Source organism: Lolium perenne, chromosome 2, assembly GCF_019359855.2.
Source record: "Lolium perenne isolate Kyuss_39 chromosome 2, Kyuss_2.0, whole genome shotgun sequence".
Taxonomy (NCBI): domain Eukaryota; kingdom Viridiplantae; phylum Streptophyta; class Magnoliopsida; order Poales; family Poaceae; genus Lolium; species Lolium perenne.
The window spans coordinates 54,113,794-54,257,972 of NC_067245.2; the positions used below are offsets into that span (position 1 = coordinate 54,113,794).

Below are 144,179 nucleotides of genomic sequence, written 5' to 3' on the forward strand. Positions count from 1 at the left end.
GAAACTTTAAAAGTGTCTATTTAAAGTTTATGGTCTCCTATGTTTAGAAGTTTTTAATTATAACAAATTTCACACTCGCCACAAATGGACCACCGATCTCCAAACCTACCCTCCTCCATAGATTTGTGCCTTCATGCCATTTCTTAGCTCTAGCATTAGAGTTAACAACCAAAACTCTAGGTCCAACCATTTGTTTCCTATGCAAATGAAACGATAGGCAATATCCATCTATTCCACAAAATAAAGACCCATATCTGTTCTCTAACCACGTCAAAGCTACATGTGCACGATGGTCATATCCTCGTGTAGCCAATGTCACCCTACTCAAGTTCTCGACCGACGCCAAACTTTGAAATCTAGTTTGAATTTTTCTGATAAAATAATAAAGCTATAGTGAAAGCATATAAACTATCGATCCAATCATGGCATGTTACCGCTAGGTGGGTCCCATATCATCTCTTTACTAGCTAGCTAATCTCGAACTCTACATCACATGTCTCTCTGGTTACCCTAACCCACCGTTGCCGGCTACGTCCTTCAATCTCTCCTTCCTAGCTCATTCCTTACTCACCCTCCGCCTTCGTATCCATCCGCTACATCTGTCGTGATTTTCAACCCCCAAAGGTCTCAGGGTTTCGAAATAGTTAATCATTTCAACTAGTTCTCTTTCAGATCTTCTACGAGCCTTTTAGTTTAATATCTCCAACTAAGATTTCTCACATGGGTGATGCTGATTCCCTTGCATCCGAGACTATAATACTTTATTAACTTTACTTAGGTTCTAATCGAGGTTCTCCGATACTCAATGTTCATGGAGGAAGAATGGTTCCAAGAATCTATCTAGGAGTTTTCTAGGGTGTCTATGAGTTTTGTTTGCATTTGTGGAGAGGAAATGTATTCAACGGATGTTCGAATTAGCGGGAAAGCTACATGAGTATTTCATGGACCAAACATGATATAAGGCTCGGTATTGTGCAGAAGCCTACTCAACCAACTTGTAAAGGTCAACCCCAGCTCACTCCTAATATGTCTCTTGTGTGCCACCCATGCATCAACCACGATGCCTTTTGTCCCATAGCCTCTCGATCCCCTCCTTCCAATCATGCCACCTCTCCGACCACCACATCCCATTCCACCATCTTCTCGGGCGCCCTCCTCCGTCTTCCCTCCTTATGGTGACCGGACCACCCAGTCACTAACATGGATCTCACCGCTATCATGGCCACATCTAGGTGCGCTCCTCCGTTTCCCTTCCTTCTAGTGACCGGTGGCGCCATGGTGGCTCTCGACGGTGGGTACAAGGACCGTTGCATACGTATACACGACATGTATGCAGCTGAGTAAAACAAGCGGGAAACGAAAAAAATTGGAACGGATATTTGACTTTGGGCGCCTTGTTTTTTCTTTTTCGGCCAAGAGGGATTTTTTTTTTTTGGCCCAAACCGTCCCACCCGTTTCCATCGCCAGAAGCGTTCCCCTCTCCCCCAAATCTCCCATGGCGCCGTTCTCAATCCCGCGCACCTCCCCGCCGTCGACTCCTCCCCCTGGCCGCGATGCTCCGTCATTCCGCCGCAGAGGGCTTGCGCATGCCGCCAAGTGGCTAGCGCCTCCAAGGGGGCAGCTTTTCCCCGCCTGACCAGAAGCTGCCGACGGCGACCCCGGCTCCAAGGCGTTCCGGCGAGGCCGCCCCCCGTCCCCGGTGACCGCGGATCGCCAACGACCGGCCGCTTATCCCCTGGATTCGGCGACTTCTGCCTCCGTCAGCAACCTGCTCTTGCGCGTCGGAGCATGGGACGGCAGCGGCGGCCATCGCGGTTCTGCCGACCGGGTCGGCGTCTGAGTCTGCCGCGTCGGTGCAGCTACCCTGACCAGAAGGACGCCGTCGAGCAGCTGGTTGCTTTCTGCCTAGGTCAGCCCTTCCTCCTCCTATGCTAGGTCTTCAATTTCTGCTCTGCAACAAGAACGCGTTGATGCACTGCTCACGCCCTTGTCAATGTCTTGTGCTGCGACATGCTGTATCGAGGTCTGCTGGTCTGCTGCTGGCTGCTTCCGGCGACAACCTACCGTAGCTGCTGCTGTCGGCGGCCACCACTCCAACCCGCCCCTGCCTGCCACTTCCCCCAACCAGCTGCTGCCCGGTGAGCTCTCCCTTCTTATCCTCCATGTAATCTTGCTAAAGTTTGTTTTTTTATTTCTGTTGAATTGAATAGAATACATGTATACTCCAATGAAAAATTGTTGTGTGCACAGGCAGTAGTTGTACAAGCAACAGTATGTGCTCAACTGTTTGGACCGTTTGCTGTTTGTTATGCACATACAGTGCTGAAATCTTGCATATTTTTCAGGCTCAAAGCATATTGGAGGAGCGGTAGCTGAAGGGTGCAAATCGGTGGCGAACGCCATCGGCGACATCTACAAGCGCAAAGGGTAGTCGCTCCAGGGGCTACGAGGTCTTCAGCGCCACTCCTGCAAGTTGATCTTCTCCGAGACCATCGCCTGCCAGGTTACAACCACCAAGCACTCTCTGTTTGGTTTGGTATATGTTGGCATGCATGTATGGTTCAAGTGTGTTGCTGGGTTATGAATGAGTGAACAGTGGCAATCAATCTTGTCTTCTATGTTATGATCCAAGTTGCCCTGTCATGTTGAAGATCGAATTGATTGCGTCTACTTTTTTTTTTTCCATTCTAGATGTAGTGTGGTTGTAGTTGCAAATACATGTCATGATCGATTTTTTCTTGATTTAGAAATGTTGCTTAATGGGCTTGGCCATCCATTGATCTCCTGATGTAGTAGTACCTAGCGGTGCATTCAGTTTATCACAGAGCTATCAAGCAAAACAGCAGAACTATTGTTTGCAGTAGCAGTTCCGGTTAGCCACATATATAACGAGCAGCCAACACTATTTGATTTCGAGTTGATTCTTTGTTTGCATAAGTAGCCAGCTTGTAATTCTGGGTTTGATTCTGTATGTAACCGCTGTATGCACTCTTTCTTATGAAATATTATTGGGTGTGTGAACCAAAAGTCTGAAAAACCCAGTTTATTTCTTTCTAAAATTTGGAACATCCATGCTGTGCAGGATGTCGCCCCAAGGAACAACGCAGTGACGCCACTGTTGGTGTTAAGGAGATTGCCGGCATTGGCATCAGAAGGTCTAAATTTTTGTTGATACTAGTAGCCTTTGACGCGTGTGTCTAGTCAGTGATTGATGGTGGGAAGAGCATGGAAGAGGCTGTGCAGGATGAGGTTTGATGTGATGTAGGGTGTTTCAAGTGTTGCAAAATTTGGTCGCACACAGAAGCTTGTGAGAGCATGTAGTATACTCCTTAATTAATTTGCGCAAGTGTATTGTAGTATTGCATCAAAGGTGTTGTTATTTGGTGTATGATATAGAAGTCGATCGAGATGGAGTTAAGCGGAGAAGGTTGAAACACTCATGCATGGTTGAAACACGTTGGTTAGTAGCTAGGGAAGCGCTCCTTTGATTGCTTTGTCGATCTCAGGGAAGGAAGGAAGGGCAAAGTCTGAAAAGAGTGCTGCTATACACACGACAATCCATGTACGATACTCGTACGATCAGCCTAACGGAAAGCCAACTTCACGCGTGAAACATGACTATGTGCGTTTGCTATTTGACTTCTTCTACTCAGAATTACAGCCGACCAATCTACACCGCAAGTCCAAGATCAAATGGTATTAGAGAATCTCTAACTGAGCCCATAAAGGGGCGTACTGAAAAACTCGACTTCAATCTACCGAAAACTTAGTTTTGATCGATTGAGCTGGCGCAGATCAGAACCTATAAATATGAATTGAAAACTTGAAATCGAAATTTCACGGAAGAATTGAACATACTAGTTCATCGGCATTACGAGTTCGGCGATGCAATTGAGCTATACTTTACAAAATATACAAAATAAACTTCGGAGGAGGCGGCCGTGCAACTTAGATTGATCAAAATTCGGCCCGGGATACCTCACCGGTCCTGCAACAACGCAACACCCTAAGGGAAGTACGGATGCACACAGCCAAAAAAGATAAAAGAAAACTAAGAAAGAAAAATCCTCCTATAGTATCTCAGTCCCAACAGTAATACATCCACCCCCTAGACAATACCTGAAATACAGACTCTCCAAAAGCGACGCCACCGTCATGGCTGGGATCCGCGGTCCATCTTCCTCCTCCAACCCGGCCAGTGGAGGTCAACAGCGATCCCGCTGCCGCCCTTTCCCCGCCGAGCTCCGCCACACCGCCGCGTCTCCCGCCATGATTTAGGTGAAGTAGCCGAAGGCCACCGCCACTAGACCTGCCGTCCATTATCGCCGCCCCTGGAGGACCCCGCCTCCGCGCGAAGGGGAGTCCATGGACGCGCCACCACCGCCCCTGGCTTTGGCAGCCGGACGTAGCCGCCACCGCCGACCCCGACGGCGGCGGCGGCCAGGAGGAGAAAGATGGGCCGCCTCTTTTTGGGTTAGGGTCGTCACCCGGAGCCGCCTCGCGCAAGACGACCCTGGGCGAAGGTGGAAAGGGAAGAGAGGGGATGGGAGGGGGCGGTGGTGAAGGATGGAGGGGCGGCGGCAGCGCTGGGAGGGTGGAGGCGGAGGGGCAGCGGCAATGTCAAGGAGGGTGGAGGGGTGACCTTTACCTTTCGATGCCCGTGCATACAACATGTGTCGGATGAACTCATTGTTTCTGTTTGTGACAGATTTAACATTGCCACGGAAGTGTATATGTATGCAAAGCTTGTTCATTTGTTCCATAGGAATTACGGTAGCTCGTTAATCTGTAATCCATCAGATTCGTCATACCAAGGTATTCAGCTCTATTAGACTTGTCAGGCTGAATACAGCGATGCTGAAGAAGCCAAGACATACTCCCTCCGTCCACAAATAAGTGGACGTGCAGGATTTTCAAGGTAAATTAGTAAAAGGAGAGAAAACTTGCATTGGGAAGATGCAATCAACATCTCTCTCCTCTTTAATTATTTCATCTCCAATAGGCTAAGTGCATGTATAAAATTAAGATAACATGTGTTGAATGTTATTGGGTTTGATTTCCGTGCGATGAGAGAGAAACAACTTTTGCTAATTTAAAATGCATTGAGAACATAGAAGTACACTCTTTCATGGACAAATATTTTGGCTAGATGTCCACTTATTTGTGGACGGAGGGAGTATAGAACTATGGGTGTTGTTTTGTTTTGGACTGGGCCTTGGCATAGGGCGCTGGTGCTGACGTTGATTAGCGTGGTGGGCTCAGAGAAAAAGTAGCATTGTGGAGAAGCATCGTACATGCATCGTACGCAATTCGTCGTGTGTGTAGCAATTCCGGTCTGAAAACGTAACTAAGCGGCCCGCGATTGTTTTGTTTGAACAAGCAAGGAAAAGGAGATCGATCGAGGCGTCCGATATTTCTTTGCTCCCTTTTTTTTTGTGCACGCGGGCGCGTGGCGCGGAGAGAATTAAAAGCCCCGCCGCCATGCTTCTTCGATTCCAGCTCATTTAATTCGTACCCGCCGAGATTCTCGCGCGTGAACCGGAGGACGACCGAGTCAGGCGCGCGGTCAGGCCACGGCCAGCGGGAGAAATCTTACGTAGTACAACGTTGTATCTCCGAATAAAATGGCCAGGTGGGCCTGGAGCCCCGGCCGCATATGAGAGCGCACCCTCTCGGAGCTGCTCGGCGCCCTCGGCGCGCCTTCGCGGGACGACCTTGCTCGGTCAGTCCGTGTGCTGACGGAGCAGTCCCTGGCCGACCAGTCACAGAGGGCCGGGCCGCGCATCAACTTCTCGTGCAGCGTGTGGCATGACAGGACGAGGACTCTCAAGCCCGCCTACATCGACGCCGCCGCAAAGTCGTACAAGGCACAAACCGGCGCCCTAGACTTCCACGACAAGGTCATCAGTTAGTACTTATCAGTATCGATCTTTTCTTGCCGTACGCGATTATCTGTATATATACGTACACATGTAGAGAAGTAGAGATCGATGTGATTTTTTTTTTTTTTGAAACGGATATCAATGTGAAATTAATGTGTGTGCGTATGTGGTGCTGCAGCCGGAGGAAGCAGCGACTCAAATCAACGCATGGGCGGCAGCATCCACAAACAATCTCATCGACAAAATCATCGACGCGAGCAGACTGTCCGATCTGACCGACCTCATGGTTGCTAACGCCGTCTACTTCAAGGGCAAGTGGAAAGAGCCTTTCGACAAGAAGAAGACCAAGGACGACAAGTTCTACCGCCTCGATGGCAGCACCGTCAACGTGCCCTTCATGCGAGATTCACGCAGGCAGCGCATCGCCTGCCATGACGGGTTCAAGGTGCTCCAGCTTGTGATGACCCAGCGTACCACTGCATGGTATAGTACACAAGTCGTTGACATAACACAAGTGAAACACCGTTCCACTCATATTACATCTCTCAGAGTGGTACAACAGAAACATATGCGAGTCCAAGGTATGTCTATAGAAGTACACATGAACTGTTTACATAAGATCAACACAACCTCCTACTTTACAGTGAGGTAAAACTTCAAAATAAAGCTCCAGAAGAACGACTCGTAGTCTATCTTATTGCTAACTCAAGTTCAAGAGCTACTTGGATTGCTATAGAAATCTAGCTACTTAGGTGCTAGGATTAGGGAAAGGTTCCCTTCTATCACTAGTCTAGGTTTCCATTATAGCTGATGCGGAAGTTAACTCCATTGACTTTTTTGATTGGATTCTTCATCTTGTTGCAGTTGACTCCCTTGTCTTTGAGTTCCACGGTAGTTTCTCCTTCGGTGCCTTGATCTAAGAAGGGGGTTCAAATGGGATAGAATGAGTACGAGCGTACTCAGCAAGTTCATATTAGGAAATATGTGTATCATGCACTAGCTACAACCATAGACCATAAAGTCATTGGCCAATGCAAGTTTTTGTAATCATTTCTTCAAAAGGTTTATTTTATTCTGAAAACTATGCCCGTCAGTCTTCACAGGTTGACCAGAACTTCGTGGAGTTCCTTTCCTGCCGCGTTCGCGATTCCTTCCGGAACAGGAGTGACAAATACAATTCAGTATCCTCTGCAGAGGTGCGTTACTTTTCCCATAAGAGACCTTATCCTTGATACCTATCCGAGATGCATGCTCGTCCACACTTCCTTGGTGTGGGGCCAGGTGTAAGATCCAAGCCAATCACTGCCTTCTCCGCGACTGCAAACCCACCCTTTTGTCCACCCGTACACCCCCAGTAGACTTCTCCCGATAATACGGCTTTACTCACGGTGCATGATACGCGTACAGCACGTGACCGTTGGGAACCCCAAGAGGAAGGTGTGATGCGTACAGCGGCAAGTTTTCCCTCAGTATGAAACCAAGGTTTATCGAACCAGTAGGAGCCAAGAAGCACGTTGAAGATTGATGGCGACGAGATGTAGTGCGGCGCAACACCAGAGATTCCGGCGCCAACGTGGAACCTGCACAACACAAACCAAGTACTTTGCCCCAACGTAACAGCGAGGTTGTCAATCTCACCGGCTTGCTGTAACAAAGGATTAGATATATAGTGTGGATGATGATTGTTTGCAGAAAACAGTACAACAAGTATTGCAGTAGATTGTATTTCAGTATAGAGAATTGGACCGGGGTCCACAGTTCACTAGAGGTGTCTCTCCCATAAGATAAGCAGCATGTTGGGTGAACAAATTACAGTTGGGCAATTGACAAATAGAGAGGGCATGACCATGCACATACATATTATGATGAGTATTGTGAGATTTAATTGGGCATTACGACAAAGTACATAGACCGCTATCCAGCATGCATCTATGCCTAAAAAGTCCACCTTCAGGTTATCGTCCGAACCCCCTCCAGTATTAAGTTGCTAACAACAGACAATTGCATTAAGTATTGCGCGTAATGTAATCAGTAACTACATCCTCGAACATAGCACCAATGTTTTATCCCTAGTGGCAACAGCACATCCATAATCTTAGAGATTTCTATCACTTCCCCAGATTCACGGAGACATGAACCCACTATCGAGCATAAATACTCCCTCTTGGAGTTACAAGCATCTACTTGGCCAGAGCATCTACTAGTAACGGAGAGCATGCAAGATCATAAACAACACATAGACATAAATTGATAATCAACATAACAAGAATTCTCTATTCATCGGATCCCAACAAACACAACATATAGAATTACAGATAGATGATCTTGATCATGTTCGGCAGCTCACAAGACCCGACAATTAAGCACAATGAGGAGAAGACAACCATCTAGCTACTGCTATGGACCCATAGTCCAGGGGTAGACTACTCACACATCACTCCGGAGGCGACCATGGCGGCGTAGAGTCCTCCGGGAGATGATTCCCCTCTCCGGCAGGGTGCCGGAGGCGATCTCCTGAATCCCCCGAGATGGGATTGGCGGCGGCGGCGTCTCTGGAAGGTTTTCCGTATCGTGGCTCTCCGTCCGGGGTTTCGCGACGGAGGCTATTTGTAGGCGGAAGGGCAGGTCGAGGGCGTCACGAGGGCCCACACCCTAGGTCGGCGCGGCCAGGGCTTGGGCCGCGCCGCCTATGGTGTCGCCACCTCGTGGCCCCACTTCGTCTCCTCTTCGGTCTTGGAAGCTTCGTGGCAAAATAGGACCCCGGGCGTTGATTTCGTCCAATTCCGAGAATATTTCCTTACTAGGATTTCTGAAACCAAAAACAGCAGAAAACAAAGAATCGGCACTTCGGCATCTTGTTAATAGGTTAGTTCCAGAAAATGCATGAATATGACATAAAGTGTGCATAAAACATGTAGATATCATCAATAATGTGGCATGGAACATAAGAAATTATCGATACATCGGAGACGTATCAGCATCCCCAAGCTTAGTTCCTGCTCGTCCCGAGCAGGTAAACGATAAACAAAGATAATTTCTGGAGTGACATACCATCATAACCTTGATCATACTATTTGTAAGCATATGTAGTGAATGCAGCGATCAAAACAATGTAAATATCATGAGTAAACAAGTGAATCATATAGCAAAGACTTTTCATAAATAGTACTTAAAGACAAGCATCAATAAGTCTTGCATAAGAGTTAACTCATAAAGCAATAATTCAAAGTAAAGGCATTGAAGCAACACATAGGAAGAATAAGTTTCAGCGGTTGCTTTCAACTTATAACATGTATATCTCACGGATATTGTCAACATAGAGTAATATAACAAGTGCAATATGCAAGTATGTAGGAATCAATGCACAGTTCACACAAGTGTGTGCTTCTTGGGGTGGAGAGAAATAGGTGAACTGACTCAACATTAAAAGTAAAAGAATGGTCCTTCAAAGAGGAAAGCATCGATTGCTATATTTGTGCTAGAGCTTTGATTTTGAAAACAAGAAACAATTTTGTCAACGGTAGTAATAAAGCATATGTATCATGTAAATTATATCTTACAAGTTGCAAGCCTCATGCATAGTATACTAATAGTGCCCGCACCTTGTCCTAATTAGCTTGGACTACCGGGATCATCGCAATGCACATGTTTTAACCAAGTGTCACAAAGGGGTACCTCTATGCCGCCTGTACAAAGGTCTAAGGAGAAAACTCGCATTGGATTTCACGCTATTGATTATTCTCAACTTAGACATCCATACCGGGACAACATAGACAACAGATAATGGACTCCTCTTTTATGCATAAGCATGTAGCAACAATTATTTTTCTCATATGAGATTGAGGATATATGTCCAAAACTGAAACTTCCACCATGGATCATGGCTTTAGTTAGCGGCCCAATGTTCTTCTCTAACAATATGCATGCTCCAACCATAAGGTGGTAGATCGCTCTTACTTCAGACAAGACGAACATGCATAGCAACTCACACGATATTTAACAAAGAGTAGTTGATAGCGTCCCCAGGAGCATGGTTATCGCACAACAAGCAACTTAATAAGAGATAAAGTGCATAAGTACATATTCAATACCACAATAGTTTTTAAGCTATTTGTCCCATGAGCTATATATTGTAAAGGTGAAGAATGGAAACTTAAAGGTAGCACTCAAGCAATTTACTTTGGAATGGCGGAGAAATACCATGTAGTAGGTAGGTATGGTGGACACAAATGACATAGTGGTTGGCTCAAGTATTTGGATGCATGAGAAGTATTCCCTCTCGATACAAGGTTTAGGCTAGCAAGGTTATTTGAAACAAACACAAGGATGAAGCGGTGCAGCAAAACTTACATAAAAGACATATTGAAAACATTATAAGACTCTACACCGTCTTCCTTGTTGTTCAAACTCAATACTAGAAATTATCTAGACTTTAGAGAGACCAAATATGCAAACCAAATTTTAGCATGCTCTATGTATTTCTTCATTAATGGGTGCAAAGCATATGATGCAAGAGCTTAAACATGAGCACAACAATTACCAAGTATCACATTATCCAAGACATTATAGCAATTACTACATGTATCATTTTCCAATTCCAACCATATAACAATTTAACGAAGAAGAAACTTCGCCATGAATACTATGAGTAAAGCCTAAGGACATACTTGTCCATATGCAACAGCGGAGCGTGTCTCTCTCCCACACAAAGAATGCTAGGATCCATTTTATTCAAACAAAACAAAAACAAAAACAAACCGACGCTCCAAGAAAAGCACATAAGCTGTGATGGAATAAAAATATAGTTTCAGGGGAGGAACCTGATAATGTTGTCGATGAAGAAGGGGATGCCTTGGGCATCCCCAAGCTTAGACGCTTGAGTCTTCTTGATATATGCAGGGGTGAACCACCGGGGCATCCCCAAGCTTAGAGCTTTCACTCTCCTTGATCATGTTGTATCATCTCCCTCTCTTGATCCTTGAAAACTTCCTCCACACCAAACTTAGAACAACTCATTAGAGGGTTAGTGCACAATCAAAATATACATGTTCAGAGGTGGCATAATCATTCTTAACACTTCTGGACATTGCACAAAGCTACTGAAAGTCAATGGAATCAAAATATCCATCGAACAAAGCAAAACTGGCAATGCGAAATAAAAGGCAGAATCTGTCAAAACAGAACAGTTCGTATTGACGAATTTTATTGAGGCACCAGACTTGCTCAAATGAAAATGCTCAAATTGAATGAAAGTTGCGTACATATCTGTGGATCACTCACGTAAATTGGCATAATTTTCTGAGTTACCTACAGAGAATTTTGCCCAGATTCGTGACAGCAAAGAAATCTGTTTCTGCGCAGTAATCCAAATCTAGTATGAACTTTACTATCAACGACTTTACTTGGCACAACAAAACACTAAACTAAGATAAGGAGAGGTTGCTACAGTAGGAAACAACTTCCAAGACACAAAATAAAAAAAAGTACTGTAGTAAAAACATGGGTTGTCTCCCATAAGCGCTTTTCTTTAACGCCTTTCAGCTAGGCGCAGAAAGTGTGTATCAAGTATTATCAAGAGACGAAGTGTCAACATCATAATTTGTTCTAATAATAGAATCAAAAGGTAACTTCATTCTCTTTCTAGGGAAGTGTTCCATACCTTTCTTGAGAGGAAATTGATATTTAATATTACCTTCCTTCATATCAATGATAGCACCAACAGTTCGAAGAAAAGGTCTTCCCAATATAATGGGATAAGATGCATTGCATTCAATATCCAAGACAAAAAAATCAACGGGGACAAGGTTATTGTTAACGATAATGCGAACATTATCAACTTTCCCCAAAGGTTTCTTTGTAGAATGATCAGCAAGATTAACATCCAAATAACAATTTTTCAGCGGTGGCAAGTCAAGCATATTATAAATTTTCTTTGGCATAACAGAAATACTTGCACCAAGATCACATAAAGCATTACAATCAAAGTCATTGACCTTCATCTTAATGATGGGCTCCCAACCATCCTCTAGCTTTCTAGGAATAGAAGCTTCATGTTCTAATTTCTCTTCTCTAGCTTTTATGAGAGCATTTGTAATATGTTTCGTGAAAGCCAAATTTATAGCACTAGCATTAGGACTTTTAGCAAGTTTTTGTAAGAACTTTATAACTTCAGAGATGTTGCAATCATCAAAATTTAAACCATTATAATCTAAAGCAATGGGATCATCATCCCCAATGTTGGAAAAAATTTCAGCAGTTTTATCACAGGCAGTTTCAGCAATTTTAGCAGTTTCAGGCAGTTTCTCGCGCTTTGCACTAGAAGTGGAAACATTGCTAACACCAATTCTCTTATTATTATTAGTAGGAGGTGCAGCAACTTGTGTAGCATTAGCATTACTAGTGGTGGTAATAGTCCAAACTTTAGCTATATTATCTTCTTTTTCATTTTCTTCTCTTTCCCACCTAGCACGCAATTCGGCCATCAATCTTATATTCTCATTAATTCTAACTTGGATGGCATTTGATGTAGTAGTAATTTTATTATCTATATCCTCAGGTTTAGCAGCCATTTTATTAATTAAAGAAGATTGTGACGCAGACATGTATGAGATTCGGTTTTCAGCATTAGCAAGTTTAGTTTGCAACCCCGAAATCTCCATATTCAAATTTTCAAGTTGATTTCCTATATTCTTCAGCAGGGTAGATTGCTCATTCATGGTTTTAGTAAAAAATTATTTTGCTCATATTGTGATTGCATAAAGCTCTTGGTGGATCTTTCAATTTTTAGCATCTTTTCTTCATTAGGTGAAACATATCTACTATAAGAGTTACCATTAGCAGGATATGGCCTAGAATCATTGTAATTGTTATTTTTAATGAAATTCACATCAACATATTCTTTTTGAGCAACCAATGACGCTAACGGAACATTATTAGGATTAACATTAGTCCTATCATTCACAAGCATAGACATAATAGCATCAATCTTATCACTCAAGGAAGAGGTTTCTTCGACAGAATTTACCTTCTTACCTTGTGGAGCTCTTTCCGTGTGCCATTCAGAGTAATTGATCATCATATTATGAAGAAGCTTTGTTGCTTCACCAAGAGTGATGGACATAAAGGTACCTCCAGCAGCTGAATCCAATAGGTTCCTCGAAGAAAAAATCAGTCCTGCATAAAAGGTTTGGATGATCATCCAAGTAGTCAGTCCATGGGTTGGGCAATTTTTAACCAAAGATTTCATTCTTTCCCATGCTTGTGCAACATGTTCAGCATCTAATTGTTTAAAATTCATTATGCTACTCCTCAAAGATATAATTTTAGCAGGGGGATAATATCTACCAATAAAAGCATCCTTGCATTTAGTCCATGAATCAATACTATTCTTAGGCAGAGATAGCAACCAATCTTTAGCTCTTCCTCTTAATGAGAAAGGGAACAATTTTAATTTTATAATGTCACCATCTACATCTTTATATTTTTGCATTTCACACAATTCAACAAAATTATTGAGATGGGCAGCAGCATCATCAGAACTAACACCAGAAAATTGCTCTCGCATAACAAGATTCAGTAAAGCAGGTTTAATTTCAAAGAATTCTGCTGTAGTAGCAGGTGGAGCAATAGGTGTGCATAAGAAATCATTATTATTTGTTGTTGTGAAGTCCCACAACTTAGTATTTTCAGGAGTACCCATTTTAGCAACAGTAAATAAAGCAAACTAGATAAAGTAAATGCAAGTAACTAATTTTTTTGTGTTTTTGATATAGCAAACGAGATAGCAAATAAAGTAAAACTAGCAACTAAATTTTTTTGTATTTTGATTTAGTGCAGCAAACAAAGTAGTAAATAAAACTAAGCAAGAGAAAAACAAAGTAAAAGAGATTGGGATGTGGAGACTCCCCTTGCAGCGTGTCTTGATCTCCCCGGCAACGGCGCCAGAAAAATCGCTTGATACGCGTACAGCACGCGACCGTTGGGAACCCCAAGAGGAAGGTGTGATGCGTACAACGGCAAGTTTTCCCTCAGTATGAAACCAAGGTTTATCGAACCAGTAGGAGCCAAGAAGCACGTTGAAGGTTGATGGCGGCGAGATGTAGTGCGGCGCAACACCAGGGATTCCGGCGCCAACGTGGAACCTGCACAACACAAACCAAGTACTTTGCCCCAACGTAACAGCGAGGTTGTCAATCTCACCGGCTTGCTGTAACAAAGGATTAGATGTATAGTGTGGATGATGATTGTTTGCAGAAAATAGTAGAACAAGTATTGCAGTAGATTGTATTTCAGTATAGAGAATTGGATCGGGGTCCACAGTTCACTAGAGGTGTCTCTCCCATAAGATAAACAGTATGTTGGGTGAACAAATTACAGTTGGGCAATTGACAAATAGAGAGGGCATGACCATGCACATACATATTATGATGAGTATTGTGAGATTTAATTGGGCATTACGACAAAGTACATAGACCGCTATCCAGCATGCATCTATGCCTAAAAAGTCCACCTTCAGGTTATCGTCCGAACCCCTCCAAACATTAAGTTGCTAACAACAGACAATTGCATTAAGTATTACGCGTAATGTAATCAGTAACTACATCCTCGAACATAGCACCAATGTTTTATCCCTAGTGGCAACAGCACATCCATAATCTTAGAGATTTCTGTCACTTCCCCAGATTCACAGAGACATGAACCCACTATCGAGCATAAATACTCCCTCTTGGAGTTACAAGCATCTACTTGGCCAGAGCATCTACTAGTAACGCAGAGCATGCAAGATCATAAACAACACATAGACATAAATTGATAATCAACATAACAAGTATTCTCTATTCATCGGATCCCAACAAACACAACATATAGAATTACAGATAGATGATCTTGATCATGTTCGGCAGCTCACAAGACCCGACAATTAAGCACAATGAGGAGAAGACAATCATCTAGCTACTGCTATGGACCCATAGTCCAGGGGTAGACTACTCACACATCACTCCGGAGGCGACCATGGCGGCGTAGAGTCCTCCGGGAGATGATTCCCCTCTCCGGCAGGGTGCCAGAGGCGATCTCCTGAATCCCCCGAGATGGGATTGGCGGCGGCGGCGTCTCTGGAAGGTTTTCCGTATCGTGGCTCTCCGTACTGGGGGTTTCGCGACGGAGGCTATTTGTAGGCGGAAGGGCAGGTCGAGGGGCGTCACGAGGGGCCCACACCCTAGGTCGGCGCGGCCAGGGCTTGGGCCGCGCTGCCCTATGGTGTCGCCACCTCGTGGCCCCACTTCGTCTCCTCTTCGGTCTTCTGGAAGCTTCGTGGCAAAATAGGACCCTGGGCGTTGATTTCGTCCAATTCCGAGAATATTTCCTTACTACGATTTCTGAAACCAAAAACAGCAGAAAACATCAACTGGCACTTCGGCATCTTGTTAATAGGTTAGTTCCAGAAAATGCACGAATATGACATAAAGTGTGCATAAAACATGTAGATATCATCAATAATGTGGCATGGAACATAAGAAATTATCGATACGTCGGAGACGTATCAGTGCACTTTGGACAATCCATCATAGATCGTAGAGCCCAACATCACTAATGGATGGGGATTTAAAAGGCTATCCCAACCTACGGCAGTGCCTCCAACACCCCGCCGGCTCTACCAATCCGTTGGCGTGCAGAAGAGAAAAGATACAGCTGACTTCCCCAAAGCCATTATAGATCTTATGGTCAACGCGATATGTACGGTGCTAGAATCACTGGACGGAATTGGTACTTAGTCCTAGATGAGTAGTACCCACGCAATGGAACCTCCACCATATCAACACATACCATGGTTCCATTGCCCACCACATAGTCATATTCATAATTGTAAAATAATACTTTGCTTTTCAATGCATGAGTGATAAGTATAGTACTTTGCATATAGTTTGATACAAATAATCAAATGACATGAGCAAGCGATGAACTTGCCTTTCTTGACTGCAAGATTATGTAGGCAAAAGCTTCGATACGTGAGAACTCCAAATGCTGAAATACCATCATCGTCCGGTAAGGATAATGTTTAAAGAACTGGCAAAGATGCTATAATGCATAGTATGAGATGCAATCGTCCCGAGCGTAATCTAACCTCGATGATTTAGGATGTATGAGTCGTAAAGATTTCTTTAGAGTTGGTTGCACCTTTAGAATGGTTCTCAAACAAGGTTCTTATTAGGGTTTGGTTATATTAGTATCATAACCAAGTGGTATAAGACATAATAACAATCATACACATAAGAATAGTGATGGAATAGTATGTAAAGAACAGTTGTCAATTTTAAGTGCTACAGATCATGGTTGATGATTACTTATACTATACTTCAAAAGAATAACTTTTGAAGAACATGTTGTTTAAGAAATATTTAGTATTTCAAAGAAGGATTAGGCTTCTAAGGTTTGATTAACAGTTGTACTTCAAAAGAATAACTTTTGAAGAATAGGTTAAATAAGAACATGAACTACTATACATAGGTGTTATGGCTTTCTAGGGTTTACTATTGGATTCATTTAGTTCACTATTAGGAACTAGTTGGGTTCTTAAGTTGATTGGGTTTCTATATAGCAAGTATTAGCAGGTTTATTATGATGGTTGATTATGGTATCATATCAACGGATGGTTATCAAGATGGTTCTATAAATTAGCTATTAGGGCTTACTATGGTTTCACAATTGCTACATTAAGTACTCTCTAATGGCTTCTAAACTAAATGACTTATCATTTCCTAAGTAGGGTTTAGTAGAATAGGAACATGTGTTGTGAATTCTTACACAAAGTTGATACTAGGGTTCATAATTATGGTTCTACTAAATCATGATGTTTGAGGTTGATCCTAATGGTATGGTATATAGTAATAGGGATCAATGGTACTAATTCAATTAACAAGTTAGGGTTTATGCCTAGATGGCACTAGTGGATCATATAGGTTTTAATTAAGAATAGGGACATGAAATGATAATCTCATGTGACTTGGTTTTATGCTAGTGGATCATAAGAATGTATTCAATTGTTGCTTATTAGGGTTCTATATGTCAAGTAAATCTCACATGATCATATGTGACACATATCTAGGGTTTTAGAGTTGGTTCTAAGGTGGAATGATCACATGAAATAATGGGATCAAGGTCTTACTCAAATTGAAACTAGGGTTTCTAAATTATGATACAACTCCTAAAATGATGATTTGGCAATATAGGTGTGGTTACTAATTACTTTGAAACAACATTAGTAATGGTTTGATATTTTATTAATTTTCACAAGATTTAATAATTAGAGCAACTCCTATTTAGGTTATAATTAAGAATCAGGGTTTAATTAGGTTTTAAAATATTTAATTTGTTAACCTAAGAATGTTTAAGTATATAAGTTTTGATTTACCAAAATAATATTGGCTTATAATATTTTCTTGAGTTATTACTATTTAAAGAAAATAGAAAATAGTAATTTGCAAATTAGGGTTTATGAATTACCACTAATAATTAAGTTAATGCAAATATGATAAATAAATTTAATCCTAACATTTTACTTAGTTACTGAATAGTTAAAATTTAATTTTTACACTTAACAATTTATTGAATTCAAATTGTATTTTAAATAATTGAAATGGCATAATTAATAAGGTTAAAAATAAGTGAATTTTTATTTTGACACACATTTTTGTTTTATATTTTATTTGAGTAGAGTTTATTTTTGTGAGCATTTTGATATATTATTTGCATTTTTCTGAGTTGAAATGAATTTTCTATGATTTTTCAAAGTTTCAATGGTTTTCTGGAATTTGTAATTAAACAAAAAGCTAAACGTACCAGTTCATACCTAGCTACAGACACTGACGAGTGGGGTCCTTTGACCAGTCAACTGCCACGTGGGCAGAAGACTAGTCAAAGTTTCTGACGTGGCGGTGGACACACCCCTCTCGCTGTCGGCTCGACGCCGACGACCAGACGAGGGCGGCGCCGCCAATACAGGGCCTCCGCGGACACGCGACTTGTACAGTTCGGACCAGGAGACGATGGGGAACCATCTGGTGGTGGCGGTTTTCCGAGAAACTCGCCGGAGCATCGCCGGCAACCATGTGCTGCGGCGGCGCACTCCGGCCAAACCTCGAAACGAAGCTACAGGCGATGCTTGGGAGGACTAATGGGTTCAGAAGATGCGCAAGCTCACCAGGAAGATGATGAGACCCTCGGCGAAGCTTGAGATGGTCGGAGACGATGGCAATCCAGCATTTTCCGGCGAACCCAAGAGATTGGGTCCATGGCCTTGTAGTTTTCCCTCACTTCCTTGTTCTTCCGCCTTGAGGTGACAGACTTGCGAGGTGCATTGGATGCAAACTCATCACTTGAGCGATCATGTCTAGGGCGTCTCCGACCACCCCGAGAAGCACCACCTGTGAGAAGCAAAGACGGGTAGCAAAGAGAAGGTAATGCTCATAAGTTATGTAAGATACAGTAATATACTCGAGAAACATACTATAAGTCGGTACAAATCTAGACATGATAGATTGAAGCAAAAACTGCAGCGGCGATGAAGCTCCAGGCCGGATAATCCGGTGTCCCCTGGGGGCGGATAATCCGGCCTGGCCGGATAATCCGGCCCTGCGAAAGTTGCAGTTTTCCAATCAAAAGCTTGTCTAAGACTAGATCGGCCTCATAGCATGCAAGAGGAGTACACTACACGTGATTTGGAACAACTAGACACCAATTCCACCAAGAAAATAGCACATATAAAACACAACATCTAGGGTTAGAGATTGTGAATCATACCCACATCCATTGTGGAAACCGCTTGGAGGAGAAGGTAGCTAGGAAGGAGATGCACCCGATCCACCCAAGAACTCCGAGAGGGAGCGGACGGAGCGTCTCCGGCGAGGAGGAAGAGGTTCGGCGAACTTGAGAGGAGAAAGAGGAGAGAGAGGCGCGTGGGGGGTGGTGTGAACCGTTTGCCCCCCCGCGGCCTCGTCCTCAACCCTTTCAAGATCTGCCCAGGCCGGATAATCTGGCCCTAGCTTAGGGCGGATAATCCGGCCGGGCTGGATTTTCCGGGGTCTCATGGGACCGGATTATCCGGGGATCTGGAAAATTCCAGAATCACCGGGAATCCGGCCCATCTTTCGTTGGTTATTTGCATGACCCATATGCGATGCAATAATGTATCACGTCACATATAAGGTGCAAATTTACCAATAAGATGGAGCAACCTAGATCATCCGACCGAAAAACCTCAAACTCCAAGTTTTTTACCAAACATGACAAATGAGCAAGATGGAAATGGCTTATAGGAGAGAGTAGGCTTAGGTTTTAGAAGATACAAACTGTTAATGGTACATAGTCACTCAAGTTTGCAAGATATGAGCAAATAAGGCCAAACTAGAGTGATTTCCCATAAGAACATGGAGTTGTCAAATAAAAGGCGATAAGATCCAAATAACTCCAACTCTTCACAAAGAAGAGTGTGGTGGCCTAGGCCACCATATGTGAGTGTTGTGGCATGGCACCGCGAAGATATATCTTGGGTCCAAGCCACTACTCATCATTGAAGCTCACATATCAACATATGATATAAAGAGAATGATTCCTTAATGTTGGCATTATGGGGGGAGGGATAGCTCAATAATTTAAACCGCACTCCCCCATCTAAACCAAATAAAGTTTTGAGACGAAGGTGTGTTTGCAAGGTGGTCAAGCTATACTCCTTGAATCAATGATATTTAGCTCATTCCTCAAATAAGTGAACCTTGCTTCATCAAGAGGCTTCGTGAATATATCGACAAGTTGATCTTTGGTAGGAACATAGATAAGCTCAATATCACCCCGGGCAACATGATCCCTAATGAAATGATTCCGGATCTCAATGTGCTTCGTTGTTGAATGTTGCACCGGAATATAGGCAATCTTGATAGCACTTTCATTGTCACATAATAGAGGCACTTTGTCACAAATGACATCGTATTCCTTTAAAGTTTGCCTCATCCATAACAATTGAGTGCATCCACTTGCGGTGGCAACATATTCGGCTTCGGCGGTGGAGAGAGATATACAATTTTGCTTCTTAGATGACCAACACACCAAGGACCTACCAAGAAATTGGCAAGCCCCGGAGGTTGATTTCCTATCATCCTTGTCTCCCGCCCAATCCGCATCGGTGTATCCATTGAGAATAAAACTTGAGCCTTTGGGGTACCAAATACCATATCTTGGGGTATCAACCAAATATCGAAAGATTCTCTTGAGAGCTATCATGTGGCTCTCCTTAGGAGAAGCTTGATACCTTGCACACACACCAACACTCAACACTATGTCCGGTCTAGATGCACAAAGGTAAAGCAAGGATCCAATCATGGAGCGATATACCTTTTGATCCACCTCTTTACCATTGGGATCAAGTGCAAGATGACATTTGGTAACCATAGGAGTGGCAACACCTTTCATCTCGGTCATCTTGAACCTCTTGAGCATGTTGATATGTCTCCGACGTATCGATAATTTCTTATGTTCCATGCCACATTATTGATGATATCTACATGTTTTATGCACACTTTATGTCATATTCGTGCATTTTCTGGAACTAACCTATTAACAAGATGCCGAAGTGCCAGTTGCTGTTTTCTGCTGTTTTTGGTTTCAGAAATCCTAGTAAAGAAATATTCTTGGAATCGGACGAAATCAACGCCCAGGTTCCTATTTTGCCCGGAAGCATCCAGAACACCCGAGAACCGCCAGAGAGGGGGCACATGCCCACCAAACCCTAGGCAGGCGCGGCCAAGGGGGGCCCGCGCCCCCCTATAGTGTGGTCGCCCCTTCGACCTCCTGACGCTGCCTCTTCGCCTATATAAAGCCCCTGGACCTAAAAACATCGGGGAGTTCGACGAAAACAGAGAAAACCATCCAGAGCCGCCGCCATCACGAAAGTCCAATTCGGGGGACAGAACTCTCTGTTCCGGCACCCTGCCGGGATGGGGAATTGCCCCCGGAGCCATCTCCACCGCCGTCTTCACCGCCATCTTCACCGCCATCGCTGCCTCCATGATGAGGAGGGAGTAATCCACCCCGAGGCTGAGGGCTCCGCTGTAGCTATGTGGTTCATCTGTCTCCCATGTACCTCAATACAATAATCTCATGAGCTGCTTTACATGATTGAGATTCATATGAGTTTTGTATCACTACTATTCTATGTGCTACTCTAGTGATGTTATTAAAGTAGTTTTATTCCTCCTGCACGGTGTAATGGTGACAGTGTGTGCATCCGTGTTAGTACTTGGCGTAGGCTATGATTATGATCTCTTGTAGATTATGAAGTTAATTATTGCTATGATGGCATTGATGTGATCTATTCCTCCTACATAGTGTGAAGGTGACAGTGTGCATGCTATGTTAGTACTTGGTTTAGTCGTGTTGATCTTTCATGCACTCTAAGGTTATTTAAATATGAACATTGAATTGTGGAGCTTGTTAACTCCGGCATTGAGGGTTCGTGTAATCCTACGCAATGGTGTTCATCATCCAACAAGAGTGTATAGTATGCATTTATCTATTCTGTTATGTGATCAAAGTTGAGAGTGTCCACTAGTGAAAGTATGATCCATAGGCCTTGTTCCTAAATACTGCTATCGCTGCTTGTTTACTGTTTTACTGCGTTACTACTGCTGCGTTACTACTACTTGTTTACTATCCTGGGAAAAGCACTTTTCTGGTGCCGTTGCTACTACTTATTTATACCACCTGTATTTCACTATCTCTTCGCCGAACTAGTGCACCTATTAGGTGTGTTGGGGACACAAGAGACTTCTTGCTTTGTGGTTGCAGGGTTGCATGAGAGGGATATCTTTGACCTCTTCCTCCCTGAGATCGATAAACCTTGGGTGATCCACTTAAGGGAAACTTGCTGCTGTTCTACAAACCTCTGCTCTTGGAGGCCCAACACTGTCTACAGGAAAAGGAGGGGGCGTAGACATCAAGCTATTTTCTGGCGCCGTTGCCGGGGAGGAAAGGTAAAAGGCACTCATACTTCGGTTCCAGGTAAAGTACTTTTCTGGCGCCATTGTGTTTGTTGTCGAAGCTATTTCCTTTAGATTCTGCAATTGCAACTTTTTGTTTCTTGTTTTACACTAGTTAGGCATAATGGACAACAATGAGCTTCTTACTTTATTTCCTGATTTAAGACATGGATGGGTTGATCCGAAAATTAAAAAACCCATGGAACATATTAGTATGAACGCAATCACTGCTAATACTATGGATAACTCTAAGCTCGGGGAAACTAGTTTATATAAAAATAATCTTTTTTGCTCCTCAGCTTTGGAAGAAATATTTTGCTCTGATAATGCTTTATCTCCCATATGCGATAACTCTAATGATGCTTCTGATATTTTAATTCCACCTGCTGAAAGTATTCCGTATAAAATACCTATGAAAATTATTGAACGTCTTATGGACAACCACTATAAAGGGGATGGAACTGTCCATCCTAGAGATCATTTACTGTTTTTGCATGAATTATGCGGGTTATTCAAGTGTGCAGGTATCTCTATGGATGAAGTGAGGAAGAAGCTATTCTCTGTTTCGCTGTCTGGTAAAGCGGCGCATTGGTATAAATTGTTGGAGAATAGTCATTCTCTTGGTTGGGAGGAAATTGCATCTCTCTTTTATTCTAAATTTTATCCTCCTCATGAAGTGCATATTGATAGGAATTATATTTATAACTTTTATCCTCGTGATGGAGAGAGTATTTCTCAAGCGTGGGGGAGATTGAAATCACTAATGCTCAAATGTCCCATTCATGAGCTCCCCCGTAATGTTATTGTTAATAATTTTTATGCGAGGCTTTCAGGACAACACAAGGACCATCTGGACGCGTGTTCGGAAGGATCTTTCACAAGCAAGGAGGTTGAAGCTAGGTGGGATCTTCTTGATCGGATTGAGGAGAACACCGAAGGATGGGAGAACGACAAAGGTAAAGAGTCAGGTATAAATTATGATTATGAATGCATTGAAGCTTTTATGGATACCGATAAATTTCGAAATATGAGTGCTACTTATGGTCTTGACTCTCAAGTTGCTGCAAATCTTTATAAAGCCTTTGCTTCTCATTTCGAATTGCCTAAAAATAATTTTGATAAGTATCATGAACCTTTTAAAGAGGCTTGCATGAAGAATGAAATTGTTGTTAATTATTGCAATAAGCATGCTCAAACTCCTAAGAATGCTATTTCCTATAAGCATGTTAATTTTTGTGGAATACATAGACCTTGTGGAATTAATCAAATCAAAGATGAATATTGTATCCATCATGCTAATGAAAAAACTAGAAAGTGGTTTAGGGCTCTAGATGATCTTGGTAAAAAAGTTTGTGCCCTCTATCCTTTTATTTGTGAAGTTTGCCATGAAGTGGGTCATTTTAATTTTCAATGCTCCTCCAACGATAATTTGAACCCAATGAGTGCTGCAAATTTGTATTGTGATGATGAAATTACTCCTAATCAGCATGATGAACTTACTTTATTTTTGGGGTGTGAAGAACTGTCGAGAAAAATCTCTTTGTTACATATGAGTGATCTTGATATTGATGATGTCCTGCATGGGTGTTTTTCTTATTGCATTGATAATAGCCATACAAATACTTACATACAAAATATTTTAGAAGATGACACCTTGCCAAAATATGATAGGACCGCTGTGTGTTTTCAACTAATTAATGAAAAGAGGGATCCTCCCAAGTTTCTTCTATTGTTTCTGAAAGTAAATCAGGTTATGCGGACAAGCCACCCTTCAAGCCTCTTCCTCCTAAAAGAGGGAACGAGGAGAAGGAAGAGAAGAAGAAGAAGAAAAAGGGAACGAAGAAGAAGAAGAAGGGGAATAAAAAGAAAGAGGTAACGGCGTATCCCCGCGTGAATGAGATAACGCTAGGTAACCGTAAGTATGTTGCTCCTAATGATTATTGTGATAATGAATCTGAATACGATGATCTTCCTATGCCCTTTACGTACATTAGCAATCATGATTTGAATGAGCACACTACTTTTGATATTGCAAATATCTGGGAAACTAATTCTGAAAATGATGATGATAATAATTGCCATAGTGTCAGTGCTATCCATGCTTCCTCCCATAATGATATAGAAAGCTCTAAGCTTGGGGAAGAGGTGTTTGAAAATCCTTTAGCTACTGGTCATTATGTTCTTGATACGTCTCCTTCTAATAACAATGATGGTGTGGACACAGATAAACCGACTATGAAAGATAACTATTCTATTTCCTATGATGACACTGTGCCTCCGATCTCTGATGATTATTATAAAGAATGCTATGATATAGGTTCTAACTATCCTTATTAAACTTGTCATAGTCATGATTGGATTACCAAAAACAATTCCCTTAATATGCAACTTGTTTACCATGTTCAAATTCTTGATAATAATCTTGCTCCAATTACTATTAATGAGAATAACTCTTCTTATGCCAAATTTAATGATACTTCTATGCATATGAACCATGATAAGAATGTTTTAAGTGATGGGTATATTGTGGATTTCATCAATGATGCTACTGAAAGTTATTATGAGAGAGGTAAATATGGTTATATGCATCTTAATAATATTAAGTTTCCCCTCTTTATGTTGAGAATCTTGAAGTTACTCGTGTTTTATCCTCTTATGCTTGTCACTTTGTTCTTCATGAATTCATTTGTGTACAAGATTCCTCTGCATAGGAAGCATGTTAGGATTAAATGTGTTTTGAATTTGCCTCTTGATGCTATCTTTTGCCTCAAATACTATTTCTTGTGAGTGCATCATTAAAATTGCTGAGCCCATCTTAATGGCTATAAAGAAAAGAACTTCTTGGGAGATAACCCATGTGTTTATTTTGCTACAGTACTTTGTTTTATATTTGTGTCTTGGAAGTTGTTTACTACTGTAGCAACCTCTCCTTATCTTAGTTTTGTGTTTTGTTGTGCCAAGTAAAGTCTTTGATAGCAAGGTTCATACTAGATTTGGATTACTGCGCAGAAACAGATTTCTTTGCTGTCACGAATCTGGGCAAAATTCTGTGTAGGTACCTTGGAAAATTATGCCAATTTACGTGAGTCATCCTCAGATATGTACGCAACTTTCATTCAATTTGAGCATTTTCATTTGAGCAAGTCTGGTGCCTCGATAAAATTCGTCAATACGAACTGTTCTGTTTTGACAGATTCTGCCTTTTATTTCGCATTGCCAGTTTTGTTACGTTCAATGGATATTTTGATTCCATTGACTTTCAGTAGCTTTGTGCAATGTCCAGAAGTGTTAAGAATGATTATGCCACCTCTGAACATGTATATTTTGATTGTGCACTAACCCTCTAATGAGTTGTTCTAAGTTTGGTGTGGAGGAAGTTTTCAAGGATCAAGAGAGGGAGATGATACAACATGATCAAGGAGAGTGAAAGCTCTAAGCTTGGGGATGCCCCGGTGGTTCACCCCTGCATATATCAAGAAGACTCAAGCGTCTAAGCTTGGGGATGCCCAAGGCATCCCCTTCTTCATCGACAACATTATCAGGTTCCTCCCCTGAAACTATATTTTTATTCCATCACATCTTATGTGCTTTTCTTGGAGCGTCGGTTTGTTTTTGTTTTTGTTTTGTTTGAATAAAATGGATCCTGGCATTCACTTTGTGGGAGAGAGACACGCTCCGCTGTAGCATATGGACAAGTATGTCCTTAGGCTCTACTCATAGTATTCATGACGAAGTTTCTTCTTCGTTAAATTGTTATATGGTTGGAATTGGAAAATGATACATGTAGTATTTGCTATAATGTTTTGGGTAATGTGATACTTGGCAATTGTTGTGCTCATGTTTAAGCTCTTGCATCATATACTTTGCACCCATTAATGAAGAAATACATAGAGCATGCTAAAATTTGGTTTGCATATTTGGTCTCTCTAAGGTCTAGATAATTTCTAGTATTGAGTTTGAACAACAAGGAAGACGGTGTAGAGTCTTATAATGTTTACAATGTGTCTTTTATGTGAGTTTTGCTGCACCGCTTCATCCTTGTGTTTGTTTCAAATAACCTTGCTAGCCTAAACCTTGTATCGAGAGGGAATACTTCTCATGCATCCAAAATACTTGAGCCAACCACTATGCCCTTTGTGTCCACCATACCTACCTACTACATCGTATTTCTCCGCCATTCCAAAGTAAATTGCTTGAGTGCTACCTTTAAATTTCCATTCTCCACCTTTACAATATATAGCTCATGGGACAAATAGCCTGAAAACTATTGTGGTATTGAATATGTACTTATGCACTTTATCTCTTATTAAGTTGCTCGTTGTGCGATAACCATGTTCACTGGGGACGCCATCAACTACTCTTTGTTGAATATCATGTGAGTTGCTATGCATGTTCGTCTTGTCTGAAGTAAGGGAGATCTACCACCTTATGGTTGAAGCATGCATATTGTTAGAGAAGAACATTGGGCCGCTAACTAAAGCCATGATCCATGGTGGAAGTTTCAGTTTTGGACAATATCCTCAATCTCATATGAGAAAATTAATTGTTGTTACATGCTTATGCATAAAAGAGTAGTCCATTATCTGTTGTCTATGTTGTCCCGGTATGGATGTCTAAGTTGAGAATAATCAATAGTGAGAAATCCGATGCGAGCTTTCTCCTTAGACCTTTGTACAGGCGGCATAGAGGTACCCCTTTGTGACACTTGGTTAAAACATGTGCATTGCGATGATCCCGGTAGTCCAAGCTAATTAGGACAAGGTGCGGGCACTATTAGTATACTATGCATGAGGCTTGCAACTTGTAAGATATAATTTACATGATACATATGCTTTATTACTACCGTTGACAAAATTGTTTCTTGTTTTCAAAATCAAAGCTCTAGCACAAATATAGCAATCGATGCTTTTCCTCTTTGAAGTACCATTCTTTTACTTTTATGTTGAGTCAGTTCACCTATTTCTCTCCATCTCAAGAAGCAAACACTTGTGTGAACTGTGCATTGATTCCTACATACTTGCATATTGCATTTGTTATATTACTTTGCATTGACAACTACCCATGAGATATACATGTTACAAGTTGAAAGCAACCACTGAAACTTCATCTTCCTTTGTGTTGCTTCAATACCTCTACTATGAATTATTGCTTTATGAGTTAACTCTTATGCAAGACTTATTGATGCTTGTCTTGAAGCACTATTCATGAAAAGTCTTTGCTATATGATTCATTTGTTTACTCATGTCATTTACATTGTTTTGATCGCTGCATTCATTACATATGCTTACAATAGTATGATCAAGTTTATGATGGCATGTCACTCCAGAAATTATCTTTGTTATCGTTTACCTGCTCGGGACAAGCAGAAACTAAGCTTGGGGATGCTGATACGTCTCCGACGTATCGATAATTTCTTATGTTCCATGCCACATTATTGATGATATCTACATGTTTTATGCACACTTTATGTCATATTCGTGCATTTTCTGGAACTAACCTATTAACAAGATGCCGAAGTGCCAGTTGTTGTTTTCTGCTGTTTTTGGTTTCAGAAATCCTAGTAAAGAAATATTCTCGGAATCGGACGAAATCAACGCCCAGGTTCCTATTTTGCCCGGAAGCATCCAGAACACCCGAGAACCGCCAGAGAGGGGGCACAGGCCCACCAAACCCTAGGCCGGCGCGGCCAAGGGGGGGCCCGCGCCCCCCTATAGTGTGGTCGCCCCTTCGACCTCCTGACGCCGCCTCTTCGCCTATATAAAGCCCCTGGACCTAAAAACATCGGGGAGTTCGACGAAAACAGAGAAAACCATCCAGAGCCGCCACCATCGCGAAAGTCCAATTCGGGGGACAGAACTCTCTGTTCCGGCACCCTGCCGGGACGGGGAATTGCCCCCGGAGCCATCTCCACCGCCGTCTTCACCGCCATCTTCATCGCCATCGCTGCCTCCATGATGAGGAGGGAGTAATCCACCCCGAGGCTGAGGGCTCCGCTGTAGCTATGTGGTTCATCTCTCTCCCATGTACCTCAATACAATAATCTCATGAGCTGCTTTACATGATTGAGATTCATATGAGTTTTGTATCACTACTATTCTATGTGCTACTCTAGTGATGTTATTAAAGTAGTTTTATTCCTCCTGCACGGTGTAATGGTGACAGTGTATGCATCCGTGTTAGTACTTGGCGTAGGCTATGATTATGATCTCTTGTAGATTATGAAGTTAATTATTGCTATGATGGTATTGATGTGATCTATTCCTCCTACATAGTGTGAAGGTGACAGTGTGCATGCTATGTTAGTACTTGGTTTAGTCGTGTTGATCTTTCATGCACTCTAAGGTTATTTAAATATGAACATTGAATTGTGGAGCTTGTTAACTCCGGCATTGAGGGTTCGTGTAATCCTACGCAATGGTGTTCATCATCCAACAAGAGTGTAGAGTATGCATTTATCTATTCTATTATGTGATCAAAGTTGAGAGTGTCCACTAGTGAAAGTATGATCCCTAGGCCTTGTTCCTAAATATTGCTATCGCTGCTTGTTTACTGTTTTACTGCGTTACTACTGCTGCGTTACTACTGCTTGTTTATTGTCCTGGGCAAAGCACTTTTCTGGTGCCGTTGCTACTACTTATTTATACCACCTGTATTTCACTATCTCTTCGCCGAACTAGTGCACCTATTAGGTGTGTTGGGGACACAAGAGACTTCTTGCTTTGTGGTTGCATGAGAGGGATATCTTTGACCTCTTCCTCCCTGAGATCGATAAACCTTGGGTGATCCACTTAAGGGAAACTTGCTGCTGTTCTACAAACCTCTGCTCTTGGAGGCCCAACACTGTCTACAGGAAAAGGAGGGGGCGTAGACATCAAGCTATTTTCTGGCGCCGTTGCCGGGGAGGAAAGGTAAAAGGCACTCATACTTCGGTTCCAGGTAAAGTACTTTTCTGGCGCCATTGTGTTTGTGCTCGAAGCTATTTCCTTTAGATCCTGCAATTGCAACTTTTTGTTTCTTGTTTTACACTAGTTAGGCATAATGGACAACAATGAGCTTCTTACTTTATTTCCTGATTTAAGACATGGATGGGTTGATCCGAAAATTAAAAAACCCATGGAACATATTAGTATGAACGCAATCACTGCTAATACTATGGATAAGTCTAAGCTCGGGGAAACTAGTTTATATAAAAATAATCTTTTTTGCTCCTCAGCTTTGGAAGAAATATTTTGCTCTGATAATGTTTTATCTCCCATATGCGATAACTCTAATGATGCTTCTGATATTTTAATTCCACCTGCTGAAAGTATTCCGTATAAAATACCTATGAAAATTATTGAACGTCTTATGGACAACCACTATAAAGGGGATGGAACTGTCCATCCTAGAGATCATTTACTGTTTTTGCATGAATTATGCGGGTTATTCAAGTGTGCAGGTATCTCTATGGATGAAGTGAGGAAGAAGCTATTCTCTGTTTTCATTGTCCTGGTAAAGCGGCGCATTGGTATAAATTGTTGGAGAATAGTCATTCTCTTGGTTGGGAGGAAATTGCATCTCTCTTTTATTCTAAATTTTATCCTCCTCATGAAGTGCATATTGATAGGAATTATATTTATAACTTTTATCCTCGTGATGGAGAGAGTATTTCTCAAGCGTGGGGGAGATTGAAATCACTAATGCTCAAATGTCCCATTCATGAGCTCCCCCGTAATGTTATTGTTAATAATTTTTATGCGAGGCTTTCAGGACAACACAAGGACCATCTGGACGCGTGTTCGGAAGGATCTTTCACAAGCAAGGAGGTTGAAGCTAGGTGGGATCTTCTTGATCGGATTGAGGAGAACACCGAAGGATGGGAGAACGACAAAGGTAAAGAGTCAGGTATAAATTATGATTATGAATGCATTGAAGCTTTTATGGATACCGATAAATTTCGAAATATGAGTGCTACTTATGGTCTTGACTCTCAAGTTGCTGCAAATCTTTATAAAGCCTTTGCTTCTCATTTCGAATTGCCTAAAAATAATTTTGATAAGTATCATGAACCTTTTAAAGAGGCTTGCATGAAGAATGAAATTGTTGTTAATTATTGCAATAAGCATGCTCAAACTCCTAAGAATGCTATTTCCTATAAGCATGTTAATTTTTGTGGAATACATAGACCTTGTGGAATTAATCAAATCAAAGATGAATATTGTATCCATCATGCTAATGAAAAAACTAGAAAGTGGTTTAGGGCTCTAGATGATCTTGGTAAAAAAGTTTGTGCCCTCTATCCTTTTATTTGTGAAGTTTGCCATGAAGTGGGTCATTTTAATTTTCAATGCTCCTCCAACGATAATTTGAACCCAATGAGTGCTGCAAATTTGTATTGTGATGATGAAATTACTCCTAATCAGCATGATGAACTTACTTTATTTTTGGGGTGTGAAGAACTGTCGAGAAAAATCTCTTTGTTACATATGAGTGATCTTGATATTGATGATGTCCTGCATGGGTGTTTTTCTTATTGCATTGATAATAGCCATACAAATACTTACATACAAAATATTTTAGAAGATGACACCTTGCCAAAATATGATAGGACCGCTGTGTGTTTTCAACTAATTAATGAAAAGAGGGATCCTCTCAAGTTTCTTCTATTGTTTCTGAAAGTAAATCAGGTTATGCGGACAAGCCACCCTTCAAGCCTCTTCCTCCTAAAAGAGGGAACGAGGAGAAGGAAGAGAAGAAGAAGAAGAAAAAGGGAACGAAGAAGAAGAAGAAGGGGAATAAAAAGAAAGAGGTAACGGCGTATCCCGCGTGAATGAGATAACGCTAGGTAACCGTAAGTATGTTGCTCCTAATGATTATTGTGATAATGAATCTGAATACGATGATCTTCCTATGCCCTCTACGTACATTAGCAATCATGATTTGAATGAGCACACTACTTTTGATATTGCAAATATCTGGGAAACTAATTCTGAAAATGATGATGATAATAATTGCCATAGTGTCAGTGCTATCCATGCTTCCTCCCATAATGATATAGAAAGCTCTAAGCTTGGGGAAGAGGTGTTTGAAAATCCTTTAGCTACTGGTCATTATGTTCTTGATACGTCTCCTTCTAATAACAATGATGGTGTGGACACAGATAAACCGACTATGAAAGATAACTATTCTATTTCCTATGATGACACTGTGCCTCCGATCTCTGATGATTATTATAAAGAATGCTATGATATAGGTTCTAACTATCCTTATAAAACTTGTCATAGTCATGATTGGCGTAGGCTATGATTATGATCTCTTGTAGATTATGAAGTTAATTATTGCTATGATGGTATTGATGTGATCTATTCCTCCTACATAGTGTGAAGGTGACAGTGTGCATGCTATGTTAGTACTTGGTTTAGTCGTGTTGATCTTTCATGCACTCTAAGGTTATTTAAATATGAACATTGAATTGTGGAGCTTGTTAACTCCGGCATTGAGGGTTAGTGTAATCCTACGCAATGGTGTTCATGATCCAACAAGAGTGTAGAGTATGCATTTATCTATTCTATTATGTGATCAAAGTTGAGAGTGTCCACTAGTGAAAGTATGATCCCTAGGCCTTGTTCCTAAATATTGCTATCGCTGCTTGTTTACTGTTTTACTGCGTTACTACTGCTGCGTTACTACTGCTTGTTTATTGTCCTGGGCAAAGCACTTTTCTGGTGCCGTTGCTACTACTTATTTATACCACCTGTATTTCACTATCTCTTCGCCGAACTAGTGCACCTATTAGGTGTGTTGGGGACACAAGAGACTTCTTGCTTTGTGGTTGCATGAGAGGGATATCTTTGACCTCTTCCTCCCTGAGATCGATAAACCTTGGGTGATCCACTTAAGGGAAACTTGCTGCTGTTCTACAAACCTCTGCTCTTGGAGGCCCAACACTGTCTACAGGAAAAGGAGGGGGCGTAGACATCAAGCTATTTTCTGGCGCCGTTGCCGGGGAGGAAAGGTAAAAGGCACTCATACTTCGGTTCCAGGTAAAGTACTTTTCTGGCGCCATTGTGTTTGTGCTCGAAGCTATTTCCTTTAGATCCTGCAATTGCAACTTTTTGTTTCTTGTTTTACACTAGTTAGGCATAATGGACAACAATGAGCTTCTTACTTTATTTCCTGATTTAAGACATGGATGGGTTGATCCGAAAATTAAAAAACCCATGGAACATATTAGTATGAACGCAATCACTGCTAATACTATGGATAAGTCTAAGCTCGGGGAAACTAGTTTATATAAAAATAATCTTTTTTGCTCCTCAGCTTTGGAAGAAATATTTTGCTCTGATAATGTTTTATCTCCCATATGCGATAACTCTAATGATGCTTCTGATATTTTAATTCCACCTGCTGAAAGTATTCCGTATAAAATACCTATGAAAATTATTGAACGTCTTATGGACAACCACTATAAAGGGGATGGAACTGTCCATCCTAGAGATCATTTACTGTTTTTGCATGAATTATGCGGGTTATTCAAGTGTGCAGGTATCTCTATGGATGAAGTGAGGAAGAAGCTATTCTCTGCTTTATTTGTCTGGTAAAGCGGCGCATTGGTATAAATTGTTGGAGAATAGTCATTCTCTTGGTTGGGAGGAAATTGCATCTCTCTTTTATTCTAAATTTTATCCTCCTCATGAAGTGCATATTGATAGGAATTATATTTATAACTTTTATCCTCGTGATGGAGAGAGTATTTCTCAAGCGTGGGGGAGATTGAAATCACTAATGCTCAAATGTCCCATTCATGAGCTCCCCCGTAATGTTATTGTTAATAATTTTTATGCGAGGCTTTCAGGACAACACAAGGACCATCTGGACGCGTGTTCGGAAGGATCTTTCACAAGCAAGGAGGTTGAAGCTAGGTGGGATCTTCTTGATCGGATTGAGGAGAACACCGAAGGATGGGAGAACGACAAAGGTAAAGAGTCAGGTATAAATTATGATTATGAATGCATTGAAGCTTTTATGGATACCGATAAATTTCGAAATATGAGTGCTACTTATGGTCTTGACTCTCAAGTTGCTGCAAATCTTTATAAAGCCTTTGCTTCTCATTTCGAATTGCCTAAAAATAATTTTGATAAGTATCATGAACCTTTTAAAGAGGCTTGCATGAAGAATGAAATTGTTGTTAATTATTGCAATAAGCATGCTCAAACTCCTAAGAATGCTATTTCCTATAAGCATGTTAATTTTTGTGGAATACATAGACCTTGTGGAATTAATCAAATCAAAGATGAATATTGTATCCATCATGCTAATGAAAAAACTAGAAAGTGGTTTAGGGCTCTAGATGATCTTGGTAAAAAAGTTTGTGCCCTCTATCCTTTTATTTGTGAAGTTTGCCATGAAGTGGGTCATTTTAATTTTCAATGCTCCTCCAACGATAATTTGAACCCAATGAGTGCTGCAAATTTGTATTGTGATGATGAAATTACTCCTAATCAGCATGATGAACTTACTTTATTTTTGGGGTGTGAAGAACTGTCGAGAAAAATCTCTTTGTTACATATGAGTGATCTTGATATTGATGATGTCCTGCATGGGTGTTTTTCTTATTGCATTGATAATAGCCATACAAATACTTACATACAAAATATTTTAGAAGATGACACCTTGCCAAAATATGATAGGACCGCTGTGTGTTTTCAACTAATTAATGAAAAGAGGGATCCTCTCAAGTTTCTTCTATTGTTTCTGAAAGTAAATCAGGTTATGCGGACAAGCCACCCTTCAAGCCTCTTCCTCCTAAAAGAGGGAACGAGGAGAAGGAAGAGAAGAAGAAGAAGAAAAAGGGAACGAAGAAGAAGAAGAAGGGGAATAAAAAGAAAGAGGTAACGGCGTATCCCCGCGTGAATGAGATAACGCTAGGTAACCGTAAGTATGTTGCTCCTAATGATTATTGTGATAATGAATCTGAATACGATGATCTTCCTATGCCCTCTACGTACATTAGCAATCATGATTTGAATGAGCACACTACTTTTGATATTGCAAATATCTGGGAAACTAATTCTGAAAATGATGATGATAATAATTGCCATAGTGTCAGTGCTATCCATGCTTCCTCCCATAATGATATAGAAAGCTCTAAGCTTGGGGAAGAGGTGTTTGAAAATCCTTTAGCTACTGGTCATTATGTTCTTGATACGTCTCCTTCTAATAACAATGATGGTGTGGACACAGATAAACCGACTATGAAAGATAACTATTCTATTTCCTATGATGACACTGTGCCTCCGATCTCTGATGATTATTATAAAGAATGCTATGATATAGGTTCTAACTATCCTTATAAAACTTGTCATAGTCATGATTGGCGTAGGCTATGATTATGATCTCTTGTAGATTATGAAGTTAATTATTGCTATGATGGTATTGATGTGATCTATTCCTCCTACATAGTGTGAAGGTGACAGTGTGCATGCTATGTTAGTACTTGGTTTAGTCGTGTTGATCTTTCATGCACTCTAAGGTTATTTAAATATGAACATTGAATTGTGGAGCTTGTTAACTCCGGCATTGAGGGTTAGTGTAATCCTACGCAATGGTGTTCATGATCCAACAAGAGTGTAGAGTATGCATTTATCTATTCTATTATGTGATCAAAGTTGAGAGTGTCCACTAGTGAAAGTATGATCCCTAGGCCTTGTTCCTAAATATTGCTATCGCTGCTTGTTTACTGTTTTACTGCGTTACTACTGCTGCGTTACTACTGCTTGTTTATTGTCCTGGGCAAAGCACTTTTCTGGTGCCGTTGCTACTACTTATTTATACCACCTGTATTTCACTATCTCTTCGCCGAACTAGTGCACCTATTAGGTGTGTTGGGGACACAAGAGACTTCTTGCTTTGTGGTTGCATGAGAGGGATATCTTTGACCTCTTCCTCCCTGAGATCGATAAACCTTGGGTGATCCACTTAAGGGAAACTTGCTGCTGTTCTACAAACCTCTGCTCTTGGAGGCCCAACACTGTCTACAGGAAAAGGAGGGGGCGTAGACATCACATGTCTTGGAGATATTTTGCTTGGTTGATGAAGGTTCCTCCTCTCAATTGCTTGATCTCAAAACCAAGGAAGAACTTCATCTCTCCCATCATAGACATCTCAAACCTATCGGTCATAAGCTTTGAGAATTCATCATTGAAAGCTTTGTTAGTAGAGCCAAAGATAATATCATCAACATATAATTGGCAAACGAAAAGCTCCCCATTGACCCTCTTAGTAAAAAGAGTGGGATCGATTATCCCAACATCAAACCCACGGTCTACCAATAATTCCTTAAGGTGCTCATACCAAGCTCTAGGAGCTTGTTTGAGACCATAAAGAGCTTTATCGAGCTTGTAGACATGGTTAGGGAAGTTGAGATCCTCGAACCCCGGGGGTTGCTTAACATAAACCTCTTCATGTATATGACCATTAAGAAATGCACTTTTCACATCCATTTGTTGTAACTTAAAGTTATGATGCGATGCATAAGCAAGAAGGATACGGATGGACTCAAGGCGAGCCACGGGAGCATAGGTTTCTCCAAAGTCAATTCCCTCAACTTGAGAGAACCCTTGAGCCACCAATCTTGCCTTGTTCCTCACAACATTTCCAAACTCATCTTGCTTGTTCTTGAATATCCATTTAGTGCCAATAACATTGCGGCACCCCTTTGGCTTCTCTACTAAGGTCCACACTTTGTTGCGCTTGAAGTTGTTGAGTTCTTCGTGCATAGCTTCCAACCAATCCGAATCTTCAAGGGCTTCAAATACTTTCTTGGGTTCCACTAAGGAGATATAAGCATGATGGTTGCTAAAATTAGCCAATTGCCTTCTTATGGAAACCTTTGCCCTTATATAACCAAGAACCTTATCATGAGTGTGATCACGAAGCTCAAGGTTCCTTTCTCTTCTTGCTAGACGACGGGCCTCGATCTCCTCCTTGGTTCTTCTTGGCCTTGGAGGTATCACTTGATCAACTTGATCTTTTGGGTCCCCGTCTTGACCTTCAACTTGAGCAACTACAATTTCTTGCGAGTGCTCAACATCATGTGCTTGATCTTGGACATCATTCGGTGCGGAGCAAATATCAAATGGATACTCGCCGGAACCATCATGAATTCTTGGTTGATCTTGACCTTGATCTTGTCCTTGATCTTGTCCTTGATCTTGCCCTTGATCTTGTCCTTGATCTTGCACACTAGAGGGAGGGTTTTGTTCTTGTTCTTGGGTTGGTGCATCATTTGCTTCAATTTATGGGGTTTGTTGATGTTGAGAAGATGAGGGCTCCACCGTGGTAGAGCATAGTCCTTCCCGAGACGCCACACCGTGTCCCTCAATGGGGCGGAAAAATCCCACACCCATTCTTACTATGGCATCTTGAGGTATTTCATCACCTGCACAAACATCAACTTGCCCCACTTGGGAGCCATAATTTTCTTCGAACCTCACACTACAAGATTCAATGATAATCCCGAAGGCTATATCAAAGATTCTATAAGTGTGAGACTCGGCACCGTAACCAACAAATATACCCTCCAAAGCTTTAGGAGCGAATTTAGATAAACGAACTCCTTTGATTTTGTAGAAACACTTACACCCGAACACCTTGAAGTATGAGATATTAGGCTTGTTCCCGGTGAGTATTTCATATGGAGTCTTGTTCAAGCCCTTGCGGAGATAGAGCCGGTTGGAGGAGTGACAAGCGGTGGAGATGGCTTCGGCCCAAAAGTTATAGCGGGATTTATACTCCGCCATCATAGACCTTGCCATATCCATAAGAGTCCGGTTCTTCCTCTCCGCAACACCATTTTGTTGAGGGGTGTAAGCAGCGGAATATTGATGACGAATCCCCTCATCACTAAGGAAATCATTGAGTGTGTAGTTCTTGAACTCGGAGCCGCTGTCACTTCTTATTGCCATAATGAGGAGGTTGTGTTGGCGTTGCACCTCGGTAGCAAAGTCAATGAATATTTGTTGAGTCTCATCTTTCGTCTTGAGAAAGTAGACCCAAGTGTATCTTGAGTAGTCATCCACAATCACCAAGCAATGTTTCTTCGCACCAAGACTTGCATGAGTAACGGGACCAAAGAGATCCACATGAAGGAGCTCCAAGATCCTCTTGGAAGAGATAATGGTCTTGCTTGGATGCGGAGAGTCATGCATTTTGCCTTCAACACAAGCCCTACAAACACGATCTTTGGCAAAAGACACATTTTCCATTAGTCCCACAATATGGTTCCCCTTGTAAAGACTTTGCAAAGTTCTCATGTTGACATGGGCTAGGCGGCGATGCCACAACCAACCCACGTCCGCCTTTCCGAATAGGCACATCGCACTTGTCGTGGTGGTCCCCGAAAAGTCCACCACATACAAGTTGTGTTCGCGATACCCAACGAATGCGACTTTTAGAGTCTTGCTCCACAAGAGGACCACAATATCATTATCAATAAAGACGGCGAAACCCATCTTGCCAAGGGCGGAAACGGAAAGCAAATTGTAACCAAGGGTTTTGACAAGCATGACATCCACAAGAGTAATGTTGTGTGCAACCACAACCTTGCCAAAACCCAATACCTCGGATGTAGAATTATCGCCAAAGGAGACGGTGATATGATTTATGTTGGGCCTCAACTCCTTGACGAGGTTCTTGCCGCCGGTCATATGACTTGTACATCCACTATCAAGTACCCATTTTGAACCTCCGGCGGCATAGTCCTACATGAGATCAATTCTTGGATTTAGGTACCCATTTTTCAATGGGTCCTCTTTTGTTAGCAACAAGGGTCTTTGGAACCCAAATAGAACAAGCAACATAACCATCATATGGACCAACATATTTAGCATAGACATCACCATAATAATCTTTAAAGAGAACATAGTGAGGGTTATCTATTCCCGCACCATCATCATTAATGGTATTGCCCTTTCGGGTTTCACCATTAGCTTTTTCATGTGCGGGCTTGGTCTTTTTCTTGTTTGCCTTTTTAGCCTTGGTATTATAACCAAGTCCCTCTTTCCCATTGTTTGACCTTTGCTTACTCAAAAGATCATCCAAAGAAAGTTTACTTTGGGGAGAGGAGGCCTTAGCAAGTTCATCTTTCAACCTAGCATTTTCCTCAATAATATTTGCATGATCACATGAAGGAGTAGAGGTACTAGGTATGTCATATGAAGCAAGCCTAATTTGAAGTTGCTCATAAGACTCGGAGAGGAGAGAGTATTCACTCTTCAAGGCTTTGTGAGCCTTGTCTAGTTCATCTAGATCCTTCACAAGTTTCCCATGATCAACACCAAATTTGGCCTTTTCCTTTATAAGCACTTTAGTCTTAGCTCTAGCAAGATCTCTAGCTTTAGTGAGCTTGTTAAGTTTATCTTGAGGTTCTTCCAGACTTTCTAGCTTCTCTTCAAGAGATGCTATAGTTTCTTGACATTCCTCAAGAGCATTTTTAAGAGCATGTATTTCTAGAGAGTCTTCTCTCTCTATTTGGCACTTTTTCTCAAGAGTATCATTTAGTTGAGCCATACGAACCATGAGACTTGAAACATGCTTCTTAGTGTTACCTTGTAGGTTACTAATGAAATCATCAAACTCTAGCATTTCTTGTTTCACTTTTAGACTAGCGGGGTCAACCCCTAGATCATTAGCAATGTTAGGCATAGAGGGGTTAGGAGATGATACCTCGGAAGATTTAGCCATGAGGCAACTTTCTTCCTCCACATGAATGACCTCATTGGGAGATTCACTTGTTGATGAAGAGTTAGTAGCGAGGGAGGCAAGGGCAACCAATCCATTTGAGGTTGCATCTTCTTCATCATCAACATCTTCATCTCCGGAGGTGTACTCTTCTTGAGTTGATAGCACAATAGATGTGTCTGATGACCCACAAGTATAGGGGATCGCAACAGTCTTCGAGGGAAGTAAAACCCAATTTATTGATTCGACACAAGGGGAGACAAAGAACACTTGGAAGCCTTAACAGCGGAGTTGTCAATTCAGCTGCACCTGGAAACAGACTTGCTCGCAAGGGTTTATCAGTAGTAACAGTTTTATAGCAGTAGCAGTAGTGAAATAACAGCAGCAGAGTAACAAAGACAGCAGTAGTGATTTTAGTAAACAGCAGGATTAAAATACTATAGGCACGGGGACGGATGACGGGCGTTGCATGGATGAGAGAAACTCATGTAACAATCATAGCAGGGCATTTGCAGATAATAATAAAACGGTGTCCAGGTACAAAGCAATCAATAGGCATGTGTTCCATATATAGTCGTGCGTGCTCGCAATGAGAAACTTGCACAACATCTTTTGTCCTACCAGCCGGTGGCAGCCGGGCCTCAAGGGAAACTACTGGATATTAAGGTACACCTTTTAATAGAGTACCGGAGCAAAGCATTAACACTCCGTGAACACATGTGATCCTCACATCGCTACCATTCCCTCCGGTTGTCCCGATTTCTGTCACTTCGGGGCCATCGGTTCCGGACAGCGACATGTGTATACAACTTATAGGTAAGACCATAAACAATGAATATCATGATGAAACAATAACATGTTCAGATCTGAGATCATGGCACTCGGGCCCTAGTGACAAGCATTAAGCATAACAAGTTGCAACAATATCATCAAAGTACCAATTACGGACACTAGGCACTATGCCCTAACAATCTTATGCTATTACATGACCAATCTCATCCAATCCCTACCATCCCCTTCGGCCTACAGCGGGGGAATCACTCACACATGGATGGGGGAAACATGGCTGGTTGATGTAGAGGCGTTGGCGGTGATGGCGGCGATGATCTCCTCCAATTCCCCGTCCCGGCGGAGTGCCAGAACGGAGACTTCTGGCTCCCGCGACGGAGTTTCGCGATGTGGCGGCGTTCTGGAGGGTTTCTGGCGACTTCCACTTCTCTCCAGGCGTTTTTAGGTCGAGGCCGATAAGTAGTCCGAAGGAGGGCGTCGGAGGCCGGCCGAGGGGGCCACACCACAGGGCCGCGCGGCCCCCCCTGGGCCGCGCCGCCCTATGGTGTGGGGCCCTCGGGCCTCCACCTTAATTGTCCTTCTGGCTCCGTCATTATTCTGGGAAAATAGGGCCTTCTGCATAAATTCCGAGGATTTTCCCGAAAGTTGGATTTCTGCACAAAAACGAGACACCAGAGCAGTTCTGCTGAAAACAGCGTTAGTCCGTGTTAGTTGCATCCAAAATACACAAATTAGAAGCAAAACAATAGCAAAAGTGTTCGGGAAAGTAGATACGTTTTGGACGTATCAACTCCCCCCAAGCTTAGCTTATTGCTTGTCCTCAAGCAATTCAGTTAACAACTGAGCGATAAAAGAACTTTCACGAACACATTTGCTCATATGATGTATATATTCTCATGCTATGGCTAATACTTAAGCAGTTCATAATGAGATACATGCAAATAAGATCATCTAAAAGCTATGTCAATCATGAAGAGGTACCAACAATTAATAAGAAGCATCATGAATCATGTATATAAGCATGATTGCAATGTTCATAAGAGAGTATGATAAAGTGGTATCTCGCTTGCCTGTATTTGATTGGCAAAACATAAATGCCCGGGCACCTCTGGAGTTCATAGAAAGACTAGAAGTAGTGATTGTCAAAAGATAAATGCATCAAAGTTATACCACAATCAATCATATTTTGAGACAAGCATATTATACTAAGAATGACAGTTGTGCTCTCAAGATAGTGCTCAAAGAAATAATGGAGACACAACATAAAAGTAAAAGATTGACCCTTCGCAGAGGGAAGCAGGGATTAACATGCGCTAGAGCTTTTCATTTTTATAAAGACAGGAGTAAAATTATTTTGAGAGGTGTTTGTTGTTGTCAATGAATGGTAATGGGTACACTAACTACCTCGCCAACCGGACTTTCAAGAGCGGCTCCCATGAATTATTGCATATTTATTTGGCACTCCTTCCAACCTTTCTTACACAAACCATGGCTAACCGAATCCTCGGGTGCCTGCCAACAATCTCATACCATGAAGGAGTGCCTTTTTATTTTATTTTCATTATGATGATGACACTCCCCCCAACCTTTGCTTACACAAGCCATGGCTAACCGAATCCTTCGGGTGCCGTCCAACAATCACAAACCATGGAGGAGTGTCTATTTAAGTTAATTAATTTCAGGACTGGGAATCCCATTGCCAGCTCTTTTTGCAAAATTATTGGATAAGCGGATGTGCCACTAGTCCATATGAGAGTCCGTCAAAAGTAAATGACAAGGTTGAAAGCTAAACACCACATACTTCCTCATGAGCTATGAAACATAAACACAAATTGAGAAACATTTTGAAGGTTTTAAAGGTAGCGCATGAGAATTTACTTGGAATGGTTTGAAATGCCATGCATAGGTATTTATGGTGGACACTTTTGGAACAACTTGGTTTTCAGGTGTTTGGAAGCACGAGCAGCGTTCCCGCTCAGTACAAGTGAGGGCTAGCAATAGACTAGGGAGCGACAAATCAAGAGAGCAGTAACTGTCATAATCATGCTTGCGGCAAAATAAATTAACGGAGGCATAAAAGTGATACAAGAACTCTGAAGCAATATAGATCATCGAGGCTTAAATTGACTTTTTGTTCAGTCATATGCATGCGTGAGCATGTGCCAAGTCGATATAAATGAATTATTCAGAGGAGGATACCACAATGCCATACTTACTTATGAATAAAACAATGCAAGCAAACATCCATGACATGCTACTCATATTAATAAATTGGAGCTAAACATGAGAGATCATAAACTACTAGACTTTCTGAAATAACATATACCTCACATGAACCAACTAAGCATGCTCACATGGATGAGTATATGTACAAAAATGAAAACAAATAGAGTTCATACCAGCCTCTCACCACAATCCAATTGTCGTAGATCGTCATTATTGCCTTTTCACTTGTGTAGCTTGGATAATATGAAATGAAAACCACGCTCCAGCCACCGAAGACCATTGAACTCATAAAGAACTTTACAAACCAAAGAAGAACAGCAAATATTTTTGGTGTTTTCGAATTTGAGAACAAGAACGAAAGGAAACAAGCAAACAAAACAAAATCTTTTTGGGTTTTCTTATAGCAAACTAGCAATAGCAAATAAAGTGAAACAAATGCAAGAAACCAAAGCAAACAAATGGTGAAGAGAAACAACAGAAATATTTTTGGTCCTTTTGTGTTTTGGGAAAGAAACAAAGCAAAAACAAGAAATAGCAAACTAAAAGAAACACAGAAAAGCGAGATGGCAGAAATCTGCCAAAACCTGACAGCAGTACAGAAATCGATTTTTACAAAAATCTTACGTTGCTCAGATCGAAAAGTGTTCAACTAATGAAAGTTAGATAACAACCTGGGGAACCAGCACAAAAATTGGCAGCTCAAAATGACGCTCTGGCTATTTTTGAGAATTTTTACGGTAACATTCCAGATTCTGTTTTCAGGCAGCACTTCCCCAAATATCATCTTCCTCTCATTAGAAAACCACTCAAACGAGCAAAACAAGTATGTACAAGTATCCAGCAATCATAATATGCAAAGAATGAGTGATGCCGGTATACCTCCCCCCAAGCTTAGGCTTTTGGCCTAAGTGGAGCTCAATCCCATCGATCCCATGAAGTAGTGTCTCCGTAGTATGACGAGGATGGATCGTATTCCGGATATGTGCTGGAAGAAGCACCCGGATACGTGACGGTGTGGTCGTAGGAGGGTTCGACGTCCTCGGAGTCATGCTGCTGGTGGAAATCTTGTATCTTCATATGTTCATCCACCTCCTCCTTAGTGCACGACCATGATTGCCTGTCAATACTGAACAAACCTGGTTGGGGAAGAGGAATTTCCTTCTCATCCCCGTCAGAAAACAACATTCTATAGACCATATTATCTAAAGTAGAATCAGCGGTAACAAAATGATGACTCTTCATAGCAGCGATATCAAGTTTCCTAGGGGCCAATGGCACATCATTAGGATCAAGAGGAAGATTTAGATATGTTAAAACGCGCAGTGCAATAGTTCCTCCAAAAATAGGCCCCCTGGTAGTCAGGCGGCGAGCAATAAGAGCACCAAGGTGATAGGATGTTTGACCAGTAAGTGCAATATTCAAGAAAGCAAGATAGTAGCTAGAAATATTACTAGTGTTCTCCCTACCAAGAATGCTAGTAGCAATGTAATATGCAAAATACTTAATGGCGGGGAGTTGAATGTTCCTTATCTTGCCCCGCTGAATGGTGCGACAATCATCATCGGTGATCCCTCGGTAGAGCTCCAACAAGTCCCGGGGGTTGTCATCAATCCTACTTGCTGTACCTACAGGGACAATATCCAATGCACGACAAAAATCCTCCAATTTCATAGTAATAGGATTACCATAGATCCTGAATGCAACCGTCGGCTCATATTGTTTGTTGTTGAACTGGAAGCTTTCAACGAAGATTTTGGTGAGCATGTAGTATTGCTCCCTTTCATCTCCCACATAGGTAGTTAAGCCCGCCCTGTTGACAAGAGTAGAGAAATCCTCCAATATTCCTGCATTCCTCAGGAAATCATAGCATGGAAAAGACGAAGCATTAGGAGCCCCGTTGTCCTCTTCGGGCGCGAAGCTAGGCGCGATGATATCTTCATTATATGATCGCCTAATCCGGGTGGCAGCCCTAGAAGGCCTCCCGGTGCTGGTTGTCCCTTTCTTGAACAACTCTCCAAAGTTGAACTTCTTCATAGCTTCTCTGAAATTTTTAGCAAACGATATAAAATTTGATTTGGTGACATATAATCAAGGGGAACTACCATAGGAACTTGCTAGAGTACTAATCATGCATCAAAACTAGTTTCTACCACTTAGAACAAGCATGCAAGCTCACTAAACATGTTACCTACAGCAGCAAAATATTCAAGATATACTCAACCAAACAAAATTCTACTTGGATGGGTGGAGGAGTCACATACCAAGGAGCAAATGTGCCAAATTTCAGACAGAAATCTGGGCTGAGCAAAGAGATTGAGAAATCTGGAGCTCTGGAGCAAAAACGCGAGTGAGAGGAACTTGGTACGAGTTTTTTCGGGAGAGAGAAGGTGCTGGGAGAAAGAAATGACAAAGTGGGGCAAGGAGGGGCCCACACCACATGGTGGCGCGGCCACCTCCTTGGCCACGCCGGCCTGTGGTTTGGCGCCCTCTGGTGCCCCACAGGTCATCCTCTGGTGCTCCCAGGTGCCTCGTCGAAAAATAGGACCAACGGTATAATTTTTGTGAATTTTTGAAAACTTTGAAAAATGCACATTTCTGGGTATTTAATTTATTATTACTGGCCAGGAAATTTTTTGAAATCTCAAAATAATCAAAGAACTTTGCAAATTAAAAGTGCTACAGCAACTAGAGCAAGTGGAGGAAGAAAGAGATGTTGTTTACCTCCTCTATGCATGTAAAAGGTATTTGTTAACAAGGTTGATCAAGTCTTGCCACCAAATAAATTTTACATAGCATAAGAAGAAATAAACCTCAAATCAATCATGTTACCTTGAATTGTATTGATATGGATCCAATCACGAGAGTTTGATATTCTTCTTTAGGCTCATATATAGGACAATCAATAGTTCCCACTTTGATAGTTCTCACATTAGAAATAGTATTAACTCCACACGCTTTCTCAATCTTCTTGGGAAAATAAACGGTATGCTCCCTATCATCAACATTAAAAGTAACCTTTCCTTTATTGCAATCAATAACAGCCCCTGCGGTGTTAAGAAAAGGTCTCCCAAGAATAATAGACATATTATCATCTTCAGGCATTTCCAACACAACGAAATCAGTTAATATCAAGCAGTTAGTAGTAACTTGAACAGGAACATTCTCACATATACCAACAGGAATAGCAGTAGATTTATCAGCCATTTGCAAAGATATATCAGTAGGTATCAACTTATCTAAGTAAAGTCTCTTATAAAGAGAAAAAGGCATAACACTAACACCGGCTCCCAAGTCACATAGAGCAGTTTTAACATAATTATTTTTAATAGAACAAGGAATAGTAGGTATACCTGGGTCGCCCAATGATGGCGTGTAACTCACACGTTCGTTGGGAACCCAAAGAGGAAGGTATGATGCGCACATCAGCAAGTTTTCCCTCAGAAAGAAACCAAGGTTTATCGAACCAGGAGGAGCCAAGAAGCACGTTGAAGGTTGATGGCGGCGGGATGTAGTGCGGCGCAACACCAGGGATTCCGGCGCCAACGTGGAACCTGCACAACACAACCAAAGTACTTTGCCCCAACGAAACAGTGAGGTTGTCAATCTCACCGGCTTGCTGTAACAAAGGATTAACCGTATTGTGTGGAAGATGATTGTTTGCAGAAAACAGTAGAACAAGTATTGCAGTAGATTGTATTTCAGTAAAGAGAATTGGACCGGGGTCCACAGTTCACTAGAGGTGTCTCTCCCATAAGACAAACAGCATGTTGGGTGAACAAATTACAGTTGGGCAATTGACAAATAAAGAGAGCATGACAATGCACATACATATCATGATAATTATAGTGAGATTTAATTGGGCATTACGACAAAGTACATAGACCGCCATCCAACTGCATCTATGCCTAAAAAGTCCACCTTCAGGTTATCATCCGAACCCCCTCCAGTATTAAGTTGCAAAGCAACAGACAATTGCATTAAGTATGGTGCGTAATGTAATCAACAACTACATCCTTAGACATAGCATCAATGTTTTATCCCTAGTGGCAACAGCACAACACAACCTTAGAACTTTCTGTCACTGTCCCAGGTGTCAATGCAGGCATGAACCCACTATCGAGCATAAATACTCCCTCTTGGAGTTACAAGCATCTACTTGGCCAGAGCATCTACTAGTAACGGAAAGCATGCAAGATCATAAACAACACATAAGTATAACTTTGATAATCAACATAACAAGTATTCTCTATTCATCGGATCCCAACAAACGCAACATATAGAATTACAGATAGATGATCTTGACCATGTTAGGCAGCTCACAAGATCCGACAATGATAGCACAATGGGGAGAAGACAACCATCTAGCTACTGCTATGGACCCATAGTCCAGGGGTAGACTACTCACACATCACACCGGAGGCGACCATGGCGGCGTAGAGTCCTCCGGGAGATGATTCCCCTCTCCGGCAGGGTGCCGGAGGCGATCTCCTGGATCCCCCGAGATGGGATCGGCGTTGGCGGCGTCTCTGGAAGGTTTTCCGTATCGTGGTTCTCGCACCGGGGTTTCGTCACGGAGGCTATTTGTAGGCGGAAGGGCAGGTCAAGAGGCGGCACGGGGGCCCCACACCACAGGGCCGCGCGGCCAAGGGGGGGCCGCGCCGCCCTAGGGTGTGGCCCCCTCGTGGCCCCTCTTCGTCTCTCCTTCGGACTTCTGGAAGCTTCGTGGAAAAATAGGCCCCTGGGCTTTGATTTCGTCCAATTCCGAGAATATTTCCTTACTAGGATTTCTGAAACCAAAAACAGCAGAAAACAAAGAATCGGCACTTCGGCATCTTGTTAATAGGTTAGTTCCGTAAAATGCACGAATATGACATAAAGTGTGCATAAAACATGTAGATAACATCAATAATGTGGCATGGAACATAAGAAATTATCGATACGTCGGAGACGTATCAGCATCCCCAAGCTTAGTTCTGCTCGTCCCGAGTAGGTAAAACGATAACACAGATAATTTCTGGAGTGACATGCCATCATAATCTTGATCATACTATTTGTAAAGCATATGTAGTGAATGCAGCGATCAAAACAATGTATATGACATGAGTAAACAAGTGAATCATAAAGCAAAGACTTTTCATGAATAGCACTTCAAGACAAGCATCAATTAAGTCTTGCATAAGAGTTAACTCATAAAGCAATAATTCAAAGTAAAGGCATTGAAGCAACACAAAAGAAGATTAATTTTCAGCGGTTGCTTTCAACTTGTAACATGTATATCTCATGGATATTGTCAACATAGAGTAATATAATAAATGCAATAAGCAAGTATGTAGGAATCAATGCACAGTTCACACAAGTGTTTGCTTCTTGAGGTGGAGAGAAATAGGTGAACTGACTCAACATTAAAAGTAAAAGAATGGTCCTCATAGAGGAAAAGCATCGATTGCTATATTTGTGCTAGAGCTTTGATTTTGAAAACATGAAACAATTTTGTCAACGGTAGTAATAAAGCATATGCATCATGTAAATTATATCTTATAAGTTGCAAGCCTCATGCATAGTGTACTAATAGTGCCCGCACCTTGTCCTAATTAGCTTGGACTACCTGGATTATCACCGCAATACATATGCTTTCACCAAGTATCACAAAGGGGTACCTGTATGCCGCCTGTACAAAGGTCTAAGGAGAAAGCTCGCATTTGGATTTCTCGCTTTTGATTATTCTCAACTTAGACATCCATACCGGGACAACATAGACAACAGATAATGGACTCCTCTTTTAATGCTTTAAGCATTCAACAACAATTAATTCTTTTCTCATTAGAGATTTGAGGATGTTTGTCCAAAACTGAAACTTCCACCATGGATCATGGCTTTAGTTAGCGGCCCAATGTTCTTCTCTAACAATATGCATGCTCAAACCATTCAACTCAGTGTAGATCGCCCTTACTTCAGACAAGACGAACATGCATAGCAACTCACATGAAATTCAACAATGAAAAGTTGATGGCGTCCCCAGTGAACATGGTTATCGCACAACAAGCAACTTAATAAGAGATAAAGTGCATAATTACATATTCAATACCACAACAGTTTTTAAGCTATTTGTCCCATGAGCTATATATTGCAAAGGTGAATGATGGAATTTTAAAGGTAGCACTCAAGCAATTTACTTTGGAATGGCGGAAAATACCATGTAGTAGGTAGGTATGGTGGACACAAATGGCATAGTGGTTGGCTCAAGTATTTTGGATGCATGAGAAGTATTCCCTCTCGATACAAGGTTTAGGCTAGCAAGGCTTATTTGAAACAAACACAAGGATGAACCGGTGCAGCAAAACTCACATAAAAGACATATTGAAAACATTATAAGACTCTACACCGTCTTCCCTGTTGTTCAAACTCAATACTAGAAATTATCTAGACCTTAGAGAAACCAAATATGCAAACCAAATTTAGCATGCTCTATGTATTTCTTCATTAATGGGTGCAAAGCATATGATGCAAGAGCTTAAACATGAGCACAACAATTGCCAAGTATCACATTACCCAAGACATTAATAGCAATTACTACATGTATCATTTTCCAATTCCAACCATATAACAATTTAACGAAGGGGAAACTTCGCCATGAATACTATGAGTAGAAACCAAGGACATACTTGTCCATATGCTACAGCGGAGCGTGTCTCTCTCCCATAAAGTGAATGCTAGGATCCATTTTATTCAAACAAAACAAAAAACAAAAACAAACCGACGCTCCAAGAAAAAGCACATAAGATGTGATGGAATAAAAATATAGTTTCAGGGGAGGAACCTGATAATGTTGTCGATGAAGAAGGGGATGCCTTGGGCATCCCCAAGCTTAGACGCTTGAGTCTTCTTGATATATGCAGGGGTGAACCACCGGGGCATCCCCAAGCTTAGAGCTTTCACTCTCCTTGATCATGTTGCATCATACTCCTCTCTTGATCCTTGAAAACTTCCTCCACACCAAACTCGAAACAACTCATTAGAGGGTTAGTGCACAATATAAATTAACATATTCAGAGGTGACACAATCATTCTTAACACTTCTGGACATTGCATAATGCTACTGGACATTAGTGGATCAAAGAAATTCATCCAACTTAGCAAAAGAGGCAATGCGAAATAAAAGGCAGAATCTGACAAAACAGAACAGTTCGTATTGACGAATTTTAAAATGGCACCAGACTTGCTCAAATGAAAATGCTCAAATTGAATGAAAGTTGCGTACATATCTGAGGATTATGCACGTAAATTGGCTTAATTTTCTGAGCTACCTACAGGGAGGTGGACCCAGATTCGTGACAGCAAAGAAATCTGGAACTGTGCAGTAATCCAAATCTAGTACTTACTTTTCTATCAAGGGCTTAACTTGGCACAACAAAACACAAAACTAAGATAAGGAGAGGTTGCTACAGTAGTAAACAACTTCCAAGACACAAAATAAAAACAAAGTACTGTAGGTAAAAACATGGGTTGTCTCCCATAAGCGCTTTTCTTTAACGCCTTTCAGCTAGGCGCAGAAAGTGTGTATCAAGTATTATCAAGAGACGGTGTGTCAACCTTACCTTGGGCTTTACCCTTACCTTTCTTATTGTTTTTCTTTCCCTTGGGTTTAGGAAATATATGATTTCCCCCTGGTATAGAGGTGAATTTCAGAGTGCCTTCGCCAACATCAATGACTGCTCCCAATAGTTTCAGCAGGGATCTTCCGAGTGTGAGTTTTCCTGTTTTAATAACAAGATAATCAATGGATATTGTCCTTCCAAGAATGGTTGTATGCACACCTGCGGCTATTCCTTTAGGAATTATAGTAGAGTTATCAATGAGAGTTATTTCTTCTCCTCCTTCATCAACTCCCCAAAGTTTCAAAGATTTATAAATACTTTCAGGCATAAGGCAAAATTCATACATAATATCACAGTAGGCATGGAGAGTTCGATCACCGATAACAATTTTAACAGCAGGATCCCACAATGAGAGTTTAGAGTTCACTAAAACTTGTTCAAGACGATTACGAACGTGGCAATAGTTATCATCCAAGCGGGATGTACTTATCTCGAGATTGTTTAATCTACTATATATGCTAGTGAGGGCTGAATCAAAGTTATTAGCTGAATCATGTGATGCAACCAACTTCTTTATGGCATTAAAAGCTTGATCCCCATTGCAATGAAGGAAATCTCCTCCCACTAAAGTATCCAAAGCATATCTATAGCGAACCATAAGACCAAAATAAAAATTACTAAGGAGCAAGCTTAGAGTCATTTGAGGTTCAGTTTTACGATAAGAAGTAAAAATTCTAGACCAAGCATCCTTAAAACTCTCCTCATCCCCTTGTTTAAAAGTGAAGACTAATTCTTCAGGCGAAGAAGTAACAGGTTCAGAGCTAGACATGGTAACACAAGTAACTAATTTTTTTGTATTTTTAATATAGAGTGCAAGACAATAAAGCAAACTAGATAAAGTAAATGCAAGTAAACTAATTTTTGTGTTTTTGATATAGCAAACAAGATAACAAATAAAGTAAAACTAGCAACTAATTTTTTTGTATTTTGATTTAGTGCAGCAAACAAAGTAGTAAATAAAACTAAGCAAGACAAAAACAAAGTAAAGAGATTGAGAAGTGGAGACTCCCCTTGCAGCGTGTCTTGATCTCCCCGGCAATGGCGCCAGAAAATATGCTTGATGGCATGTAACTCACACGTTCGTTGGGAACCCCAAGAGGAAGGTATGATGCGCACAGCAGCAAGTTTTCCCTCAGAAAGAAACCAAGGTTTATCGAACCAGGAGGAGCCAAGAAGCACGTTGAAGGTTGATGGCGGCGGGATGTAGTGCGGCGCAACACCAGGGATTCCGGCGCCAACGTGGAACCTGCACAACACAACCAAAGTACTTTGCCCCAACGAAACAGTGAGGTTGTCAATCTCACCGGCTTGCTGTAACAAAGGATTAACCGTATTGTGTGGAAGATGATTGTTTGCAGAAAACAGTAGAACAAGTATTGCAGTAGATTGTATTTCAGTAAAGAGAATTGGACCGGGGTCCACAGTTCACTAGAGGTGTCTCTCCCATAAGACAAACAGCATGTTGGGTGAACAAATTACAGTTGGGCAATTGACAAATAAAGAGAGCATGACAATGCACATACATATCATGATAATTATAGTGAGATTTAATTGGGCATTACGACAAAGTACATAGACCGCCATCCAACTGCATCTATGCCTAAAAAGTCCACCTTCAGGTTATCATCCGAACCCCCTCCAGTATTAAGTTGCAAAGCAACAGACAATTGCATTAAGTATGGTGCGTAATGTAATCAACAACTACATCCTTAGACATAGCATCAATGTTTTATCCCTAGTGGCAACAGCACAACACAACCTTAGAACTTTCTGTCACATCGTCCTGTGTCAATGCAGGCATGAACCCACTATCGAGCATAAATACTCCCTCTTGGAGTTACAAGCATCTACTTGGCCAGAGCATCTACTAGTAACGGAAAGCATGCAAGATCATAAACAACACATAAGTATAACTTTGATAATCAACATAACAAGTATTCTCTATTCATCGGATCCCAACAAACGCAACATATAGAATTACAGATAGATGATCTTGATCATGTTAGGCAGCTCACAAGATCCGACAATGATAGCACAATGGGGAGAAGACAACCATCTAGCTACTGCTATGGACCCATAGTCCAGGGGTAGACTACTCACACATCACACCGGAGGCGACCATGGCGGCGTAGAGTCCTCCGGGAGATGATTCCCCTCTCCGGCAGGGTGCCGGAGGCGATCTCCTGGATCCCCCGAGATGGGATCGGCGTTGGCGGCGTCTCTGGAAGGTTTTCCGTATCGTGGTTCTCGGTACTGGGGGTTTCATCACGGAGGCTATTTGTAGGCGGAAGGGCAGGTCAAGAGGCGGCACGGGGGCCCCACACCACAGGGCCGCGCGGCCAAGGGGGGGCTGCGCCGCCCTAGGGTGTGGCCCCCTTGTGGCCCCTCTTCGTCTCTCCTTCGGACTTCTGGAAGCTTCGTGGAAAAATAGGCCCCTGGGCTTTGATTTCGTCCAATTCCGAGAATATTTCCTTACTAGGATTTCTGAAACCAAAAACAGCAGAAAACAGCAACTGGCACTTCGGCATCTTGTTAATAGGTTAGTTCCAGAAAATGCACGAATATGACATAAAGTGTGCATAAAACATGTAGATAACATCAATAATGTGGCATGGAACATAAGAAATTATCGATACGTCGGAGACGTATCACCCAACTTCTTTGGCACTTTGCCATTGAAAGAGTAATTAGCAAGCATAGTGGAAATTTCCTCATTGGGGATTTTCCTTTTGTTAGTAACAATATCTTTCATATACTTTGAATAAGGAGGCAATTTAATAGCATCAGTCAAAGGGATTTGCAAGAATAAAGGTTTCATCCAATCGCAAAATTTATTATAGTGTTCTTCTTCCTTCGATTTTAGCTTCTTAGCAGGAAAAGGCATTTGCTTTTGCACCCAAGGTTCTCTTTCATTACCATGTTTCTCAGCAATAAAGTCTTCTTTAGTGTACTTTTTATTTTTAACATGCTTTTCAGGTTCTTCTTCAACCTCTTCTTTATCAGGAGTATCATTCTTATCATTATCTTTATCATTATCATGTTCATTACCACTTTCAGTTTCAGCATCAGAAATAGAAATACTATTAGGATCATTAACAGGTTCAGAGGATTCTACAACATTTTTATGTTTCTTCTTCTTTTTCTTCCTAGAATGAGAACTAGGTTCAATGTGTTGAGAATCTTGTTCAAATCTTTTGGGATGCCCTTCAGGATATAGAGGATCCTGGGTAGAGACACCACCCCTAGTTGTCACTTCATAAGCATGTTTCTCTTTAGAATTATTCCCTAACAGGTCATTTTGCACTTTAGTGAGTTGATCAATTTGAGTTTGAATCATATGAAAATGTTTAACAAGCAACTTAACATCATTGGAGGTTCTCTCCACAATATCATGCAATTCACTAATAGCTCGAGAATTTTCCATTAAATGATTCTCTACTCTCATATTAAAAGTTTCTTGCTTAACAATGTAATTATCAAACTCATCTAAGCATTGTGCAGGAGGTTTCGAATACGGAATATCTTCTCTAGTAAAGCGTTGAAGGGAGTTTACCTCAATCATGGATGAAGGGGGAATTATCTCACATATATCTTCTATAGGAGGTAGATTCTTCACATCTTCAGATTTAATACCTTTCTCCTTGAGAGACTTCTTGGCTTCCCTCATATCTTCATCATTCAATTTAATCATACCACTCTTCTTCAATATTGGAGTTGGAGTTGGTTCGGGCGTAGTCCAATCATCATGATTCCGGCTTATTTTAGCCAATAATTCTTCAGCGTCGTCTGGAGTTCTTTTCCTGAAAACACAACCAGCACAACTATCCAGGTATGCCCTAGACTCAATGGTTAGTCCACTATAAAATATATCAAGCAAATCATGCTTTTCCAGATCATGCTCAGGCCGAGCTCTAATAAGAGAGCAGAATCTCGCCCAAGCCTCAGGCAATTTCTCTTCATCTCCCTTATCAAAATTATAAATTCTCTGCAAAGCAATATGTTGAGCACTAGCAGGAAAGTATTTGCGGAAGAAAACATCAAGCAATTCTTTTGGACTTCTAATAGAATTAGGTGGCAAATTATTATACCAAGTTTTAGCGTCATCCTTTAATGAGAATGGAAAGATTTTAGCAACAAAGTAAGTACGCATCTTGACATCATCAGAAAACAAGCTACTTAGAGTAGATAACTCAGTCATGTGTTCAACAGCACTTTCTTTTTCAGTACCACAAAAGGGTGTTTTCTCAACAATAGCTATATGAGATAAATCAAGAGAAAAATCATAATCTTTATCCTTAATGTTTATAGGAGATGTGGCAAACTTAGGATCAGGAGACAGTTTATATCTAACAGCATGTTCTGCAAGCAACTTTTTAATTTTTCTTGCATCAGTAGTAGCATTGCATTTTTCAATAAAATCATCATTAAGCTCCACATAATCTTCATCAGGATCATCACTAAAATAATCAAGTTCAGGTGAACTAACAGGTGTAGTAGCATTAGGAGTTTCAGTATTTTCAATTTGTCTAGACCTAGCAATTGTACCATCTAGAAAGGATCCCAATGAACCACTATCATCAAGCACAGTAGAAATATTATCAATATTATGAGAGTGTTCAGATTCAGCAGAAGTACCCGCATGCGAAGCATGTGGCGGTGAAACAAGTTTATCAATCACAGATGGTGAATCAAGAGCAGCAGAGGTATTCAGAATTGTACCTTTTCTTGTAGTGGATGGTAATATGGCGATCTTAGTATCGCGAGGTTTACCCATGATGGAGAATTTGCAGCGAACAATATTAATCCAAGTGAACTTCCAAATAAAGCTATGCTCCCCGGCAACGGCGCCAGAAAATAGTCTTGATGACCCACAAGTATAGGGGATCGCAACAGTCTTCGAGGGAAGTAAAACCCAATTTATTGATTCGACACAAGGGGAGACAAAGAACACTTGGAAGCCTTAACAGCGGAGTTGTCAATTCAGCTGCACCTGGAAACAGACTTGCTCGCAAGGGTTTATCAGTAGTAACAGTTTTATAGCAGTAGCAGTAGTGAAATAACAGCAGCAGAGTAACAAAGACAGCAGTAGTGATTTTAGTAAACAGCAGGATTAAAATACTGTAGGCACGGGGATGGATGACGGGCGTTGCATGGATGAGAGAAACTCATGTAACAATCATAGCAGGGCATTTGCAGATAATAATAAAACGGTGTCCAGGTACAAAGCAATCAATAGGCATGTGTTCCATATATAGTCGTGCGTGCTCGCAATGAGAAACTTGCACAACATCTTTTGTCCTACCAGCCGGTGGCAGCCGGGCCTCAAGGGAAACTACTGGATATTAAGGTACTCCTTTTAATAGAGTACCGGAGCAAAGCATTAACACTCCGTGAACACATGTGATCCTCACATCGCTACCATTCCCTCCGGTTGTCCCGATTTCTGTCACTTCGGGGCCATCGGTTCCGGACAGCGACATGTGTATACAACTTATAGGTAAGACCATAAACAATGAATATCATGATGAAACAATAACATGTTCAGATCTGAGATCATGGCACTCGGGCCCTAGTGACAAGCATTAAGCATAACAAGTTGCAACAATATCATCAAAGTACCAATTACGGACACTAGGCACTATGCCCTAACAATCTTATGCTATTACATGACCAATCTCATCCAATCCCTACCATCCCCTTCGGCCTACAGCGGGGGAATTACTCACACATGGATGGGGGAAACATGGCTGGTTGATGTAGAGGCGTTGGCGGTGATGGCGGCGATGATCTCCTCCAATTCCCCGTCCCGGCGGAGTGCCAGAACGGAGACTTCTGGCTCCCGCGATGGAGTTTCGCAATGTGGCGGCGTTCTGGAGGGTTTCTGGCGACTTCCACTTCTCTCCAGGCGTTTTTAGGTCGAGGCCGATAAGTAGTCCGAAGGAGGGCGTCGGAGGCCGGCCGAGGGGGCCACACCACAGGGCCGCGCCGCCCTATGGTGTGGGGCCCTCGGGCCTCCACCTTAATTGTCCTTCTGGCTCCGTCATTATTCTGGGAAAATAGGGCCTTCTGCATAAATTCCGAGGATTTTCCCGAAAGTTGGATTTCTGCACAAAAACGAGACACCAGAGCAGTTCTGCTGAAAACAGCGTTAGTCCGTGTTAGTTGCATCCAAAATACACAAATTAGAAGCAAAACAATAGCAAAAGTGTTCGGGAAAGTAGATACGTTTTGGACGTATCAGTGTCCAAGGTGGACCTTGCCATGAAGCAATGTGCATTCTTGCGTTGAGGGTTCTCATTGGGTGAATCAAAGAGAGAGGAAGAGGGAATGTTGGTGGTGACAATGGCGGACACTTCTCTTGAGCTTTCCTCTTCATCATCATCACTAGCACTTGCAATCTCATCGGAAGAGTATTCTTCATTAGCCACTAGCACAATCCTTGAGGGCCTCTTGCCCTTCTTGTTCTTGTTGTAGAATTTCTTGTTGAGGGGCTTTGAATATTTGCCCTTTGAGTCTTTGCTCTTGTCCTTGGGGATGAGCCTTCCACCATGAGTCTCCCTATTCTCATAGGGACATTCGGCAATGAAATGGCGCTTGTCATTGCAATTGTAGCAAGATCTTGTTCTTGGGCCCGAGCTTGAGGGACCCCTTGAGTTGTTTCTCTTGATGTTGTCCTCCTTGGCCTTGGAAGGATCAATCCAAAAGGTGTTTGCATGGAATGCCATGTGGTCATGGTAGTGGTGTTCCAAGTCTTCCGGATAGGTCATGCTCCAAGACGCCCTATAAGATTCTTGAGGAATCACTTCTTGCACGGGGTTGACCACCAAGGCAAGGTTGGACCCTTTTGTCATCCCAATGGCACGATTGCGGGAATCATGAGAGTTTTGCTCAAGGACCTTGAGAGCTTGCATCTCATGCACGGCTTGTTGAGAGGTGAGAGAGGCATAGCATTCTCTTCCGACAAGAGTCTTGACATCAATAGGCTCGAACGGCATCATGCACTCAATGTACTTCTCCTTGATCCAAGAGTCATTAACGTGAGAGGCTCCAACAATCCGGAAGGTGTCGGCAACGGTGAGAAGTATTCCATACATGTCTTCATGATCTTCATCCGGAAGCCTCATGAATCCTTCGGCTTTATTCCGAAGAGCATTATACTTGTTCCTTCTTGTGCTCTCACTTCCAATGCAACCCGCGGCCAAAGCATCCCAAGCATCATTGGCGGTGGTGAAATGCCGAACACGAGACAACTCCTTTGTCCCCACGGCGGTTTGAATCATGTGCAAGGCGGTGTTGTTGAGTTGACTATCAACCGCTTCTCTTCTAGTCAACTTCTTGGGGTTGTAAGGATTGAAGCCTTCCTCAATGATTCTCCAAAGTTCATTGGAGGCACTGCGAACATGAGAGCTAAACTCAAATTGCCAAGTATCGTAATCATTAACGGAAACTTTAGGTGGGTCGCCCCGGATGTTTATATGAGGATGGGGAACCGGTATATCGGGTGATTGGAAAGGTGGAGCTACTCGATTGTAGCTCTCACTCCCACTAGTTCCCTTGGGAGATGCAATGGGGGGTTTGATAGTGTTTAAGTTATCACCATTCATGGGTGCGGTAGCGGAGGGTAATACCGAAGTATCACCCTCTACCACCGCATCCGTGATATTAACCTCTATGGTGGGAGCCACTGGACGGGGAGGGGTCAAAAGCTCGGAAATCATTTTTCTCATGCTTTCCGTTTGAGCATCCATGTATGACTTCAACGAATTGATATCATCCATGGTGACCGGCCTAGTCTCCCCTTCCGATGGTCCGTCCTCCGGCATACTCTTAGGCGGTTAAGCCCGAAATAAGAGTCGAGGCTCTGATACCAATTGAAAGGATCGTATGCCGCACCTAGAGGGGGGGGTGAATAGGTGCTAACCAATTTTTAGTTCTTTTTCAATTTAGGCTTGACACAAAAGGTAAATTCTCTAGATATGCAACTAAGTGAATTTACCTATATGACAAGGCTAACAACTAAGCAAGATATAGCTAAGCAATATAGAGATAGAATAGGATAGAGGTAACCGAGAGTGGAGCACGCGATGACACGGAGATGATTCCCGTAGTTCCCTTCCTTTGCAAGAAGGTACGTCTACGTTTGGAGGAGTGTGGTTGCTACGAAAGCCAAACCAACAGCCACGAAGGCTTCACTCAGATCTCCGGTGAGCAACGCCACGAAGGCCTAGCCCACTTCCACTAAGGGATTTCCTCGAGGCGGAAACCGGGCCTTTACAAGGTTCTTGGGGCACACATCCACAACCAAATTGGAGGCTCCCAAATCTGTTACAACACAACAATCAACAACAATACATCAACACAAATCAACTAGGGAACCAAATAGGAACACTAGCATGAGATCCCTCAAACAAGAGAGGGGGAAATGAAGAACGCTTCGGTGAGGATGTAGATCGGTGTCTTCTCCTTCGAATCTCCAAAGATCAAGAGCTTTGGTTGGGGGGGAAGGAGATCTTGCAAATCTTGAGTTTCTTGAGGTGGCTCTAATGGAGGTGACTTGGCAGATTTCTTGTGCAATGATTGAGCAAGCAACCAAGGTAGAAGAAGGGGGGGCCGGATATTCCGGCCTAAGTAAGGGCCGGATAATCCGCCCCCCCCCCCCGGATAATCCGGCCTTCGGGACAAAACTGTGACTTTATCCGGCCAAATGTCCAGCCCTATGCCAGACTTGTTTTTCTTCCAGTCCTTAGCCAAATTCGAGGGGGCCGAATATTTCCAAAATATCCGGCCCGGATATTCCGGCCCTGGTACAATACCGGGACAATATCCGGGCAAAAATCCGGCCCCTATACTGCGCTGCTTTTCCTCGAAGACTTAGCCAAAATCAGGGGGCCGGATATTGTTGAAATATCCGGCCCGGATTATCCGGCCTGACCAACTTTGCTGTTTTTCTTTTGACAGACCGACCAAATCCAACACACAAGAATATGTATATATGTAATCCCTGTACCACTTAAACAAACATTAGTGTATCACATATATTGACATCAAACACACAAAACATAATGTGAGAGATGTTCTTTCAGATGGGTGTTGGGCTGCGCGATGACCTGCCAGGTGAGTTTCCCTCCATTCTCTTTTAAATTTCTGTTTTGAATTCTGTTTTGTTTTCTATTTTCTGGTTTGAATTCAAATTTGATTTCTGCTTTGTTTTGTAGGTTCAAAATTATTTGGATATCAACATAACTTGATAATAATGCTTACTGTATCATTTTGGTGTTTAAATAAACATTTAGTATTTGATTAAATTTGTGTTGTTTGGAGGCACAAGTTAAAAATACAAATAGATATGAATTTTAGAGTTCAACTCAATTGCTTTTATCTTTATAAATCAAATCTGTTTAAATGATTTGGAATGTAGAACATGTGCATGGTGAACATATTCTATTTTGTAAATTCTTAACCATATTGATTATTCACATATAATTTAGGTATGACTAGGGTTTAACAAATGGAAAAAAGGTATGGAATTGGTTCATGATTTTATGTGGAGATTTGTTTCTAATGGTTTAACAAAATGGTTGGTTCAACTCTATATCCATTACTCTTGCTTAACAAACTCTTGTTTGAACTATTTAAAATGAATCCTAAATTCTTCATGATTAACTCAACTACTTATCTGAATACTATTTCATTTGGTTCACTAAACAAAGAATTTGGATAGCAAAGTAGAATAGGGTATTGGTTTCATTCTACTCACCAAATGACATTTAGGTCTTAGATATATATGGCTTGATTTATTACTTGTGATCCATGATACACAAGTTAGGACATATTATTTTATGTAGATTGGTTCCACATGACAAGGTTTATGGTTTTGGGAATACTTCACTATTTGAAGTATTAAATAGGCATGAGGCATGGCAGGGTTATATTTATAATCCAAAGTGATGCTTGGATTGGAATTCAAATATGGCCTAGGTTTTAAGTAGTGATCACCAATGTGATACACAACTAGGATTAAAATATGGTATAAGCTTTGATCATGTTCTAGTGGCTAGGGTTATCCTCCTCACTTAGGTAGAATTATTGTATCAAGACAATGCTATGTTTGTCTCAAGTGTTTGGATAGGCAAGGTTTAGATACCATATCAATACTACTTTGTACAAGGCATGAGTATTGGTTTGGTTAACTACTAATGAGTTACTTATTATTTATGAGAAGAATGAGATCTATACCTCACATATGTAGGTTTAACTTATCATCTCAATTTATAAAGTAAGATCATGCATTAGACATGATCCACTTATTCCTCACTAATCTCTCTTCTTTAATACTTCTCTCAACACACTCACTTAGGTTCTTAGGGTTTGTGATCATCACCCAATTTGTAATGATCAAAGTATTGGTCTCATAACACTTCATTGGTGAATTATGGTTCTCTCTCCAAGATCAAGTATTAGTCCATATACTTGAGTATACCTCTTTAGCTAGGTTGAGCTCTACTGAATAGGTAGGGTTTATTACTTGACTTATATTTCTTGTATCATTGGTTAGTATCAACAAGTACCTCAATTGGATAAGGTTTAAATAGTAATCTAGGTTCTATTCAATGGATAGAATAAGCATATGAATGCTTCTCTCCTTTCTCTAGGTTTAATGATATGAGTTGAGAAACAAGGTTGGAATGGTCAAGGTTTAATGAAGAATGAATATGAGTGTTCTTGACTTGGTTCAAGTATTGTAGTTGAAAAGATATACCATGTGACTCATGGTAGGAACATTTATTTAGTAGAAGACATGGATAAGATAAGTATAGAATAGTGTTTTAACTAATTGTGTTCTTTGATTTAGGATTGAATAATTATTCATGTGTTGTTGTAAGGAATGACATGTTGAGATCCTTTATAAGATCTTGTAGTTGATCCTTACTTAAGGTGTTGTTTGTTATAAAGCTACTTCTATTTGATCTAGCCCATAGATCAAATCATCTCTATCCAAAACAAGGTTTTAGCAAAGATCACAGTGAAGTTTATAGCGCTTGACCTGATGATCTACTTCAGTTCCAGCAAGTCAAGTGAAACTTCAGTTACTGTAGTAAGTTTTATTTAAAAGCGCGAAAATTCCCCGGATTTTCTATGCATGAATGCAATGCACACTTTGGTGTTCTCTCATTTTATTGAGTCTAAACCTGGGATATTACAGGCTCTCCCCCTTAAACTGAACTTCGTCCCGAAGTTCGAACGCTCTCACATTTCGGAATGTAGAAATGTCCTGAACATATCACCATCCTTCAACTCCATGGTGATCACACTAGATATAGTTGAATATATCCCTAGTCCAGATCCTTCCTGAAGTCTTCTGATGTCTGGCACTGATACTTTCTTTAATTCTATGATTTCTTCCAACACTCTAAGCTTATAGGCTTACTCTCCAAAGATCCTTGGACTAGGACATCTTCTTATGCTAATGGACTTTACTAATGGTTGTGGTGATAGCTTCCTATCTGGGTACGCAAAGCTTGGTTCTACCAACTGCGGTAATCCAGCTGCGATGTAATATAGCACTATTGTGTACCAGCTGCGGTGTCCAAACCTTAAGTCTACAGGATTGGTTTAAAGTAAGGTATTGTTTTCCCTTACTACCATAACGAAAGTAATGGTACTTAGTAAGGTATCTACAATAGGCATGGTCCTGGTTGTTTAGTCATACGAATGGATTAGACTCATTTAGTCCATCCAATCATGGCCTCTAGTTTATACTAGTTATCTTCCTTTTGGTTTCTTTAGGTTCCATGAAAGGAATCTTTCTAATAATCATTAGTTTTGGTATGGTCAAACCCTTCAATCTTAAACTTTCTTAAGCTTTGATTGTCCTCCGGCATCTTCTTCATCCAACTTCATTATCTTAAGCTTACTTAAGTCCTCTTGGTTTTGGAGTAATTACAATTATCCACTCAAGTTAAGGTCTAACCCTTATCTCCTCGAGATATGAACCTCGGCTTCTGGTCTGACAACCTCCTAAGAGTACTATTATATGGATGCTTCCACCAATCTTATGAAAATAGGATCGGACTTCCTCTCAGTTCAGACCTTCTTCTTGGTCCATCATACTCCAAATATCATATTTTAATACTTCTCCTTCAGTCTTCCTCTCCCCCTTGGAGTTTACTAATGATCTTCAAACTTACTTTCTTCTAATCATTAAACTCCAAGGTTAGAAGATTAGTCTTGGTCTAGCTTATAGTTTGTACTTTTCTAGAGTCTCATGAAGAATTCTTTGCGGTGTATCCACACAATTGTGGATATCCATTGTAATTCCTTCGACTAAATGGTTACTAGCTATGGAATACCAGCTGCGGAATCCCATTTTCTTTTAGGTAAAGAAATGTTCAGGCAGTGGACTATTTGTTACCAGCTGCAGACTATCTAACACAAGATGTGACTTATTGGATACCAGCTGAGGCTATGTTATGGTTGTCAATATCTACCTACCAGCTGTGGCTACTTACATAGTTTTAGTTAAGATATACCTCACTTTACATTCTTTCTCCTCATGATTATCCTATATCAGCTGCGGTCTTATTATACCGGCTGCGACTTCACCTGTCTATTTTCCTTCTTCTAGGGTTTGTTTTGCAAGATAACCACTTGTTGACACTACGAAAATAGTATTGTAAGTGACTTCACTTGCATTCCCTTCTTCCAGAATGAATACAGCTCTACTTCTACTACTCCATATTCACTACTTTTCTCACTTTCATGATACATCCATATTGAAATACTCCTTGACTAAGGATAGAAGTGAGTTTTGATTGGTCTTTCCTTTAGAGTATTGGGGTGGCTCCCCACAATTTGACTTCCTTCTTCTAGTGAACCTTCATCGTCTTCAAAATCTTCAGAATTCGTCACTTCCTCACACGAATACATTTACCCCTAGACCTATAACATCAAGTAAGAGCTTGATATTGCAACATGCATTTGCATATCAAAGTCAAACTTCATGTATGGATCTAGTCAAACAATGAAAATCCAATAAAATCCAAGAAGATTTAGCTTTGTGTTCATAATACACATCATTATATGCCTGAAGATAGTAGTTGGGTAAGACATCCCTAAACATCAGGCTCAGATGTGTAGTATATAACACCACATAAGATAGGTTTAGGTTGTGATACTTAGCACGAATACGTGAATTTCTACTATTTGTCTCAACATTTATCTTAATTGCACATTTGCAATGAGACAAACTTGAAACAAAAATGGCCTGGAATAGTTGAAGTTAACCTAGTTTTCTTTGGAAGTACTAACAAAATAGTATACCATATATATGTGCTATTGAGGACTACTATCTATAATACAATTAGTTCTAACATGTCTACTCTAAACACATGACTGTTTAGAATATACCACCTATAACTCCAGGATTTCTCTATGTGATATGCTTTAAATAAGCCTTCTTTAAATTAAGGACTATGGTTCTAACATACTTGGTACAATTATCAGGATTTTAAGGCCTAAGCTTTCGAACCATTCCCTAAATACTACTCCTTATCAAACTCTTGTAATTCACTTGCGATGTTTTACTCCCTCACATCATGACTCTCAAGTGAATCATATATGAGTACCTAGTTTATTATTGAAAGTAGACTCATGTAATTCCTATCACTCTTCCTTACCTCCCATGATTGACTCATCATAGGTATATACTATCTTATATAACTTATATTCCTCACTTAACATCAGTCATTTGACATTTTAAATGAATCTTACTTAACCATACTTGTATTGGTATACTTCTTCCAATAGGATATCTTCCTTATGGTTGTATCCTCTCTTTGGACTACCATGTTTTGTATACCAACTGTGGTCTACTACCACCCATTATCTTAAGCTCCAATGGTGTTCTAGTTATTTGGAATGAAGCAAGATAACTAACTAACTTTACTTAAGAAAATAGATAAGAAAGATTGACTCAAGTGTGTCAAGATTATTCTCAAGTGAATACCCACCTTAAGTCAAAAGAATTGTTGGTTTAGCATAGTTGGCTTAACATAATTGTCTTAGCATAGTTGTCTTAGTATAGTTGTATTAACTAAGATACTTCCTATAGACACTACCAAACCTATAGGTCTCCTTTAAAGGGTTTTAATCCTAGGGTCAAAGCATTTGCTCTGATACCAGCTGTGATGACCCAGCGTACTGATGACCCACAAGTATAGGGGATCGCGATAGTCTTCGAGGGTAGTATAACCCAAATTTATTGATTCGACACAAGGGGAGGTAAAGAATACTTATAAGCCTTAACAACTGAGTTGTCAATTCAGCTGCACCTGGAAAAGCACTAGCAACAGGGGTGATGTGAAAGTAGCAGTAATATGAGAGCAGTAGTAACAGTAACACAGCAGCAGTAATAGCAATATGAGAGCAATGGCACGAGAAGATAGTTGATACTACTTCCAATGACATGTAGAACAAGTATATAATGATGAGAGATGGACCGGGGTTCCCAGCGATCTACACTAGTGGTAACTCTCCAATAAGTGACAAGTGTTGGGTGAACAAATTACAGTTGGGCAATTGATAGGAATCAAAGCATTAAGATAGAACATCAAGATTATTAATTATGTAGGCATGTTTTCCGTATATAGTCGTACGTGCTCGCAATGAGAAACTTGCACAACATCTTTTGTCCTACCAGCCGGTGGCAGCCGGGCCTCAAGGGAAACTACTGGATATTAAGGTACTCCTTTTAATAGAGTACCGGAGCAAAGCATTAACACTCCGTGAAAACATGTGATCCTCACATCACTACCATCCCCTCCGGTTGTCCCGATTTCTGTCACTTCGGGGCCATTGGTTCCGGACAGTGACATGTGCATACAACTTGTAGATACAATCTAAGCAACAATATAGAGCTTAAATCTAAGATCATGCCACTCGGGCCCTAGTGACAAGCATTAAGCATAACAAGATTGCAGCAACAATAACTTCACAAACTTTATAGATAGACTAATCATAATGTATCATCCATCGGATCCCAACAAACACAACACCGATTACATCAGATGAATCTCAATCATGTAAGGCAGCTCATGAGACCATTGTATTGAAGTACATGGGGGAGAGTATACCGACATAGCTACTGCTAGAACTCGTAGTCCATGGGGGAACTACTCACGGAGCATGGTGGAGGCGATGGCGTTGATGGAGATGGCTTCCGGGGGCACTTCCCCGTTCCGGCAGGGTGCCGGAACAGAGTTCTGTCCCCCGAATTGGAGTTTCGTGATGGCGGCGGCGCCCCTGGAGTCTTTCTGGAGTTTCGTCAATTGGTACGGTGTTTTTAGGTCGAAAGGGATTTTATAGGCGAAGAGGCGGCGCAGGGGGGTCGACAGGGTGGCCTCACCCTAGGCCGGCGCGGCCAGGGCCTGGCCCGCGCGGCTAGGTGGTGTGGGGCCCCCCTGGCTCTCCTCCGACTCTTCTTCGGTGTTCTGGAGCCTTCCGGGAAAAATAGGAGGTTTGGCGTTGATTTCGTCCAATTCCGAGAATATTGCCCGAACAGCCTTTCTGGAACCAAAAACAGCAGAAAACAGGAACTGGCACTGTGGCATCTCGTTAATAGGTTAGTTCCGGAAAACGCATAAAAACATTATAAAGTGCAAGCAAAACATGTAAGTATTGTCATAAAACAAGCATGGAACAACAGAAATTATGGATACGTCGGGGACGTATCAGCATCCCCAAGCTTAGTTCCTGCTCGTCCCGAGCAGGTAAACGATAAAAAGAATAATTTCTGTAGTGACATGCTACTTACATAACCTTGATCATACTATTACAAAGCATATGAAATGAATGAAGTGACTCAAGGCAATGATCTATAGTTGCTAACAAGTAGATAACATATAGCAAAACTTTTCATAGAGAGTACTTTCAAGACAAGCATCAAAAGATTGCACAAGAGTTAACTCATAAAGCAATAAGTTCATAGTAAAGGCATCGAAGCAACACAAAGGAGGATATAAGTTTCAGCGGTTGCTTTCAACTTTCAACATGTATATCTCATGGATATTGTCAACACAAAGTAATATGATGAATGCAAATATGCAAGTATGTAAGAATCAATGCACAGTTGACACAAGTGTTTGCTTCTAAGGTGGAAGGAAGTAGGTGAACTGACTCAACATTAAAAGTAAAAGAATGGTCCTTCAAAGAGGAAAGCATCGATTGCTATATTTGTGCTAGAGCTTTGGTTTTGAAAACATATAGAGAGCATAAAAGTAAAGTTTTGAGAGGTGTTTGTTGTTGTCAACGAATGGTAATGGGTACACTAACTACCTCGCCAACCGGACTTTCAAGAGCGGCTCCCATGAATTATTTGCATATTTATGTGGCACTCCTTCCAACCTTTCTTGCACAAACCATGGCTAACCGAATCCTCGGGTGCCTGCCAACAATCTCATACCATGAAGGAGTGCCTTTTTATTTTATTTTTATTATGATGATGACACTCCCCCCAACCTTTGCTTACACAAGCCATGGCTAACCGAATCCTTCGGGTGCCGTCCAACAATCACATACCATGGAGGAGTGTCTATTTAAGTTAATTAATTCGGGACTGGGAATCCCATTGCCAGCTCTTTTTGCAAAATTATTGGATAAGCGGATGTGCCACTAGTCCATATGAGAGTCCGTCAAAAGTAAATGACAAGGTTGAAAGCTAAACACCACATACTTCCTCATGAGCTATAAAACATTGACACAAATCAGAGGTAATAAATTTTGAATTGTTTAAAGGTAGCACTCAAGCAATTTACTTTGGAATGGCAGGAAATACCACATAGTAGGTAGGTATGGTGGACACAATTGGCATAGTGGTTGGCTCAAGGATTTTGGATGCATGAGAAGTATTCCCTCTCGATACAAGTCTTAGGCTAGCAAGGTTGTTTGAAGCAAACACAAGTATGAACCGGTACAGCAAAACTTACATAAGAACATATCGCAAGCATTATAATACTCTACACTGTCTTCCTTGTTGCTCAAACACTTTTACCAGAAAATATCTAGACCTTAAGAGAGATCAATTATGCAAACCAATCTTAACAAGCTTTACGGTAGTTCTCCACTAATAGGTTTAAACTACATGCAAAAACTTATGATCTACTTGAGAGCTCAAAACAATTGCCAAGTGTCAAATTATCCAATACATATGAGGCATTTTCTTCTTCCAACCAAATAAAGATAAGTATTGTAGCTTCCAACTTTTATCATTGAACATTAAAAGTAAAACGAAGAACAAGTGTTCATATGAAAAAGTGGAGCGTGTCTCTCTCCCAAACAAGGATTGCTAGGATCCGATCTTATTCAAACAAAACAAAAATAAAACATACAGACGCTCCAAGTAAAGCACATATGATGTGACTGAATAAAAATATAGTTTCAGGGGAGGAACCTGATAAGTTGATGAAGAAGGGGATGCCTTGGGCATCCCCAAGCTTAGACGCTTGAGTCTTCTTGAAATATGCAGGGATGAACCACGGGGGAATCCCCAAGCTTAGACTTTTCACTCTTCTTGATCATATATCATCCTCCTCTCTTGACCCTTGAAAACTTCCTTCACAACAAACTTCTCATAAACTTCATTAGAGGGGTTAGTACTCAAAAAATTTGAATCCACCTTGGTCCTGTAGTGGCACATTGCAAGAACTCAATAAAACATTAGCTACAGCCCTCTACGTCTAGAAAACCTCGCTTAAAGTCCACAAGAGACAATGCAAAAAACAGAGACAGAATCTGCCAAAACAGAACAGGCAGTAAAGACAAATTTTAATAAAATACTTCCGTTGCTCAAATCAGAAAACTCGAAACTAATGAAAGTTGCGTACATATCTGAGGAACACGCACGTAAATTGGCATATTTTTCTGATTTTCCTACAGAGAAAACAGCCCAGATTCGTGACAGATAGAAATCTGTTTCTGCGCAGAAATCCAAATCTAGTATCAACCTTCGATTAGAGGCTTCACTTGGCACAACAAAACACAAAACTAAGATAAGGAGAGGTTGCTACAGTAGTAAACAACTTCCAAGACACAAATATAAAACAAAGTACTGTAGCAAAATAACACATGGGTTATCTCCCAAGAAGTTGCTTTCTTTATAGCCATTAAGATGGGCTCAGCAGTTTTAATGATGCACTCGCAAGAAATAGTATTTGAAGCAAAAGAGAGCATCAAGAGGCAAATCCAAAACACATTTAAGTCTAACATGCTTCCTATGCAAAGGAATCTTGTACACAAATAAAATCATGAAGAACAAGGTGACAAGCATAAGAAGATAGAACAAGTGTAACTCCAACAATTTCAGCATATAGAGAGGTGTATTAGTACCATGAAAATTTCTACTACCATATTTTCCTCTCTCATAATAATTTTCAGTAGCTTCATGAACAAACTCAACAATATAACTATCACATGCAGCAAACTTTTCATGATCCATAGACATATAATTTTTATCAAGTTCAAGAATAGTGGAATTAAAACTTTCAAACACACTTTTATCAATAATATAACAAGGTAGTTGATCAATCTCAAGAGATATGGGACACATAGATAAAGTCAATAACTCTCCAATCCCATTTTCATTAGTAGTACAATTAATATTATCAAGTAACATAGGACCATCATCTAGAGCTTTATCATAAACATTTGCCAAGCAAAATTCTTTAGTACCATGCATTTCGACATCAGGAACAAACAAAGCATTATCATAAGATTTATCAAAGTAGCATGGATTATCATTTATAACAGTAGCATAATTATTCTCACAAGTATTACTCATAGGTACTATTTCAAGAGAATCCACAGGAACATAACATTCAACCTCTTTCGGTAAGCATGGAGGACAATCAAATAGTGTAAGAGATGAAGAGTTACTCTCATTAGAAGGTTGGCATGGGTAGCTAATCCATTCTTCCCCCTTTTGTTCGTCGCTCTCCTCTTCTTTTTCATCCAATGAGCTTTCAGGTTCATCAATTTCCTCCTCTTTTTCATCCAATGAGCTTTGAGGTTCATCAGTTTCTTCTTCCACCGGTTCCTGCAAATTGTGAGTGCATTCTTGTGCATTAATGAGTCTCTCTTTATAATCAATGATATAAGGATTATTACCGAAGCATTCTATGCAACAATTAAGGATAGAAGAGACATAATCTTTAAGGTCCTTACAAACAACACAAGTTTCATAATTCTCAACCATGAAGGATTCGATCTCAGAGGCTCCCATAAACACGACAAATTGTTCTACCTCTTCGAACCCATAATGAATATAGCAATTCCGATTATAGTTCTTAATTAAAATTTCCTCACTAAAGCCACATTGAAATTTAAGATGTTTAGTATCCTGTTGAGAGCAACAGTTTATATCATGGCGTTTAAGCAAGATTTTAGCAATTGTATTCACTTTTTCTATCATAGCACTCATTACTTCACCAGCTCTTGATTTCCTATAATTATTATAACATTCTATGAGCTCCAAGTAGGTTGTAGGTTCTCCCATAACAGCAGTTTTTAATTTTTTGGTTTTTCAAATTTTTATGGATTTTTGGGTATATGAGACAAATAAAACAAGACAAAAATAAACTAAGCAAAAGTAAACTACGCAAACTAATACTAGACAGAAAATAAACTAAGCACAAATAAACTAGACAAAAGTAAACTAAGCAAAACAAAATAAAATAAAACAGAGAGAGAGGTAGAGTGTACTCCCCAGGTGAACTTATGAGTAGAGCTATGCCTCCCCGGCAACGGCGCCAGAAAACAGTCTTGATGACCCACAAGTATAGGGGATCGCGATAGTCTTCGAGGGTAGTATAACCCAAATTTATTGATTCGACACAAGGGGAGGTAAAGAATACTTATAAGCCTTAACAACTGAGTTGTCAATTCAGCTGCACTGGAAAAGCACTAGCAACAGGGGTGATGTGAAAGTAGCAGTAATATGAGAGCAGTAGTAACAAGAATACAAAGAAAGCAGTAATAGCAATAAGAGAGCAATCGCACGAGAAGATAGTTGATACTACTTCCAATGACATGTAGAACAAGTATATAATGATGAGAGATGGACCGGGGTTCCCAGCGATCTACACTAGTGGTAACTCTCCAATAAGTGACAAGTGTTGGGTGAACAAATTACAGTTGGGCAATTGATAGGAATCAAAGCATTAAGATAGAACATCAAGATTATTAATTATGTAGGCATGTTTTCCGTATATAGTCGTACGTGCTCGCAATGAGAAACTTGCACAACATCTTTTGTCCTACCAGCCGGTGGCAGCCGGGCCTCAAGGGAAACTATCGGATATTAAGGTACTCCTTTTAATAGAGTACCGGAGCAAAGCATTAACACTCCGTGAAAACATGTGATCCTCACATCACTACCATCCCCTCCGGTTGTCCCGATTTCTGTCACTTCGGGGCCATTGGTTCCGGACAGTGACATGTGCATACAACTTGTAGATACAATCTAAGCAACAATATAGAGCTTAAATCTAAGATCATGCCACTCGGGCCCTAGTGACAAGCATTAAGCATAACAAGATTGCAGCAACAATAACTTCACAAACTTTATAGATAGACTAATCATAATGTATCATCCATCGGATCCCAACAAACACAACACCGATTACATCAGATGAATCTCAATCATGTAAGGCAGCTCATGAGACCATTGTATTGAAGTACATGGGGGAGAGTATACCGACATAGCTACTGCTAGAACCCGTAGTCCATGGGGGAACTACTCACGGAGCATGGTGGAGGCGATGGCGTTGATGGAGATGGCTTCCGGGGGCACTTCCCCGTTCCGGCAGGGTGCCGGAACAGAGTTCTGTCCCCCGAATTGGAGTTTCGCGATGGCGGCGGCGCCCCTGGAGTCTTTCTGGAGTTTCGTCAATTGGTACGGTGTTTTTAGGTCGAAAGGGATTTTATAGGCGAAGAGGCGGCGCAGGGGGGTCGACAGGGTGGCCTCACCCTAGGCCGGCGCGGCCAGGGCCTGGCCCGCGCGGCTAGGTGGTGTGGGGCCCCCCTGGCTCTCCTCCGACTCTTCTTCGGTGTTCTGGAGCCTTCCGGGAAAAATAGGAGGTTTGGCGTTGATTTCGTCCAATTCCGAGAATATTGCCCGAACAGCCTTTCTGGAACCAAAAACAGCAGAAAACAGGAACTGGCACTGTGGCATCTCGTTAATAGGTTAGTTCCGGAAAACGCATAAAAACATTATAAAGTGCAAGCAAAACATGTAAGTATTGTCATAAAACAAGCATGGAACAACAGAAATTATGGATACGTCGGGGACGTATCACGTACCACTGCATGGTGTAGTACACAAGTCGTTGACATAACACAAGTGAAACACCGTTCCACTCATATTACATCTCTCAGAGTGGTACAACAGAAACATATGCGAGTCCAAGGTATGTCTATAGAAGTACACACGAACTGTTTACATAAGATCAACACAACCTCCTACTTTACAGTGAGGTTAAACTTCAAAATAAAGCTCCAGAAGAACGACTCGTAGTCTATCTTATTGCTAACTCAAGTTCAAGAGCTACTTGGCTTGCTATAGAAATCTAGCTACTTAGGTGCTAGGATTAGGGAAAGGTCCCCTTCTATCACTATTCTAGGTTTCCATTATAGCTGATGCGGAAGTTGACTCCATTGACTTCTTTGATTGGATTCTTCATCTTGTTGCAGTTGACTCCCTTGTCTTTGAGTTCCACGGTAGTTTCTTCTTCGGTGCCTTGATCTAAGAAGGGGGTTCAAATGGGATAGAATGAGTACGAGCGTACTCAGCAAGTTCATATTAGGAAATATGTGTATCATGCACTAGCTACAACCATAGACCATAAAGTCATAGGCCAATGCAAGTTTTTGTAATCATTTCTTCAAAAGGTTTATTTTATTCTGAAAACTATGCCCGTCAGTCTTCACAGGTTGACCAGAACTTCGTGGAGTTCCTTTCCTGCCGCGTTCGCAGTTCCCTTCCCGGAACAGGGAGTGACAGTCACAATTCAGTATCCTCTGCAGAGGTGCGTTACTTTTCCCATAAGAGACCTTATCCTTGATACCTATCCGAGATGCATGCTCGTCCACACTTCCTTGGTGTGGGGCCAGGTGTAAGATCCAAGCCAATCACTGCCTTCTCCGCGACTGCAAACCCACCCTTTTGTCCACCCGTACACCCCCAGTAGACTTCTCCCGATAACACGGCTTTACTCACGGTGCACTTTGGACAATCCATCATAGATCGTAGAGCCCAACATCACTAATGGATGGGGATTTAAAAGGCTATCCCAACCTACGGCAGTGCCTCCAACACCCCGCCGGCTCTACCAATCCGTTGGCGTGCAGAAGGGAAAAGATACAGCTGACTTCCCCAAAGCCATTATAGATCTTATGGTCAACGCGATATGTACGGCGCTAGAATCACTGGACGGCATTGGTACTTAGTCCTAGATGAGTAGTACCCACGCAATGGAACCTCCACCGTATCAACACATACCATGGTTCCATTGCCCACCACATAGTCATATTCATAATTGTAAAATAATACTTTGCTTTTCAATGCATGAGTGATAAGTATAGTACTTTGCATATAGTTTGATACAAATAATCAAATGACATGAGCAAGCGATGAACTTGCCTTTCTTGACTGCAAGATTATGCAGGCAAAAGCTTCGATACGTGAGAACTCCAAATGCTGAAATACCATCATCGTCCGGTAAGGACAATGTTTAAAGAACTGGCAAAGATGCTATAATGCATAGTATGAGATGCAATCATCCCGAGCGTAATCTAACCTCGATGATTTAGGATGTATGAGTCGTAAAGATTTCTTTAGAGTTGGTTGCACCTTTAGAATGGTTCTCAAACAAGGTTCTTATTAGGGTTTGGTTATATTAGTATCATAACCAAGTGGTATAAGACATAATAACAATCATACACATAAGAATAGTGATGGAATAGTATGTAAAGAACAGTTGTCAATTTTAAGTGCTACAGATCATGGTTGATGATTACTTATACTATACTTCAAAAGAATAACTTTTGAAGAACATGTTGTTTAAGAAATATTTAGTATTTCAAAGAAGGATTAGGCTTCTAAGGTTTGATTAACAGTTGTACTTCAAAAGAATAACTTTTGAAGAACAGGTTAAATAAGAACATGAACTACTATACATAGGTGTTATGGCTTTCTAGGGTTTACTATTGGATTCATTTAGTTCACTATTAGGAACTAGTTGGGTTCTTAAGTTGATTGGGTTTCTATATAGCAAGTATTAGCAGGTTTATTATGATGGTTGATTATGGTATCATATCAACGGATGGTTATCAAGATGGTTCTATAAATTAGCTATTAGGGCTTACTATGGTTTCACAATTTCTTCATTAAGTACTATCTAATGGCTTCTAAACTAAATGACTTATCATTTCCTAAGTAGGGTTTAGTAGAATAGGAACATGTGTTGTGAATTCTTACACAAAGTTGATACTAGGGTTCATAATTGTCAACACCCGGATTTTTAAGTCCAGATGCCTATTATGCCATTCATCGCAATCCCAGGAATATTGTTTTTGCGAGACATAATAGATTAATATCACAACACATCATTCATTACAACGCATAATTGTCTTACAACAAAGGATCTCATGATCCAGTCTCATTACAATACTAGTTGATCTATTGATCAATTACAAAACACATAGCGGAAGCGAAGTAGCGTAGTAGTAGTCCATCTATTCCACAGGCAACTGTTGACGTCAGGAGTGATCCTAGTTGTCGTAGACGTCCTGCTGTCCTTCGTCCGGGTTCTGGTACTCCTCTTCATAGTCTGGCCATTTGAATAGCCAGGGACAAAGCCATGAGTACTTTAAAGTACTCGCAAACTAATACTAAGGTAAGTACTATCAACTATAGAAGGGGATGCTAAGCTCTAGTTTCATTTGCAGAAAGCCAGTTTTATTTCATAAACACTTTAATAAACAAAGCCTCTTCATTAGCTTAACTAACTCAAGTGGGAACATTAGTGTCATTCCCACAACTCAGTTGTGATTCAAAGTCAAAGTCACCTTTCAATTCAAATCACAAGTCACCATTCATATTTTTCAGAAAGTTCTGATGACGGAACAGTATGGCCTTTCCAACTGTCCATAACCGAGGACGCGGCTATTCGAATAGGTTTAACTCTGCAGAGGTTGTACACTTGTGCCACAACAATTGCAATAGCTCGTCAGGGGTAACTGGCCCTGATTTATCGTACGCAGTACGCGAACTACCAATCCTAACCTTTCATTTACATACTCTAGTATAGGCACCTCTCCCCATGAGCTTGGCCTCCCAGTGAAGACCAACTGTCAGCCTGGGAACTGCACGGGGCTTGGGCCGGACATTCACCTCATATTCACGTCATATCACATCATTTCATATTTGGTTGGAGGCAGCCCTTGGCATAACCCCGATGACGCTTGTTTAGAGGGAACCCATACTAAGATACATAAACTTCTAGTTAAGCCTTACCCATTTCAGGTATTGTGGGGGTACTTGTAAAATTGGAATGGTATCGCATCCGAACCCAACCATCAGTTTTGGTAAAATTCACCAAGTCATTCACCAGTCATATTCACCTTCAAAATCTTTCAATAGAATGACTCATCATTCCAAGGTTTTCAAAGTCATTTCATTTCACAAGTTCCCAACTAGAGTAGTCACTTTTAATTTAGCACTAGCATCTATGTATGAGGGGTGCTAAGTATTTTGCTTTGCTTCTAGGCTAACTTTGATACTCTTGTACTAATCCAATACTAACCAAGTGAATCATGAATCAAAAAGTACTTTGATAAAACAAAAGTAAATAAAGCTCGTAAAGTAAAACTGGGAAGTAGGATCAGGAACATAAGGTAAAAAAAAAATGTAAGGGTGCCTTGCTCTTGTAGAGCTTTGCACTTGGCAAGAGTATTATCTTGCAAGAATATTAGCTTGCAACAATATAACTTGCATTAGTCCAGCTTGCATTGGTGATAGCATGCAAGAAGGTTAGCTTGCCTTGGTTGTTGAGGTGATCAAAGTGGTCTTCTTCTCCTTGGAAGTAGATCTCCTCCTCCTCTTGATACTCCTCGGTACTAGCGTCTAAAATACGAATACGAGGATACAATCACCAAACAATTCATTGGCTATTCCAAACATCACATATATTCACACAAACTATTCTATTCACACAATTAATACAATTTGGTGCATTGGTGGTCTTGCTTTGAGGAAGAATAATTTCTTCTCATTTTATATGTAAATGATAGTTTCCATATAGTTCTTGAGGAATAATTTCCTCTCATTGAATCTTCTTTAAGATTTAATTCCTCAAACCATCATACATGAATTTAGGTTGACCTAAGTCAACCATTCATCATCATCATTTGAGAAAATGATTTAAATGAGGTAGGGATACCTCATACCATTTAATAGTGCCTATTATGATTTAAATCTCCAAGTATTTCATGTGAGAGTATTTGACCAGGGGTTCAAACTTCATATGAAAATACTTGGGACAAGATTTAAATGAAGTGAAGCACTTCATATAATTCACACAAGTAAACTAGCACCACTCATTACTATTAAGTGGGTAAATGTGTTGTTTTCTTATTTAGGAGAAATAATTTCCTCACATTCTAATCTTGAATGTTACTTTTAATTAATCAGAGATATAACTTCCTCTCATTATCTTATTAAGATTTAATTTCTCTCATGAACAATATGTGACCTAGGTTGACCAAAGTCAACCTCTTCACACTTATCATTTGAGAAAATGATTTAAATGAGGTGAACACCTCATACCTTTTAATCCTAACATGGTAAAGATTTAATATCATCAACAATTCATATGAGACCTAAATGACCAGAGTCTCTACCTCATTTTGAATTGTTCAAGACAATATTTAAAATGAGAGAAACACTCCCATAAGTTTTAATAATTTGTTGGAACAATTTCAAAGCTACTATGGCAAACATTTAATACTCTTAAGTGAGCAAAATGGGACCAAGCAACAAGGGTCATCACATTACTTCATACAACTTGAAAAGATGATTTAAATGAGGTGCTATACCTCATAGATTTGAAATCTTAAATTTGGAAACTAATTTAAATGGGCTAGTAATGGCTACATAGCCATTATTTGATTCTAACCCATGATCATTTATAGAACATATATCATATTTTTACATAATCAAATAGAGTATTCGAAAAGTGAATTATGAGAGTTTGAAACACCTCAAAATTCAAAAGGGTTGATTTTTAATAATTATTCTAAGGCAGAAAAGTCCCTGTCTTGTTTATTTTCTCACTGTAATTCTACAACATATTTTGATTTGAATCCAGTGTGGTTGGATGGGGCCTTTCATGAGCTTTCTAAATATATAAAATTTGTTGAATTTGGCTCAGTAGATTTGGATCTATTAAATTTTGAAACTAGCATCAGATTGCAAAATTAATTCTACTGGAAAATTTGAATTCAAACTGCGTGGGCTGGCGGGAAAGACTAATGGGCTGCAGCGGGGTTAACTGACTGGGCTGGCCCAACTAGCGCGCCACGCACGCGACGGGCCGACTGACAGCGCGGGCCCCAGCTGTCAGCCTGTTTTAAAACACCGAACCGGTACGTGAGAAAGGAGCCGTCGGATTAAAAGAGAGATCTACGGTCCAGGGTTCATCCTCGTCGGGGACGAGCTCCGACGAGCTCTAACCCTAGCCGGCGGCCAGGAGGGTCCGGGGAGGAAGGTTACCGGCGTCTAGCGGGGTCGGCGAGGCGGGCAAACGACCGAGGCGACGTCGGCGAGTCGAGGGAGGGTCGTGGCGGCTCCTGAGGTGGACGAATTCGACGGCTTCGTCTTCCGCGTCTCCGGCGAGCTCTGGTGGTGAAATTGGGGCGGCGTGGTGGCTAATGTGCAGGGGAAGAGGTGCAAGGAGAGCAAGGAGAGATAGGGGAGCGAGATGGTGTGGAATATTGAGGCAGGGGCGCCCTCCTTTTATAGCTGGCGGTCGAGGCCGAGGGGTGCGGAGCAGGTCGTCGATGACGATGGCGTTACGGTGGTTTCTGGGCACTGGCGATGATGCAGAGGGGTCGGCGACTTCCTGGCGAGTGCGTGGGACTTGATGGCGCGGGAAATGGGGGTCTGTGGCGATCGTCACCGTCCTCGCGTTCCTGTGCCCGTGGCGGATGGTCGTCGTCCTTGGCGACGGTGACAGGGCTCTGGCGAGCCAATGGCGATGTCTGGGCGGCTGCTGGTGTCGAGAGGAGCAGGTGGGTGAAAGGAGAAGTCGTGAGGTGGTCTGAGGCGACGAGGCGAGGAGGTGTACTGGCGCGCTCCGGGGCGTCACCATGCACGTCCTGTCGCGCGTGGGCGTCTCTGGGCGCGTCTGGTCACGTCAGTTCCTGGCCGGTGGTGACGTTTCCTCGAGCAAGGGCTGACACGAGCGAGTCCAGTGGGACGTGGAGAGCCTCCAGGACATGGGTGGGCATGGTAGAATTGACCAGAGAGGGATTTGGCATGGGGAGTGACAAGAGGGCCGGCATGGTCTAGTTCTGGTCAAGATTGTCCAAAGCAAGTGCAGGCAAGTGGATGGTGAGGTAGAGGGGAGGTGCAGGGATGCTCCAGAGCAGCAGGCAAGGGCAGAGGTGGACTTGGTCCAAGCAAAAATGCAGCATGGGCACAAACATAGGGGCTGCCCACAAGGTGTTTGTAAAAATGGCCGAAAGAGAAAAGTTTTCAAAATTTTGAAATTCCTTTGGTGGGTCTCAATCATATATTCATAGAGATGGAATGGTGGTGGTGGGGTTCAATTTGGAAAAGAATTGCAAAATGGCAAAAGTGAGATGATCTTCTCTTTATTTCAAAGTCTCCACTTGGCAATTCTCTACTGGTCAACCTGGTCAACTTCAGCAGGGATGGTCAACATGGAAGTTGTTGACCTTGACATGGTCTTGGATGACATGGAGAGAGTTGGTCAAGTTTGGTTTAGGAAAAGTCCAAACCAGGGGTGCAAAGTGGTGAAGAAAAAATAAAAGTGACATATGACCATTATCATATGTGAATTGAATTTGAGATTTCCTTTGATTGGATTCTTGTTTCTTTGATGCAATTGTGTTTGTTTATCATATAAAAGAGTTTTACAACCAATAGATCAAGCCATGGTGGCCTTGCTTGAAGATTTGCAAAAAATGGCTAAATGTATGTGAGTGAATTTTGGGGATTTTCTCCCTATTTGATTTCTCCCCATTTGAGTTGACTTTTGTTGACTCAAATGTGATTCTTATTAGTTTAGAAACATTTTCAAACCATTGAATCCATTTCAAAAGGTCTTGATCAAAGATTTGCAAAATTGGCCATAACACATAAGAGGTGATGGGTTAAATTTTATTATTTTTGTAAATTATTCCCCTTGCTTCACTTGGATATGGGTTAGGGTCAATTTAGGGTTATAATAGGTTGAGAGATGGTTTCCCATCATTTGGTCAAGGTTTAAAGCCATAGGTCCAAGTTTGGTGAAATGGCTATGTGTCTCATATGCCTCTATGCATAGGTTGCATTTGATTTTTGATTTGAGTGTTCTTGGCCCATTTGATGTTGTTGAGTGTTGAAATGGCATATGGAAGTTATCCCACCATTCACAACAAGTCCTAGGGTCAATCTTCTCAAATTCACAAATTTGCACTTTTCTCACATAGGCCTCTATGGCATTTTTAGTTTCTTTTTATTTTCTTTGGAAACCACTTGGAATTGGTTTGGTAGGTACTAGGTAAGGTGTATGAAGGTTTTCCAAACCTCTAAGCAAAGTAGAAAGGCTTAGGGTAAAGTTTTATAAAAATAGCCATAGGCACATATACCTTTTTCTTATTTAATTTCTTTTTATTTCATTTTAACTAGTAGTGGTGAAAAGAGGGGTGAGGTTTAGGGTTTAGTGGGGTTCACAATGGTTCACCACCATTTAGCATAATTAATAAAGGTAGGGTTCAAGATTTACCTATTGGGGTTATATGCCCCCATATGTCTTTTATTTTATTTTGGTTTCTCAAAAAAAAGGATCCAAAGGATTTTTGGAGAAGGTTAGGGTTTAAGGTTTTTCTTATTTGATTTCTTTCTCTTTTGTTTTATTGGGTTGGTGATCTTCACTTGATCACTTTGGGGTTTTAGGGTTTAGCACATAAGCATAATAACACTCATCATGGCAAAACACAAGATTTGAACAAGATCTATATGTATCAATCTCATTTTAATAAAAGTTTTTGTTGGTTCCAAAATTTGGAACTAGGGAAATTCATTTTGTTTGTTTTGAGATTTTTGGGTTGTTACAATAATTATGGTTCTATTAAATCATGATGTTTGAGGTTGATCCTAATGGTATGGTATATAGTAATAGGGATCAATGGTACTAATTCAATTAACAAGTTAGGGTTTATGCCTAGATGGCACTAGTGGATCATATAGGTTTTAATTAAGAATAGGGACATGAAATGATAATCGCATGTGACTTGGTTTTATGCTAGTGGATCATAAGAATGTATTCAATTGTTGCTTATTAGGGTTCTATATGTCAAGTAAATCTCACATGATCATATGTGACACATATCTAGGGTTTTAGAGTTGGTTCTAAGGTGGAATGATCACATGAAATAATGGGATCAAGGTCTTACTCAAATTGAAACTAGGGTTTCTAAATTATGGTACAACTCCTAAAATGATGATTTGGCAATATAGGTGTGGTTACTAATTACTTTGAAACAACATTAGTAATGGTTTGATATTTTATTAATTTTCACAAGATTTAATAATTAGAGCAACTCCTATTTAGGTTATAATTAAGAATCAGGGTTTAATTAGGTTTTAAAATATTTAATTTGTTAACTTAAGAATGTTTAAGTATATAAGTTTTGATTTACCAAAATAATATTGGCTTATAATATTTTCTTGAGTTATTACTATTTAAAGAAAATAGAAAATAGTAATTTGCAAATTAGGGTTTATGAATTACCACTAATAATTAAGTTAATGCAAATATGATAAATAAATTTAATCCTAACATTTTACTTAGTTACTGAATAGTTAAAATTTAATTTTTACACTTAACAATTTATTGAATTCAAATTGTATTTTAAATAATTGAAATGGCATAATTAATAAGGTTAAAAATAAGTGAATTTTTATTTTGACACACATTTTTGTTTTATATTTTATTTGAGTAGAGTTTATTTTTGTGAGCATTTTGATATATTATTTGCATTTTTCTGAGTTGAAATGAATTTTCTATGATTTTTCAAAGTTTCAGTGGTTTTCTGGAATTTGTAATTAAACAAAAAGCTAAACGTACCGGTTCATACCTAGCTACAGACACTGACGAGTGGGGTCCTTTGACCAGTCAACTGCCACGCGGGCAGAAGACCAGTCAAAGTTTCTGACATGGCGGTGGACACACCCCTCTCGCCGTCGGCTCGACGCCGGCGACCAGACGAGGGCGGCGCCGCCAATACATGGCCTCCGCGGACATGCGACTTGTATAGTTCGGACCAGGAGACGATGGGGAACCATCTGGTGGTGGTGGTTTTCCGAGAAACTCGCCGGAGCATCGCCGGCAACCATGTGCTGCGGCGGCGCACTCCGGCCAAACCTCGAAACGAAGCTACAGGCGATGCTAGGGAGGACTAATGGGTTCAGAAGATGCGCAAGCTCACCAGGAAGATGATGAGACCCTCGGCGAAGCTTGAGATGGTCGGAGACGATGGCAATCCAGCGTTTTCCGGCGAACCCGAGAGAAAGGGAACGCCAAAATTCTCCCTCCTCCTCACTCCGCTTGATGTTGTACTCCTCCAGGATGCTTCTGGTGATGATGCGCATCACCAGGACTGCTTGGTTAGCCCGGGGGTGGCTTCTACCGTCGAGTTCTTCCTCGACGCCGGAGAGATGCTTCAGTGGTTTGTGGAGGATGGAGAGAAGCTGCGGTCGATTAAGAGGGGAAGGATGAAACAGGGTTTCCGTGCGGTGCTTGAGGCGTTTTTATACGGCTTGAGGAGGGCGAGTTCGTCATCCCACCGTCAGCAACGGCGGAGATACTGCGGCGGTGTGGGCACTATAAACGGACACGAATCTGGACGCAATGAGGATGAGACAGACGTGAGATCCTTGTATTGGCCTCTGGTATGGCGAATGGCGTCCAGCGGCGTCCTTATCTTCGTTGAGGATGTGGCGAGGCTTCTCCATCGCGCTGTCGTCGTCGGGGAAGAAGAAGAACGAAGCTTTTCTCTTCGCACGAATATTAAAGCAACCGAAACGAATTTGGTTTGGGCTAGACTGCTCCTGGGCCGAGTCTTTGGGCTGCTGCGGAGATGGGTGTTGGGCTGCGATGACCTGCCAGGTGAGTTTCCCTCCATTCTCTTTTAAATTTCTGTTTTGAATTCTGTTTTGTTTTCTATTTTCTGGTTTGAATTCAAATTTGATTTCTGCTTTGTTTTGTAGGTTCAAAATTATTTGGATATCAACATAACTTGATAATAATGCTTACTGTATCATTTTGGTGTTTAAATAAACATTTAGTATTTGATTAAATTTGTGTTGTTTGGAGGCACAAGTTAAAAATGCAAATAGATATGAATTTTAGAGTTCAACTCAATTGCTTTTATCTTTATAAATCAAATCTGTTTAAATGATTTGGAATGTAGAACATGTGCATGGTGAACATATTCTATTTTGTAAATTCTTAACCATATTGATTATTCACATATAATTTAGGTATGACTAGGGTTTAACAAATGGAAAAAGGTATGGAATTGGTTCATGATTTTATGTGGAGATTTGTTTCTAATGGTTTAACAAAATGGTTGGATCAACTCTATATCCATTACTCTTGCTTAACAAACTCTTGTTTGAACTATTTAAAATGAATCCTAAATTCTTCATGATTAACTCAACTACTTATCTGAATACTATTTCATTTGGTTCACTAAACAAAGAATTTGGATAGCAAAGTGGAATAGGGTATTGGTTTCATTCTACTCACCAAATGACATTTAGGTCTTAGATATATATGGCTTGATTTATTACTTGTGATCCATGATACACAAGTTAGGACATATTATTTTATGTAGATTGGTTCCACATGACAAGGTTTATGGTTTTGGGAATACTTCACTATTTGAAGTATTAAATAGGCATGAGGCATGGCAGGGTTATATTTATAATCCAAAGTGATGCTTGGATTGGAATTCAAATATGGCCTAGGTTTTAAGTAGTGATCACCAATGTGATACACAACTAGGATTAAAATATGGTATAAGCTTTGATCATGTTCTAGTGGCTAGGGTTATCCTCCTCACTTAGGTAGAATTATTGTATCAAGACAATGCTATGTTTGTCTCAAGTGTTTGGATAGGCAAGGTTTAGATACCATATCAATACTACTCTGTACAAGGCATGAGTATTGGTTTGGTTAACTACTAATGAGTTACTTATTATTTATGAGAAGAATGAGATCTATACCTCACATATGTAGGTTTAACTTATCATCTCAATTTATAAAGTAAGATCATGCATTAGACATGATCCACTTATTCCTCACTAATCTCTCTTCTTTAATACTTCTCTCAACACACTCACTTAGGTTCTTAGGGTTTGTGATCATCACCCAATTTGTAATGATCAAAGTATTGGTCTCATAGCACTTCATTGGTGAATTATGGTTCTCTCTCCAAGATCAAGTATTAGTCCATATACTTGAGTATACCTCTTTAGCTAGGTTGAGCTCTACTGAATAGGTAGGGTTTATTACTTGACTTATATTTCTTGTATCATTGGTTAGTATCAACAAGTACCTCAATTGGATAAGGTTTAAATAGTAATCTAGGTTCTATTCAATGGATAGAATAAGCATATGAATGCTTCTCTCCTTTCTCTAGGTTTAATGATATGAGTTGAGAAACAAGGTTGGAATGGTCAAGGTTTAATGAAGAATGAATATGAGTGTTCTTGACTTGGTTCAAGTATTGTAGTTGAAAAGATATACCATGTGACTCATGGTAGGAACATTTATTTAGTAGAAGACATGGATAAGATAAGTATAGAATAGTGTTTTAACTAATTGTGTTCTTTGATTTAGGATTGAATAATTATTCATGTGTTGTTGTAAGGAATGACATGTTGAGATCCTTTATAAGATCTTGTAGTTGATCCTTACTTAAGGTGTTGTTTGTTATAAAGCTACTTCTATTTGATCTAGCCCATAGATCAAATCATCTCTATCCAAAACAAGGTTTTAGCAAAGATCACAGTGAAGTTTATAGCGCTTGACCTGATGATCTACTTCAGTTCCAGCAAGTCAAGTGAAACTTCAGTTACTGTAGTAAGTTTTATTTGAAAGCGCGAAAATTCCCCGGATTTCTATGCATGAATGCAATGCACACTTTGGTGTTCTCTCATTTTATTGCCTCTAAACCTGGGATATTACACAGCTCCACTACCAGGAAGACTGGCCTCAGCCGCGGGGGATCTACTCCATGTGCGTCTTCCTCCCCGACGCCCGCGACGGTCTGGCGCAGCTGACTGACAGGATCAGCCGTGACCCTGACTTTGTAGGCAAGCACCTGCCGACCGAGACCGTCAGGGTCGGTGAGTTCCGTCTACCCAATTTCAAGCTCGACTTCTCCGCTAGCTTGAACGGCGTTCTCCGGGACCTAGGAATCAACGAGGCTTTCCGGCTCGAGAAGGCCGACTTCTCTGACATGGTTGAAGATAACGGCCATGGAATCAGCCTATCGCTGGAGGAAATATCGCATAGGGCTATCATCGAGATGAACGAGGAAGGCACTGAGGCAACCGCTGCTACCTCTTTGGGGATGCGTGGGCGTCCTATACAGAAGTCTGTGCCTGTGTTTGTAGACTTCGTCGCTGATCATCCATTTGCCTTCTTTGTGATGGAGAAGTTGTCTGGTGCAATCATGTTCGCAGGACACGTCCTTGACCCCTCAACCTCCTTGATGAAGCGACATAAGATCGACGACCAAGCATGAATGCTTATGTGCATACTACTACTAGGATCAAGCAGCATGTACGATATTTTATTGAGATCATATATCTCCAGACTAGCGTCACTTTAATGTTTTTGCTAGAATTATTATGCATACGTGTTTCGTATCCACAGGATTACATACACAACTACTTATCTTTTTATAGATAGGAGTCCCCCACTAGCTGATTTTCCTGCCCTCTCCTGGGTCCACGTCATCCCTTATAAGCTGGCGCTGTTTGTCGATCGAAGATCCGCTGGGTTGTTTCTTTGACCGCTTCTCTAGCATTTTCTCCCATGGGCTTCTCATTTTGGTACGTGGGCTGCTTCTTCTTAAATGGGCTGGACGAGTCACCCGAAAAAAAGTGCCAGCCGCTGTTTGTCTTCCATGCAGCGCCTGCTCTGCTAAAAAAAACAAAATGCAGCGCTTGCTTCGTGGACATAAATATTTTGTGATTAAGATCCCCTAAATTCTCCCGTAACGCATCCTCCACTTCCCACCATGATGACCGGTTTATTAGCACTCCCCTCCTCACCATTTTATAACTCCATCTTGACAACGCTACTAATCCGCCGATGGCTCGCAGCCATGGCCACCAACGGCAGCAGGCTGGATATGGAGGGTATCATCACCGCCGTTGCCACCAGCAGTTGGGGCGCTCTCGCCTTGCTTAACCTACTCCTCCCTGATGACTCTCTATCTTCTTCTATCCAAATTTGTTTTGCAGGATGGCATAAACTTTGCACACACGAATCTATCCCATAATATCTTCCTGAGTACACGTTTGCATTCGTGGCCGATCAAATCACAGGCAGCGTGGACCAACTCCACCAGCGGCGAGCCTTCGCCCATTGCGTTTTCACGATTCAGGTACTTTTTCGTACCACATGTAATCTGAATTTCATACATGTGGCATTTCCTCTCCTCTTTTCCGAAATATTCTCATACAATCAAAGGTCAGGCGAGTCCCTGCTACAATCATCATGATGAGCTTCAGTCTTATTAGTAGTATTAAAAACTGCAAGCTATGTATGACATCAATCTGCAGAATCGAGGGTTGGTTTATCTGGAGCATCAGTGCTAGACATCATTAGCTGACGCAATATGCAACTGCAAGACAATATGCAGGAACCAATTAACCTGCATATATAGCGGAGGTATCCACATAAGGTATATGCAAGTTGACATCTAAACCAGCGTTTTGCCACGAATTCAGCTCGAATCTTCTGGGATGTCTCGGAGGTGTGCTGGCCTCCGGTTGGCTCCAGATGGAGTCGCTAGCGAGGACGTCTTCGCCGTGCCAGCCATGGAGTTTATGGGTGTCCGGCTTGGCTTGTGGCCTACTGATTCAGACCATGATGCAACTCGCTGTGCTCAAGTGCCTCGGGGAAGAGCCCATCAACGACACGGAGGGAGCCGATATGGCGCCACCTCCACCCCATCCCAAAGTAACCGACAACACGGACGAAGCCGCTGCTGGCTATGGCGCCATCTCCACCCAACCCCACACCACGCCAAAGTCCAAAGTCACAAGTCACACACGATACCGCACGCGGTAACTCACAGTTGGCTTGTACTTATAGAGAGAGAGGGAGGGTGCAGGGGCATGTTTTGAGCAGGCTAAGCGGGAACAAGAAGTTGGGTGTTTCAGCTGGATCTACCATTTTTGCTTGATGGACCGCTGGGATGCACAGGCACATGGATCGCTGAAACGGATGGAGTGTAGGCTACTGGAGTTGTGGATGTCCAGGTAATCAGTAGCATTGGTGATTGTAGACGTCCAAAGTAATTAATGGCATCGGTGATCGTGTGTGGCTCATGGTATGGTATCCTGGTGGTAATTACCGATGCACCTATTTCCCAGAATGTTAAGCATTTGTTGCACTGTGGGCTAAAGAGGCATTTTGTTGGAACCGAGGTGTACGGTTCATTAGCCCGAATAAATGTAAGTTTCGGTTTGCATATTTTTGTTGGAACTACTGAACATAATGTGCTTCTTCGTTCGATCCTGGTGATGAAAAGAATCAGATGAAAAGTGTCGTAGCAGGGTTCTATTTCTATCGAATTTTTACTGGATGGGACCTCTCCTCTCACAACCATCCACTGGGCAACAAAACCGCACTTCTGGAAAATATATTTCCCACTTGAGCACTCGTTTGATTTTGCTGCTAGATGTACGTGAGTTGCACAAATAGTTTAGACGCACACGGGCTTTCCCAGGAGCTGAAATCCCAGGAATTTTTCACATATGCAGAACACTTCTCCGTCAAAAGAAAAATCCGTCACTCACATGCATCCTTGCCGAAACGTGCATGTAGGTCACAATTGGCTTGTACACAGAGAGAGAGAGAGAGAGGGAGAGAAGAAAGAGGGAGGGATGGGTGAGTCATGAGTTTTCGAGTTAGCAGATGTTGGTTGTTTAGGCTCTATCTCTTTTCTTGCTTGATGGACCACTAAGATGTGCAGTGCACACGGATCGATGATATAGATTGAGGGTAGCCTACTGAAACTGTGGACATTCCAAGTAATTGGTAGCATTCATGATTTCGGGCGACTCAGAGTGTGGTATTCTGGTGAATGGTAAGCATTTGTTGCACTGTGGCCCAGGAGGCATTTTGTTGAAACCAAGGTGTAGGATTCAACGCTACATGATTATTTGATGACCATTTACCAACTGAATGCCAGTTTTGTTTGCATTTTTCCATCAGGACTACTGCACATACTATACTTCCTCATATCATCTCGGCGTGCTGCACTTTCATGCCACCACAGACGCCAAGACTCGTATGGAAAGTGTCGAATATATAGAAGGGTTCTTTTTTCTATCTAATTTACACCGGATGGGAAATCCGCTCCTCTCACGACCATCTTGATAAGGGGGATATAATAATATCAAGATCTCTCATGACCATGCACCAACCTTATTTCGGCCAACAAAAACCACACTCTTCTGGAAAATACAATTCCCAGTTCAGCGCTCGTCTGCTTAGATGTACGTGAGTCGCATAAGTAATTTACACACACAGGTTTTCCCTCGAGCTGATGTTACAGGTTTTTACATACTCAGAACACTTCTCGGTCAAAAGAAAATTCTGTCACTTACATGCATCCCTCCGGCCAAAATGTGCGTGTGAAATAGCTCTAACATTCAATCGATTCAAGTTTTGTTTTTTTGTAACAGCTGATGCGTGTAGAACAATTTGAACAAGCTGGCGAAGGAGCTGGCTATTTAGCATTCAAAATCTATGGAGACATTTTTCTCTTCACCCAGCCGAGAATTGTGCATGCGCATGGCACTATATGCAAAGCCAGCCAGATATCCGAAGCTATCGTTTTCTCAGCCAAAGTTGGTTTGGCTATCCAGCACTTTCTCCATATTACCGCTGGCTCTGTCCTTCCAAAATTTTGATATGACCTTCACTAACCTTCTGGACATTTGGATCAAACGGCAAAATAGTTGATAATAATATATAGATACATACAACACGACAACTTGTGAGTGAAATTTTGATGTACAGAATCCACCAGCTGAGAACAAAGGCTGCAACTTGTGGTCTGCACAAAAACTAAGACGTAATTCAATATGATAAACATTACAAGAACTGAAACCCGTGTGCCGGAACAAAGCAGCCGACAGCAACCTTGCCACGATTCATAAGCTGACCAGGAGGAGTCGAGAGGCTGTAGCCGCGTCGTTATCCGGCCTCCTCCCCGAGCACTCCAGTGCACTAGACAGTCAGCACAACATGCAAACACCAATGTGCTAGATAGCTACATTGCATAGAGAAAATATTCACAAACAACACAACAACGTGATCTGCTTCAATAATTGGACACACTTGCATGTCCACGCCCAGGTTTGAACTTAATAGAAGCACATTGCACATACACACCAAGTTCCCCTGTCATAAGACCCATGAGCAACTTCTCTATAAGCTGCAGACCAACCAGTTAATCTCTAGGCTCGTCCCACTCGCAGCAACCTGACCCTCCTCGCTGCTTCATGGAGATGATGGGTTTCTGGCGACTAAAACCATATCGAGAGCTCGGCGTGCTCTCTCCGTAAGCAGCCACAACAGCTACACATATGATCAAGGGGATGAATGTGCATACAAGGTATAAGCAACTGGAAAGTTCCTAACTTACAAGGCAACACTTGGGTGAGTCTTTTTAATCACACATTATGTGGTGATTGAGTGATTCCTCCGTACAACACAATCAGATTGATGTCCCAAGTGAATAAGAGACAAAAAGGAAGTAGCTAGTTCATAAGCACATAATGCTAACTCCGATCCAGGACCTCAATATCTAATCTAGACTAAACCTTTCAAGCTTTACCAAAACATTTAAGCATCTAGTCATTTATCATCTCTGTTCGCCATCAATATGCCCAATATCAACAAAATAAAATGGACCAGAGCTCCCAGGTCAAAAAAAAAAGATTAACATTTAACATGACTGCGTTATCTACAATTTGCTTCAGAATCATACCCAAATGGTTGTAAAGCTCCAACTTCGATTTTCTCATATTCTATTTGTTGCCAAAAAATCAGAATTTAGCATCTGAATTCTTCTATGGAAGAAGCTTTTCATGTCCACCTGAATAGTATTCACTATGGATTGCATACAACATATATTGAAAATAGATGTTGCATATTATTTATATACTGACCAAAAACTATTCTAAGATATACCACGAAGTCTCAGCCAATGCTTTGTTCTTTCTTGCATACATACATGCCATAAATTGTTAATATGTTCCACTCTACGAGGGGGGGAGGGGAAGGAAGAGAACGCGCAGGGCCTTACCTATGAGAATGCCTATGTCCAAGCGGCTGCATAGAGGTTCCATATGTGCTTGGACAAGCCCGCAATGATGAGAACTTCCTCGGTCTGCTCCATGTGACACCAATTATCAAGTAAAATTTCAGTAACAAACAAAATGAATATGGACAGAGCTGCAAATTTTACTACGAAACCTAGACTAACATGACATTGCCTTTGCTTGTTAATTTTTCATTCTTTATGTAGAACAATGGACACTAATGATGATGAAGTTGTAAAGCAGAACTAGCACAAAACAAAGTTATATACATCGTAAACTTACATAGTTAAATGCATCATGTGAGTATGTTTTTAACTCCGGTCATACATCATTATAAAAGCAAATGCACATGAGCAAATTATTTGAGCACATTCTGTCAACAATGTGTACCCTACTCTTACATCATTATAGGGTGAATGCTTAATTCTCATGGAATGCAATCTGCAGTCATCCTAGATCAAGTCCAAAGCACAAATCTATAAGAAGAGCACAAGATTACCTCTACACTTGATGTATTATATTGAAGATAAATAAAGACGAGAGCAATTAGCCAAGATATATACACTTATATGATTCTAGAACTTAGCATACACCTAGGCAACACTCACATTTACCGAAAGAGAATGAAATCTCAACACTCAATAGATAAAGCTAGCTTACACACAAGCTAAATTCTCGGCACCAAAGGCTACACTGGCACCAACCATACCTAACATCAATTAGAGCGAGAAATGTAAGGTTTTTACTACAGATTCTTGGCCTAAACTCCTGACCAGCATGGCCAGATACTTGCATCACCCACAACGCCACCACGATCCTAGTTCGACATCCAAATCACCATCTTATACTCAAATTTGTTGGACCTAAAAGAAGGAACCACGTACCTTAAGCAGGAAGAGCTGGAGCAGGGAGACGATGGCACATCATCTCAGCCTACATCAGGAGCTCCAGGAGGTGGTGGTGGAAGTCGCCAGCCACATCATCTTGTGGCGGTGGACCTAGGGCGAGCAGCTTGACACTACCTACATACAACAAGACACTCGGAGTTAATTAAGAGACATATGTCACAGTTTATAACCAAGCGCACTAATGAAAACAAGTAGTTAATCTATAGCTAATTGCATACATAATTTATTGTAGATAGTGAACAATATGTGCAGCAACAAAAACTTTGAGTACTTTTCTTTCTTAGGTTCTAGAAAAATAAATCACAGGGGAGCAAGAAAATATTGCAATCATATTTCAGATACCACAGGGATCAAGTGTCATTCATGGCCACAGCAAACAAATGCAAATACTCCATAATAGTAATAGATTTAAACACAAGCATGGTTGGGTCTGCACATGAAAGGGTAGCTTCCAATATTTTCACATGCAAGCATAACTGGCTCAGTGCAGTTATAGCATTACAAGCTAGATCTAGACAACAAAACAATTCCCAATTCCAAAATTTCATGATCGTGCCAAAAAAAAGTACAGTTTAGTTTCTATGGAGTGTTCCCTTTTGACTAAAATAAAACAGCATTGAGATGATAGAATTGGTAGACAAATAACTTTTGAATCATCCAATGTACTCAGACCAATCTAAACCAAGTTATTGCAATCATGCACACTGAGGATCCAACCTTAAAAGAAGTCCAAGATCAAGAAGCGCCCAGCAATTTCGGGGCGAGAAAGAGAGTTGTCTCACCGGCTAAAGGTGCGGCCTTGTTCCTGACAAACACGTCCAAGGAGGCAGCCGGGACGACCTAAGACCCTGCGTTGGCATGCCATGGCAGAGCGGCCTCACGTACTGTACGGAGAAGGGAGGTGCCCGTCCAGCAGGACCAGCGCACTCCCTCGGCCATCTGGTTCATGGCACTCTTTGCAGCATGTGGCGGACAACAGCCCACAGTGACTCACGTCGCCGTCACCTCGTCCTGATGGCTAGGACCATGTCGCTGGCGTGCAACACCCTCCCTTGGCCATGCGCGTGACACGATCTAGCGAGCTCGATGGAGCGCCACACATAATGCTACAGATGAACATGCGCGCCAGCGAACAAGCCAGCCACAACACCATGGTTCCTGGGCAAGGTGGGCAGAGAAGGAAGTTCTCAAGTTAGACATCTCCATGCACATATCTGAACGAGAAACACAGAAGCATCGTGAGGAAGAGAGAAAATGCCTAGTGCAATAAAACATAGCAGAGCTTCTGGTAGTAAGATTTAGATCTAGCTTCCGCATAAGAAGGGCAAATAATGAAAGGAAATTGACTGATAATAGATACATGATTAGCAGGAACCCATAACCAGTACCTTCAGCATGTACATCTCTCCAATGGCCCTTTTTCATCTCTAAAGCACCTTCAGTATCCAGGACAGGTACAAGTGCCACCAAAATATTCTGTGACCAAATATCACAAATGAAGATGTATTGGAATGGTGTATGGCGCTACCGGAAAGACCATGAATATGTCTTGAAACGGTAAAGCATAAAAGACTAAGGTCTGCGCTGTTAGTATACATTGAATGCCACTTACCTAGGCATCAACTACAAGTACTCCCTCCACTTCCAAAAAAGCTTCATAACTTTTTCTAGATACGGATGAATCTATAGGTAAAACATGTCTATATACCTCTATATCTAGACGAAGTTGGGAAGCTCTTTTAGGAACGGAGGGAGTAGTTTACTTCGACTCTAGTTCTGAGGTACCTTAAGAAACATAATAGTAACTTGTAAATGTCAATAATTGTAAGTTCTGCCTATAGTTGTGTTCATATTCATAATGAAATGCTAATGCAGTTTAAAGTCTAATATTTGAAAGTGCAGTCCATGTATTACTATTGAGCTAGAAACAGAGCAAGCTGCTTCTTATCACGATCTCAAGGATCATCAAATTGAATCAGTTCCGAGATTAAAATTCTTAAATCATGTCTAATCACATCTATACTGCATACTAACCACAAATATATAATCTCTCTGCAGCTTACTAGTTCATATCCCCAAGGTGCACACCCAAGTATCTATAGTGTGAGCAGTAAATTCTCACAATCAGTTCACAACCTATGTGAGTAAAAGTAACTTATTGCTCCATACTATCAGCCGTGTAAAGATTCAAGGTTCAGAAACCAGAAAAATAAATATTAGATATAATCAGAACTAAGTTATTGCAGTCCTGCAGTAATTCAAGAATACCTCATGAACCTACAAATTTCAGCTAACTTCTGAAAAGAGAAGACAATAAATAAATTTATTTCACTTGCATTGAGAATTTCAAGATACATAACAAACCTAGCAAAGTTTCAGCAAGACGCCTAAATAATCGAATGCAAGGCTCAACAACCAGTGGCAGCCTCCAAGACCACCAGCCTTCTTGAGAACACCCTGCAGCCGACCCACGCAGAATTTGTCGTTGTTACTGATGAAGATGGCATTGGTGTGTAAGGTAGCACCATGACCTCCTTGCCGCCGCTCTTGTACCTGGGCAGATACAACATCTGTGAAGAACAGACGTCGGTCCCCATCATGATGCCACTTTGCTAGCCTAATCCCTCCCTGGTGAAAGGAATGGCAACACAACTCAATCAATAGACAACCAACTATATCATTATGAATGAAATGTAGCAGACTAGTCTATAAAATCTAACTCTACAATATGGACCAATCACACAGTAAATAGCACATGTCAAACTGTAATTGTCCATGTGTACTAATTTAATCATTTTAAATCACTAGTTCACCAAACCAGGGACTAAAGCACACAAAATTGCTTAGTCGCCCAACAAAGAGAATATTTCTTATCTCTTTCATTTACAGATATCTCAGATCTTTCAAAAACCATAGCTGAGTTTCAGTTTACACTTTGCAGGCACCTCTCCCTGTTTGCTTCCTAAGTGCGCAAGTGTTTGCATTACTCGTTTAGCGACATACCAAAACCTGAAGCTAACAACTCGGTGGCATAGGTAAAACAGCTCTGAATGACTCTTGAGTTAGTACTTAGTAGTCTAGTGACACGAGCAATAGTTTTTGCAAGAAAGTTAAGGGGAATGGTGTTTTGGCACATGGGAGCATATGCTCCCTTTATTTTGAAATGCATGTTACATATATTTTGAAATTTCAAAAAATTGAAACGGAAAATTCGAACGTACATCTTCACGTGCTACACGCTCACAAAGTTGTTTCATAAAAATCTGACTTGTCGTGTGACGTGTGTAAAAAAGACAAATTCAATGCTGAAAATAAGGCTTTTCAGGAGATAAATTTTCTCTTTTTTACACAGACCACAAAACATATTGGTTCCTCGCGAAACTTGACGAACGTACGTATATTGTGGAGATGTACATGTAGAATTTTCTGTCAAAAATTTTCGACATTTTGAAATATAATTTTTTGATACAGGGAGCATATGCACTCGGGAGCCGAATTGAATTTCCGAAAGTTAAGTTGATTTAAATGATCTATTATAGACCATTCAGGTTAAAATTTGGGTATTTAGCTAGTATGGTTCCACAATTTGGCCAATGCACTAGTATAGTTATTTGCTCCTTTGCGAAACCTCAAGTTAGTTCCTAGAACTAGTTGTACTCACCCTGATACTAATGCTAGAGTTACTACTCTCATTATTTGCCATATGTAAACCTACCATTGAAATCAAAATTAATAAAGTTCAACATGGTTACCATTGGTACATCATAAGTGAGTCACCAATATGGCCAAGCAAACAAGGTATATAAACAAAGGCAACACTTCATCACTCTTAACATTAGCCTGCAAGTTAACTGCAAGTGAAGTGGTTTAGGCAACCACTTGTGTAAGCAACAACATAAACATAAAATAGCACATGACATGTTAGAGCCGGAAAACACACATCTCCAGAGACCACTGCTAACACAATGAGAGTCTGCACAAGTTACAGTCAGATAGATAAAATCACTAAACCTGAACCTGTCTTCTCTCTGATATTGACATGAAACTGTACATTATTCAAACAAGCATACACGCATGGTATACATTCACAGAGCAATGACTGTAATAGTACTAAGCTCTAAGCATTGGCTGCCTAAGTATGTTTTCTTAGTTCGGAGATATCATGTGCACTGCCTAAGTATATTTATTAAGTCACCAATCGCAAGATTGTGTCATATGAAATATCTCTTTGCATCCAGATTTTTTTTCATATTTTGTATCAACTTTTAGATGTCATACTTTGCTCGTCGCATTATCTCTGCTTTTCCGTGATGCCTAATTCTCTGTCTTTGAGTTTCATTTAATAAGAAACAGTACTATGGGGCATCTTGGCACTCGAATCATCTAATAGCTTGAAATGTGTACTATCAATGTAATACACTGGGAAGGCAGCAACTTCAGGTTATGGAGCACTGCATGTTCCTAGCTATTAAGCTATCTGAGTATCCAACTGCACGGTCAGTGTTTTTTCAAGGAAGGCACGACCGTCGGAACTAAAGTTGTTTCCCTATTTCGCTTTGGAGGTAAATGGTTGGGGGATGTTAAATAAAATGAAAGGTTAATCCAGAAGAAATAAACCGTTTTTCCGAGCAAAAGAAAACTAGTTAGGCCATGCTAAAGTTTGAAGAGTAAGAGTACTCGCCCAAGTTGCATATCATTATACGGGCTTCAGAATTTCTCTTTTGTGATCTAGATCTCAGTCACAGGGTAACCATGTATATATCCTGAGAGTTCAAAAAACTGCAAACAAAAAAATTGTCTGAGGAACTATGGTGAGGATCTCACCCATTTTTGGATGTCTCTCACCAGTCATATTAGTTGTGTGAAATGCCAAAATTATTCCAGATCTGTACGGTGATACAGAGTTGACCGAATGGCAGAGAAATGTTACCAAAATTAGCACAAAAAAACTTCAAGATTTACAGCAGAGTGCAATATATGTAATCTCGTTGATTGGTTAACATGGACAGCTAGAATCAACCTGGTTGAAAAATATGTGCAAACTATACATGCTCAAACGGTTTAGATAGAACTCTTTTGGATATCAGTGGGTCGCTTCATATATCGGCACACCCTGCAACTAATTTGGATACATCGCAACTTTGCTCCCAAAATGATTTCAAGACCACAGAAAAGGAGATAATTTTTTTTGGGCCGGAGTCGGTCCATTTGTATAGTACTACTTGCAGGCGCAATAGGAGGCTAACCATAATTGGTTTAGAACATGAAAATCTCACAATGGAAATAAGCAGTAGCCAGCCACAAGTAATAGAGTACTAATAACTAATAGTTGCAATTAGAAGCACTGGCAGAAAAAAAACTCTCAAAGGTTCCATGGAATTAGAACTCTGTTGTTGGCTTGCCTCCTAAACAGCAGCAACTAATCTGACGTTGGAGAGAAAAAATTGTACCAGACCTAATCTGAACCACTATGTGACTGCAGTCCTGCAGAAACTCTAGCAAAAGCTCTATAAAGTTCAGCAAGATGGTGTTTTTACACTGCACGCAGCGTCCTCCAAGACTGGTTACTGCTGCTACTCGCTCTGAAGACGAGGGACGAGAGTTCTCACCTACTGCTGCGCGGCGACTGCCTTGTTCCCACCGGCGGAGATGGCCGGGACGGAGCCGAGGCGTCCGGGCGCAGAAACACGCGTGGAAGGAGGCGCTGCCACATCTCGCACCCACCCGCGCCAGGAAATTGGCGGCACGTCCTGGTGGCCGGCGTGCAGCAGCCGCCCTCGGCCATGCTCGGGATGGCGACGTCAGCTGCTCCGTCCTCATTACCAGCCCGTCTTCCCCTATCCCCGTGGCCGTCGTTCTGGACCTGCTTTGAGTCGAAGCAGAAGGGGACGACCCCGGGAGTGAGCGGAGCGGCAATTGAAGACGAAGACGGGAGGAATGAAGAGGAGGGACTGGCTCTGCTCGTCTCCAAAGGTACATAAAGATCTATGTATTACTCCATCCTTATGAAATAAAATAATTTTAGCAGCGGTTATTATCTTCAACATGTAACTTTTACCATTGATTTTCACACGAATATGTTGGTCAATATTTGTAATTACAATAATGTGGAAAAAAATATGAATAATGTGATAATACCAATTTTATTTCGTACTTTAACTGTACACATTCTTGGAGGTCATGCATTTATGAAAAGATGAATTAGATGTTATAGAAATCTGGAGATACATCTGAAGCCACATAATGTCAATCTTGGTCTCTACTACTTAGGGCTATCTCTCAGCATGTTCGTTAGTGATGAAGGTGAACTCCTGCGTAGTAATCAACTAGTTGAATGCACGTGCGTTGCCACGGTCTAATAATTTTGAGCCTCATACATTGATCAAAGCAATTATAATCGCAATATATTCAATATTATTCCAACCCACCATTATCGCCTTGCATCTACTTGCCCTTATATTTTGGTAAATCGATGAAATCTACGTATTTTCCTTGTTAATACTTACATACTTAACAAATACTTTTGTACACAATATTGGAAAAAAGAAGATATCTTCGCAAAATACATGAATAGGAACTTTACAATACTCAATAAAGTTATCTAGAAGTGCATCTTTTGAGTTAATAGCTAGCTGCCGCTTATTCTTCCAGGACTCAATGCTTGACTCAATGGTGAATATGGCCCGACGGAGTGACATGTGTGTATACTTATCTTGACACGAAATGAACATCCCCCACATGACACCTGGAAATATGAATCTCAAAGCACCTTGCCCCTAAATTCCGCTTGTCTCTCCCACGACTTTCTTGTCCTGCTTGTTGCGCCGGCGCAACCACCGGCGAGGGAGACATCCAAGCTGCTCTCCCCTACTGTAGCGCCAGGATGCTCTCTCCCGGCGTAGCAGTCCGCGTTGGTTTCGCTTGCAATCCATGGCAAGCAGATAGTGCGATCTACTGGTGGTGTCGCGACTGACGACGTCGAGGAGGGCGGCCATGGTGGAAGGCATGTGGTTCGCGAAGCAGCGTAGTTGCACTGTTGGGCAGACAAGAAGCTGTCCGAGAACACTGGGGAGAATACAAGCACTGGTGGATCTGCAGCCAAGCATCGCCATGTACGCGGGGGAGTGCAGCGAGCACCGGTGGATACACCGATAAGTACGGCCGTGAAAACCGGCAGAGAGAAGTGACCGCAGGGATGCAGTGGCAGAACAAGCATAAGAACTCTAGTGGCGCCGAGGAGTGTCCCGGCGGCATCGAGATGTGCGATTTGGTAAATGGGAATAAAATGGTTGACTCCTTCGATATTCGGATTGCCACGTGTAAAATGTGGGAGGTCGTCCACGAATTTGGCATGTACGACCCAGGTCGTATGAGATTTTCTTCTCATACTTACATAGCGTTCAGTTGTAAAGACCCAATGGGCACCAATGATCCGGTTTAAAGAAAAATCATTCTTTTTTATCCCAGTAACTTGACAAAAGTGTGGATCTGAGTAGTCATTTTCAAATCTCCCAAAACATATAAAATTTTGTCATTTTTCTAGAAAAAAATAAAACAAATTTCGAGTCGAGATTTTGCATGATTGTGAGATGTATTATTGACAGTTCTCAAAATTATTTTTAGATTTTTTAGTAACTTGTAAAAATATATTTTATTTTTTAAATGGCGAGAGCACTCGAGCTCGCGAGCCAAAAACATTTTTGGTGGCAAAAGCATCCGAGGCCATTCCAATAGATCCTTTAAGGTGTCTTCGTACAATAAAACAGGATCCTCATAGGTTCTAAAAAAACCAAGATCCTCGTAGGGACTATGTAGAACATTTTTTCCACAACCGAATTCCAGATTGGTTGATATTACAAGTACTTTAAGATGTACATTTTCTTCCCAGCAAAAAATCACACTATTTTTCATGAGGATCCAATTCATTGTGAAACGCCCACAAGTCCTAGATATACTTGTATAATACGAGGAACCTATTTCACAAATAATGGCAAGCATGCAAGGTGCGAGGAGCGATTACAAGTTACCGAATAACCAGTCGGGATCGCTGTCATGGAGTGTGGCCTTGTCTTTGTAGGAGACAACCCAATACACCTCCACTCGTCGCCGAGCACAGAGGGGAGCGAATCGACGACAACTCTCCTCATGTCGTCCGTCCCGAACTAATCGGTGTTGTGGACCCACACAGTCGCTGACGGCATTGGCGAGCGCCCAGGTGAGTAGGTCCATCTATGCGTTGCAGCGAGATTAAAGGCGAGAAAACTTGGGCGACGGCGCCTCTGCTACTCTCTTTCCTAGGATATTTTATGGAATGAGATGGAGAGCCAGAGACAAAAAAAAATCTCCCTTTCCTATTGCATGCGGCCATCGTACATAGAAATGGATTCCTAATTAATGCAAAAAAAAAACTCCCTTTCCTGTTGCATGTGGCCATCGTTGATAGAAACGGATCCCTAATTAATTGCAAACAATTTCTCCCTTTCCTATTGCATGCGGCCAGAAATGGACCCCTAATTAATTGGCACATTTAACTTTGCATGCGGTGAGATTGTTTCCTAGTAATAAATTGGCATTCGTTTGAGATTGTTTCCAAATTAATTGATAACGTGATTGATGATACCATAATTGTTATGCGGTGACAGAGGCAACTTGGTGTGAATTTAGATCGGATAAAGCGGAGGCCATGAGATTGATTGGACGGACATGATGCTCCCAATGACGACCACCAAATTGCGTTGAGTGTCAAACGACCAACTCCCATTTAATAGTAAAGATATACTGATATGGCAAGTTTGACAACGATAACACAAGATATATATTACAAAATATATATCATTAGAAAGCTCACATGTTCAACTTTCTAATGGTATAGTCTTTGTGTTGTAAAAATGATATTACGTTGGCCAAATTGAGGACCTAGGGATACGTGTAAGCCCTGAGGTAGTAGCTTGCATGATATCATTAATACGCAATGACCAGAGTCAAACACATATTTTTTAGTTCATGCATTGTAGAATAACATCAATACTAAGAAGATAGTGGAACTAAATTATGTATGAACAAACATGTCGAAGTAAAGAACCTCGATAGTTTTATGTTTGAAATTGTCACACTGAGCCAATAATAGCTAATGAACTGTCAATGTTTCCTTTGGGCAGAAATGGCCCCGATACTTACGGAGTTGCGGGAGCGGAGATGATCTGAATGTCATAAGTAGTACTTTCGTCCTCACAATACAGATCAATCTAGTAATGCCAAATGTTCAGCAAAAACTTCCTTCTTCTAATTACCATCTGGTCGGTATGCTGGCTTCCTATGTGCGGTCGATTAAGACTAAGAAAATACATGACAAGGGAAATTTGATTTGCTTAAGGTCAAGAAAAAATACTGATATCTGCATCTGTGTGCTTGGGACTGAATATCTTTACTATTAAATGGGAGTTGGTCGTTTGACACTCAACGTAATTTGATGGTCGTCATTGGAAACATCATGTCCGTCCAATCTAATCGCACGGTCTTCGCTTCGCCCAATCTAATTAGGAAACAATCAAGCACGGTATCAATCGATTCGGTAGGCACTAAAATACTAGCCAAAAATCCTCACGGATGGAATAGTTTCCATTTTGCATATATCCCACTAATTACTCAATCAATCAAAAATCAATTACGAATCAAAATTTTCCTTATTTTCTACCTGTTTTTCCCTACCATTCTCTCTTCACAGCGTTTGACTGTGCTCTTTCTGGTCATTCCTTCTCTCGCTCAATCTGAAATAACAAGAGGTGCAGCGGTCGTTCTCCTGCTCCATCCGGATCCGCCGACGTCGGGCCTCACCGTGGCGTCGTCGCTTCCTCGTACGTTGGTGTTGCTGGCCACCGTAGGGCCTTCAGCGTGGTCTCCGTCACCTCCTCACAAGGAGTTGTCGATGCAGATGCTAGGAGGAGGCGTGGGATGGCATGGTGGTCGTGGCGTGGTCCGATGGGGCTAACAACGAGACACTGGCGAGTCCCGTGTCCGCTCGATTCCGTCCACCCCCGTATCCATGTCCAATGATCAATCATCGGCGACCTGAGGAGCCTCGCCGGGTCAAGCCTCGACTCGCTCAAGCGCTGCCTCGACCCGCTCCACGGCAACCATGTCATTGACCTCGTTTCCTCCACTCACACACCTGCAAGCGCACCAAGGTGATCTCCGATGCGTTCTAGGTTTTCCTCACGTCAATCTCTTCCCCTGAGTGCGTCATATGATGCGATGTAGTGTTGTTCAGAACATCAGATGCATACGTAGAGTTGCCTTCAGCTCGCAAAGGAGACGGAGAAGGAGCATAAGAAGATGATCGAGAAGATCTCCAGGCGCGCCGAAGAGCGTGCCGAGGAGATGAAGGTACACGTAAAAAATTCCGGTTTGGTTCCATGTTTGATCCAATGTTCATAGTTGGCGCAAGCCTATATAACTTCTCGCTTGTTGGTTGTATTCTTAGATTTTGATCTTCATGTGAACTCCAGGCATCGTACAAAGAAGTTTAGCAGATGTGCATTCGTCATTCGTCTACAGCTCGTGGCTCGGCAGACAGAGAGCATATACTTGTACTTTTTTTTTCATAATGTTGCTCAAGATATAAGGCATGGTGTACGAACTTGTGATTATCTCCGTAACTTTGCATGGACATATGAACATATTGTCGTAACAATTGACAGCCATCACCTACCTCTTCCAAAGTTTCATATAACACTACTAGGAAAAGGCCCATTGCCGGCGCACCTAAAACGCCCATTGCCGGCGCACCACGAGCCCGCCGGTGCGAACGCGCCGGTGATAAATGGGCACTGCCGGCGCACCAGGTAGTGCGCCGGCGATATGTCAGCTACTGCCGGCGCACCACCCAAGCTTCGCCGGCAAAGATATATTCCACCGGCGCACAATCAGGTGCGCCGGCAGTAGTGCTTCCAGTACTGGCGCATGCCACGTGCGCCGGCAGTATGTCATTTAGGTGCGCCGGCAATTAATTCGAAAATTCTTTTTTCCAGCTTTTTTCCAGCATATTACAATACATATTTGACAGCAGTATATATTTACAACGCAGTTCATATTTATACAGTATTACATGCAATATGAGAAGCACATAGAGAGCCAAGTTTCATTTCGGTATCACACAAATACGCAATAAGTCTCGTTTCGGAATGTGTTGTTTCATACAACACATGTGCATATGCAACACCGAACGACGAAGTTTCACAAAGTTAGAAGTCTTGGTACATAGTCGTCACAAGTATCGTCATACACCTCACAATGTAGGTCCTAACCTAAACTAGAATCACATAGAACATGACCAACATGGTCATGACCATCATCACGAAGGCCATGGTCTTCATCCGGTTCCTCCTCATGTCCCTCATCTCTCCCGCTAGATAACGGGCGTATCTTCCTTCCGCCTCCACCCTAGTGGGGTATCCCTTGTAGCTGTTGCCGCTGAAACGGTGCACCTGTCTCCGACAGTCCTCCCAGTCGTCGTAGACTCCAGGAACCCTCCCCTTGTACACGACATATGTCGTCGGCATCTCCATTCACAAGACAAGTAAAACGTTAGTACCAATGCAATGAACAAGTGCCAACTCAAATAAGAGACAAGTAGTATGAACTAAATAGCATGTGCCTCATACTTTGTTGGTCGAAATAAATAATAACATACAGGGATGGGGTCAGTGAGGCTAGGTAGGATGCACAATAGATTGATATTTGTGGCCATCACACCAAGCCTCACTGGCCCCACCCCGGAGTGTACAAGTGACCGAACATTTTAATCATCGGCCAATACAATTAAGAAGTGCGAACTCAAATAGAAGACAAGTAGTACGAATTAAATAGCGTGCCTCATACTTTGTCGGTCGAAACAAATATTAACATCCAGGGATGGAGTCAGTGAGGCTAGGTAGGATGCACAATAGATTGATACTTGTGGCCGTCGCACCAAGGCTCACTGGCTCCACCCCCGAGTGTACGATTGACCGAACATTCTAATCATCGGCGAACTCCAAATACGAGGCAAGTAGTGGTCGAGTAAATGCAAATAATTATTAAGCTATGTACGCCATAATCTTGAAATATATAGCAAAGTAAATGAAACTACAGACACATGTTCACATGCACATTCATACAACTAAATAAAAGCAACTAGTCGATTCTATGGGAATATATAGCAATTATTACAGTACGGAAGTTCAAGGACATATCGTTCAAGCTTTAGCAAGTGTTCCCGTCGTAGGATCAGGTTGTACGCTAGGGGGGAATGGACGGTAGCCCTCAAGCGAGTTGAACGGCCTCTCATCACGCGACATCTCCAAGCGGAGGTCTATCTCGTCATTAGGTGGTAGACCATAGCCGTAGAAGAACTCGCCAGACCTATTGTTGACATCCTGCAGGATTATCGTGCAAATGAACTGCCGGATGCGACCCTCAGTTCTTTCTAATCTCTCTATCGGGGACATCCGCCATGTTTGCAAACCTGTTTCTGAGATTCTCTGGCAGCAACATGTCATCTGCGTACTTTATGTACTCCTGCATGCGAAGGATGGCGTACCACGCGTCCATCCCATTGTCGGGCGTCGATCGCCCGAGGCAGGGAAGTTGGTTGTGTGGGTTAAGACCAAGCCTCCTCGGGATTTCCTCTCTACTTTGAGGGGGCCTGCCTTGTTGGCGAAGCCGGTGAGAGCATCATTGAGAAGGGCCCTGATGTGGGAGTAGTCTTTCTTGCGGTCCCTACCCGAGTCGAGATAGGCGCATGCGAGTGTTGCGGGTGCACGACGATGAGGGTGCAGAACTTGTCTCTGCGGAAAACACACGGATTAACCTTTGGAAATGCAAATGGAGATATAGGATAGAATGGTGATGGGGGACTAGCGAGTGATTACTTACTCGGGGAAGTAAGGGATGAGAATGGCGCCCTTCTTAATGTTCGCCAGCATGAAATCCTCGACCTGCTGGGTGGCAATCGCGCGATCCCTGTGGTTGCGAGATGATGCTCTCCCGCATATAGAAGGGGTCCATTATCGCGATGGTCGGCGTCCCCTCCTTAACAACTGGGAAGACAAGCTAAGAGCAACTAGGCGAACCACACTAAAGTGGAGCGCTTGCATGCGATAGATGCTGAAGATGTCGTTGACCCGGAGGAAGCACCACCCCGCGGGGTACTTCCCGACGAAGATCAGGCCACTTGGCACCTCCGCCACGAAGAGAGGGTAACCAGGATCTTTTGATTTGAGAAGAAGGTTCTCCACATGCAAGACAGTCTCATGCAAGCTCCTCATATCCGGGGTGAGTTTCTTCACGACATGCTCCCGGCATCGGTTGACCCAAGTGATGCAGAGGTCGCCAATTGTTTGGCAACTTGTCAAGGAGTGGGACCTTGTCCTTGGATTTGGCCGCCGCCGCCTTGTCTTGGGCGTCCTTCTTATTTTGCCTCTTCCTCTTCTTGGGTTGTCTTGATGGACCCTCCATCGCCGTAGTGGCCGTAGCACGGAGTGTGTTTGGGCTCAACATATTTTTGACGGCGGCGGTGGCGACCTCCTCAGATTTTCCTCCTCGGTAGTTTCTTGAGAATCGAACAGACTTCTTGGAGCACACATATTTCAAGCCCGGCGCATCCTCATGGACAACTTGTGAAGACGTAGGAATATCCCATTGGAAGTTGTCACGTTCGTATTCCTCGGCCTCTGGCGCAGTGGCTGTTGTGGTGGGGCGCCGACCTACGGCGCGGTGGCCGGTCTGGTGGGGCGATGACCACGGGCGCCGCTGGCTGTCGTGGAGGGACGCTGACATGTGGCACCGCAAGGTGCTTGTCTTTGCTTGCCGTCGACCCCGAGTAGGTGTTGATCCGAATTAGGGTCTTCGGCCATAGCAGTACCCAACCCTTCAGTGAGGCCAGATTCAACGGGCTATCGTCATCGGCACCATGCGGTTGATTAGGAGGAAACAAATCCTCATAGCCCGGTAACGCCCGATCCACTTCAACCCGGTAAACGTCATCCGCCATATCTCGTGTGTGCCACTTCTTATCCAGGGGCCGAATGATGGACCCTCGCGACGTCTTTGAGTTCGTCGTTTACTCTCATCAAAAGGTGCATGGCGTCGAGAGCGCTGCGAGAACATGTGTATGGCGTTAGAGAGAGGGCAAGGATGACGAAACTAATATATTAACTTGATGTACACATTAGTTAATTACCGTGAGGGCGTTGAGCTCGGCTAATGTCGACGGGCCAGCACATGCGGCGGCGGGCGTGCAAGTGACGGAGGGGCTGCTACCCGGCATGGACGGTGAATCCCTAGCACCAGCGACATTGCCGGCGGCCGGAGGAGTCTCCATTATAACATTGTCATTGCCGGCGGACGGCGGCACCATCGAGTTGCTGCCGTTGAAGCTAACCACTTGCATTTTCGGGGGGGGCCTTGTTTGCCACCCTCATACCACGCTTGTAGAGCGTTGAAATCTGCTTGGACTCCAGCGGCGACTTCAGCTTTGACTTCAGGTACGAGTGTAGCTTTGAGTTGCGGTACCAGTTGCGGTACCAAACCAGCTTGGACTTGGGCTAGGATTGACTCCCTCATTTCCTCCGCCTCCCACTGCTTCCTCTCATTACGCGCATTTTTATCGGCCGCAGACGACAAGCCATAGTGACCATGCTTGTAGCCTGTACCGGCGCCAGCCACACGGCCTCTATGCGGCCTTCTCGTCGGTGAATGCTCATTAACGATGTTTAGCGCCCGTACGAGAGGCTTGTCCCAGGCTACCCTGCCCGTCGACGCCTGGGACGAGGAGCCTTCGTCACCTTGGGAGCCTTGAGAAAGTCTTTGTATTTCTTCTTCCTGCGGAAGAAACGCGAACCATTTAGAAATGTTGCTACTATTATATGAACGATACTTGATCTAATAAAACCGGTAAATTGCTTACCAGTTTTTTCTCCAACGCCAGGACCTTCTGGTCGTTCGTGAACCAAATTATGCTCGGTTACGACCTTCGGGTCCGTGACAAGTTCCCGGTTAGTTTCTTCTTATGGTACCGGGACTGATGAATCTTCTTTCAAGCGGGTCCTTGTACTTGAGCCAGGGGTTCTCAATGCCGGCATTTACATACGCCTCGTCCTCCTTCGCCCAATAGGGCTCCTTTCCCTCGTACCCACGGCTCCCAAGGTTGTGGTTGCCGATGTTAAGCTCCCGCATTTCCTTCCCCCACAACTTGCGATTCTTGGTTGCTTGTAGCTCTTCATTGGCCACAAAAGCATCAAAGTCCGCCTGGGTGACATGCGGAAAGGCGGAGTGGACCTCTTCGAAACCTTTGCCCTCAGCAATCAGCTTCCGCACCATGTACTTATAGCTGCTGAGGTGTTTGGTGAACTTCAGGAGGGCTTGTGAGTTCACAATGTTGTTGGTTTGATGACTGGAGGCGTAGTCGCCTAGGAACTTGTATCGTGCGTGCAACCTCGCAATGAGCTGGGCTCGCAAAGGCGCTTTGCTCTCAGCTCGGAGGTCCGTCTCGTTGAGATTGACGACCTCTCGGAGGATACATGCCAGTTGGTTGCCGTACCCCTTGGCAACATCCTTAGGCTCCACCGGCAAACCACTAGCGGGGTCCACCTCTGTGACTGTGTCTCTGCCGGTGCCGACCGTGTTTTGGCGCCTTGCCTTCCGCGGCCTCTTGGCTGCACTTGTCCCGGTGCCACTACTCCCAGCGGCGCCGCTAGGATCGTCGCCGGTTGCCTCATCGCCGCTAGGCTCGTAGGTACTACCCCCGGCGGCGGCGCTTGCCTCGTTGCCGCTCGGCTCGTCGGCACTACCCCCAGCGGCATCCTCCATCTCATGGTCCTCGTCGCCGCCAACACCAGCGGCCTCGGCATCCTCCTCCGTCCTAAAGAAGTGCCTATTGTAGTGCTCCTCTAACTCTTCTTGAGACGACATGGTGGCTTGCACTAATAGAAGATGAAAAAGAGTTAGAATTCACGGAAAAATTCGGCATGACCTTTGCTAAAAATTGGTCATGCCGAGTGCTAGAATTGCCGGAACGGAAATGAATCGACATTCCGGCACTCAATAGCAACTCAATCCCTGTAACAGAAATGCAATTCACATATAGGAATTTTCTCCAATTACATAACTCAAAATGTAGCAGCAACAATAGTAGCAGAAACATCTTAACTCTCAAGTTACATAACTCAAAATGTAGCAGCAACAATAGTAGCAGCAGGCAGCAACAATAGTAGCAGAAACAATAGTAGCAAGAAGCATTGCATGTACTACAACCAGTATAGTGAGCATTTTACATCCCTGGCATCCCTGGCAGCATTACTGCTTAATTACAACAGAAATACAGCCTTGGCTCTCCAGCTTATTCCCTGGAAGTCACTCTGTGCTAATCTTCCCAAAGCATGACCATTTTTTCTCAAGAACAGTAGCAGTAGCAGTAAAAGCATCTGACCTAAATGAACTAAATTTCAAACCAGAGAACAAAATCATTTTCTTTTCTTTTTTTAAACCAGAGAATAAATGCAGTTTGCAAACAGGGGCACCACAATTATATACCCCCACAGAGAAACCAAATACATTACTGCTAGCATTTGAAATCTAGTCAACAACTATCTCTGGTTCATGGGTGAAAAGTTGAGCTCTGCCAACAAGATTATCCAGAATAGCAGTAGCACTTCCATTTCATTAGGCATTTAATTAAATTAAAACCCCAATTAAATGAACTAGTAGCATCTCCATTTCATTTCCACTATAAATTGAAGCAAACCAGAAGCAAACCAGAGACATTTGCAACCAGAGACATTTGCATCTGGTTCTACTTAATTCATAAATTCAGTAGCATGCATTTCATTTTCTTTTTTCAACAGCACTTGTTCTTTTTATGAACTAAACCTACTGCTAGCACTTGTTCTTTTTAAATTAAGTAAACCTACTGCTAGTGAACAGTAGCACTTAGCATTTGATAGCACTTACAGTAGCATAAAGTAGCATAAAAGTAGCTAGCTACTTCACTTGCATTTCATCTAAACCAACTAAACCAACATATATAAAGTTCATTTTCAACTTGATTGCTATATCATTTAAACCTACTGCATCATTTTATTTCTAGTTGAAAAATTACAGAGAGCATTTCATATATATAGCATGAACCATTATTAAACCAGAGAATAAATGCAGTAGCATTCTTTTCTCCTATGAACTTTATATGAATTGGCAGTACCATAACCAAAATGCTAGCATTTTTAAACCAGAGAACACCAGTCAAGATGCTAGCATTTTCTGGGCATTTTATAAATGGTTTGGTGAGCTAAACCTGCTGCTTCTTTACCTAGCAAACCAGAGAATGCATTTAATCAAGAACTAACATACTGCTAGCATTCATTTTCCTTTTTCAAACCAGAGAACAAATTAACCTATGAATTTTTGCATATCACTAAATGAATTTTATATATCAACCAATTCTTGGCAGTAGGGATTTAAATGAAGAACCAACATACTGCCTAAGTGTCTAGTTTCTATTTTCATCATAAACCAAATTCTTGAGAACATGTTTAAGATTTAACTAAACCAATTTATCTAGCAAAACATACTGCCTAGTGTGTAATTCAACATACTGCCTAGTGTGTAACCAATTTTCATTTTCATTTAATGAAGAACCAACATACTGCCTAGTGTGTAATTCAACATCTTTATTTGCAACCCTAGTGTGGGTGAAACCCTAGCAGTGACATGGCAGCCAGGGCATTTTCTATGAACTAGTGGCCAACCAGGGCATCAAATTTGCTATGAACCAGGGCATCAAATTCAATTTGCTATGAGTAATACAAGAATCGGCGCAAGAATTCAACTACTGCAAGAACAAAAATAAGATGCTCCTAGTGGGATTGGGGGCGGAGGAGGAGAAGGAGAAATTACCTGACTAGCAGTAGGGGGTCGACAGCGGCGGGCTAGCGGCAGGTCCGGGGCTCCCCCTGCTCCTGCTCCTCCTCTCTCGTAGCGGCGGGGTAGCGGCAGGTCGATCTGGGGCTCCCCTGCTCCTGCTCCTCCTCTCTGTAGCGGCGGGCGAGCGGTGGATCCGGGCCTTCCACGCGGCGGCGTACGGGGCAGGTGGTGGGGGCTGGTGGAGGTGGATGGTGGCGGTGCAGAACAGTGGATGTGGCGGTGCAGAACGGCGGGTTAGGGTTCGACGTCGTCGTCTCGGCTCGATTTGGGAAGAAGATGAGGAAGAGGATCGTGCGGTTAAGTCCCAGGTATACCCGCAGTAGTCTTACTGCCGACGCACCAGGCCTTTGGTTCGCCGGGGACAAGTTTTCCCCCGGCGAACCAAAAGCCTGGTGCGCCGGCAGTAAGACTACTGCGGGTATACCTGGGACTTGGCCAAATCATGCAATTCCCACTCTCTTTTGTTTTTCTTTATTTCTTTTCTATTTCTTTTATGTTTCTATTATTTTCTGGCTTTTTCTATTATATTTATGTTCTTATCTTTTTAAGATAATAACAAAGCAATATGCATGAGTTATGTAAAAATATGAAGATATGAGTTATATATACATGCATGCATAAAATATTGACCAACACAAATCCTATACTATTTTTTTCCTTTTCTAAAACATTTCCTTTTCTATTTTATTTTATTTTTCTTCTTTTCTTTATTTCTTTTCACTTTCTTTTATGTTTCTTTTCTTTTCCCACAAATCCTATACTATTTTATTTCCTTCTCTTTTCAAGATAATAACCAAGCAATATGAGTTATGCATTACAAAAAATATGAGTTATATACATGCATGCATAAAATATTGACCAACACAATATTAATTAGTCATACATAAAATATTGGCCATGACAATATGAGTAGTTATGAATTACACAAAATATGAGTTATACATTGCAAATAAAGTTTTACATCATCGATTGAGAAGAGTGTTTCGCTTTCTTCTTGCTTTTCTTGCTCGTCGTTGAATAATTTAGCCCCGTGTCGTGACTTCTTCTTTTGAAGGGTCGACCTGACCTCGGTAGCGTGGTCCTGCTTCTTCTTGTGGTGTATGTTGTGTCTTCGTCCTCGGATTCTTCCATCATTGGGTCTCCGACTTGTCCTTCGAAGTCTTCCTCGTTGGCGACTCCATCCATTCCGACGATGGTCCTCTTGCCTCTCCTCACGATAACACGGCTAGGCCTGGATGGGCCGATTATGAAGAAGCATTGGTGCACGTGTTCTCGCCGGTACCCATGGCTCATTCTCGCGGTGGCGTTCGTGGACTTTGATTTGTTGGCTTCGGGTAGAAACATGGTGGTGAAATACCGGTCTTCTTTTTCTCGACGCTCTTAGCCCATCGATACGGAACATCGGCACTTTCTCCCCAGCGTAGCTAAGCTCCCAGATTTCCTCGATTCTTCCGTAGTATCTAGTCTTTACGTCACCCGTCCAGGAATCCATCGTTACCCCCGAGTTCAGTAAACACTTGTTCTTGTCTTTTTCTTCCGTGTAGAATGTGTACCCGTTGATATCGTACGCTTGGTAAGTCATGATGTTGGGCGCGGGGCCATGTGACAAGGCCAATACTAGTTTATCCTTGTCAGAATCCATTGGTGGGGGATTAGCATCAATGTGGTCTTTGAACCAGCGCGCGAAAGAGGAGTTGTGCTCTCTGTATATTTCGCTTCCGTCATCATCGGCTTGCCACTGTTCTCTATCATGGTTTTGTGCTCTTTCAACCAAGGATCGATCAAGTCAATGTGTTGTAGCGCTACTAAGTTGGCCCTGTCAAAGTCGGAACTCCGACCGGACATGTGCACGTGCAGTTCCTTCCTTCCATTTTTGTGGCCTACTCCCCGAACTCGCAGAGGTGCTTGTTTTGAGGCAAACCAACAGTGGTCCTCGATGTCTAGATAATTCGTGCAGAAAGAGATGCACTCTTCGGTGAGCCAGCCCGTACGATGCTTCCATCCGGATGTGACCTGTTACGAACGTATCCTTTAATGACCCCATTCATTCTTTCAAACGGCATCATGTTGTGTAAGAATGCCGGCCCTAGATCGACGATATCATCCATGATATGGACCAACAGATGGACCATCACATCAAAGAATGCAAAGCGGGAAGTACATCTCCATCTCACATAGGATCACCATGATCTCTTCCCGGAGCCTTGCGAGTTTCTTCACGCTTATCGACTTCCGAGTTATGACGTCGAAGAAGTTACAGAGCCCGATCAGCGTTGCATGGACATGGTCATCCATTATACCTCGGATTGCAACCGGAAGAATCTGCGTCATCATCACGTGACAGTCATGAGACTTCATGCCGCTGAAGTTTCGTTTCTTGGGGTCCATGTATCCGCTTATTAGCCCGGAGTAACCGAAGGGCACTCGACTCCTACAAGGCAATTGAAAAATTGATCGACCTCGGCCGGACTAAAAGTGAAGCGGGGAGGGGATGTAATAGTCTGGCTGCTTAATCCTTTTGCGCTTCGACCGCCGTCCGCCTCCTCCTCCGATCGTCCCTCTTGGGCCGGCGGGATCCGAAGCTCTTCCCCGATGCCCAAAACTTTCAGGTCTGTCTTGCTTTCGGCCCATCTTTGGTCCGGTCCGGCATGTTGAGAAGAGTGCCAAGCAAGCTCTCGCACACGTTCTTTGTAATATGCATGACATCAAGGCGGTGAGGTGTATCGAGAATTTTCCAAAGACGGCAAGTCCCAAAACACGGACCTCCTTTTCCATACACCAATGAGCGGCGTCGTTTCCTTTTCTTCTTCTTCTCTCCGGGCTTTTTGACGAATCTTTCCCGGCGCAGGGCACTCCTTCCAACCTTTCGGTAATGTATCGATCTCTTCGCCGCTCTTCTTACGTGGAGGTCCTCGGGGTTCATTTGTACCATCGAACAGATCTCCACGCTTTCTCCACGGGTCAGTCTTCCGTAGCCACCTTCGATGCCCCATGTAAACTGTTTCGAAGAGCCGGGATCCTTACCAAGCTGCAAAAACATCGTCTCTTCCATGCACACGACACATGCCTTGTGTCCATGGCACACCCGGCACGAAATGTAACCGTATCCGAGGTAGTCCTGCACCGTCGTGATCAACGCGGCTCTCAAAGGGAAATATTCTTCCGCGACGGCGTCCCATGTATCTACCCCTTCCTCCGCCCACAACGTTTCAAGCTCCTCCTTTAATAGTTCGAGATACATGTTGATATCGTTTCCTGGCTGTGTCGGCCCTTGAATTAGCATACTCATCTGTATGTACTTCCTCTTCATGCACAGCCAGGGCGGGAGGTTGTAGATCCATACAAACACGGGCCATGTGCTATGTGTGCTGCTCTGGTTTCCGAACGGATTGAATCCGTCCGTGCTCGCACCCAACCTGATGTTTCGGGATCTGCCCCAAAACTTCCGAATTCATTGTCTAATGCTTTCCACTGGCTTGCATCCGAAGGGTGCGTCAGCACTGGGTGCTCAATCCGCTCTTCATCATTCAACACTGCCTCCTTTCTTTCTGCGTGCCAGCGCATGAGCTTTGCTTCCTTGCGGTCCGCGTAGAACCGTTGAAGCCGGGGGGCGAGCGGGAAGTACCACACAACTTTCCGAGGAGCTTTCTTCTTCCCTTTCTTGTACCGTTCAGCTTCACACACGGGACATTTGGTCTTGTCCATGTGCTCATTGCGATACATGATACGATCGTTGATGCAGGCGTGATACTTTTCGTGGGGTAAGTCGAGAGGGCACGTGATTCTCTTGGCCTCGGCTAGACTACCAGGACACGTGTTCCCGGCAGGAAGGAGATCTTTCACGTATTCCAGGATGTCGTCGACGCTTGTGTCCGTCCATCCGTGTTTCGCCTTCATCTGCAGCACATCGAGAGCTACTCTCAAGCGAGACTCCCCCAACCCGTGACCTGAGTCGTACAACGGAGTATTCGAGTCTATCTCGAGTTGCTCAAGCTTTGATTTCCGCTTGGCGCCTTTCGTCTTTTCGAGAAGCAGATCTTGAAGATGAGGGTCCCGCACGACTGAAGCTAGCGGCACCTCTTCGTCGTCGTCAGGGTTATTGTCGTCGTCAAGGTTATTGTCGTCGTCAAGGTTATCGTCCTGTGCGACAAACTCTTCATCGTCATCAATATCATGATGCCCTCCTTCTTGCCGGCCATTTTTACCACCTGCCGCCGTCGCCCCATTGACCTCCGCGCCATCATCACTCATCCATTGAGTGTGTCCATGCATGAAACCATTAGTGAGCAGGTGCCCCTGCAATTTGCCTGAATACGGGTCAAACCATTTCCCTCGTTTGCATCTCCGGCACGGACACAATACCTCCGTGCGGTTATTTTCATACATGTCGATGATCGCGTGTTTCAGATATCTCATCACGATGCTTTCACTCATCTCGATAACCATTATCGCCTGCATGGTAAGAGTACATAATTCATTAGAACCATGCATCCGTCGGTAGTTTTCACGGAAAATTTCGGCATGACCTTCCTACACGGTAGGACATAGGAGTGCCAGAAATGTGCCGAAACGGAAACTTGAAGAATCAACATTTCGGCGCAACGTTGGCAACTCATTTTCAACGCCAACACACACACAAGCACAAGCACAACATATATATATGCCACACACGAGAGCTTTTTTTCAAATGTCCAACATACATCGATTTCATTCCTTAATTTGTTCATTAATCACCTATTTGTTTGATATATTCGTCGATAAGATCGAGACGACGCGCCGCGACAATGGCGTATGGAAGCCGACTTTCTAGATCTAGATCTAGATTGAGCGGTCAATGCGGGATAGTAGATCTAGATCTACATAGGGGGATGTGGGAGATGCATGTAGGAAGGGAAGATTTGCTCAAAAAATATGATTTTGTTTGGTCAAATTGGTGAAATTGGGGATAGAAATGGGCAAAAATGAGCTGGGTTGGGAGAAGGCTCGGGTTTGTGTGGAGGAGTGGAGTGGTAGTAGTGGGGGGAGTGGTTGTTGAGCAGAAATAACTGCCCAGGTTACTGCCGGCGCACCCCTTGGCTAGTGCGCCGGCAGCACATACCCTTTCGGCTATATCACCCCCGGGCCAGGCCCAAGAATCATTGCCGGCGCACCGGCCCAGGGGTGCGTCGGCAATAGCAAATTTTCCACCGGCGCACCACTGGGCCGGTGCGCCGGCAATGATTCTTGGGCCTGGCCCAAATCGGCCGGGGCCATGCCAGGAAATAGCGCCGGCGAGTCTTTCCCCGAGGTGCGCCGGCAGTAGTCCTTCATCGCCGGCGCGGCTGAAAAGTGGTGCGCCGGCAATCCTTTCCACCGGCGCATGTCCAAGGTGGTGCGCCGGCACCACTTGCCTCCACCTATAGGCTTTTCCCTAGTAGTGTAAACTCCGCATGTCATGTCACTGAACACCTGACATTTTCTACATGAACATCTATGTGAATTTCCTTCTTTTTCTATCAATCAACCACTGAGAGATTTTGTAGGTAAGTCTTATGTTTGAGCACCTACACGACTATATGTATCATTCCTGGGACTTGCTGGAAATTCTCGAAGGCTTATATCCTTGCATCATCTACAAAATACATCACCATATGTATGCTTACAAGAGTAGCAGGCAAGCTTTCTGAATAGATCAATGAATCATTGCTTCTTGTAGTTAGCGTTTTTACCCCCAGTGTTTAGTAAGCTAAATTACATTTGTTTCAAGCTGTACGACAATTCTTCAGAGCAAAAAAGGAAGATGTTCTTGCATTGAGTTCTAATTGAGTGAGCTCACGATGTATATGGGCCTGCCGCATGGTGAAAATTAGCGACCGAAAATGAAAATGCAGCCGCAAACGGGCAAAGGATTTGAGGATATTTCAGAAGCCTCAAATGGTGGTTCTTAACGACACGTAAGGAGCGATGGTTCAGTTGTTCAACTTAAAATGGAACAAATGAGTTTTTGATATCATAGATGAATCATGATATGATTAATTAGAGAGAAGTCATGAAGTCTTCTGATGAGAGTAGACATGTTGCGTTGTTCTTTCAATGCGTTTGTATTTGTGTTTGCATTATAGAAGGTTTTCACATAATTGCTTAACAGTGCATTTGCATTTTTATTTATTAAGATGGTGGTTTTCATATCATTTCTAGAATGACTGAGTATTGATTGGCTTGTCGCATGAACATGCTTTAGCCCATTGGTGTTGATCATTGATATGTGTTATCTGATTAATATTTTTTAAAACTTTAAGCTGGTGCCTTATTACATCGAGTGTAACATGTGGTTCTCTAACATATGTTGGGATTTGGAAAGACAAATCCCCAGTATTTGATTGTAAGATACTTTCTTGTTTGTGCTAAAATCACAACATGACACTGAGATGTTCGAGCCTGCATTCCGGCACTTATGTAAACTGCCCTTGATATGTTATTTCGTAAGGTGTCTACATTTCCATCTTATATAAATTGGATCACAACAGTTTATGTATGGCAATTATGCTCATCTCAACGATATGGGTTTGACTGCAAAATTAGGTTTAAAAGTATGCGCCAGTTCTCTCCCATGAGTAACTAGAGGTACGTATACATGGAACTTGTGAAGGGCGATGAAAATAAAAATCCAAAAACACACCAGTTTTTTTAGAACGTACTACTCCCTCGAGCCCTAAATATTTCTCACATGTTCAATGAATCTAGACATATTTTCGTATATATTTACCGTAAATCTCCGACAGGTATTCACTGCCAGAGGGAGTACCATTTTTCTATTATCTATATTTCCTCAATCGACCTTTCGTTATATTGTACTTAGCGGGGCGTAGATAACAAGAGAGTGGAGGAGAGCAATGTGAAATAAAAACATGTGAAATTGGATGGTGGTGTCAATAAATTATTGACTTAAAAGGGGTCTTCACATTCATTATGTTCACATACAAAGATACTGAAATCATCTTGAAGGAGGAGCTGCACAATTCTCGATTGTTAGCGGTTGCAAAAACCTAGGATGGATCGGGATGCTTGACCTGGAGCGTATTGGCCTTGGGTTGGCTCGAAGCTCCCCTGCAACGACTTAGACATGGCCCTCTTCAGGGATTTCGCCAAGGTCTTTCTCGGTAATGGACAAACAACTTCCTTTTGGCATGAAATCCGAGGCCCCCTTCGGCTTTGGGGTCATGATCTTTTCAAGATTTCAAATAGGAAAAACCGATGCATCGTAAAGGAGATCAAAGATGATACCTAGATTCGTTTTATTGCACGTCTCAACATGTTGGTCCAGTTGTCGCACTACATTGAGTTTTGGGACACCATTCAGACAACGCAGGTTGTGCCTAAGATCGACAACTCTCTCTTGGTTTTTAACCAAGGATGGAATCTACACCGCAAGTCGGGGTACCCGACAAAATTCCTGGGTTGCCACCCTTGTTTCCTTTCTCGGAAAAAAGGGAATGCATTTGCCGACCCAAAATGCAAGATGTTCGCTTGGTTGGACTTCCATAGTAAGTTGTTAACGCCTAATATGTGGTCAAAAGAGGTTTCCCCCATGACCCTATTTGCTAAATGTGCCTAAATGCCCTGGAAACGGCGATGCACTTATGTAAAGACTGCCCCTTCACCACGATCTTTTTGGAGTCTAATCCATGCCTGGGATGGCATCGACACTGTTGTGCACGAGCATAGCTGTAACATCCCAACCTTGTTTATTTAAATAATGAGTGTTCATGTGCATCTCATGCATATAGTTTGCATTTGAGTAAAATTTGCATCAAAGTTGAATTGTTTTCAATTATGCAAATCAATTTCTACTTCTTCCTCCATTCAAATCTTGCAAGTTTTCAAAATATACAACATGGTTTTGATGTCATTTAACAAATCCATGTGTGCTATTTACTTCTCTGGCAAAATTGAGTTTCAAGGAAAATTCAAACAGATTTGAATTTGATTTTGAAAGGAGAAATAAAAAAATCAGAAAAATAGAAAAAGAGAGAGAGAGAGCTCTCTCTTCCCTCTCCTTGGGCTCAGCCCACCCCCTTTTCTCTATTTTTTCCCCCCTGGCCGCACCCAACACGGCCCAGGTGGCCCAACAGCAACACCCCACCAGCCCATACTTTTCCCCAAGGGGTTTTTTGCAAAATCACCGTCTTTCCCCGCGCACCGAAGCAGCTCGGTGGCCTGGCGCCGGCCACCCGATGGCTCCGGCGGCCCAGATGCCTCCCGCCGCCCCCGGCGGCCTTCTTAAAGCTCCCCGCCGCCCCGCCGGAACCCTAGCCCCCCAGTTTCCCCCTCTCCCGCGCCCCCCAGACCTAACCCTAACCCACCTCTGGCCGGCCCTGGCCCGCTCAAATACGCCGCCGGCGAGCCCTCCCCGGCGTCGCCGACCCCTGCCTCGTGCTCGTGGTGAGCCGCTGGTCCTCCCTGTGCCCTCGCCCTGCTCCCCCTCGCTCTGTAACGCCGCGGCGCCGCACCACCTGCCCCGCCGCCGCTTGGACATGGCCGCCGGCCATGCTCCGGCGACCAATCAAGGGCGGCGCCGCCTCCTCCAGGTTCCCCGCGTCGCCCTGCTCCGTTTCCCCCTCACGCGCGCAGAGATTGCGGGCCAAATCGGCCGATTGCAATCTGGCCGAGCTCCTCTGTGAGCTCATGGCCATGACGACGTCAGCATGACGTCATGCTGACGCCATAAATGCCTTTACAATTTTCTGTATTTTCAGTAAATCATTTCTGTAATTTCTGTAAATAGAAAAATTATGACAGGTGGACCCCATCTGTCAGGATTTTAATAATTTAGGAAATGTTTAGAAAAGAATAAAGTTATGACATGTGGGTCCAACTTTTATTATTTATATAATTTTCTGAAATTGATTTAAAATGAATTAAATTTTGGAAATTCATAAGTAATTCATTTTAAATCAGAAAAATATAAAATTATATATCAAAATGATCAGAAAAACGAATCGTAATTGTTTATCCATGTTTCATACATGCTTGAACCCATTAATTGTGAGCCTTAGTAGAAACCCTAGTTTGACCCCTCTCATATGTCGGGGTTGGAAGCCGAACCCCTTTAATTTCCATCGATGCACCTAGGGTTACCCAAACCCCTTTAATATGACATGTCATCATATTTTATGTGCATTGCATTGTATCTTGTCTTGATTGTGCTCTTCCTTTCCGGTATTTGGTTCTTCTCGATAGGGACCGAACGCGAGCCTGAGATCAACGCCCCCGAAGAGCAGCACCAGAACAACGAGGGACAAGGCAAGCCCTAACCTGGTTCATATATGGTTTCGAAATGCTTTACTTCTGGTTCTTACATATTGCATCCGCTTCAAATATGTTTTATCGGCAGTTGTAGATGTCCTATGTGTGCATATTCCATCCTTGTATCCCAGAGTTACTGATCCACCGCTCCCAGCAAAACTAGGTCTGAGCTTGTTCGCATCGCTAGAGCCGTATATGTGTTATGCTTAGCCATGCTTAGCTGTTGAAGTCTGGTCCATCCGGTTGATGAATCAGAGCTACGAATGAACCTAGTTTGACAGGATGACGTGGTAAGATCAGTGATGATGTTAATAAACATGCTAAAGGCTTGGATGGGCCGCCACATGGGGATGTGGTGATTTGACTCGTTCTCGCCGATACTAGGACCTGAGTTCTTGCCTCTGGAACCAAGACTGAGCGTACAGCCACACGGGGCCCATGGGAACCCCTTGGCCCGAACTTACCTAGCTTACCCATGAGTCAATTAGTTTGAGAGTTCCATTTGCCATACGCATGGGGGAAAGGTGGAAAAGGTTTTCAAAGTGCATCATACAGGGCGTGGCCGGGGTGAAGGATGCTGGAGGCATTGAACTGGATCCCCTGCGCATAATGACCGGGACCGCCTCGGAGAATGGCTACCTACGATGACGGAGCTCCCCAGTTAGTTTGACTCATGGAATAGGCGAAGTAAGGGAAAGGTTTTGGTCGACCACCCTCTGCCGGCACACCAAGGAAGTGTGCTAACGTTCTGGCATTATGAGTCGGTCGGCGCGTGTGGGTAAAGTTGTACACCCCTGCAGGGTAAATCTTTTCGAAAAGCCGTGTCCACGGTTAAGGACGACTTGGGAAAGGACGTGATGATCATAGACAACTTGAACCTGATCGTAAAACTTGATATCTATGTGTGAATAAGGATCCCTTCTCAGGGTGTCGAGGGGGTGATCCTAGGTAACAGGTTCAGGTGATGATGAAGATTCGGTGGATTCAACATGATGATCTTAGAGCTAGAGTTGATATCGCTCTCTTATCCCTTTTGAAAATGGTCTGAATAGACGAGCTTCTGCTCCCTCCTGTTTACAAAGGAAAACTGGCTTTCCGCAAAATAAGCTCCACATAAAGCCTCGCATACCCGCTTTGCTAACAGGTTGTACTAAGTCTTGCTGAGTCCCTGTACTCAGCCTTGCATGCTTTGTTTCAGAGAAAGTTCTTCCAACTGATGGTGGCTTCTACCTCGACGTCGACGAGTAGTTCGGAGTTCCTCAGGCGGCAGCTTGAGACTTATGGGCTGGGACGTCGCCTTATGTTATGGCCTCTTAGGCCCTTTGCAGTCTTGTTATCTAGATAACATAATTTGCTTTCCGTTGCTTGTTGGATTGTGGTCAGTGACCTCTGCGTGTAATAAATTTGGATCTTAACTCTGCTAAGAGTTGTAATATATTTGTTTTCAGTCGTAGAGTCACTGTTGTGTTACCGATTCTCACCCTGTAGGCCCTAGAGATCTAGGTTAGGCTTATGCCAGATGTGATATCTGGGTTTGTCTAGCCCTGACCTCCGGGGTCGCGACAGGTTTTGGTATCAGAGCAGGACTGCCTATAGGAAACCCTTTCGACTGGTCGATGTTGAGTTTAGTAGTTGTGAAAACTATTTGAAACCTAAAAGCATTTGCAAAAATCTGAATAGGACTCTTTTTACTCCTTATCTGGTGTCACTCTAATGCTGAGTCATCTTACCTTGCTTTGATTGAAAAAGGTTTACCTCTACCCTGTTATTTCCAAACTTATAGGATCTACGGGCTTGGGTTGTTTTCTCTAAAAAGTACTCCGTACTTGGTTGCTTAGCTCAGTGTTCCTAAAGTTACCTCAGTTGATATGAATCTTGTTCCTTCCATTCAGTTGATGTTATCATTCCATTGAAATCCTTTCCAAGGAATCTGTTTCTCATGATCTTTTTACTTTGTGGGTTCCACATAATGCTGTTCTAGGCTTCAAGGTTTCTTCTTACCTTGGATGCCTCCTTCCTTTTCTAATTTTCTTGAATAATACTTTTGAAGCTAGGTATGGCTTCTTGAAAGTTACCTTGTGATTACTACCTTGCAGTGTCCTCCGTATCACTCAGATAGTAGTTATCCCTTTATTTGTGTTTTCCCCTTGGACTTGAACCGAAGGTCCCGGATTTTGCTGGGTTCACTTAATGTGAACTTAGTACATGATGCTGACCTTTAACCCAAGATCCATTCCATTGATCCCTCCTCTTGTCGTGCTCGTCTGACCCATGTCTCTGCTGATGAGGCTGAAGAGGATCCAAGCGTCCTAATGGGTACGCTCTATATAAACTCAATCCTAGCTACAGTTCTGTTTGATTCCGGAGCATCGCATACATTCATATCTCAAGAGTTTGCAAGAAAGCATGATATACCCTTTGAGACAATGCCCTCCCCTCTAGAGATCACAACTCCTGGTTCTCGTTGGCAAACCATTTGGATTACCCGTGAGGTCATAATCAGTATAGGGCCAGTGTGGTTCCCCACCTCTCTCATTGCCCTCAAGTCAACTGACATTGATGTCATCTTGGGCATGGATTGGCTAGTAAAGCATAAGGCTGTCATTGATTGCGCAGCTAGGTCTGTTGTACTAACCAATCTTTCCGGCAAAAGTGTTCTGTACTGGGCTCCATCCGCAATACCTCCGTCGGCAAGGTTTACCCCTGAAGCCGAGTTGTATGCCATTGAAGCCCTACCTAAACCAGAAATCTCCGATGTCTGGGTGGTCCGTGACTTTCCAGATGTCTTCCCTGAAGAGTTACCTGGCATGCCACCTGATCGAAGTGTGGACTTTGTCATTGAGTTGGTTCCCGGAACTGCCCCTGTTTCCCGGAGACCATATCGTATGCCTCCGGAAGAGTTCGTTGAACTGAAGAAGTAGTTAGAGGAGTTGGAAGAGAAGAACTTCATACAACCCAGTACTTCTTCCTGGGGTTGCCCTGCCCTCTTTGTCAAGAAGAGAGATACCAACATCCCGCGGCTGGTTGTTGATTACCGTCCGCTCAACGCAGTGACAATCAAGAACAAATACCCTCTTCCGATAATCAATGATCTTTTTGATCAGTTGTCCGGTGCCACAGTGTTCTCAAAGATGGATTTGAGATCAGGGTACCATCAAATCAAAATCCGCAAGGAGGACATTCCAAAGACAGCGTTCACAACTCGTTATGGTCTTTACGAGTACACTGTCATGTCCTTTGGCCTTACAAATGCTCCAGCCACTTTTATGCGGCTCATGAACTCTGTTTTCATGGAGTATCTTGACAAGTTCGTCGTGGTCTACATCGATGATATTCTGATCTACTCCAAAACTGAAGATGACCATGAGGAACATCTCCGTCTGGTGCTAACTAAACTTCGTGAGCACCGTCTCTACGCCAAATTCTCCAAATGTGAGTTCTGGTTAAAAGAGCTCATATTCCTTGGTCATGTTATCTCTGAAAAAGGTGTTGCAGTCATTCCAGATAAAGTTCAAGCCGTTCTTGACTGGAAGACACCTAAGTCAGCTAAGGAGATTCGAAGTTTTCTCGGTCTGGCGGGTTATTACCGCCGGTTCATTGAAAATTTCTCTAAGATTGCCAAGCCAATGACCGATCTTCTCAAGAAAGACAAGAAGTTCGAATGGTCAGAAAAGGCTGAAGAGAGTTTCCAGGTTTTGAAAACCAAGCTGACTACTGCTCTTGTGCTCGTCCTTCCGGACACAAGCAAAGACTTCGTTGTCTATTGTGATGCCTCTCTCCAAGGGCTCGGATGTGTGTTGATGCAAGATGGCCATGTGGTGGCCTATGCCTCTCGACAGTTGAAACCACATGAGCTCAATTATCCTACTCATGATCTCGAGCTTGCAGCTGTGATCCATGCTCTTAAGCAACGGCGACCTTACCTTTATGGTAATCGTTGTGAGTTGTACTCAGATCATCAAAGTCTGAAGTATCTTTTCACCCAGCCGGATCTGAATATCAGACAGAGAAGATGGCTGGAAGTCATCAAAGATTATGACTTGGGTCTCAACTATAAGCCCGGCAAAGCCAATGTCGTTGCTGATGCGCTAAGTCGGAAGTCCTATTGCAACAATCTGATGGTTAAGCAAGCGCAGCCTTCTCTCTATGAGGAACTTGCAAAACTCAACCTTGAGATTGTTCCTAGTGGATACCTTGCTAATCTAGAGGTGAAGCCCTCTCTTGAAGACCAGATCAATAAGACTCAGAAGCAAGATTCTGGCATTACCGAGATCAAGAAGAACATTGCTAGCGGAGTTGCTAAATGTTTCTCCATTGATGATCAAGGTACCGTTTATTTCGGTAAGCGTCTAGTCGTGCCGGATAAATCGGATCTCAAAGAGCTAATCCTTAAAGAAGCTCATGAATCACCACTCTCCATCCATCCTGGTGGTACCAAGATGTATCGGGATCTTCGTCAAAGATTCTGGTGGTCCGGGATGAAGCAAGAGATCGCTAAGTTTGTTGCTGAATGCGATGTTTGTCGTCGCGTAAAAGCTGAACATCAAAGACCTGCTGGCACTCTGCAACCTCTATCAATTCCAGAGTGGAAATGGGATGAAATTGGCATGGATTTCATTACCGGTCTCCCCAAGACCAAAAATGGAAAAGATGCTATATGGGTAGTGGTTGATCGTCTATCCAAGGTTGCTCACTTCCTTCCTATTCGGGAAGATATTCGTGCTAATCAACTGGCCGATCTATACACGTCCCGGATAGTCACTCTTCATGGTGTTCCCAAGAAGATCATCTCTGATCGTGGAAGCTTGTTTACTTCCAAATTTTGGGAAATTTTTCAGAAAGCTATGGGAACTCGTCTTTCCTTCAGCACTGCCTATCATCCTCAAACCGGTGGTCAAACCGAAAGAGTGAATCAAATTCTTGAAGACATGCTCAGGGCCTGTGTTATATCCTTCGGTAAAGATTGGGAAAAGTGCCTTCCATTTGCCGAGTTCACCTATAACAACAGCTTCCAATCTAGCCTGGGCATGGCACCTTTTGAAGCTTTGTATGGCAGAAGGTGTAGAACTCCTTTGAACTGGTCTGAAACTGGAGAAAGAAAGTTCTTTGGACCAGATATAATCAATGAAGCAGAAGATCAAGTTCGCATCATTCGCGAGCGTCTGAAAACTGCTCAGTCACGTCAAAAGAGCTACTATGATCGCCATCATCAAGAAGTGAAGTATGAAATTGGTGATCAAGCTTATCTTCGGGTCACTCCTCTCAAGGGTGTCCGTCGTTTCGGAATCAAAGGCAAACTAGCTCCTCGCTATGTTGGTCCTTTCCGCATCCTTGCCAAGCGTGGTAATGTTTCCTACAAGTTGGAGTTACCTTCCAATTTTCCTGAAGTTCATGATGTCTTCCATGTATCCCAACTCAAGCGTTGCTTCAAAGATCCTATCCGTGGTGTTGATCACGAGACTCTTGACCTTCAAGAGGATCTGACTTATCGAGAACATCTTGTTCGTATCCTTGATGAAGCCGAGCGTAAAACTCGACGTCAGAGCATCAAGTTCCTGAAAGTTCAGTGGTCTAATCATTCTGAGCAAGAAGCAACCTGGGAACGAGAAGATCGTTTACGATCTGAGTACCCTTCCTTATTTTCTAAAATCTTGGAATCTCGAGGACGAGATTCTTGTAAGGGGGGTAGAGTTGTAACATCCCAACCTTGTTTATTTAAATAATGAGTGTTCATGTGCATCTCATGCATATAGTTTGCATTTGAGTAAAATTTGCATCAAAGTTGAATTGTTTTCAATTATGCAAATCAATTTCTACTTCTTCCTCCATTCAAATCTTGCAAGTTTTCAAAATATACAACATGGTTTTGATGTCATTTAACAAATCCATGTGTGCTATTTACTTCTCTGGCAAAATTGAGTTTCAAGGAAAATTCAAACAGATTTGAATTTTGATTTTGAAAGGAGAAATAAAAAAATCAGAAAAATAGAAAAAGAGAGAGAGAGAGAGAGCTCTCTCTTCCCTCTCCTTGGGCTCAGCCCACCCCCTTTTCTCTATTTCCCCCCTGGCCGCACTCAACACGGCCCAGGTGGCCCAACAACAACACCCCACCAGCCCATACTTTTCCCCAAGGGGGTTTTTGCAAAATCACCGTCTTCCCCCGCGCACCGTAGCAGCTCGGTGGCCTGGCGCCGGCCACCCGATGGCTCCGGCGGCCCAGATGCCTCCCGCCGCCCCCGGCGGCCTTCTTAAAGCTCGCCGCCGCCCCGCCGGAACCCTAGCCCCCAGTTTCCCCCTCTCCCGCGCCCCCCAGACCTAACCCTAACCTACCTCTGGCCGGCCCTGCCCCGCTCAAATACGCCGCCGGCGAGCCCTCCCCGGCGTCGCCGACCCCTGCCTCGTGCTCGTGGTGAGCCGCTGGTCCTCCCTGTGCCCTCGCCCTGCTCCCCCTCGCTCTGTAACGCCGCGGCGCAGCACCACCTGCCCCGCCGCCGCTCGGACATGGCCGCCGGCCATGCTCCGGCGACCAATCAAGGGCGGCGCCGCCTCCTCCAGGTTCCCCGCGTCGCCCTGCTCCGTTTCCCCCTCACGCGCGCAGAGATTGCGGGCCAAATCGGCCGATTGCAATCTGGCCGAGCTCCTCTGTGAGCTCATGGCCATGATGACGTCAGCATGACGTCATGCTGACGCCATAAATGCCTTTTCAATTTTCTGTATTTTCAGTAAATCATTTCTGTAATTTCTGTAAATAGAAAAATTATGACAGGTGGACCCCATCTGTCAGGATTTTAATAATTTAGGAAATGTTTAGAAAAGAATAAAGTTATGACATGTGGGTCCAACTTTTATTATTTATATAATTTTTTGAAATTGATTTAAAATGAATTAAATTTTGGAAATTCATAAGTAATTCATTTTAAATCAGAAAAATATAAAATTATATATCAAAATGATCAGAAAAACGAATCGTAATTGTTTATCCATGTTTCATACATGCTTGAACCCATTAATTGTGAGCCTTAGTAGAAACCCTAGTTTGACCCCTCTCATATGTCGGGGTTCGAAGCCGAACCCCTTTAATTTCCATCGATGCACCTAGGGTTACCCAAACCCCTTTAATATGACATGTCATCATATTTTATGTGCATTGCATTGTACCTTGTCTTGATTGTGCTCTTCCTTTCCGGTATTTGGTTCTTCTCGATAGGGACCGAACGCGAGCCTGAGATCAACGCCCCCGAAGAGCAGCACCAGAACAACGAGGGACAAGGCAAGCCCTAACCTGGTTCATATATGGTTTCGAAATGCTTTACTTCTGGTTCTTACATATTGCATCCGCTTCAAATATGTTTTATCGGCAGTTGTAGATGTCCTATGTGTGCATATTCCATCCTTGTAGCCCAGAGTTACTGATCCACCGCTCCCAGCAAAACTAGGTCTGAGCTTGTTCGCACCGCTAGAGCCGTATATGTGTTATGCTTAGCCATGCTTAGCTGTTGAAGTCTGGTCCATCCGGTTGATGAATCAGAGCTACGAATGAACCTAGTTTGACAGGATGGCGTGGTAAGATCAGTGATGATGTTAATAAACATGCTAAAGGCATGGATGGGCCGCCACATGGGGATGTGGTGATTTGACTCGTTCTCGCCGATACTAGGACTTGAGTTCTTGCCTCTGGAACCAAGACTGAGCGTACAGCCACACGGGGCCCATGGGAACCCCTTGGCCCGAACTTACCTAGCTTACCCATGAGTCAATTAGTTTGAGAGTTCCATTTGCCATACGCATGGGGGAAAGGTGGAAAAGGTTTTCAAAGTGCATCATACAGGGCGTGGCCGGGGTGAAGGATGCTGGAGGCATTGAACTGGATCCCCTGCGCACAATGACCGGGACCGCCTCGGAGAATGGCTACCTACGATGACGGAGCTCCCCAGTTAGTTTGACTCATGGAATAGGCGAAGTAAGGGAAAGGTTTTGGTCGACCACCCTCTGCCGGCACACCAAGGAAGTGTGCTAACGTTCTGGCATTAAGAGTCGGTCGGCGCGTGTGGGTAAAGTTGTACACCCCTGCAGGGTAAATCTTTTCGAAAAGCCGTGTCCACGGTTAAGGACGACTTGGGAAAGGACGTGATGATCATAGACAACTTGAACCTGATCGTAAAACTTGATATCTATGTGTGAATAAGGATCCCTTCTCAGGGTGTCGAGGGGGTGATCCTAGGTAACAGGTTCAGGTGATGATGAAGATTCGGTGGATTCAACATGATGATCTTAGAGCTAGAGTTGATATCGCTCTCTTATCCCTTTTGAAAATGGTCTGAATAGACGAGCTTCTGCTCCCTCCTGTTTACAAAGGAAAACTGGCTTTCCGCAAAATAAGCTCCACATAAAGCCTCGCATACCCGCTTTGCTAACAGGTTGTACTAAGTCTTGCTGAGTCCCTGTACTCAGCCTTGCATGCTTTGTTTCAGAGAAAGTTCTTCCAACTGATGGTGGCTTCTACCTCGACGTCGACGAGTAGTTCGGAGTTCCTCAGGCGGCAGCTTGAGACTTATGGGCTGGGACGTCGCCTTATGTTATGGCCTCTTAGGCCCTTTGCAGTCTTGTTATCTAGATAACATAATTTGCTTTCCGTTGCTTGTTGGATTGTGGTCAGTGACCTCTGCGTGTAATAAATTTGGATCTTAACTCTGCTAAGAGTTGTAATATATTTGTTTTCAGTCGTAGAGTCACTGTTGTGTTACCGATTCTCACCCTGTAGGCCCTAGAGATCTAGGTTAGGCTTATGTCAGATGTGATATCTGGGTTTGTCTAGCCCTGACCTCCGGGGTCGCGACAATAGCTTCCCAAGCATTTGAGACTGGTGGGACAAACTCATTGAAAGGAAGCCGAGGAAGGAGCAGGGGGCAACCAGCGGCCACCTTCTCTATGCTCTCTGCAACGCTTGGGAAGATAGGAATCATTGGTTCGTCATGGGCCGTAGGCTCATGATAATCGAGGTGGCAACGATTGCCGCTTGGCAGCTCGGGGAGCTTTCACAATCTATGCGCCGTCTATCCTAGATAATCCAGATTGCAATGATTTTGACATGTTCCCTTCAGAAACATGTCCACTATGTATAGTGTGTGGTTTTCCCTTTTCTATATAAAAGGACAAAGCTCCCGTTGGTTGCTAAAAAAACAATTATGTTCGCATATATGTGATGGAGAAATTTTTGATGGCCGTAGCAACGCACGGGCATTCAACTAGTTAAGTATCAAATTGCGAATCACTTTGCTGATGATGTGAAATAATTCTTCCATGCAAATATCACTTAACATGTTAGGACCGTCAATAATATGAAGAAGATGCATGGATAAATTTATGATGCATGCATCCAGCTGCTTGCATGTCTAGCTCAATCTTACGGCGATGGCCGTCGTTGTCATACATGTCGCCGCGGCGCGTACACACGGGTCAATATTGTTCGTGTATAGCCGTATCAATCGGTCTTGTTCGCCTCAGCTATTGCAGTGTCTAAAACATTCACGTATGTATACGTTGACCTGCCATGTACGATCCTCGCCGACTTTCAGCGAGGCTAGCACATCACGGCGTGTGCACCATCTCGCTCGCCATGATATATAGTGTCATCGCTCATCGGGCATAGCGCACAAGCCAACATTACTACCAAGAGTCTAATTTAACCCTAATCAGACAGGTGGAAACATTGAGAGCACATGCGGTCAATGGATCAAATTAATCTGTATACAGCGTGTTCGCCACCAGTTGCTAATGACCTTGATCCTTGTTTAGCTGTTTGGCTAACTTAGGCCAGAGGTAGTGGTACATGTTGCTTGATCCATATGTAAATCAACAATTTTCACTTTGAAATCTGCAATATGTGTCGATGTAATCACAATGAAGAAGAAATCCCGACTCCAAAATAAGCCCAATCCTGCACACTTAATTTTAATTAAGGAAACATGAAGTGAATTGACATGGGCGATGCGAACGAACCGCTCGGCCGGAGATCCCATAGTAGGTAGCGTCGCGTTGAGCGGGAGGAGCCGCTCTAGTTGAGCTTGAGGAGCACCCAACGTTAGGTTGCAGATTTGTTTTGAGAAAGGCGACGGCCACAAAAAGAATTAGGGATAAGAGAGAAGCACGTTTTGTTTATCTTGGCGTCGGAGGGTAACTTACTTGATGGGGTAGATCTAACAGACATAGTATTCTATTTCGCTAAATTAAAGACCTGATGTCTCTAATTTTTGTGAAAATTTCTAGCTAATTCTCCAATTTCTAGTTAGCCACAATTTACTTTTAATATATAATAAATAATAAATTTATAAGCCTCATTTATCCGAACGGAGATAGTATAGCTTGATCAGCAGGCATGCAAACACAACATGATGTTTAATACTCTGTCCAAAACTTTATATAAATTTAAGTGTATCTAGATACTACATACTACCTCCGTTTCAAGGAATAAGGCGTCCTCGTTTTACGTGTTTTTTGTTTGACCAAGAATTGCTTCAAATATATAATGAGTGTTTGTATGAAATTAGCATCATTAGAAAGTGCTTTTCAATATGAATCCAACGGTGCTAATTACATATAATATAACCAAGATTTTGTTGCTCAATTTTTATGGTCAAAGTTCGTCTTGGAATGCGCGTGCGCCTTATTTCTTGAAACGGAGGTAGTAGTGTCTAAATACACCAAATGGTAACAAACTCGAGCAAATTTCATAGGACCAATTTCCGAGGAAGCAGGAGAAGTGACATGAAACAGTTTGCATACTAATTAACTTAACGAAGGACTAAATGGTCCTGCATGCATGTGCATGTGCATGTGCATGTGCATGCGATAGACATCATTGTCATCTGCCAATGCCAAAGCATATGTATCTAACTAGAAGTATACACGTACATCTCTAGTATTCTTATTTAGCCTAACGTCTAGCTTCTTCCTGCTACCTGCTACAACTGTCATCATCTCCCGATTTTAAATGCAAGTTGCATCGTCATACAATCAATGGTCATTGGACCGCCGGGTGGTACTAAAACCGAACCTTCGGCGCCAATTCTTCCACTTTCATCTAAGCCCAGGCCATACAACAAATAGATCTACCTTTCAGGTGCACCAAGAACAGAATATTAATCAACTAATACTAATAAAAAGGATGCAAACCTGATTGTGTTAGGCTGCTAGCAGCCGTGATTCACCTGGCTGCGCCGGCCACCTGCACACATGCATGCTGCTTGATTGTCATGTACGTGGTCACAGTTTGGTCTGGTCAGGATGGGAGATCTACTGGAACGCACGCACATGACAAAAACCCATGATTACAACGTCATGTAACAGAGGCAGAAAAGGATGAGCCATATGGGATCAACGACAGGGATGAATCAATAGCGCTAGACTACATCGTATGCGTGCACCAAGGGGCTGGCGGCGGCCTGAGGTTGGGGAGCTAGCCAGCAACCTAGATTAACCTAGATTTTTTTTTGTACTTAGTTGTCTATTGAGTTCGAAGGGGTACGGGAAAATAAGTTATGGCACAGGTGGGTAATTACTTGCAACTCTAATATTAATATAAAGTTTTTCTAAAATTGATGGTCATGATTTTTTCGTCTGTTTAATTGATGGCCAGATTTTTCTGATTTTTGTGGGATTTTCTAATGAAATCTCTAATTTCTAGTTAACCCGTAATGTACTTTTAATATAAAAATAAAAATAAATAATAATAATAATAATAATAACAATAATAATAATAATAATAATAATAATAATAATAATAATAATAATAATAATAGATGCATTTACGAAGTAGTGTTTGGTTTCATCAAAGCATCCATCCGGTGTAGGTTATTAACATGATCTCATAGTCGAAGGATTAGGTTACTATGTATTTTAAGGCTTGAAGCACAATGAACTAAATGACTTGATCATATGCTACGCTTACTATGGGTGTATGTCCATCACATCATTCACTTTAATGATATGATCTTGTTATTAAGAATATTTAATGTTCATGATCATGAAACTATGAAATCAACAAGCTAGATTAATAAGAGGCTTACTAGGGACTCTTTTATGTTTACAAAACACACAAGTATTAATGTTTCTGGTTAATACAATTATAGCATTGGATGCAAACATTTATCACAAATATAAAGATAAAATAATAACTATTTTATTACTGCCTCTTGGGCATATCTCCAACAAAAACTTCAACACAAACTTTTCTGCCCATTCTTTTCTATGGGGTGATGTTAGAGGTACAAAAAAATCATGCTTGCTGCTATTTTACTGAAGAATAAAATTATATCTTCATGAAACATAGAGAACAATGTTTTAATAATTCTAGCATATCAAATTTCCAAGTAAAAATCATTTTCATACTCAAAAGAATGGATCTAACAGATAAGGAGAATCTGTCCAGAATTTTTGCTGCAGAAAAACTGAATTTTCGTCACGACTCAGATACCTCAGAAAATTTATCAATTTACACGCATATAGAGGATGAAAATTTACAGCTACTATGATTTTATCAAGATTTTAGGAGTTACCAGAAAAAATACAAAAATCATGCACGAAAAAGTGCAGCGCAGAAATCAGCAACTCCATGTCATGTTTGCAACTTTAAACATCCAAATGGGTAAAAACTTGATACTTTATTTAAAAACTAGAGGGTAAACTAAAATAAAACTTTGGATAAGCCTTAATTTTAGTTTTATTTTAGTTTACTCTATGGTTTTTTAATATAGTATCAAGCTTTTACCCATTCGGATGTTTAAAGTTGCAATATAATATGGAGTTGCTGTTTTCTACGCTGCACTTTTTAGTACACGATTTTTGTGATTTTTTTGGTAAATCCTAAAATCTTAATAAAATCACAGTAGTTGTCACTTTTTATCCTCTATATGCACGTAAATTAGCTAACTTTTCTCACGTGTCGAAGTCATGCCAAAAATTCAGTTTTTACTGCAGCAAAAACTCTAGACAGATTCTATCTTACTATGTTAGATCCATTCTTTTGAGTATCAAAATAATTTTTACTTGGAACTTTTGATGTACTATAATGATTAGAATATTATGTGATATTCTTTGGTTCATGAAGATATAGTTTTATTCTTGAGTAAAATAGCAGCAAGCATGATTTCTTTGTACCTCTAATGTCACCCCATAGAAGAAAAAAATGGGTAGAAAATTTTATGTTGAAGTTTTTCACAAGCAATGGTGAAATATCACACTAAGATGATTCAATTATGATGAATATCATATGCTTGGGGATGCCCATGACACCTCACTGGACTCATTCAAAAACTCCTGGTTTGAGCACCTATAAACTCTGTTTTTTGAGTAACATAGAATTTCCGCCAAAACTTGAAGCGTCCTTGTTTTATTTGTGTCTAGTTTTATTTTTAAAATGAAATGACTGTCATATTGAGTGTTCGTAATAAATATGCATGATCTACTGGACAAAACTCTCCACATCTGAATGTTCAAAGTTAATTAAGTTGCATGATTATAAAAAAGGAGGAATGCATAAAAGCTAAAAAAATATTTTGTATATGGTATTTCTAGTTTCACATGCTCTATTGGTGATGATTTGTTACGTGCCTTATTCAGTGCTACTTCTTGCTACTATACATATATGTTTAATTTTAAATATCATTGTTCGATGATGAATGAATAGTCTATGGATACTATTGCATGCTTTTAGACCTCTTGCTTGCCAAAAGATTTGAATTCTTACACAAGCATAGACTTGTTTCCAAGATCAACTCAAATCCAATGTCTATCATACCTACCTATATAGAAATTTATATTCCAAATATAATGTGTGTGTTTTGCCTCCAACCTTTTCAAAATGTTTTTTTTTCTAATTTAAAGCTCATAAGAAAGTAAGGTGTGGAAGGAAAATACGACTATGCATGTTGTGGGTTTGACTGATTATGAGCAATGAGCTAGACCGTAACCATGTTTACTGGGGAAGTATTTCAACATTGCACTATCGGGGTATTGCACCCTGCGTTGATCATCATTTTTTTGTGGTTGATGGCTATCTCTTGTGAAATGAATGGAGGTTATTTAAGAGTAAGTATGCATACATTGTTAGAGAAGAGCAATGGGTCGCTAACCGAAGCCATGCTTAATCATGGTGAAAGTTTCAACAACGAGCATCCTCAATAGGAAGAATGAAAAAGTAAAAGAAAAGAAGTTGTGGAAAAAGAGAGTAGAAAAGGAAAGAAAAAGAAAAAGAAAAAAGAGTATGAGAAAAAAGTGAGAGAGAGTTAGAGAGGATGCTCAACGTATGTTGTTCATTTTATCCCGGTATGGATGGCCTATAGTCGAGATACCCATCTCTTTTGGTCCTTTGTACATGCGGAATGAAGGTACCCATTGCGATACTTGGTTGAAACATGTATGTTGAAACGTCTTGGTAACCAGAAGTTGTGAAACGAGAGGTGTAGTCGTTAGCATTCAAGAAAATGAGGCAACACTTACTCATAAGAGGTCAAACTCATGACACATAGATATCTTCATACATGAGATAATTTGTACCCATCCTTATTGTTAATGTTGACATGAATTGCATAGCTCAAAAGCATGTTTTATGTTGTCTATTTTTTATTTTGTTGGAGGTTTATTACATACATTCCCTGCTTACCTTCTTGTGTTCAAGAGTCAAAAGAAATATTCCTAAAAAGAGAGGACAAAGAGTCTTCCAACAATTCTATAGGATTCTTCTAAGCATGCTTTATGATTCATATTACATATCATTCATGTTTCTTACAATACTATTTACTATTATGCATGCTTTGTAGGATGTAAGAGTTATCACTTGATGAGTTCATATTACTTATTGTCATTCTTTATTGAGTGAACCTTGTGATACTTTGTATGATTATTTATAAGCTATATATAATAAACTTCAAAGTTCATGTCAGTTTTATCACCTTTATACTCGAGACGAGCATAGGTTAAGCTCGGGGATGTTGATGCATGTAAAATGCATACATGAAATTTATCCTATATCATATTGAATTCTCACATATTTGCAACATATATGATGATAATATCATGTTTTACGTTGATTTATGGGGATTTACCAATAATTCTCTTAATTTGGTTTATAACTCTGCAGAACAGAAACCTGTTTTTTGTATTTTTTTTTCACTTTTAGCCTATACGGAGTCAAATTGACCTGTGATTTTTGGAGCGTCATTTTTTCATCGGGAGAGGCAGCCTGGGCGCTGGAACCTCATCTGGATGGGCCTGAGGCCCAAAAGAGCCCATGTGACACGCCCAGCAAGGTAAGGCGCGCCACCTGACCTCTTTCGCCCATCGATCGTCCAAATCGTGTGATCTTTTCGCCCACTGACGTATCCGAAAAGTTCTCGAAAGGAGAGCGCTGCAGAAAGACAGAAACACGAAAACGGAGCAGAGAAGATTGGAGAGGAAAACTCCACCGGGATCACCGCTGGAGGGATCTCTACCTTCTCCAACATCGTCATCATCACCACCATGATCAAGAGGAAGTAATCCACCTGTGGACTACGGGTTTGTGAACATCCACTCTAGTTTAAAAAGTTTTGTTAGCTCACACTATTATTACCAACATCCAGTCATATAGGTTATTAACTGACTAATGCTAAGACATGCGTTAAGAAAGATTTGTCTACCGATAGTAGCTTGGTCTACAAGAGTCACAGCTTGCATCCACCCTATCTTGTACTGGTTTGGTGTACATGCTTATCCAGAAGGCTATTTTTGCTATTTGGAAATCCTAACAAGCAAGGTAAGGTTCCAGCTTTGCGGGTGGAAACTTCAGCCGAGTACTGCTTGTTTGAGGAAATTAGTTGAACTTGAGTATTTTGAGAAGAAACATATATTGTTTTGTGAACACTCTGATAGTGTGTCCTGGGTGTCGGGAAAAAAAATACCTAGGTGTCAGCAGGGTAGAATTTTCTTCAGTAGAGAAACATGCACCACGGTTTGAATTTTAAGGTAATTTGAGCTTCTGAAAAACTAATCCTACACTATGAACAATTTTGCAAGGCTCCAAAATATCTGAAGGCAAAACGGACAATTTCTGATTATATATGTCGGCCATTATCATGCATTGTTGTAGCTTGCACATTTGCACAATGTAAGTCCAATTATGGATTATTGCCAAAAATGCATGGTATTGACAATAGGAAAAAGTTCTGAAAACAATACATATACAGAAACATCAACGCCAGCGCGAGTGATCCCAAAAATTTAACACCATTCTTCGCATTCTCGAGCTCTCGGCTGCCTCCTCAACGCCAGGGGAATTGATCCCAGGTATCCTCGCAATTCTCCACTTCCAAACCTGAATCAACGTTCATTTTCGTAATTCAGAGCAATGGTCCCTTTCCTTTGTCACTCCATGATTCGAGTAACATTCTGGATGAAACCTCAATAGTATAGCTAGGCTTCATTAACTAAACTGAAAGAACCAAGAGAACCTTCCCTAGCTTGCTGACAGTTTCGTCGCCCGCGCATTGATCTGTGGTTTTAACTTCGCCGATCTGCAGGCCCAGAGCTGCAGGCCCTCTGCAATCATTTTGAGCAGTAAGGCCCTAGTAGTTTGCTTGTTCTTGAACATCCTGTCACTAAACAGCGAGTACAGGTCCTTAGTGGTTGATGTATTGCCTTTCGTAGTCCTCTGATCGCCCATAGTAGCAATGGGCAGTTGATTGTTGTAGCTTGAATCATAAGCCTTTCGTATTATCTGTTGTACAATATCAGATACAATGATCAACAGATATGGTGACAGCGGATCACCTTGACAAACTCCTATCTTAATTCTGAACTTCCTCCCACACTGCCCATTGATTAGCATCTGGGCTTGTGATGTCTTCAGCAGCTCTTTGACCCACCTGATCCAAGCATCAGGAAAACCTCCGGCAGACAGGGTGTGGAAAATAGCCTACCAATGAGTTGAACCGAAAGCTTTTTGCAAGTCCAATTTCAAAGCCATCACTGGCTTCTTGACCTTGTTGGAACAATGAACCATTTCTATTGCAGTGGCAAAAATCTGCACTATTGACCTGTTTTTGATAAATCCAGCTTGCATCGAATCACTGATTTGGCAATTAGCGGTTGTAACCTGTCTGCCAAGACTTCAGCAATTAACTTAGGGATGGAGTGCTGAAGTGATACCGGCCTGTAGCCTTTGACTTCCTGGGGTGTGGCTCGTTTGGGCAGCAGAGTGAGGTATGCCATATTCACCCCTGTTAGATCCACCACGTGGTTGTAAAGAGATTGGGACAGCTGCAGAAGGTCATCTTTTAGATAATCTACAACACGCAGATTTGATAAATATTTATATTAGCTGTCCAATGCTTCTTTTCAGCAAACAAGTCGCTGAAGAAAGTTGTTGCCACTTTGAGTCAACCTTTCTATAACTTAGGGGTCGGGTACACTATATAACTTAGTCCGGGACTAAGTAATGTCGGATTCAGGAATACCAGAAAATTTCATTTACAGTTTCTCCACACCTCATGAAGTAGCATGCAACATTGTTGGACAACCATACATAGGCTATTTTCTATTCAGAAGAGTTGATTGTTTCATTTACTTTTTCTCGTCTAGGGATCTCCTATGGAACGGGACTTAGAAAGTGGCGTGGAAGATAAGACGAGCTCCAGTGCAGAAGAAGAGATTTTTTTTGACTGTGGAGAAAATGGAACCGTAGAGGTATGTTTTCAAAAGACTTCATTATGTCTTTAAGTAAATTCTGAAAATTCATTAACCCATATATATATATAGGTAAATTAACATATATATATATATATATATATATATATATATATATATATATATATATGATAATTGAGAGCATATTAATGGTCAAGGGTGATTTTCGATATACAAATCTTATATCATGATGTCATCTTTATTCTCAGCATTTCAAGATATTTTTATGATAATATTTTTATATCATATAGTATTAAACCATGCGCACATATTTATTTATATTTGGAGATTTGATATTTTTGAACATTATATGATATTCATGATTTCCAAATTTTGTTCTTCTTTAAATGTTTTGAGTTTCAAGCCAGGCAACCCATCTCTTCCTTTCTTTAGTTCCTAACTGAAAGGCTATCACTCGGTCTTCCCTTTTGAATTATAAATATATTGAAATGATCTTTCATATTAATATTATACAAAGCTGAATTTTATACGAATTTTGGAGTCGATCAGCTATTTTCAGAGCTTTTTCTATTTTACTGTATTATCCAAAATAGGAAATAGTCTTAATTTATAGATTTCAAAATACGTGGGAGGTACTTCTAGACTTTTAAAACGAGATATGTTCTCTTGGATTTTAATTTATTTTTAGCTGGTTTGGTATTTATTGAACCAAAACACATGTTTTATCACGGTTTATAATTTTTCGAAAATACTTCAACTCTTAAAATACCTTTATTCTCAAACCTCACCTATCCTTTACCACTATCACCCAACAAAAAGGCCTTACCCATCAACGTTTCTATCCTTTCTTCTCTTTCGAAATGGGTGCTCTAAAATGGTTTCTTTTTTCTTGCTGGGCTTACCCTTTCTTTGAGGCCCATTCAGATTCTTTCTTCCCCCAATTAATCAGGCTCATTCTTGCTTTCTATTGAGCCAAAAATTATGAAGCTTCCATTGTTTGTTTGATTAATATACACTGTTATGATCTGGTTTCACACCTATTATTCAGGATTCTTCACGTCCTATGGTTGGCGAGGAGGCGTGTGACCCTCCGTGTATCATTGGTACGTGTGAATGTTTGCTTGTATGCATACCCACTAGATTTCTTTGGAAACTTTGATCCTAGGATTTCAATTTCCATTTGAATATTGTGTCTATCGTGTTCATTTTATGTTTTGACCGCCTCTTAGATATTATATTCATGTATTCATATTGGCACTAGTACAATTATATTGGTAATTATCGCTTCATGATGTCTAAGAAATTTGCATGCTTTCTTAGTATCTAGAGGGTTTTGCCTTAAATACAAAACACTAGTGTATATGTTAAATAAGTTAACTTAGTTTAAGACTTGTTTTGAAAGTTCATAGGAGTGTACGATGTATGAACCAATTTATAGTTCTAGGTTAGCAAGAACTATAAGACAAGGATACAATATTATTCTTTGAACCGGTGGCAAGCATCTTTTACCATTTGTTTCTTCACATCATATATAGTGTCCATTAAAAAAAAATTGGTTCTTCTCTCTATAATTGGATATCGCTAAAATGGTATGTAGAATTGCATATCTAAAAGAATGTCACCCATATTGTTTCAAGGCATATTGTTATTTACTACCCTTCTGTCTAATGTGCTACATTGATCTAGACATCTCATAATTTGATATATCGAGGTGTACAGTAGCTTTAAATCATATCTTCTACATATGCAGGACACGATCTCAAGAGCATTAGCGGTGTTTTCAATTCCATAGCCGTTACTGTGGGCTTTGGATTGTTCATTGCTTTCTTGGGGCTCACTTTGGCGCCGACATCATCTATCATATACAAGCCACTGAAAACTAGTTGTGGCGCCACTACTGACTATGTTGTACGACTCTATGAGGTGGTTAGCATAGGACTCTGCATCACGATTATAGAGTTCATCACATCGCTCCTCGGAGGAGGAAAGAAGGAGGCGGATGTGGATGCAGCTGAGCCACACGTGCCAGTGATGCGCCGAGTATGCGTCTTTATCGCTGCAATATCGCAGATTGGCTTAACTCTATGTGTTCTATGGAGCTTGTTTCTTGCCCTGTCGCTGCGGATGGGGAAAATCATCTGCTGGAAACAACCTTTCAGCGGGATGTTGTACTCCGGGGTCAGCATCGTTTCCGGAGTGAGCCTATATGTTGTGTACATCGGCTTTGTATGTGTTTTCAAATCCAAGTGAGAGAAGAGTTGGGTTTATTGTACTAGTTCACCCTCTGAACTATGGGTTTGTCTTAGTGGCTCGTTTTAATTTTTTTGTGTGCATTGATGTCTTTAGATCATACAAGCTACCATACATGATCATGATATATATATTTGACTCCCTGGAAGGAGAATAATTATTCTGCACCCTACCCGACTCCCAGACGCGATATGCGAAAACCGCGCCCGCACGACCGTAGCCTCCTGGCGACATAATAAACCTTTGCATGCGACGTAAGTTATTTGGAAGGGATGGGATCGAGTAAACGAAAACTGCCAGCTCCAACGTCCGGCTAGCTACAACTAATTGCCGTAAGAGCAATTCTCTAGAGATAAAATAACTTCAGAAGTTCAGAGTGGAGGGATCGAGTAAAGAAATCTGGTAGTTAGCTCCATGACTCGATCGATCAACTACCTACAAACTAATTGACGTAAGAGTTAATTTTAAGAACAATGGCGCAACTGTTTTGATTGTCAACGTAAAATTTACTTACCCAAACGCCAAACTTAAAATGACGATGTCGAATTACCAGTCAAGCAAATATACAGAGAACTAACGTAAACTCATGTCAGCAATCCACGCTCCAACTCGTGAAACTACAGTCGAAGTAAAAAAAGTTAAAATCTGAAATTTATTATCTGCTCATAAGATTGTCACAAAAGCTCTTGAAAGTCACATAAAACTTCAACGTACTTGACGCATCCTTAAAAACGAAATAATTATTGCATAATAACACCACGAGTTATTTATATCCAGGGTTTATAGCACAAAGCTACATAGTTTCACATTTACATCCAAATGCATACCGTCAGGAAATTATATCAGCTAGAACTTGGCATCATGCTAGTTTCTTCCCACTTGCCAAATATTTGTCAGGCATTTCTCAACTCAATTGGGAGTAACCTGATGCTGGTGCCTGAAACTTGAGATAATATTACATAAGCATCGCAAAAAGTTTGTAAAGGAAAACGATATTAAGAGATAAGGATAACCAAATGGAGCACATAGCGACTAAAACATAAGATGTATGTGTCAGGTGAAAAATAATGCAACCAAAGTTAAGAGCTCTTTATAATCAAGTGGCTTAGTGCCTGCTTTTCCCTGTACCTATCCAAGAATCATGTATACTGAAACAACTCAACTAAGACGCTAAACTATGTAAATTTTCATACAATATAAGGCAATTTAAATATGAATACATAGCTGCAATTATGACAAGCAAAAATTACACATCTACCTTTAATAGAAACACCTCAAGAAAGCTAACATCACTAGTTTTGCCAAAATATTTAACTACACCGGAGCCAGCTACTCCTCAACTACAAAATTCAGAACTGGAGCTTCTAATGTGAATAATTGAGTTGATGAAACTTGTACATAGTGTAAGATCAGGTAGATTGGAGACTACTCGGATAACCGAGTTTGGTTTATTTCATATGTATATATAGGAGGACTACATGAGGTATTGGAACCGGACTCTATGTCCAACACAACGTGTTGCACACGTTGTTTAACACCCTCCCTTAATTACAACTCACTAAGTTGAGATTATGTGTAAACTCTAAGAAATTTCTAACAGGGAGTGGCTTTGTGAAGCCATCTGCAACCTGATCCTTAGAAGGAACAAATCTAACTTCTAGTTGCTTTTTCAACACACGTTCTCGAACAAAGTGAAAATCTATCTCAATGTGCTTGGCTCTGGCGTGAAACACTGGATTTGCTGACAGGTATGTAGCACCAAGATTGTCACACCACAACACTGGTGTCTGTCGAAGCTTCACTCCCAATTCCTTGAGAAGAGACTGTACCCATATCATTTCTGCAGTTGCATTGGCTACTGACTTGTACTCAGCTTCTGTACTTGATCTGGAGACTGTAGCCGGTTTCTTTGCACTCCAAGAAATCAGATTAGGGCCATAGAAAACACGATTTTTTTTTAAATAATACGAATATTTTATTTAAGTGCAGTAATAGCGCGTGTTTTCAAAAAATTTGAAAAGTGTGACCCGGTCGGTTAGCAGCTGACCGATCGGCCTCTAGTAGACCGACTGGGAGTCGGCTGGCAGGCCCTGTCCGGCCACAGAACTAATTGGTCAGCTACCGACCAATTGGTCAGCTATAGACCGATCGGCCTCCTAATTTCCCATGGTTTGCATGATTAATTTTCCACCGCCGATTTCCCACCATATTTGTCCCCTGTATTCCTCCTCCCGTCCTTCCCGCCACGATCTCCCGCTAATTTTATCCCCCCACGTTCTCCCGCCAAACCTTCCCGCCACGTTTTCCCGCCAATTTTATGCCGCCACTATCTCTCGCTATATTTTCCCGCCGGATTTTTGCCTATAAAAGCAGGCATCGCTACTCTGGATTGCACAAGTGTTTCTATCTCTCTTTTTTTCTGTTTGCTCACCCTTAGCCATCATGAGTGTGCCGTGCTCTGACCAGGAGTTTAGGCCGGTGAAGGCGAAGGCTGCAAGTTTGCCCCCGGGTGTGACTGCGGAGCGGTGTTGATGCGGCCGTCTTGCTAAGGTTAAGCAGGTGGAGGATTTCTCCGACTGGTTCGGCATGAAATTTTTCATGTGTGCGAGCTATGAGCATGATCCACCCCGTAGTTCAGCTTCGTCGTCCACCAGGCCGCCGGTATGTTTGGACATAATTTTATGTTGACATTAATTTATTTATGAATGTGATTTAATGTTATTGTTTGTGTTGCAGTCTCCCCCGCCCCTATGCAAATGGTTTCACTGGATAGACACGGAGCAGCCGGATTGGGCGCGTTAGGAGGTTGAGGAGAAACACCGGTGTGCGTGGGCAACGTTCTTTGAGGAGGAGCGTTGGGAAAAGGTTCGTGCTAATGAAAAAGCAGAGCGAGAGAGGCAGATACAGAAACTTAGGGCGGAACAAGCTCGTAATCGCGAGGTGAATCAGAAGAGGATGGATGATGAGGCTGCACGTAGGTTTGCAGAGGAAGAGGTGCGCAGGGAGGCTCGTGAAGCAGAAAGGAAGAGACTAAGGGAAAGAGCTGCTGAGGCGCAAGCGGCAGAAGAACGCGGCGACAAGTCTAGAAAATGGCCACGGTGGACGCAGGGAAAGTAGTGTGATGTGTCGTACTAGCTATGTATCTTAATTTCAGTTTTAGTTTGTCATTGTATCTTAAATTCCGTTGTAGTGATAAGGCGTATTTTAATTACAGCTTCAATGTATCTTAATTTCAGTTTTAGTATTAATGTGAAATGAATTTGCCGCAAAATTGTTGTGTCCGAAATTTTGGCTCAAGTGTTACCCGCCGAAATTTGCCGCCCAATTTTTCGCGCCCAATTTTCCAGCCATTTATTCCCGCCCAATTTTTCGCGCCCAATTTTCCCGCCATTTATTCCCGCTGAAATCTCCCGCCACTTTTTCCCGCCCAATTTTCCCGCTCAATCTTCCCGCCGAAAGTCATCCCTTGTAGCCTATAAAACCCCCCACCGTTTCCTTGTGTTTCAGTGTATTCTGTGAAGAAGATGGATCCCCCATATAAGAATTGCGGTGACCCAGCATACCACTGCATGTTGTAGTATACAAGTCGTTGATATGATCTTTGCGAAGGGACTTCTTCACAATTTGCCATATCCCTCAGAGTGGTACAACAGAAACATTGCAGGTCATAACACTCCATACTTTATTACAATCATTGTCTTAACAAGTTGGTATTCTCACAGGTCCTATGAGAACACCCTAAGATACTACTTAAGTACGATTACAACTCATAACAAATATAAAGAGCTCAACAACTTATTTAGGTAAGTTCTACGTTGCTCGGCTCTATGATGCTAGGGTATGTCACTACTCCTCCACCTCCGTGTCATCTGGTCCGTAGACTATCCCATAGTCTACGCCTTCCACTCCACCGGTAAGATCAGGTTCTTCGTAGACCAGCTCGTAACTTCCTTCTGGTGCTCCATCGTTGATGGCCTCCACTTCCGGATCACAGTCTAGCAAGGGTGTCGAAAGAAAGTGAGTACAGGGGTACTCAGCAAGTTCTAAAAGAATAAAAAGGTGTTTGATGCACTAGCTATGACCATTGATCAGGAAATCGCAGGTCAATGCATGTTTTGCAATGATTTCTTCAAAAGGTTGCTTTTATTATGAAAACTATGCCCGTCAGTCTTCACAGGTTGACTAGAACTTCGTGGAGTTCCTTTCCTGCCGCGTTCGCAGTTCCCTTCCCGGAACAAGGAGTGACAGCCACAATTTGATACGCTCTGCAGAGGTGCGTTACTTTTCCCACAAGAGATCTCACCCTTTTTGCCATCCGCAGGGACTTGCCCCCGTTCACACTTCCTTTGGTGTGAGGCCAGGTATAAAGATCCAAGCCCACACCGCCTTCTCCGCGACTGCAAACCCACCCTTTTGTCCAACCGTACACCTCCAGTAGACTTCCCCCGATAATACGGCTTTACTCATGGTGTACTCCGGACAATCCCTCATAGATCGTAGAGCTTATCATCACTAATGGATGGGGATTTAAAAGGATATCCCAACCTATTGCGGCAGTGCCTCCAGCACCCCACCGGCTCTCCGATCCGTTGGCGTGCAGAAGGGAAAAGATACGGCTGGCTTCCCCAGAGCCATTATAGATCTCATGGTCAACGTGGTTTGTACGGCGCTAGAATCACTGGACGGCATTGGTAATTAATCCTAGGGTGATATAACCCATTGCAATGGAACCTCCACCATATCAACACATACCATGGTTCCATTGCCAACCACATAGTCATATTCATAGTTGGAAAGTAACATTTTATTTGCGATGCAGGAATGATAAGTATATAGCTTTGCATTAAAGTAGTAGAAAATACTCAAGTTGACATGAGCAAGGGTGAACTTGCACGTGGATTTGAGATAGTGCAGTTCAATGCAGTTGATGGAACCTGGACCTCGGGTTCTGTAAGAAGCATCATTGTCCGGTAAGGACAATGTTATAAAATCCAAATAATGCAATCATAAATGTATTATATTATGTTGTATCCCTTTACCCCGCTGAGTCATATCAATTTAGGGTTGCGTTTAAGATTTATGTCTTTGACAGTAATTTACAATTGATTTAAAAGTATAAACCATTTTTAATTCACACAAAGTACAACAATTCAAAGTAAAACTATTTACTTGTTGATTCCCTTAATCATTCCAAAAATAATTGAAAATTATAGAGTTACCTCTATAGTTTTTGGAATAAAAAGGAGTATAGTATTTTTCTGGGAAAAATACCCTTTTCCAAAAGAAATGACTTGGAATAATAGAATCTCATTTTGAAATGTTTGAAAATAAGTATTTGAACTTATTTGAGATTTTTCCTTGAATTTTAAATACAAGTAAATAATAATTTTAAATTCCAAGTTATTATTTGAATTCTTAAAATTCATAATTTTGAATTTGTTTCATAAATTCCATTTCATATTTTATTCTTGTTAAGATTTATTTTTCATTCATTAATCCAATTTTTAATGGATTTTTAGAGTTGTATTTGATTTATTAAAATTTGGTAAAGTTCTGGCCTTTTATTAAATGTTAAAAGACCAAAATACCCCCCTGGACCCATATTGGGCCCAGCCCATTTACCTAAACCCAGGGACAGCCCAATGAGGCCAATCCCTTTTGGGTTCGGTGGCGCCGAACGGCCCACCTCACTCTCACTCACTCGGCCCTCTCTCTCTCGTTCACCTCTAACCCTAGCCTCTCTCGCGACGCCCTGGCGATGGCGTCGCCGCCATGGCCGCCGCCTAGCTCCGGCCATCGCCGTGCTTCCCCGCCGTAGCCACCTACCGATTCGGAACCGCCGCGTGCAGATCTATCGATCTGTCCGCGTGGTTTTCCCCTTCTCTTCCTCTCCTGGCGAATCGCCTCCGATCTGGATCTCGCGGAGATTCTTCTCGACGAACTCCGGCGAGCGCTCGTCCTCGCCGACGATGGATACGCGCCTGGGGTTGAACTGGCGCGGGTGCTACTTGCAGTACTCGTGCCGTCGCCTCAGGTGCTTGCTACAGTGGTGTTGGTTCGTGTCTGGGTTCGCCGGCGTAACGTCGGCGCCTACCCTGGACTTGCAGCTGTTAGGGCCGCGCGAGCACTGCCTCGCCATGCCCTAGCCTCAGCTTCCAGGCGCATGTAAGTGTTGCATCTCCTCCTTCTCTTCTGTGCGCCTCCCCTTGTTACTGTTCTTCTTCCTCCTCATGCTCTGTTGCTCTCTGGTGATCCTGTGATCACGCAGAGACATGCTATTGCTGCGCAATCTTCCTGTGCTTATGTCTACTGCAAGCTCATGGCCCAATTACCAGTTACTGGTACTGGCACATGTCGATTTGCTTGCTATTTATGCTGTGCTTGCTTCTCTGCTGCTCCTAGCATGCTCTGTACTTGCCATGCTCTGCTGTGCTTGCTCAAGAGCTAATTATGCCATGCTATGCTTGACTATGGCTTGCTTGTGCTTACTGGTATATCATGCTTGCTTGTCTAGGTGTACTTGTGATGCATCTGTGACACTTGTGTGTGTGCCAGTGGTGCCTGTGATATGCTTCAGTGCCTCCTATGCAAGCCAATGATCCATTGGATCATTCCTTGCCTGTTGGCTAACCTCTCTGTGTAGCTTGGCTTGCTATAATTGATCCATTTGATCAATTCAATTATCAGTGATAGCTTACTGGCTAATACTGTGACTAAGTGATTCAATTATCTTGTGATGCTGATGCTCAAGCATCACTATGATGTTGCTTACTTGTGCTGTTGCCCATCTTAGCTACCTAGACTTGCTCTAGTGGCTATGGATTAAACTGTGTTGCCTTATATTATGTTGCTGTCAGTATTAAGCATGGATCTGTGATAAATTCATACTTGTATTAATTAAATTATGATGAACTGCTTATGCAGTAATGATTTAAATGATTTGCTTGCAAATGACTTAGCTGTTCATGATTATCTGGCAAGCAATTGAATCTGAATCCATTCCTGGATAATGATGTGCTATGTTTGGCTCCATTTTAGTTGATGCTAAGTGTGATGTGACCTCAGTAGCCTTGCTACTGACTGGTTGCTCACATGGTTGGTTGGATCTTGTTGGCTACTCATCTTTGCTTGCATATTTGGGGATCATAATAAATATGAATGCCAATATGCTTGCCTGTGAAGAAATCTAGGGTTTACTGATGGTTCATAGCTTAGGATTTACTGTGTAGTCTTAGCTGCTAATCCTTGCAATTCATCTACTGGTGCTATCTGTGCATGTGATCTGGCTATGGTGTGCATCTGTGCATGTGTGCTAGTTTCTGTGTACAAGATCTGTACCTAGATGCTTTCTATTTTTAGTAGCTTTTGGTGGCGGTAATCCTTGGTGAAAACCAAGTGATGATCTACCCATATGAGCATCTGCTCATCCCATGCTTATTTCATGCATATGTGATGGATCAGATCCATTGGATCTGTCCAGGTATTTGGTATACCTTGTTCCAGCTCCTAGTGTGAAATATTTGGTTGTTGCAGGCTTGTGGTTTGTGTCACAGCCCTTCACCTCCAGGTCTTGGATGATCTTCTCAGGTCACCATGATTTCTGGTGGTTGAGTGGTTGTGTGTGTTGGTTCTGTTCTTGAGCAAGAACTGGATGAACTATGTTGTGCTACCTTCACCTTACCTTGTGAATCCTTATCTGGTCGACTGGTTACTATTTCTAGGGTTTGTGCCCCTTATATATGAACTCTACTTCTGTTCTTGCAATGACACACAAGCCTGGCTTGCTTTGGTGACTAAGCTTGTGCATTGCCTTGCTGTGGCCTGCCCAGCACACATGAGCTGTGTGCTCTCATATGCTGAAACTTGAGCCCCTGATGGATGCTCAG

At 42.1% G+C, this 144,179-nt stretch overlaps 1 protein-coding gene and 2 long non-coding RNA genes across 5 annotated transcripts; 2 read left to right on the plus strand and 1 right to left on the minus strand.

Moving 5' to 3' along the window:
• Positions 1-1,445: 1,445 nt before the first annotated feature.
• On the plus strand, positions 1,446-3,436 carry LOC127332641 (uncharacterized). Its single transcript, XR_007870578.1, has 3 exons — positions 1,446-2,138; positions 2,346-2,503; positions 3,083-3,436. It is a non-coding gene; the product is annotated as an uncharacterized lncRNA (long non-coding RNA).
• Positions 3,437-4,155: 719 nt separating this feature from the next.
• Positions 4,156-83,394, plus strand: LOC127328582 (putative serpin-Z5). Its single transcript, XM_051355175.2, has 5 exons — positions 4,156-4,204; positions 5,662-5,900; positions 6,061-6,339; positions 64,672-64,695; positions 82,864-83,394. The coding sequence occupies exons 1-5, from the start codon at positions 4,156-4,158 to the stop codon at positions 83,392-83,394; spliced, it is 1,122 nt and encodes a 373-aa protein (XP_051211135.1).
• A 3,440-nt stretch (positions 83,395-86,834) lies between these two features.
• On the minus strand, positions 86,835-95,101 carry LOC127332642 (uncharacterized). 3 transcript variants are annotated; one of them, XR_007870580.2, is made up of 7 exons: positions 94,734-95,099; positions 91,489-91,752; positions 90,513-90,600; positions 89,907-90,282; positions 89,101-89,238; positions 88,201-88,284; positions 86,835-87,470 (listed from the first exon to the last, which is right to left on the minus strand). It is a non-coding gene; the product is annotated as an uncharacterized lncRNA (long non-coding RNA). The 3 variants fall into 3 exon arrangements; XR_007870581.2 differs by having other exon boundaries at positions 86,835-88,284; positions 89,907-90,338; positions 94,734-95,101; XR_007870579.2 differs by having other exon boundaries at positions 86,835-88,284.
• Between the last annotated feature and the right edge of the window lie 49,078 nt (positions 95,102-144,179).

What these genes read in the sequence shown, in the direction of transcription:
- LOC127328582 (XM_051355175.2), top strand. Translation starts at nt 4,156, where the DNA reads ATGGCTGGGATCCGCGGTCCATCTTCCTCCTCCAACCCGGCCAGTGGA. An exon ending in CCCTAGACTTCCACGACAAG is followed by an intron (nt 5,901 to 6,060) that starts GTCATCAGTTAG and finishes GTGGTGCTGCAG; the next exon opens with CCGGAGGAAGCAGCGACTCA. An exon ending in GGCGCAGGGGGGTCGACAGG is followed by an intron (nt 64,696 to 82,863) that starts GTGGCCTCACCC and finishes GACTGGCCTCAG; the next exon opens with CCGCGGGGGATCTACTCCAT.